Source organism: Poromitra crassiceps (assembly GCF_964638095.1).
Source record: "Poromitra crassiceps genome assembly, chromosome: 11".
Lineage (NCBI taxonomy): Eukaryota > Metazoa > Chordata > Actinopteri > Beryciformes > Melamphaidae > Poromitra > Poromitra crassiceps.
The window spans coordinates 52193263-52318591 of NC_139643.1; the positions used below are offsets into that span (position 1 = coordinate 52193263).

The following is a 125329-nucleotide window of genomic DNA, read 5'->3' on the forward strand; positions in this document are numbered from 1 at the left end:
AAAAGTGTGAGTTTGGAAGAGGAGTGCACCACTAGGTGTGAGACATGCATCCATAGCAGTGTTGATTTCGTAGACGAAAACTATGAGGAAAAATGTTAGTCGACTACCTATTTTCACTGGTGAAAACGACTAAATGTTAGGGAGGGACGAATTGGGAAGAGATCCAATCAGAAGAGAGGAAGACGTTAAACATCTGTGTCTGTATTGCACATTCAAACCTTAAAACAATTCCAGAATAACAGATTAATATATCTTTACAATAAGTTTGGAAATTCTAATGAATAGTTTTTCTTTGACTAACATGAGATGAAAATACTTAGACAGTCAATGAAAACTTGACTAAATAAAATCAGGATGAGGTTGATTAAATATGATTAGAGCTTAAGAGAAAGTGGTTTATAGCTCACTCAGATAGACATGTGAATGTTGTCAGATATGCAAAGTTGTTGGTTCAATCCCAGCCTCAGGCAATTTCTTAAAAAGTACTCACAATATAAGCTGCAGCAGTGATCCTTCTTTATCATCACCAGTAGTTTGAACACTGATAGAAATAAGCTGATGAAGGAGACTAGTCAGTCCCTGACTCTAGCTCAACTCACTGGTACAAATCTCACCTGTCTCACTCTTTATGCTCTGTGTTATTGTCAGTGTGAATACAGTGTGTAGAAATCAGAAGCTAAACTCCCAACAGCTCATAGCTCACTAAGCTGAGTCTCTGTCTCTGTCTGACAGGTATACTGTTGGTTCGATTCCCGATGGAAGAGACATATTACAGCACTGTCCTGTCTTTAACATCACCAGCGTAGCACCTCCTACAGGCAGATACACAGAGCGACACAGCGCCTCCTACAGATCCACAGAAATGGACACTGTGGACAGACTGCAAAGAGATCCAGACATGTCATATACTGAGTCTAGAGCAGTTTTTCAAAAAGCTATTTTTACGCCTAGCGGCAGCCAGGGCGCGCACGGGTACATAAAACGTACTTCCGATGTCAGTAAAATCTCAGCTCTCTGTGGTTTTCTGTCTCATAACCCTCAGCTCATGTCTCTGCAGGGGTCAGGGGGGCAGGACAACCCCCCCCTTAGCTCTTGTCTCTCTCTGTCTCTGCGCTCTTGTCTCTTCTGTGGCTGTGGTCTCAATATTGCCGGGCAGCAAGCCTACTCTCTGTGCCACCAAGTCAGACTGATTGAATAAGGTTTTCTCAGGGCTTTAAATTACTCTTTCCTCTGGCTGTCCACATTCAAAACTGACTGAGGATCGAACCCACAACCTCAAAAGTCACTGAGGCTCAAACCCACAAGCTCCAAACTGACAGCAATCCAACTCTCTGAGCTAGTGGGTCATAGTGATTAAGACTAGAAGATTAAAGTATAGTCTTTATGCATCTTAAAAATAAAAAAAATATTGCGCACCCGAACGACACGGCTGTAGAGCAGAATGGCTCTGCTGTAAAATGCTCATAGACTTTTTTTTTTGTCAAGTTAAAACAGTCTATTACACCGGAAGTGGAAGAAGCACCCATCAGGCATCATGGCAGCTAGAAATAAGGTGGATAGGACAGTAGGCAGAGAGAGAGGGGATGACATGTGACAAAGGACCACAGGTCAGATTCGAAACCAGGTCGGCCGCGCGAAAGCCCGAGCCTTCGAGTTATGCGTGCTACCAGGTGAGCTACCAGGATGCACAAAGATATTAAAGTGTTAACATAAATGTTCTTCAATAAACTATACTGCAAAGGAGGGTTCCTGCAGTGGGTTTTGATCCCTCGTCGTCTATCAGAACAGAGACAACTGCACTCACCACTCAGCCACACAGACAGACCCATAGAGCTCAGGCTTACACATCAATGACACACAGAGGCAGAGGAAACAAATAATTTTTTATAAATATTTCTATAAAATAAATAACATTTGTAAAAACCCAGATATTTGTGCTTTTCCCCATACCGGGTTAGGCTCCACCCCTAGTTCAAACCTCTAACAGGTTGTTGGAGGATACTGATTGGCTGTTCAATAAAGTAATTACTAATTAACACCAGGAGGTGTCCCCTGGTGGCGCACTGAGTTGAGTGTGGAGTGTACCATGTAAGCTTCAGTTCTCCCACAGTAACCCTGGTTCAAATCCAGCCTGTGGGCTTCTGTTGCACCCTGTCTCTCCCACAAGCATAAACTGTCTGAAATAAATAAAAAAACATACAGGAAGAGCTTGTATCTTTGTTTTTTACCATTACATTTTTCTGAGACTTTATGACCCCCCTCCCCACACACACACACACACACACACTAGCTTTATGTTGATTGACAGCTGAAATGTAACATTTTTAAAACCAGACAGGTCAAACTTTTTACAGCGCGATTTTTGCCAAACTCCGTTCTCTCTCTCTCTCTCGCTGTTTCTCTATGTCGCTCACTCAAAGGAAAGCCAGGTGCCTTCAGGTGAAATCAGGAAATTGTTTTACTGTATTGTTGCTTTTAATCAATTTAGAAAGGTGATCTAGAGTCTAAATTGATGTTTGGAAGTGCAGAAATTAATCTCTTGCCATAACTGAGTCTACTTCACTATTTCTAAATTGACTAAAAGCTAAAATATACAGTAGCCTTTTTCAGATTTTGACCTATAGGCACTTCAAAAGTTATACAGAGAGAAATACTGCATTAGCAGTGCCTTTGTGGTTCACTGTCTATGTCAGCTGCCTTCAGACCCCCTCCCCCCCCCCCCCCCCCCCCCACACACACACACACTAGCTTTATGCTCATTGGCAGCTGAAATGTAAACATTTTAAAAACCAGACAGGTCAAACTTTTTACAGCGGGAGTTTTGCCAAACTCCGTTCTCTCTCTCTCTCTCACTGTTTCTCTATGTCGCTCACTCAAAGGAAAGCCAGGTGCCTTCAGGTGAAATCAGGAAATTGTTTTACTGTATTGTTGCTTTTAATCAATTTAGAAAGGTGATCTAGAGTCTAAATTGATGTTTGGAAGCCCAGAAATGAATCTCTTGCCGTAACTGAGTCTACTTCACTATTTCTAAATAGAATAAATGCTAAAATATACAGTAGCCTTTTCCAGATTTGGACCTATAGCCAGGCACTTCAAAAGTCATACAGAGGGAAATACTGTATCAGTGGCAGTGCCTTTGTGGTTCACTGTCTATGTCAGCTGCCTCCAGAGAGCGAGGTTGTGAGTTCTAACCTGGGATCGGCACAGACTGAAGTTTTATCTGTGTTTTTTTAGTTATTTGTATTTGAATAAAAGTGGAAATAGACGTAACAATCTTCTTTTAGTTTTTATTACATTTCTAATTAATTTGAGGATATTAAAGCCAGCCACTAGGCGTAAACAGCTGGTGGCGTTAAAGACAGGGCGGTGCTGTAATATGTCTCCTCCATCAGGAATCAAACCAAAGTCGACCTGTCAGCTGGCGACACAGACGCAGCGACTCAACCTGCTGAGCTATAAGCTGTTTGGACTTCACGTTCTGAATTCTACACACTGTGTTCACACTGACAACAACACAGAGCATAAAGACTGACTGAGCTAGAGTCAGAGACTGACGAGACTCCTACATCAGTTTATTTCTATCAGTGTTCAAACTACTGATGATGATAAAAACAGCATCACAGGTGCTGCCTGAAGCAGGGTTTGAACAAACAACCTTCGAGCATCACACAACATCCACATGTTTATCTGAGTGAGCTATAGCCCACTTCCTCTTGTCATGTTTTCATATTGTAGCTTTAAACCTTGATCTGTGACTGTTGAAGTAGATCTGACAAGGAGATAAGAGAGAAATATGATTGTGATTTGAAAAAGGAAGTTGCGCCTCATAATTAGGAAGTTCTTTATTAATATGAATATGAATACTTTATTTTGAACATGTTAAAAACAAAAAGTCACAAACAAATACAAAACAAATCAAACATATATATATATATGTTTGTTTTCCCATACTTAAAATAACATAAAATAATTCAGCCCCAAGGGCAACACTCAATGTACAATGTGTCCAAAAAGGAGTAGGAAGTAGGGATGTTCATTTTGAAAATTTTCCAAAATCGATAATCGGTGAGAATTAACGATCAATTATCGATTATCGATTTTATTAATACTTAGAAAATTTTCAATATTTTCATTTTTTTTTTTTTTTTTTTTTTTTTTTTTTTTTAACAAAATGAATGCCTATGGCAGAAAATACGAAAGACAACGTGTTCTCCTCAATGAACTCTTTATTTCAATGTGTCTCCTCTCCAACACTGCTGTCCCCGGCGCATGCCGGTGTGAATTTCTCATGTTTAAAACAGTTTTGTTGGCACAAAGGCCCGTGCCCAGCCAGAAAACTAGAGACTATATGAAGCTCCACCTCACGTTAGTCGGCTGTGCAATGGAGTGGGGCGAGGAGGAACGAATTCCACCCAAACCTAGTCCAAATTTTTTTTTTTTTTTTTTTTTTTTTTTTTTTTTTTAATAATTAAAAAATCGATCCAAATGCCACAGGATCGATTCCAATCCTTAACGATCGATTATCGATTTTCGATAATTGATGAACATCCCTAGTAGGAAGAAGTAAACACTTATCTAGTTCTACCCCCCTCTTCATCATTTGTCAAACTTAAGAGCCGGACTTAAGAGCCTGAAAGTCTTTTATTTGTTAGATAATTTTTTTAGGGGGCATTTCTGCCTTTATTTAACTGTAGACAGGCCAGGCAAACAGGAAAGGTGAGGATAGAGAGAGGGAATGACATGCGGCAAAGGACCTCAGGGTCAGATTCGGACCGAGCCTCCGTCGTATGTGCTACCAGGTGAGCCACGGTATCCTGCAGTCTTTGATATGTCACCTGGACCAGATCTTTTGAGGTACTAAATCGGCTGGGATCCAGTAGATCTGGATGCTGATTGATCTGTGTGATGCCACCAAACAGAAAAGCTCTGTTCCATCTGTGAACTTGTCAGGAGTAGAAAGTACAGATATTTGTGTTAAATTGTGGGGAGTAAAAGTAAAAAGTTGTCCGGAAAATAAATACTCAGTAAAGTACAGATACCTGAAAATCCTACTCAAGTACAGTAACAAAGTATTTGTACTTCGTTACTTCCCATCTCTGGGTTTAGGCATGAGGTTAGGTTGGTTAATATCAGGGTAAGAAAAAGCCCACAATGAAAATAAGCCTTTTGATTGACTGACTTTATTCATGGATATAGAAACAATAAAAGATCCAAGGGATAGCATGTAAAAGTGTAAACACTTATTTCCAACATGGACCCTGATGTTTTATTGTGTTCTCTTGTGTTCTCAACCTCGATGATTTTTTAAATGTACTGTATGTAGTCCTGCTGGGCAGTTGTATACATATATTTTTATCAATTATCAAATAAATTAACTTCATTATAAAGTAACTTTGAAGTCATGAAAATTGACTATTTTCCTTCGCACCCCCACATATTGGTCTAGCCCCCCCCCCGAGCCCCCCCCCCCTTAAAGAAAATCCTGGAGCCATGCCTGTTCCTTTCATTCTATTGCCCAAAATTGTAGTTTGTAGTTTAGTAGTTAAACTACACAAAAATTACCAAAAAGTAGTTTAACTACTTGACTCACTACGCAAATATGAATGTAGTTGAACTACCAGCAAGCTACTGAAAAATGTAGTTCAACTACGTAGTTCAACTAGTTCACTACTCCCCAACACTGAGGGCTGATGAAGTTGATGATGCTAGGGAATGGTGAATGTAATTCTCATCAACAAGTCAGATTTCCTCTTAGAATCAAACCAGTGTCGTATTGATCAGTTCTATCAGTGTTGACGTGGAAAAAGGCTGTGCTTAGCGTGCTGCTTCTTCTCTCTTCTAACTAGTTCCTTTTGCCTTCTATGTTTTTCTCGTTGCATTGAGTCGCTACTACTGCTGAGTTTGGACATCCACTTATTAATAAAAGTCATTATGGTGCCTATAATATCAGTTTAACTCCATCTTAGTTTAACTCCACAGCCAGACCTCCTTTACCATCTTGGGATAGTTAGTTCCACCAAAGAAACAGCTGCAATCTGGTGACAAAAAAACAGGCGCATAAAAGTCACGGAAATGGATGATCTTGATTGCAGTGTGACCTCTGACCCGAGTGATACACTATCACCTTGCAGTAAGCCAAAGCTATGTCAGCGACTCAGAAGGTCAACTGGATTTAAGAATTGCCTGTCAATGTTTTCTTGCTTTCTTCCCAGACTGGAACATGGCTGCGATGCCTTGAACCTCCTCTCGTTGCAGTTGGTACAGTCTTAAAAATGACAGATACCTGAAAATGCCCTCTGAAGTGCTGAACTTTTCTATCTGTGCAGATAAAGCAGCTCCTAGAACCAGAGGAGGGGGAAGCTGAGGAATCTATAATCATCTTCCAGAGGCAGAGCCCGTATCTCCAGCTCTGCACATATTTAAAGGTCATCAGTGGTTTTACAAGTGGAGGTAATGACGTTCCTACATTTCCATGAATTGGCTGATCTGTCACTGAAGGCTTGTTTATGAGCGGTTAGTTCCTCTCTCCGCTCCTTCCCAAGCACAGTGCTCATTCCAGTGGACATAAAACACACAATTGCTCTGATTCATCAGTGACTTAGTGGCACGCTGACAGGCCACCAAGCTGATCCAGGTGCAGCAAACGTCATCTTTGGGTCATTGCAGCGATGGGGGTTGGGGGCTATGGGGAGCTATGCACTGTCTTATAGGGGTGGGCTATTTTACTGTATGGATATACAGATGCCAAATATCAATCTTTTAAAATGACCACTGACTTGAACATGTTTAATGTTGAGTTTATGTTGAATAAGCACATCATTTTCTTATAGATTGCTACCGACTATATTTACAAAGAAACACAAAAATAAAACCATGGCAGAGATGGTGTTGCCTTTTGAGGGCATATATGGCACCACTCTAAATGTAATGTGTGTTCTTATTTGAATGAAAAGAAGGGTTGAAATAAACCTGGGAACATCAACCAGTGTGCGGACATTCCATCTTTTCATTCATATATCACACTTTTGTCCAGCACCTGGGCCTACTACGGTTTGGATGTGCGCACAGCCACTCCTTTTTTGTTCTTATTTGAACACATGTATTTCTGGCGTGGCAGTTTGAGGCATTTGTGTTCTTCTCTGCCCAGGACGTGTTGGAGAGTCTGCTCTCTCCACGGGCCCCTCTCCTCTACCCCAGGGGCCCCAGTGCAACCGTACTGCTGCACTGTCTCTATTTAGGCTCCTGGCTTCTACAACACAAACATGCAAACGACGTATGGACGTGGTTTTAAACGAGGAGTCGAGGACAGGCTGGAATACAGGCAGGATTCACAGCACAGATTTTGGGGCAAAACTGCAAAAAGCGACAACACTTGAGCAAATAGAATGTTGAGTTGAGTGTTGAGAGTTGAGAAAACTTTATTTATCCCCGGGGGGCAATTCAGTTTCTACAGTTCATCACCGTTGCAAGTAAACATATTGTATTTCATTTCGGTCACAAAATACAAAAATACATGCATACACAAGAAGGGAAATAGGAAAGGAGCTCAGTGTGATCAAAACCGAGATAGTGCATTTGGTTCCTCGTGTCCCTCAGCGTACATGGATCTGAGCCGCAAGGGTGCAGGACGCAACATTGTTTATACACATGTAAAGTGCATAGGGTGCATGTGTAAACAGTTGGTTTTAGAAATACATAAAAAATAAAAAAAATAAAAAGTAAGATAAAAAGTAAAATAATTTGCATACAAAAAAAAGTGCAAATACTACGATACACAGTGTTATTGGTTCAGTGCCTACTACATGCATACAGTCAGTGCAGTTTTCTACTTCTCTGCATTTAACAGCCGAATGGCTGAATGTGGTGGATCAGCGCTGCAGGCTTCACGCTAGCGGTGGGGAGGCGGGGCTAGTGATGGGTAGACGGGGCTGGATCAGCTGGCTGCAGGCTTGAAGCTAGCGAGGGGAGGCGGGGCTAGCGATGGGGAGGCGGGGCAGGATCAGCTGGCTGCAGGCTTGAAGCTAGTGGAGGAGGCGGGGCTAGCGAGGGGTAGGCGGGGCTGGATCAGAAGCTAGCGGGGGGGGGGGGGCGGGGGGGGGGGGCTGGGTCAGCTGGCTGCAGGCTTGAAGCTAGCAGTGGGGAGGTAGGGCTCACGGTGGGGAGGCGGGGCTGGACGGCTCCAGCCAACTGGAAGGCAAATCACATCACAGCCAGTGTCACGATAAGGCGTCATTACCATACGCTTATTTCCCCCCTGTTGAAATGACTTGCTTGAAACAAAGGGCGGTTGATTATTTTCCCTTGATCAGTGTAGCATTCGAGGCATCCGATTTGAAAAGGGGGACGGGGACAATGAGATGCCTCCTAGGGGAAAGGGGAGGCTGACACGCGTACAAGGCAGGGAGGAGGCCTGGATCCTGGAGGTGGGACCGGCCTGTCCTGCCTCCACAATGGACCGCCGAGACGAGACGGACACACAAAGAGCCCGGGCCTGACAGTCTGTCCACTCCACCGGCCGCCGTCTCCTGAGACCACCAGCTCCTCACCATTCACAAAAGCCTCCTTCAGCATTGTAGTGGATATTTGACACATTTGACACATTAGACACAGTTCACAGAGCACAGAGCACAGTTCACAGAGCACAGAGCACAGAGCACAGAGCACAGAGCACAGGGAATCAACCCGTTTAAATGGGGGATGAAACTCCACAGTATGTTTTCCTTCCCTTGCTGTGTGAGCGATCCATGCGCTGGTGTGTAGCATTCTTTGGTAAACAAACCGCGTCACTGGGTTGCAATGGCAATGGAACCCTATGGAGCCTGAGTTTGAGCGTCTGACTCTAGCCGGCTGACCGTGTTTACAATATAAAAACTGCGACAGTTCACACAACTTTAACACGACATGCATATATTATACGTCAAACTCTTGAGCTACTTCTGCTCTCACTCAGAATGTCAAAATATAAGCAATGTGCTGTATAACTTTTTGAGATATCGTTTGTTTGGCACAACTCATACTAGCTAACTGCCGGGAGCCTGGGTTTGAATACAGTGAGTCCAGTCAACAGACTCTGGGTTTGAACTTTGAATACAGTTAAGTTTGAGATCCACCTGCCTGGATCCGGTTTGCGGTTTATGCTGCAGTGTTATAACTTATCGTTCCCCCACAGAAATGCTGAGCCGAGCCGAGTAGTATAAGTAGTAATAATAGTAATTCTAGTAATAATAAGTAGCTTGTATTCTAAGTGGTTTTTGGAGCACAAACCGTTTCCATATCGGCTCTAAACCAGATCCGCAACTGCAAAGTGAATGGCCCCCAACTAGCTGTGACACGTTTTAGTGCAAAACTCCAATCTGCTTTTAAATCTGCACTTTACAAAGCAGACCACCAGAAGAGCAAAAAACATTCCTATTCAGCTGCAGTGTGAGGACAAGTGTGGAAGTGTGTTTAACCTCAGAGAACCAACGTGATGTGTTGAGGACTGATTGGCTGGAGGAGAGGTGTGCAGACGATTGATTGGCTGGAGGAGAGCTAGGCCCTGATTGGGGCCAACTCTCACTAATGAGCCAGTAAGTTGAGGCTTGATTGGTTGGGGTGTGAAATAGGGCTAAGGGCAAAGCAACCTGTACGACAGCCAACACTGTAAACAAAGAGGGAGTGTTTGTTCACAGGAAATGCACGTGGCGAACTTTGACTACAGTTGATGCGGTCACGTGGGGCGACGGCGACGTGTTGCATTATCTGTGTGCTTTGATAAATTGGGATTAGCGTGATGCACAGAGCTGCTTCTGAATAGAGAAACAGCAGCGTCGCTAAGAAGCGTCGCTAAGAAGGCTGGAAAACAGAGGATTACAAGGGGCTTTTTGCAGCGTCATTTGATTTGAAAAGCGTCTTACCTTTGTTCTCAGTCAGGATGTGGTGGGAGGTTGAGATTAGCACAGAGAATCGAGTTTGTGACAAAGCCGATTACTCGCAGTTGAAACAGGGCCAACTGCCGTTTCCTCTTTGGAAAAACCACATTTAAAAGTAAAAGTCACTTTGTCGAGCGAGGAAATGTTCTACAAACATGTGAATTGTATGGCATTGTGTTGTCGCCTGCTGTGAGATTGGATGCAATGCACTGCACACAAAATGTCTGACAGCAAAGCAGTAAACTACAACAGAGAAAACCTTGGGCAGATCTTAGTGATAGAGCCAGATTATTTCATCCAAACACGTTTCACTACATACTCCTTTCAGCTATTCAGCTTCAGCTACCTGTCGGTGGTCCTATACTGCCATCTGCTGGATAAATAGTCCTTCAAGTGAGATCATGCATTGTTCATTGTTTCTGCTACAAAGAAATAAAGAATGGCAGCCTGTTTCTGATTGAACAAAGCGAATGAAAATTGTGAAACTATAAATGGGCAGAATAAGAAAAATACATAATGCAAATTATTGTAAGCTATTATTACCCGTTGGTGAGGAGGCGCTAGTGCAGCGACCAAGACAGATACCCCTACTCCGGCTTCCCACCCGCAGACACAGCCAATCGTGCCTCTATGGACGCTCAACCAAGCCGCAGGTAACGCGGGGGTGCGAACCTGCGACCCTCGTGTTGGTAGGTGAAACAGTAAGACCTCTAATAACTTGACTTATTACTTATTAATAACCACAACGACTAGAAGACCACTAGATTCCAAACTATAATCTTCCATGATAAATAGCCAATTGAGACATGAATGCATTCATTGTGTTAAGATATCTTTTGAAAAGACGAAATAAAATGTGCATTTTAACAAGTTTAAAGTGGCAGAATTCCATAAAATAAGTAGAGAAGGTGTCCGGATCTTCCATATTGTGACAGCTGAACTGCTAGCTGTCACTTTCTGCAACCAGTTCAGCTCTGCCCCAAAAATACATAATCACTGTTTGCAAACATAAAATAGGTTGACGCGTCCAACGAAATGAATGCCTGCAAAACTTTTAGTTTATGGATGTGTGAGATCATGTGCAAAATAAATCAGCAGTTTTTCTGTGGAGTGTCCCTTTATAGCTGTAGAGAATATAGTCATGTAGAATAAGGTATTAAGATCAATAGTATACTGAAATGGGGACTAGGAGACTTACGACTCAAGTTGGACTTTTTTGGTGCATTAACATCAAGGACATTTCTACTGCTACTAATGTCAACTAATCATCCAGCAGATGATAGAACACTTTACTTTTGACCAAAGACTTGAAAATGCAAAAAATTAGCATCTCTGCTACGGTAATATGCATCCTAATAAGCAACTATTTAATGGTGAATTGAATATGTGTACCTTAATATACAGTGTTACCAAAAATAAATATCCAGAAAGCCAAAATACCAAAATAAAATCTTTATTAGGGTCATTCACAGTACAAAACTGGAAGTACAGTAGTTCAGGGAAAACCCATCTTTAAGATCACAAAAGGTCCATTAATCTATTGTGTTATCAGGATTATACAGTCCAAGTGGAATATCTGAAAAGCCCCAGAAATCCCAAAAAGGTCTGAACAAAAGTTTATGAAACGCAGAACTGTGTGTTCAGCAAGCTCATCTTCACAAATCAGGACCACTTATGATTTTGGAAGTGTGATTGCAATTTCTTTTATTGCGTTTTGCAGAACGCACCAAAAGCCAAGAGGATTTGCAGGAGAAGAAAGGTGCATGAGCTGCGAGGTGACGTTAAGGACTTCCAGGGACTCGAGGCTCAAGAGAGGTCTGCAGAGCTGAGCAGCCCCAGAGAAGAGGTTACGGTCCAAAATTACTGTTTTGGACCGCAAAAAGTAAAAGAAGTTCAAGCCAAGGAGGAAATCGTGGCTAAGGTACAGGAGGAGAGCTCCAAACAGATGTCCTTCAGCATGTGATCAAAGAGCTGAAAAGGCAGATTGAAAGCATTTCTGAAGTTTCCTGAAGGCAGCGGAGGTGGTGGTTACCACCTCCTTGCTACCTCCAGCAGCAGATAAACCTCTGCCAGCAGTACAAGGCCCTAAGCAATGAGAAGACCAAAGCAATGAGAAGAACCTTTTGAGGGAGGTGGCTGAACTGCAGCGCTCCTTAGAGGTTGAGGAAGATCAAGTAAAGCGCGTCACGGCTGAAGAAAAGCTGCTGCAGCTCGATTTAGACAAAGCAATGAGGAGATCCTTTTGAGCCAGGTGGTGAGTTTGAAAGCACAGGTTGGTACCGTTTTGAAACACACACTGCCTTCAAGTTATAAGAAGTGGTCCTCATTTGTGAAGATGATCTTGCTGAACACAAAGCTTGTTAACCAGAGCTTATTTCAGGCATTTTCCTTCCACCACCACGAGGGTTTACGAGGTGGTGGCCGTCGTGGTGGGGGCTGCTGTGCTTGTCGAGGGAGTGCCTGCGCTTGTTGAGGGGGCCACTGTGGTGGGGGTGCCTGCGCTTGTCGAGAGAGTGCCTGCACTTGTTGAGGGGGTGCCTGCACTTGTTGAGGGCGCCACTGAGGTGGGGGTGCCTGCACTTGTTGAGGGCGCCACTGTCGTGGGGGTGCCTGCTCTTGTCGAGGGGGTGCCTGCTCTTGTCGAGGGGGTGCCTGCTCTTGTCGAGGGGGTGCCTGCTCTTGTCGAGGGCGCCACTGTGGTGGGGGTGCCTGCGCTTGTCGAGGGGGTGCCTGCGCTTGTCGAGGGGGCCACTGTGGTGGGGGTGCCTGCACTTGTCGAGGGGGTGCCTGCTCTTGTCGAGGGGGTGCCTGCTCTTGTCGAGGGGGTGCCTGCTCTTGTCGAGGGGGTGCCTGCTCTTGTCGAGGGGGTGCCTGCTCTTGTCGAGGGGGTGCCTGCTCTTGTCGAGGGCGCCACTGTCGTGGGGATGCACGTACTTGAGGGGGTGCCTGCGCTTGTCGAGGGGGTGCCTGCGCTTGTCGAGGGCGCCACTGTCGTGGGGATGCACGTACTTGAGGGGGTGCCTGCTCTTGTCGAGGGGGTTCCTGCTCTTGTCGAGGGGGTGCCTGCTCTTGTCGAGGGGGTGCCTGCTCTTGTCGAGGGGGTGCCTGCTCTTGTCGAGGGGGTGCCTGCGGTTTTTGGTGATGGGGCAGTCTTGATGGTCGTCGTGATGGCGGCCATGGTTTTCGAGGGGGCGGTCGTTGTACTGGAGGCCGATATCGCCGAGGGGGCCGATGTGGTGGTGGTGCCAGCTGTTGGTGTTGTTGAGCGGGCAACAGCTGTTGGTGTTGTTGAGCGGGCAACAGCTGTTGGTGTTGTTGAGCGGGCAACAGCTGTTGGTGTTGTTGAGCGGGCAACAGCTGTTGGTGTTGTTGAGCGGGCAACAGCTGTTGGTGTTGTTGAGCGGGCAACAGCTGTTGGTGTTGTTGAGCGGGCAACAGCTGTGATGGCGGTAGCCATGGTTGTGATTGAGGGGCCCACTGTTGAGGTGGTGTTGAGGGGATGCCCGTCATGGAAGGAGTGGTGCTAGGGGCAGCTGTGATGGGCTTTGGGGGGGCAGCTGTGATGGGCTTTGGGGGGGCAGCTGTGATGGTGGAGCTGGGTGGAGGTATGGTTGCTGTGTATGAGGGGGGCCCAGATGTCTGGCAGCAAGACACAAAGACAGTGGACAGCTCTTCAGTCGAGTCCAAATACAACAGGTGAAGTTTGACGTTCTTGTCCTGCCGAAGGATTGTGATGCTCTCGACCTGTTGAAGTAATTCAAAGACATTTCATTTGTACTCGACTTCAAATGACAGTCACATTTCAATAAGCAAAACATTGACTTACAATTGGTGACTTACCATATCATTGGGTATGAACATTCTAAGGAACAAGGCTTCAGGTGTGCTTGGCTGTGTTAGGGGGTAACCGTCTTTCAGATCCAAAACTGTCTCAGGTTCTAGAAATGCAAAAAAGAGCATTTAATAGAGACATCCACACAAGGCAATAGAGCATCAACTGTATCCCTGGCTAGTCTTACAATCAGTTGAAGTGAGTAAAAGTGGTCTATGAAGTCATTTATCATTAAGAAGCTATGAAACCATTGGGTGACAGCTTAACGCACGTTAACGAGCATGGAACAGGCGGTTGTGAGGTCACAGTGACCTTGAACATTGACCACCAAAATCATCAGTTCATCCTTGAGTCCAAGAGGACGTTGGAGCCAGATTTGAAGAAATTCCCTCAAGGTGATAACGAGGACGGACAAGCCGAAACCAGAATGCCTCCGGCCACAGCGATCACCGGCAGAGGCATAAAAACCAATACAGTCACAAAGTCCTGAATACATTCTGGTCTTGAAGCTGCTGATGAGCTGCACTATGGGTGGCATTATGCCGTTGATCCATACGTACCAAACACTTTGACGTTGCGACTTCCAGGTGGCAGGTGAACAGTGACAGTCTGTCGTCCACAGGTGACACGCGGCTGAGGTGTCTGTCCAGAGGCTGCACACCTGGCTGTCCCCGTCAGGTCCTGCTGCAGCAGACTGTCATAGTACTGCAGCGTCACCGAAACCTCTGATCCAAACTCTCCAACACCCTGTAGCAGAAAGCAGACATTAGCCTACTAGGAATGCAAACAATTAATCAAAGATCGATGAGCAAGTGCTCATTAAGGATTTACTCTAACACGTGAAATTGACTCGATCTATCAAACATGTAGTCTCATATTACATTCTAGCAGTCAGTAAAATGGTGTATTTTCAAAGCATGTCACCGAGTTTGTGACATCACAAAGTAACACATTTACCCACCAACTGAAAGTTGAAGACCAAACCTTTGTCTGTACCAGAGGTGCCCAAATCCTTTCCTATGAAGGTCCCAACATTAATCTGGATGGAGGGCCGTGGGCAAAAAATAAATCTTTATGTGTGAAAAGCTGTCTGTGGCATAGCTACCTGTAGCATGTCTGTAGCATAGCTGTCTGTAGCATGTGTGTAGCATAGCCGTCTGTAGCATAGCTACCTGAAGCATAGCTGTCTGTAACATGCGTGTAGCATAGCTGCCTGTAGCAAGTCTGTAGCATAGCTGCCTGTAGCATGTCTGTAGCATAGCTGCCTGTAGCATAGCTGCCTGTAGCATAGCTGTCTGTAGCATGTCTGTAGCATAGCTGTCTGTAGCATGTGTGTAGCATAGCTGCCTGTAGCATAGCTGTCTGTAGCATGTCTGTAGCATAGCTGCCTGTAGCATGTCTGTAGCATAGCTGCCTGCAGCATAGCTGCCTGTCGCATAGCTGCCTGTCGCATAGCTGCCTGTAGCATAGCCGTTTGTAGCATAGCTGTCTGTAGCATAGCTGCCTGTAGCATGTGTGTAGCATAGCTGTCTGTAGCATAGCTGTCTGTAGCATAGCTGTCTGTAGCATGTCTGTAGCATAGCTACATAGAATGGAAAAATGTACAGGAAACAATAAACTGCATGATGGATCCATCCCAACCCGCCGACTCAAAACAGTCAAATGAGGGGAGACAAAGCAGATACGTCCCACAGACTGGATTAGAGTTGTTTTTTGCCACAGAATTCAAAACCTTGTTTTAAACACCTACAAAACAGCATAAAATGGGGGCTTTAAATAGAAGTGACCTAATTTGAACTTGATTCATGAAGCAGGAAAGGTATTGTTACCCAGTGGGCCAGATCGCAGCCGTTGTTGAAGGTGAACCTCAAAAACAACCAATGCTCTTCTTTCCAGAGATGGAGGCACATCTTATTCAGCGTCCTGAGATGATGCAGCCCATCTACCAAACAAAACAAAAAAAATCAGTCTACTTGGAATAATCCATAAAATATCTGCATGACCCAATACAAATGTATTTGGCCCTGTGCTTAAACCCCAACATCTTACTATCTACACAAGTTATTGTAGGACTGACTACATGATTGAACACTAAGGGTAATTTAATTTCTACAACCTCAGAATATTTTTCTCTAGGTACGTTTGACCTTGGCGAGATGTTTTTACAGTGATTTGAACTCAAGAGGAAAACAACCGTTGCTCCTCCAACGACGGCTTGGAGTGAAGCCAAGGAGAGACACTGTTGCTGGGAGGAGGGGCTGTCAATTAAGCTTAAAAGGTGATTTTTTTTTATTTATTTTTTAATCGCAATTTTCAGAAAACGCAAATCATAAAAGTGGTCCTCATTTGTTAAGATAATCTTGCTGAACACGAACTTCGCATTTCATAAACTTCTGTTAGATTTGACCCAAATCCCCATTAAAAAAAAAAAAAAAAAAAAAACTTATTGACTTCAACTTGCCATGACTTCTGGTTTGGCCTACAAAAATATGTCATCCCTGCGGTATGTTGTGGCCATGGCCGTAACTAGCTATGAGGACGGGGAGGTCCGGACCTCCCCTAATATTTCAGCCTGCAAAAAAAAAAAAAAAATTTTTTTTTTTTTGCAGGCCAGGCCAGGCCACTCACTGAACAGCAGGCCAGGCGCCGCCTACTGGTTTACTAGTGGTTTTATTACTTTATTCAGGTTTAAAGTGGGTGCATCTCATTGTAATCATGCATGATGCCAATTGCCAAGCTCCCGAAGTCAGGTATGCAGGTGGCTATATGCATGGTTTCAGTTTCATGACCCAATAAGTAACAAAAAGAGGTGGTGTAAAGTTAAAAACAACATAATATATTTTATTTTTCAATCGTTCCTATCAGGAATAAATAAATGTCCCTCTGTATGTTTTTTTTATTATCGATGATGACTTTGTGTGTTGTGTACGGCTTGGGTTGTGTACCTGTGTTTGTAGGTGTCATTTTGATATGAATTTGGCTAAAACAGTTTGTGTTTGTTAGTTACAATTATGTTGACAGGAGAGCTGAGCAGGTGGTGACATGAAAGAGAATATACTGAATAATGACATCACAACAGTATAATCCTAATGTTGATTTAAAATGATATATTACTCTAAATATGGCTAAAAATGGGGGGGGGGGAACTCAAAATTTTTTGACGGGCGCCGCCAAATCCGCCTCCCCTTGCTGGACCTCCCCTATTTCGGAACCCTGGTTACGGCCCTGGTTGTGGCTGTAGGCTATGTAGTGATAGTCTTACCTTTCAATAAGTATTCGACAGCTTGTTGTTTCATTGAGAACCTGAAGATCACAGCTTCACTGCTGCACTGATACAACGGCTGGTGGAGGTGAGACTGCGTGCCCATGTCAGACGTCTGAGGACCTGACCAGAGAGAAGATCAATCATTTAGTTACCATACGTCCACATGGAGATCAGGGCTAGGCAATACAATATATTTGGGTTGTGTGAGGCTAGGTTGTGTGAGGCTAGGTTGTGTGAGGCTAGGTTGTGTGAGGCTAGGTTGTGTGAGGCTAGGTTGTGTAGCCTACAAAAGACATTTGAAGACGTCATCTTGGGCTTTTTGAACCACTGAGCGATTATTATTTTTTTGCGCCATTTTATAGACAAAACAACTAACCGAGAAAACAATCAACACATTAATAACATAATGAAAACAATGTTAGTTGCAGGCTGCCCTAAATTAATGAGCATGTCAAAGTCAGTCAGTATATTCAAAGCACTGATCACATATCATGGTAGCCTACCTTGCAGCAGCTTCCAGACAGGCGGCAGGCTGTCCGCATGGTCACAGTCCAGACGCTGCGTGACGGCTCCTCTCATAGACATAAAGGCGGCTCCTCTGGTCAGCTTTAACCCGAAACAGACCCAGGCCAGCACGGCCCAACACATGTCTGCACGCCTCGCCATCCTCTGTGCACACTCCGCGTGGGTGCCAGCTCACAGCTGCTCAATCATATGAAATCCAATCTACACCGGAAGTCAGTTAAATGCATTTTCACGTGAACGTAGCCTACGTGCCTGCGCTTTGACCTTTTTCGCAACAGCAATTTTGTGTAAAATGCAGGGTAAACCATGGGCATAGGGTTGAGGAGAGTAAGGACTGCACGCGTGGACAGAGAGAGAGAGGGAGGGGCATGCTTCTTCCAATTAATTACCATAGCAACCTCAGCTGACAGCTGCAGCAGATTCAGGTGATCCGCTGGCTGTCTCTCTCACTGAAGTTACAGCATAGTGATTTTTTCAGTTTCTTGGATTATGGTTTATTCAGCCTTACATAATAAATGTAGGCCTACACACTCTTGTGCCCAGCACACCCCCCCCCTCTCCAGAGGATGTAGGGGTTTCATTTGTAAAGCTATAGTTTAGATCATATAGACCTAAGCCTTAGGTCCTAAGGCATCCATTAGTACCATCATGTCATAGCTTGTCGGGGAGGGGCTTCAGATTGAGCCAAAAAATCTGACAAGGGAAAAACTGGCAAGGCCATTTTCAAAGGGGTCCCTTGACCTCTGACCTCAAGAATGAGAATGGGTTCTATGGGTAGTCATGAGTCTCCCCATTCCATGCACTTTTTGGCAACAACCATGGAGTAGGTCTATTTAAATGTTATTTTATTTGAATATTTCTGCATATGGGGTCACTAAACAGTCTTTGGCCTAAATAGCCTAAATTGGGTATGACTGAAAAGCTGACTCTTGTGTATTCATGTGTGATGTGGTTAGTCCCGTTAGTCCCCATAGCATCCATTTCATTGTAGTGAGACAATTTTTTTGTAACTTGACCTCACTGTATAAAATGACCTTTAAGATAATTACAATTTCACAAAACTTTACAACCACAAACTAGACGTGGGGCATTCTCCTTTTCAGGCTCCATCTGGGTCCCTCTTGATCTAACTTCTTTCTCTATCTTTCTAAAAAAAAAAAAAAAACTAACCTAAACTAAACTTGTACCACTGTTCCTTCAGAGGTTGTAGTTGTCATAGACTGTGCTCCAGTTGATTGCTCTATTGCTGACAAAAATGTGTTATTGTAAGTCGCTTTGGATAAAAGCGTCTGCCAAATGACGTAATGTAATGTAATGCATTCAGGGGTTGTGTGGCTTTCCTAAGTATATTGACAGCAAGGGGGTGCTCGCCACCCAATCCCCCAAAAATGCCTATCATATCATAATTTGCACATCATCGCAGACTGGACTACTGGCCTTTGGCGGAGTGCACTTCTAGTTTTAGGATAGGCTACATGTATATTTGTGATGATTGTTCCGCTTCCCCTGGGAGTCAAAAATTCGCAATTTCGAAAAGCAAAAGCACGCAAATTCGTAAGTCAAGCACTCACAAATCATGAACTCTCACACCCTTTTCATCTATACATACTCAAGAGTACTAAAAAGTGGACAAAACAACCAATAGTTTTATTGCATTGTGCATGAGGGTTGACACTGCAGGTTACAGGAGGCATCATGTAGTAAGTTGATGTGCTCTGGTCACTCTAGTGCTGGTTTTCTATCCATTGATGGCTTTAGCAATAAACCACATGCTCCAGCCCCTTGTTTCGGGCATTTTAGAAAGTTTTCTAACCATCTGTGGAAACATTTCTTACCAATAGCTTTCTTCACCAATGTGTTCACATAGGTGTCTACTAACACCTCTCAATTTATTCCAACCCAAATCCACTGGGGAAATTCTGGGGAGCCAATCAAAGTTGGGGTACCCCGAGGGCCTGGGCGGAAAAATGTAAAAGTATTTTTTTCTTCTTCAGATGGTTAGAAAAATTGCTAAAATGCCCCACAACTACCCATACTCAAAACCAAAGGAATACAAGAGATGAGATAAGAACAACGGACAACACCTTTTCTCCCTATTATTGCACACATCTAGTTTACCAATGCCGTATGTACGGAGGACACTGGATAAGCTATATCTCTTCATTAAGGTGCTGAAATGTCATAAGAAACCACAACATTGCATTGAGCCTCGTTTTACAGCCACATATATACAAAATATGAATGCAGGGATTCCACGAGCACACAAGATATCAAAATACATGTTTGTGATTATGTTTCTCTCTTGACTTGGAAAAGAAAATTGTGGATAATTTACACTCGGCATGGTCATGTTTAACAGTGTTGGGTAGCCTATATATAGAGTAGCCTATAGAGGGCGATGTTTTTACACATGCCAGGCGCGTGTGATCTCCTGGTAGCTAGTCTTTTAAAGCAACCAGTCAAAAGGCTGTGATATTTTTGGAATTAACCAATGAGTCTATGTCAGAGATGCTGAAATCTCATGGAATGCATTCAATGGAATGACTTCTTGTTTATCTGCATTATGGGAGCAGTCAGTCTTAGTTTGGACATCAAAAGGCAGATTACAGTTTTAGTAAAAAAATAAAATGCATAAATAATCTCACTGGTTCAATTACATCTCAATGGGGGAGCTTCTGGAACACAAGTTAGCTAACTGGCAAACTTGGAAGAGGCAACTCTGGTCAAAATATGAATTGAAGTCTAAATAAGATGACTTATGTTCTTTCCACATTCATTCATGGTCATCATGTATTTATGATGGAAGGAAGCTCAGCAGGCTAGTTAATAGCTTGTCTTGATAGCTGTAGGCTGTAGTATGGCTAGTTTGAACTTGGAAGGTCAGCTAGGCTAACATAGATAGCTTAGTATGGCTATATTGATATTTTCTGTTTAGTAGTTTTGTGCTAGGCGTTATAATAATAGCATCTTCCCTTGCCTTTTTCTCTGGGCTTAAGTCTAATGTTATTTCCCCGCGAAAATAACAGTTCCTCTTTGTCATTCGTTTGCAGTTACCAAAGTAGCACAACAAAAAAACGGACTCTTTGGCTCCCATTGAGGTCTGACTCAACCAATGACATTATTTCTTCTGCCTCCAGTGCAACTCGGCCTCGAAGAAAACGTTTGCATCAGTAAAACTCCAATCTGCACCTTAAGGTCCTTAACAGAACCAAACGCTTCTCAGTGTGGCTGTATCGTGATGTGATGGTACCGGGACTCGTCTACTCCACCCAACCACACATTGTCATTAGGCTTAAATTAAATAGACAGACAGACAACCGTGTCAGACAAGTCTCTCTCCAGCATGCTTCTTCTATCAGTACACACACAGCCACAAATGCTATCGGTCAGTCACAGTGTGTCTGGTCCATAGCGTACCTCACCGCCAGTCAAAAAGGCAACCAGGGGATGCCCACACAGTCAAGTACCCCTCTGCATCTAGCAAGCACAAGTCAGACTGAATTCGGCGACAACAAGGAATGTTTCGGGAGGTCACAGATGAGAAAACGATGGGAGGAAATGAATGATTGCTAAGTGAAACTTATTGTTCTGCTTTGTGGAGCTGCAGATGTTTGTATGGACATACATTCCAAATGACCTGAGTAAAGACTCCGAGTGAGATACCTGAAGCGTGGCCAGATGCAGACCATGTGCAACCAATTGTGGCCATTTTGTCTTTTCCTTTGCCCAAATAATGTTTCAGAGGGTTGGACATGTGACCTGGATAGTGTAAACAGAATCCTGAATAGTACAGCTGTTTTTCCTGCAATACACAGTTTGGGATTTTTTTTTCTTCCAACAAGCATTGTTCTTTCTTTCCATAGAGATATATGTGTATATATGTATAGAGAGCTTATTCATACTGTGAATGTTGAAACAGAACACAACACATCATTTCATCATAAACATACTACCAGTTTAAAATGCATGCCCCTCCCCCCCATCCATAGTATTCCATTCTTCCCTCAGATACCAGCACAGAGTGACAAAGTCACGCCCTCTTCCGGGTTCTGCATACAGACCAAGGGATTTGATCCATACATACATACATACATACAGTAACTAACCATACAGACCAAGGGATTTGATCCGCCGTTCATTTTCTCAGAGACATTTTGTCAAACTATGCACGCCCTGCAGCTCGCATACGCACCTGGCCCGCGGCTCGGCCTCGCCCGCAGCTCGGCCTCACCCGCAGCTCGGCTGTATGGCAGATTAAATGACAGAACCATGAAGAGGACGTTACATTGGCACTCTATCATAAGCTCTGGACCATGGGGTCCATCCCTGCCTAGAACATTGAGACAATATGCAGGACAGAACATGAAGGTGTCTTTGTGGTGGTGCTTCTTCAGGACATTTTTGCTACGTCATGCAGAGAGACAAGGGGGGGGGGGGGGGGGTTCAGCACACAGAGAGGGAGTTCTCCCCCGGCACAGAGGGAGGTGCGGGTGGGTCAGACGGTGGGGATGGTGGGTGGGTTGCTAGCGTGAATCCCGGGGCAGAGGCCAGCTCTGCTCTGGTCTAGCTGATGGCCAAGCTGTCTGTCTCTGAGGTGTGGCCCTCCGGTGGCTCGTCTGTGCTGGTGCTGGTGGAGACCTGAGTGGGGACATAGTAGGGCGAGGCGGCTCCCTGGTGGTCCTCCGGAGCCGGGGTGAGGTGCAGGGCGCCGGGGAGTTTGACGGGGCAGAACGCAGAGCCCGTCGGGATGAAGTTGACCTTGTTTTTGTCGGGGCAGGAGAACAGGTGGACAGACGCCGATGCAGACTGCCTGGAGCTGCAAAACAAAGATAGACTATGTAAATGTGCAGACTGCCTGGAGCTGCAAAACAAAGAGAGACTATGTAAATGTGCAGACTGCCTGGAGCTGCAAAACAAAGATAGACTATGTAAATGTGCAGACTGCCTGGAGCTGCAAAACAAAGAGAGACTATGTAAATGTGCAGACTGCCTGGAGCTGCAAAACAAAGAGAGACTATGTAAATGTGCAGACTGCCTGGATGTAAATGTGGATAAATGCTCCTTTTTTGGATCAAGTTTTTCTCCCATTTTCTCCCCAATTGTACTTGGCTAATTCCCCGTTGTCCCGTTCATTGCTCCGCCCCCTCTGCCGATCTGGGGAGAGATGTAGACTAGCACGTGCTTCCTCCAATACATGTGCAGTCACCAGCTGCTTCTTTTCACCTGACAGCGAGGAGTTTCACCGGCAGGACGTAGCATGTGGGAGGATCACGCTATCCCGCCCACCCCGAACAGGTGCCGGTCTACATAGAAGGATAAGACAACACTCCACAGCGTTCGAATGCAAAATGTGAACGCTGTGGAGTCTCATCCTTCTATGTGGAGTCCTTGGCAACGACCAGGACACACAGCCTTCATCAGGCTCGCTACCCGCAGACATCCCCAAATGTGACTTTATGGACGCCCGACCAAGCCAGAGCCAACATGGGGGCTCAAACCTGTGACCCTTCGTGTTGGTACAGTATGCAGGGAATGTGTTGCTGTACTACCCGGACACCCCAAGGATGAAGGCTCTTCACACCTCCCTCCCTGTGCAGTGGCATTTACGTACCTCATCTCCTCGAAGGCTTTAATCTTCTCGCAGCCCTCTGGGGGCTCCCTCTTGAACATGTAGCTGTTGTTGGGTTTGGGCGAGGAGGCGAACTTGGGCAGCGGTGAGCTGCTTCCACTGTCTGTGAACACAAGAGGGTTTGGAGTCAGCCTAACAACGTGACAGGTCTGGGAGGCAAGCCTGCAACTAACCATTATTTTAAGTAACGATTAATCTGTCAATTATTTTCTCAATTCATCGATTCGTCCTTTTTTCTATTTAAATGAAAAAAAAATAGAGGTGACCAAGTAGTCGACAATTCCTTCGTAGGAGCCTGATTAGACAATTAAGCAATCTCACAGTCGAATAACCGCAAAATGGGGTTATGAAACAAGGATCATTCCATTTCAGCTACATGGGGGTGCTGAATGTCTGATTTTGCAAAGAATTGCTTAGTTTCTCCCAATAGATTGTGATATATAGCTTATTTTGGTATAAGTATCAGTATATTAATAACGTAAAACCAAGTCCCACAAACAATTCAATGCCAATTCAATGGATTTTGGCAATAGTCGAATATTCCTTTTATTGAACAGCCAAATCGGATTGGACAGACAGACTTCTGAGTCAGGTACAGCCTTAGAAGCCTTTCTGCAGCGCATGGAGTCTGCTGGCCATTGTAAAGAATGCAGGTTGAAGGCCCTGGGTTGCACCTTTATCACGGTCATACAGCAGCTCGTCTGTGGAGTAGGGGCTGCCGTCGTGGGAGTCCGGGGGGCAGGCGGGCGACAGGCTGGAGCAGCTGCTGGAGCGGCCGGGGGCAGAGGGGGTCTGCGTGTCCACGCTGCGGGTGCTACTGCTGCGCTGCTGTGGGGGGAAGGGAGCCCGCCGCCCATCAGGAACCTCCAGCGCCTGTGGAGTCAGGAAGTCATGAAAACCACAGCTGACACAAACCACAGCTGACACAAGGGCTCGTGAATAGTTACATTTAAATACAGTGAATATCGGCACAAAACACCAGTTATCAGCAGGTTCAATCCAAAAATAAGAGTGAATGAGTGAGTGAGTGATATATTTAAGCAATATAGCATGAGAGCTAGTGTGTTGTGGCAAATATATCCCGCTGATCAGCTGTGCGGCCGAGTGGGATAACAACTGATCAGCGGGATATATGCCACAACACCACGCAGCTCGAGTGCTATATTGCTTTTATAAAACGGTTTCCAAGTATGATAATATAATAATAATAATAATACTATAAGTCCGACTGGCATGGCATTCTGATAGAGTCAGTTGAAACACTACTGTAAGGCGGGACCGCAAGAACGTGCGGGTGATTTGATTGGATCGTTCTGGAGACTGAAGTTGACATTGGCCAATCCTGGCGCTTGCTGAGAAGCTGAGAGCTTTCTGGAAAGCCCGACACGCAGCTCGAGCGCAGCGCTGCATTCTCAGCGCTTGCCGAGAAGCTGAGAGCTTTCTGCAAAGCCCGACACCAACTAACGTTACGGGGTTAAATGCGGGGTTAACAGCCTTTTTTTTGCAAAGAAGACATTAGCCCGCGTCTATTCTTGTACAAAACATAATTTTCTGCGAAGTATTAGTAAAGTTATAAGCGAAGATCGATTCACAAGGATCTGACAGCTGTCTCCGCCATTTGTTTTTTCTACATTGTCATTTGAGGTAACCAAAGCCTTTTAGTAAGAGAGTTGCCATGGCAACTCAATAACCCATGGCCATGGGTTATTGGAGTGGGTTACTGGATTTATACAATGGCTGTGAACCAATCAGATTGCTTGATTTGAGAGAGCCGTTTTATAAACTAGTGATATAAGAGTGAGTGAGTGATATATACTAGTGATATAAGAGTGAGTGAGTGAGTGAGTGAGTGAGTGTGAGGCTACATCCACATTACACGGTTTCATTCTTAACCAGCGTTTTAAGGAAAGCGATCTCTGCCCACACAAGCATTTCAGCTGCATTCCAGCAAAAAAAATCTATGTTCATACTAACGCGCCTGGAAAACGCATATCACATGACCATTCATGTACACTGGTCATGAAGCAGTTTGTCCGACCACTCTGTTGGTTGCTAAGCTAAATGGCTGAAACTTAGTCTGAGCGTCTTAAGTCAGTCTTTTCTTATCTTTCTTGTCTTTATGAAGGATATTGAGTAGAAACAGAGCTTACCGTGCCTCCTCCTCCTTCCCCTCCTCCTCCTCATTACTCATTTCTACCGTTGTTGGTTTTCCCTCGAGGTCGCAGACGCATCGACAATATGACAACTTTCATCTTCTATTTCTACAGTTGTGTGTTTTGACACCATCATTTGATACCTGATGCAGCATTTGCACAAATGAGGGATACACACACAAACGCTGCATCAGGTATCAATGGCTTAAAGGAAGTGTGGCGTGGACAGTGCAGCGCAGCGCAGGGAGCTTCAGTTTCATTCAGACTGCTAATATGTATCGATTTTTTGACGTTTTGTAACCACTACAGAAACACGAGCTAACTGCTAGGTATGATACGGTTGTGTTGATGTTGACTGCTGTTAAGTTATTGGGTAGATTAATGGTTTATTATTGTGTTTGTAATTGTACTCCGTTTCTATTCGAACAATAGATGGTTGCCCTTTTTTGTGTGCGTGTATTTTAAACTTCTTTCCGACCACGTAAACTTGATCCTTTTCCAAAGCCCTCTGTTTCCGCCCGTCCACGCAACTGACCCGGGGTCAGCAGTGTTATCAGTTCTTATCCGGTTTCGGGGGGGTCAGAAACGCCAGGGTAGTGTGGACGCAAGGCGTAACGCTAGCAGAAGCTAATGCAGTTTAAAGGACACCGTGTTCGTGTGGATAGAGCCTGAATTCAAACAGTAGATAAAGCCACCTTAAGCTCGTCCTTGTCGCCGTTGTCTTTGATGAAGACCTTCTCCAGCTCGTGGTTGATGCCCTCCATGCTGCTCGGCACCCTGGAGATGGAGGGCTTTGGCACTGTGATCATCTGGGCCGACTTCGACATGGAAAACTGCTGCAATCCAGATGCAGAGGGCATTCAGGTTAGGAAATGTGTGGAGCCCCCATTCCTGTGTCTCGATGTAACATGGCTCATTTAGATTAGATTTACACCTGCTATTAAAATTATATACACAGTGAAGCCAGGACTTTTTTTCAATATCAATATACAGTATATCACAATATGGCTTGCGTCTGCAACATGACGCCATACATGCGAGTCAGCGTCGCATTAATTCAAGTAAAAAAAAACCCAGCTCTTATGGCTAATCACCACTCAGCAGCTGCCATTTGTTTAATGAGCAGCAGAGAGCAGGGCCACGCTGACACGTTAAGACGTTTATTTTGACGTGAAGTGTTCTCTGAACGCTGTGAAAACTGTCCTCTGAACGCCCCGCCACAATTACATGAACAAGACTTTTGAGATTTCACATCTCCGTTAAAGGAACTCTACTCGCTAGAGCGCTGATTCTCAATAGGGATGCACCGATCGATCGGCACGTGACCGGAAATGGCCGATTTCCACGTGATCGGCCTCGACCGGTGATCTGCGCCGGTCACTCTAAAATGCCGATTCTGTGAGCCGATTTTCAAGTGACGTGCGCGCACCCAAAAGCAGTGAGACCGAGACGGATGAGTTGCTGCCAAAACGAAAGCTGCCACTACACACATGCCACAGCATGTCTTCGTCAGTGTGGAGTCGTGGACTGGAGGGGCCGGGTAGGTTGTTTGGAGTCCACTGCAGTCTGAGCGGCTCGCTTCACCTCACCCCTCTTCCGCGACCAGCTGCACTCCACATCACCGCTGCCTGCTGCTGCTGCTGCTATCTGCCAGTCACGTTGTAACGTGGATACAGGAGAGGACTTTTGTTTCGTATTGTGAATAGAATGACGAACATAATAATAAAACGCATCGGACCAGTGTGCAAGGTTTACTGTGCGAGATGGTTTTTTTTCGAATGGCGGATTAAAAAAAACGGACTGTGTGTAAACTACGATATTCAAACTGAGTCAACTCAAACTCATTTCCTCATCTAGGCTACTCAATAACAGCCAAATCCACAACTGTAGAGTGGGCATGGCTTCGAAGGTCTCTGGGCTCCACATAGGCTATAAACTCCTTGTCCATGGATAACATTTTGACGTTTATTTATTTTATTTTATTAGTTTATTTGGCAGGGACATATACAAAAAAAACATTAAATCCCATAGGGGAAGATATGCTTTGTAACAGATTTAGCCATAGGCTACTTTTCATCTGAAGCCCCTGTTCTGTTGCACGTTTTTTCTTTTGGAAAAGTAAATGCATGTTAGCTGTGGGATATACTGGAATTAATTGTTTTATATTCATTGTATTTACACAAAAAAGAACAGCTCTGTCCATTAACCTGGAACACTTTTATTTTGAGATGTTTTTGAGTGAGATCGTCCTACCTCATGCAAATGATAAGAAATGTGACATGAATGTTAATTTTCTATTAAAGCAAAGTAAAAAAAAAAAAAAAACGTCAAAAAATAACCCGTCAATTATTGTTCTTAGAAAGAAAATCGGAATCGGCAAAAATCGGTATCGGCAAGTCAGACTATTCAAAAATCGGAAATCGGAATCGGCCAACAAAATCGCAATCGGTGCATCCCTAATTCTCAACCTTTTTCATTCAAAGGAGGCCTCATTTAGTCCACATTAGAGCTATGGATGGCTGGACGCCCATCTGGACAATCCACTACTGAGATTGTGTCTCTTGGACCCAAAGCTGAGAATATATTTATTGTCAGATATGGTTTTGTCCAGAATTCCACGACTCTCTTTATTGTAGTTAGCAGTGGTTCTCAATGTGGGGTCCTTGAGGGGGTTCCAGGGGGTCTTCAGCAAAAAGGGGGATCATTTATTTTCACTATATTTCCATCCATAAGTAACACAATGACAAAATGTATGATTATGTTGGTTGTGGGTTTCATACACTTTCTGTAATAAAACATCTAAAAGTTTGATCAGATGGGGGACCCTGGGGCATAATCTTATCTAATGTGTCAGTTGAGGGGTCCTTTTTTTTTTATATATTTTTTTCAATTGTAGTTGAGGGGTCCTTGCTGCGGCCCACCTGAGCGTGGCTGAGGCCCACCTGAGCGTGGCTGAGGCCCACCTGAGCGTGGCTGGCTGCGGCTGCGGGGGTGTTGGTGATGCTCACCTGAGCGTGGCTGGCTGCGGCTGCGGCTGCGGGGGTGTTGGTGATGGCGGGCGGCTGAAGGGGGGAGAGGCGCTCCTTGTCTTTGCTGTGGCGGCCGCCTTGTTTGCTGCGCTGGAGCTGCTGTCGGAGCTTAGCGATCTGCTGGAGAACAAGAGGAGGAGAGTGGTGAGGCGGGGGAAATTATGAGTCAATTAAATTACTATCAATTGACTTATTATTATTATTTTTTACAAAAAGGTACAATTATTATAAAAAGATACAAAATTTGTATGTTCTTATAAGTGGGAGGCAGACTAAGGGAGGAGAAGGAATTGATTATTAGTGGTGTGTGTGTGTGTGTGTGTGTGTGTGTGTGTGTGGGTGTGTGTGTGTGTGTGTGTGTGTGTGTGTGTGTGTGTGTGTGTGTGTGTAAACATTGGGCTACAACATAACTAGATTTACTTGTACTGTGCCCCAAAAGCCTCCATCCAACCATAACATTAACAGGTCATTAAAGGAACACTCCGCCCATTTTCAACCAGCTTTGTATCATTAGAACATCAGTAGTATATCAGAAAACTGTAAACGGTTTTGAAGTCTGTCATTTAATTTGACAGTTATTGAGTGTTAAAGTGTGGACCAGTGACATCACTGGTCCACACTAACTCAAATTAATAACTCATTAATTCAAATCAACTCTCAATAACTGTCAAACTAGATGAATGATGAATAGTTTGACAGTTATTGAGAGAGTTATTGGACTGTGGTTAAAAGGATGAGCCTCATTAGTTTGTGCATCCTGTTACTCCAGTATAAAGCCACCAGATGGCACTGTTTCCACTGATGGTGGCAGAAATGATGAAAGCACCACATGCAGCATTGTAGACTCAGAGTTCCTGTAGTATAGTGTGTCTTAATAAATAGCAGGTCACTGATGGTGCACTGGCTCTATGCTTCATTCAATGGAAAGGAATTGCATAAAAATGTCTCCATTCTTATCACATAATCAGCACACAGGATCTATTCAAATGTGAAAACGAGGTTTGCACACTCATACAAGATCCAGATTATATCTTGATGTTTATTTGCACAAGTCCCTGTGAAAACCATTGAAAGGAGGCACAATATGAAGTTAGACAATATGAAGTGATTAACCTCCACTACTTAATCTAGTTTCGGTTATATCTGTTCATTTCTATAATGATATTGCTGTCAAATGCCTGTGTGTTTAGTCTGGATGTGTCTTGGTAGGACAGATAGAGATCATTGTACAGCATAGGGCCGCCCTCGACCAAAGATTATCCTGGCCGACCAGAAATCGACCACAGCTCCGAGCAATCGATTGGTCGAAACGGGGTCTAAAAAATATAAATATAATTTTTTTTGCAGTGTACTTTTTTGTTTTCATTTTTTTAAGTGTAATTTTTTTTCTTATTTTGTGCAGTGTACTGACTACTGAGCGCACTATACCCGATAGCTGATCATTATAAATAAAAGCTATTTGCCGCGTTGTAACATTACCAGAATGGACAGACTGATCAGCGTGACATGCAACACCTGGCCACCTGCTCAGTTCAGAGAAAGCCTGTGCGATGGTTATGTAATGTTAGCACACGTGGTTAATTAGTTGGTAGAAAGTATAAAGAACAGCTAGACAGCTTTTGAGATTTATTCCAGTAACATCTTATAACAGCCTGTCTAACATTACCAGAGTTGGAGTGTGAGTGAGTGTGAGTGAGAGCGGGCAGCCCTAGTACAGCACTAGCCCAGAACATGTCTGTACATGTTCCTTCACTGTGCATCACCCAAGCTAAGCTGGCCCTGTTCTCCCCAGGCCTTTACAACACAAACACATGGTCCAACCTGGACCTTCTCAAAGAGCTCTGTGTCAAACAGCTCATGTGATCCCTTTTCTTTACACCATTGGTTCCCAAACTGTGGTGGTCCGCGGGGCTCTGCCTGGTGGTCCGCCAGAGAATTGGGGAAAAAACAAAAAAATATATATATTTTTTACTTTTATTTTTTATTCTTTTACAGACAACAGTTTCTACATGCAGATTAACCCTGAGCAGTTGCCAGATTTGCCAGATTTTCTGAAATATCGCGATATTTGGGAAACATCACAATTTTGAACATTTACTTTCAGAGGCTGCAGCAGGCTCAGTTTTAAAGCCAGAGTGAAGTTTCTGGTATCATAATGAAACTAGAAGACCTAAGGAATCGATTTGTACCAAACATGTCATGCTAGTTTGTCAGGAAGGTAGATAAATAACACTCCAAAGTTAGGCAAGGAAAAAATAACATTTTCAAAGGTGTCACAGCCTAATGTTGGCGGGTGTTTGTGTGTGTGTCCATTTTGAACCCGCTAGTAGCTTTATATTATTTAGCCTTTCTGCTGCTATTGCATGGTTAAATCAGCAAATTGGGTGGGGGGGTTGGTATACGCAGTGGAAGTGCTCCCTGGGAAATTTGGTTTGGTATGTATTCATAGCTTTCAAGGGGCGTTACGTGCTGCCGGGAACGCCCACCTGGCGGTCAAAAAACTTGTTCATTCCACTGCCGCCGAGTCACTAGTTTCTCACGCTGTTTGTTCAGCCAAAATGCCGGATACCTGTTGTGCTATCGGTTGCACTAACCGACGAGGAGACACGCCTGGCTTGTGCTTTTACAGAATGCCGTCGGAGAAAGAAAACTCAGACAGGAGGAGGTTGTGGATTTGTGCGATTAGACGTGGTTCAGTCGCTGGGGAGGGCAAATGGCTACCATCAAAGTACACACGTCTTTGCAGCCAACATTTCATCAAAGGTAAGCTCAAGTAACGTTAACGGGGTATTTTAATCATTATTGTAACGTTACTTGAGCTTACCTTTGATGAAATGTTGGCTGCAAAGACGTGTGTACAAACGGCTGAACAAACAGCATGAGAAACTAGTCGACGCAGCTGGCAGTGAATGAACAAGTTTGTTTTTTGACCGCCAGGTGGGCGTTCCCGGCAGCACGTAACGCCCCTTGAAAGCTATGAATTGGTACTTGGACGGAAAAGTTTGGGAACCCCTGCTTTACACACTGCAAACCTGTAGGGCTGCCCCCCTGCAGTGCCCCCTCCAGGTCGATTGGTCGATTGTTTGGTCGACGGGATTCACGTTGGTCGAACAATCGCTGGTGTTAACAATTTCATAGGAGAAATTCAATTTCATAAAAATAAAAGCGATCCGGAATGAAGTAGCGTGGAAGCAAGTTGCAACACGGACCTTTTCTAGAAGCACACAGGAAGTGATCCAGGCTCGAGACAGACAGCCACAGTTAGCAGAAAGGAGAGCAACCAGCAGAGCGATGGAATTAACAATTAAATGGCTCAGCTATCAGCCATCAGGACTGTGCACACATTACCCATTACACATTATTTTTTTTCAGGCCATGCCAGGCCACCGGGCTACTATAAACTTTAGTTCCAAGGCCAGCAGTAAACAAACGGTAGCATATTTTCATTTTGTTTTAACAGTAACAGTTTTGTCATAACAGTAATTTACAAATTCCCCAGTTACTGAATGGGCTGCACAAAATGTTTTGTGTAAGTGAAGTTGCATTGTTCAAAAACTACCTAAGTACAGTAGTCCACACACACATCCAGTTAAGGTGGACTGTAAGTAGACTGTAACAAACAGTTCAGTTTGTCAGGTGCATGCAACTATGACGTGACTTTATGAAAGTTGTTGGTCTGTCTACTTGACAATGTTGCTGCAATAAAATGGTTGAAGTCAGATGTACAGACTGAAAAATTGTTCTTATATAAACCAGATGTTGACAAAGTTTTCCTTTGGTGACATCATTTGCAGTTGAAAAAGTAAGAAATCGCATTATATCGAAATATTGCAATATTCAATATATCGCAATATCGGCGATATCGCAATATCGCAATACTATCGTATCGTGACTCAAGTATCGTTTTAGTATCGTATCGTGGGCATCTGGTGATTCCCACCCCTATTACCCAGTTCCCTCTGCTGCAGAACTGACTGTGCACACACACATTACCCAGGGCCCAGTTCCCTCTGCTGCAGAAGGCGTAGAGGAGTCAGTGGGTTATGGCCACAGCACAGAGGGGAAGTGGGTCGTTAAGAGGCAGATAGCGTTATCTGCCGCCTCCCTGCCGGTGCTGCGTATCAGCAGGGTGGGGCTGAGAGGGGCTGATAGGACCATACCAGCGGCAGGCACCAACTCCACCCTCATCAATAGACTCCCACTGGTCCAAAACGCAGCCACCCGTCTCCTCACCCACACCAACACTCGTCATCACTTACAAAGCTCTCCACCAACTGGCCTCCTATATCTCACCAACATCCTCTCCCTCTACCAACCCTCCCGTTCCCTCCGATCCACCTCTGCTGGCCTTCTCTCCACCCCCAAATCCAACCTCCGCAGTTTCGGCGACAGAGCTTTCTCCAGGGCAGCTCCCAAGCCCTGGAACTCTCTCCCCCCGGACATTAGAGAATCAGACTCCCTCACTGTCTTCCAATCCCGCCTCAAAACCCATCTCTTCTCCTCTGCCTTCTCCTAGCTCTCTCTTCTCTCTAGTGACCCTACATGTACAATAGGGATGGTAATCCCCCCCCATGACCACTAGGCATGATCAAATGTAAAATGTAAGAATAGTGACCTTTAGTCATATTTCGTTTTACACAGCCATCCCCTTCAGTTTCTACAGACAAAAAACATACAAATATTATTTTTCCATAATATTTCCTGTAAATGTGACCAGTCTCCTAGATGACACAGTCAGACTTGCCTACATATATAAGATTATTTAGCATTTAGCCTCTTTTTTAAGCCTATTGTTTGTTATCACTCAACAAGTGCATGCAGTCTACTATGACAACTGCATGTGTGTGTTTGTATTCCTGTTGGCCTCCTGTACCTCTTTGAGCTGATCGGCGCTGCCCCAGGACGCAGAGCGCTGGTGGGTGCTCCTCTGCTCTCCTGTCTCGTCAAGCCAACATCCAGGAGTCTGAAAAGAACGTCACAGACAAAACATGACTATAAAGGATGAAATATACTTCTGCGTCAGCCTCAACGTGAAGCCTTGCCGGCGGCAGCTACACCTCTATACTCGAACATCAGCTTGACGAGGGGTCGCAGGGGAGTCCCCAGCAAAATGAGTCAACCGTGTGATTACACTATGATTTCAATGACTAGAAGTTAGTCCAAGGAGAGAATGTAGTGCAGATACCTGGTAATAACTTTCACTCTCTCCTGTTATCTCCTTATCTACATTATATTATACTCGCGCTGTTCGCGTCAGCTGCGCCGAGTCACATTTCGGCGCACCCCTCGGTGCATTTGGCGAGGGGTTTGACGTGGTAATTATGTCAAGGCCTTAAAACAACATCCAGGAGTCTGAAAAGAACTGATTTATCTGGTAATAAAAGGGCAATCTGAGTCAGTGAGCAGTGAGGCTCTCAGATGCACAGCGGGAGCAGGGCGGGGCCACAGCGGGAGCAGGGCGGGGCCACAGCGAGAGCAGGGCGGAGCCACAGCGGCAGCAGGGCGGGGCCACAGCGAGAGCAGGGCGGGGCCACAGCGAGAGCAGGGCGGGGCCACAGCGGGAGCAGGGCGGGGCCACAGCGGGAGCAGGGCGGGGCCACAGCGGCAGCAGGGCGGGGCCACAGCGGCAGCAGGGCGGGGCCACAGCGGGAGCAGGGCGGGGCCACAGTGGGAGCAGGGCGGGGCCACAGCGGGAGCAGGGCGGGGCCACAGCGGGAGCAGGGCGGGGCCACAGCGGGAGCAGGGCGGGGCCACAGCGAGAGCAGGGCGGGGCCACAGCGGGAGCAGGGCGGGGCCACAGCGGGAGCAGGGCGGGGCCACAGTGGGAGCAGGGCGGAGCCACAGCGGGAGCAGGGCGGGGCCACAGCGGGAGCAGGGCGGGGCCACAGCGGGAGCAGGGCGGGGCCACAGTGGGAGCATCACTACTATAATAATCCATTTCAAAATCTTATTATCATATAAAGCCCTCCATAACTTATCCCCCAAAACTGCAGTCAAAACCCATCTCTTTAAATCTGCCTATTCCCTGTAATTCCATAACCTGACATCTGAGTTGTCATCATCTGTCAAACAGGAGCAGCACCATGCACATCCTCACAATCCCACGTTTGTGTCACGTGGAGAGCCTGGTTAATAATAATACACTGTCAACTTAGAGCCAAGAGCTCATCTGTTTTCTGAAGATCCACAGATGCTTAGGTGGTAAATGTCACACAAGCTGGAGGAAACAGGATGTATGGACCGGTCTGTGCGGGGATCAGAGGAGCATAAAGAGAGGAGAGGAACCACACAAAGCATCACTAACTGACAAAGCATGCTAAGACTTTAAGAAAGGAGAGTTCATGCAGAGATACAGCCAAACACACCCTACATTTAACACTGTTTACAGCCACACGTCTTCCCAAGCCCCGGTGGCTGCTGATTTCTCCGCCTACCGGTTAGGGGTTGGGGAAAAAATCGATACACCATAGTATCGCAATATTTTGCCTGACGATATTGTATCGATATTTGGACGCCAAGTATCGATATTAAAAAAAAAATATATATATATATATATATATTATTTATTTTTTGCAGGCCATGCCATGCCAGGCCACCGAGCATCTGCCCGAAGCGCCCGATGTTGCAGTCCGCGCCTGCAGTGGCGTATTGAGTCCAGAGAAGCTTAATAATGTAGCCTACATGTGGGGCCAAAACAAAACAAAACAAAAAAACACTGCATGTTTTACTTCCGGTGAGGTCAAGGAAAAGGTAGGAAAAGGAGTTAGACAATATATCGAAATATCGCAATATTCAATATATCGCAATACTAGCATATTGCAATATCGCAATACTATCGTATCGTGACTCAAGTATCGTATCGTGGGCATCTGGTGATTCCCACCCCTACTACCGGTTACTTTATAGATTCAAAAAAATAATAATAATAATTACAGTCCACCTGAACGCAATATACAAGATACCCGCTGAATAAGTGTCCAAATGTTCATGTCATTCTGGCCAATACTCCACTTCTGTTAACTTGGTTGGTTTTGGATTTATTTAACTTTGAGTGCATTTTTGTTCGTGTGACCCTCAACACAGGCTTTGAGAATCCCGGGCCACTCCCGGGTCCAACATGACACATGCTTACCTGTGTGGCTTTATCTTTCATACACGATGGCTCGTGCACATGGGGGTCGCGAGGCCACTGCCCGGTGAGGTAGGGCCCGGTGATCGTGCCCAGGGAGGAAGCCCGGCGGATCGGTCCTGAACTGCGGACCTGCTGCGGCTTTGTCCTCTCAGCTGCAGAGATGAGAAGACAAGAGAGAGAGAGAGACAGATGAAGCTCATCCAGACCATTCACAAATATGTTCATCTAGCACACAAGGATGGGAATTGCAGAGCACGATTTCACGATTTCAGACGGACAGCCCGTCTTTATTGTCACACGATTACACATCAACACATGCACGGACGGCCACAAACACACACATGCTGACGGTGGCTGGTGAAATTTGTCCTCTGCATTTAACCCATCCAGGCTTTGTCCTTTCCTCCGGGGGGCAGGCCAGGAGCAGTGGTCGCTTTCTCGTACAGCGCCCGGGGACCAACTTCGGATGTTGTCGTCACTGGTCGGATGACGATGACGATCTGATCTTCTGCATGTTTTTAGTGGGGGGGTTATATACGGAGGAACCCCCTGGGGGAGCACGGGGAGAACATGCAAACTCCACACAGACAGAAAGGCCCTTACGACGAGATACCCCACCTGGGCAGTAGGCACTGAAGATATGGGGGGGAACACAACCACAGCGCCCACAGTGTCCCAGGCGAGAATCGAACTCAGGACCTTCTGACTGCGAGGCGACAGCTCTACCACTGAGCCACCATGCCCCCGAGCAACTCATGATACGATACTATCACGATTAGGGGTGATCCGATCACGTCTTTTGCCACCGATCGCCTATGAGAAATATCTGCCCGACTGTTTTACCGACCGATCACCGTTTTTTTTTTTTTTTTTTAAAGCAGCCCAAGTGTGAAGAGATCACCTGGGTCTGTTTAACACCATGGAGAGTGAAGAGATCACCTGGGTCTGTTTAACACCATGGAGAGTGAAGAGATCACCTGGGCATGTTTAACACCATGGAGAGTGAAGAGCTCACCTGGGTCTGTTTAACACCATGGAGAGTGAAGAGATCACCTGGGTCTGTTTAACACCATGGAGTGTGAAGAGATCACCTGGGCATGTTTAACACCATGGAGAGTGAAGAGCTCACCTGGGTCTGTTTAACACCATGGAGAGTGAAGAGATCACCTGGGTCTGTTTAACACCATGGAGTGTGAAGAGATCACCTGGGTCTGTTTAACACCATGGAGAGTGAAGAGATCACCTGGGTCTGTTTAACACCATGGAGAGTGAAGAGATCACCTGGGTCTGTTTAACACCATGGAGAGTGAAGAGATCACCTGGGTCTGTTTAACACCATGGAGAGTGAAGAGCTCACCTGGGTCTGTTTAACACCATGGAGAGTGAAGAGATCACCTGGGTCTGTTTAACACCATGGAGAGTGAAGAGATCACCTGGGTCTGTTTAACACCATGGAGTGTGAAGAGATCACCTGGGTCTGTTTAACACCATGGAGAGTGAAGAGATCACCTGGGTCTGTTTAACACCATGGAGAGTGAAGAGATCACCTGGGTCTGTTTAACACCATGGAGAGTGAAGAGATCACCTGGGTCTGTTTAACACCATGGAGAGTGAAGAGATCACCTGGGTCTGTTTAACACCATGGAGAGTGAAGAGATCACCTGGGTCTGTTTAACACCATGGAGAGTGAAGAGATCACCTGGGTCTGTTTAACACCATGGAGAGTGAAGAGATCACCTGGGTCTGTTTAACACCATGGAGAGTGAAGAGATCACCTGGGTCTGTTTAACACCATGGAGTGTGAAGAGATCACCTGGGTCTGTTTAACACCATGGAGAGTGAAGAGATCACCTGGGTCTGTTTAACACCATGGAGAGTGAAGAGATCACCTGGGCATGTTTAACACCATGGAGAGTGAAGAGATCACCTGGGTCTGTTTAACACCATGGAGAGTGAAGAGATCACCTGGGTCTGTTTAACACCATGGAGTGTGAAGAGATCACCTGGGTCTGTTTAACACCATGGAGAGTGAAGAGATCACCTGGGCCTGTTTAACACCATGGAGAGTGAAGAGATCACCTGGGTCTGTTTAACACCATGGAGAGTGAAGAGATCACCTGGGTCTGTTTAACACCATGGAGAGTGAAGAGATCACCTGGGTCTGTTTAACACCATGGAGTGTGAAGAGATCACCTGGGTCTGTTTAACACCATGGAGAGTGAAGAGATCACCTGGGTCTGTTTAACACCATGGAGTGTGAAGAGATCACCTGGGTCTGTTTAACACCATGGAGAGTGAAGAGATCACCTGGGTCTGTTTAACACCATGGAGAGTGAAGAGATCACCTGGGCATGTTTAACACCATGGAGAGTGAAGAGATCACCTGGGTCTGTTTAACACCATGGAGAGTGAAGAGATCACCTGGGTCTGTTTAACACCATGGAGAGTGAAGAGATCACCTGGGTCTGTTTAACACCATGGAGAGTGAAGAGATCACCTGGGTCTGTTTAACACCATGGAGAGTGAAGAGATCACCTGGGTCTGTTTAACACCATGGAGAGTGAAGAGATCACCTGGGCATGTTTAACACCATGGAGAGTGAAGAGCTCACCTGGGTCTGTTTAACACCATGGAGAGTGAAGAGATCACCTGGGTCTGTTTAACACCATGGAGAGTGAAGAGATCACCTGGGTCTGTTTAACACCATGGAGAGTGAAGAGATCACCTGGGTCTGTTTAACACCATGGAGAGTGAAGAGATCACCTGGGCATGTTTAACACCATGGAGAGTGAAGAGATCACCTGGGTCTGTTTAACACCATGGAGAGTGAAGAGATCACCTGGGTCTGTTTAACACCATGGAGTGTGAAGAGATCACCTGGGTCTGTTTAACACCATGGAGTGTGTGAAGAGATCACCTGGGTCTGTTTAACACCATGGAGAGTGAAGAGATCACCTGGGTCTGTTTAACACCATGGAGAGTGAAGAGATCACCTGGGTCTGTTTAACACCATGGAGAGTGAAGAGATCACCTGGGCATGTTTAACACCATGGAGAGTGAAGAGATCACCTGGGTCTGTTTAACACCATGGAGAGTGAAGAGATCACCTGGGTCTGTTTAACACCATGGAGAGTGAAGAGATCACCTGGGCATGTTTAACACCATGGAGAGTGAAGAGATCACCTGGGCATGTTTAACACCATGGAGAGTGAAGAGATCACCTGGGTCTGTTTAACACCATGGAGAGTGAAGAGATCACCTGGGTCTGTTTAACACCATGGAGAGTGAAGAGATCACCTGGGCATGTTTAACACCATGGAGAGTACCGTTTTTGGCCGCAGTGCCTTCCGCTTTGCATCAGCTTACGACTGGAACACTCTACAAAACACCCTCAAACTCACGGTCCTCTCATCGCTCACTGTTTTTAAGCAAAACCTGCAACAGATTGTAATCGACTGTTGTACCTGTTGACCTCCTCCCAACCACACACATACCCCCAGTCCCTCCTCTTCTCCCTTCCCTGCCCCTTCACCCCTTCCCCCTCCTCTCTCTCTCTCTCTCTCTCTCTCTCTCTCTCTCTCTCTCTCTCTCTCTCTCTCATATTGTTATTGTAGCCTGTGTTTGTATATAGTTTGCTCCTATTACTACTGTAAGTTTTTACTTGTATTTATATAACCTTGTTTTTATTTCAGCCTCCCACCCCCTTCCCCCAAAAGGCCCTTGCTTTTTGTCAGGCTGCTTTTGTATATAAGAAATTGTTCTTACTTGCTTGCCTGGGTAAATAAAGGTTAAATAAAAAAAGAGAGTGAAGAGCTCACCTGGGTCTGTTTAACACCATGGAGAGTGAAGAGATCACCTGGGTCTGTTTAACACCATGGAGAGTGAAGAGATCACCTGGGTCTGTTTAACACCATGGAGTGTGAAGAGATCACCTGGGTCTGTTTAACACCATGGAGAGTGAAGAGATCACCTGGGTCTGTTTAACACCATGGAGAGTGAAGAGATCACCTGGGTCTGTTTAACACCATGGAGAGTGAAGAGATCACCTGGGCCTGAGAGGCAAACTGACCAAACAGGACAGGTTTGTAGGAGCAGCATTCCTCAATCAGCACATGAGATATAGCCTAACACACCTTTCAGTTAAGGGTGCGTTCACAACAGGCGTGTTGGGAGTGATTAACTCCTCTAGCTCAGTGTGTCTAGTCTGGTGAGAGCAATGGCATTTGAACTTGAGCAGCATCAAATAACCGCACCAACACCACATGCAAACGAAGATCTTACAGGAAACGAGCACAAAATGCAAGGGTTTACGGGTGTAAGGGAACTGATGCTGACATCTGATAGCTTCTTCAGGGTGCCTCGATAAAGTCTGCACATAACCTCGCTTCACCAGGCTCTCTCTCTCTCTCAAGAATAGAAAAGTCACGTGAGTGTGGCGTTTAAGGCCATCTGTAATCTGTCGCTACAAAATAAATAAACTGGGCGTCTATTACTCATTGCATTACTGGACATGTAACTAACTTTACAGTCTGAGCCATCTATGTGCTGCAGTTTCTTTTTTCTATGTTTGAAACAGGCAAATGTCTCAAACAGACTGATATCACAGGATGTTGTGAAGAGTACATGGCTATATCATTTGTAAAGATTTTAGTATAAAAAATATGTGCTGAGTTCTGTTCTTAAAATGTGTTACTATTTTTTGAAAGATAATTTAAATTCAATGTTTTATTTATTTATTTTTAATATATTTCATGTTTTTTTATTGTGTTTCTGATTGATTAGGTATTGAGTATTGAATCAGTATTGAGTATCGTATCGGTGTCGAGTATCGTGATACTAAACTTGGTATCGGCATCAAAGTAAAACTTTTGGTATCGTGACTGACAACACTAGTCTGTGAAACCGTGGTATTTTTATCCAAGGTTATCATACCGTCAAAAACTCATACCGACTAGGGATGCACCGATCGATCGGCACGTGACCGGAAATGGCCGATTTTCACGTGATCGGCCTCGATCGGTGATCTGTTCCGGTCACTCTAAATAGCCGATTCTGTGAGCCGATTTTCACATGACGTGCGCGCACCCCAAAGCACCGAGACAGGCACCCAGCCACCACACCACACACGCCAGCATACCTTCCTCGTTGTGGATTTTTTTCACCGTCAGTGAAGTAGACAAAGCTCGCAGTTTGTCACACATGCAAGTCGAAAATAAGCCGTGGAGACAGAGGTGCGGCCGAGTCCCGGAGTCCAGTCAGAGCGGCTCGCTTCACCTCACTGGCCCCCCTCTCTCTGCTCTCTCTCCCCGGGAAGCAGTGCTCCAGCAACCCGCCACCGCGCACAGCCGGCTTGGCGAGGTGAACGCGAGCATTGTGTCGAGTATAACCATTCGCCGACCTGCTTTTCCATTCCACATCAGCGCTGCTGCCTCAGCCTGTCAGTCATGTTGTAACGTGACGTGGATACAGGAGAGACTATTTGTTTCGTATTGCAAATAGAACGACATGAGAACGACGGACATAATAATAAAAATGCATCGGACTCACAAGTGTGCAACGTTTTCTGTGCGTGACGATATTTTTTCGGATGGCAGATAAAAATACGCATACCAAACTTCGGACTGTGTGTAAACTCCGCCTGATATTCAGACTGAAGATCGTTACTGTAACTCATAAACTCATTTCCCCTCTACTCAAGAGGACTGGTCTGGAGCCAGTCTATAAACTCCTTGTCCATGGATCATTTTGATGTTCTGTTGCACCTGTTTTCTTTTGGAAAAGTAAATGCATGATAGCTGTGGGATATAGGCTATTGGATTTAATTTAATTTTTGTATTCATTGTATTTGCACAAAAAAGCTCTGTCCAGTAGCCTAACCTGGAACACTTTTATTTTGAGATGTGTTTGAGTGAGAAGGTCCTACTTCATGCAAATGATAAGAATTGTTTATTTGTTTATTTGGATCCCCATTAGATGTAAGAATTGTTCTATGAATCTTAATTTTTAAACAAAGTTACAAAAACGTTTGTGTAAGCTGTCAATTGTTGTTTTTAGAAAAAAAAATCGGAATCGGCAAAAATCGGTATCGGCAAGTCAGACTATTCAAAAATCGGAAATCGGAATCGGCCAAGAAAATGGCAATCGGTGCATCCCTAATACCGACACATCCCTAGATACCATTTGTTTATTATATCGCAATCACAACATTGTCCACAATAATCACAATCGCACCTTTTCCCCAAATCATGCGGCACTACTGACGTCCATGTGGGCCGTCCCACAACGGAGAATCCCCTTAAACAAATGAGACGTTTGAGTCACTGACTATAAATCCACAGGATTACAGGTGACAGGTATTATTAGATTAGATTACAGGTGCACTCAAGGAAGTCATTTAGATGTTCTGTGATCTTCAAACTATGTTAAGTAGCTCTACTGGGTGGCAAAGCTGTGTAGCACAGGAGGAAAGGACAACACTTTCTCTCTCTCTCGACTCTCTCACACACACTAGTGCTGCACGATTTGGGGGAAAGGTGCGATTAGCGATTAGGGGTGGGAATCGTGGAGTAACTCACGATACGATATGGTCACGATACTTGGCCCTCGATAACAATATTATCACGATACAGCGATTCTGCGATAATCGATCTATTGGAAGAAATTTAACCTACGATACATCACGATATTTGTGTAACTGAAGAGAAAGAAATACCCCTAAAAGGCAAGAAGCAGGTATTATGTATTTATTAGCAGAATTGACATGAACTCACTCACTCATACCATTTTCGATACCACAGAGGAAAAGTTACACATTAAGAGTATTTTTTTATTATTATTATTAAAACAAGAGAACAATGGCATATATTCACAATATATTTTTAAATTGTCTTAAGTAGTTAGTGGTGGGTGGGGATGTTCCAGCTTTCATATTTCATGTAGGCTACAATTCCCTCCAAAGCCTCCCTCAAGCTGAGCTGCTGCCCCCAGTATGCAGAGTGTAGCCCAAGACAGCCCAAACAGCAGCTCTGCATGTCCAGGATTCAGTTATAAATCGCAACTTCGACAATTCTGCACCAAAGAACTTAAATCGATAAGAACTGACGACTGGATTGTTCCCCTCAGTGGTTCCACTGCAACATCAAGGCGGGAGCGCTGTTGTAAAAAAACAACAATACAGGCTTCGTCTCTTGCCTTCAATACTCTTTGTCTGCTAAGACTCCGGGTACCTCCAGTGGAGGAAGACGGCTGTTTGGCGGAAAAGTAAAGCGCTGAAAATTGTCAAAATAGAGCGTGCATGTACACAGATATCGATTTGTTTAGGTGGCCGTTGTTTTAGGTGGCTAAATTACGTTTTAGTTCTTGACCCCGTGTAGTAGAGAGACAGAGCTGTGGAGGCTGTTGCTTCAGAGTGCCGGGTCTCGATAGACGGTGCGCTCAGCGTCAGAGAACACTGTACCTATTTCAGTTAGTGTATGCAACTAGCTGATAGGACCCCACTTCAAACAAACCGAAATTCTCCTTTAACTATGGGCTTGGAGGGGAATAATGATGTGACTTGTGATACGGCTTCTAAAAAGCTTTCTAGCTATTACAGGCTTGAGCTTTTCTCTCCAGTATAACCATGAAACCACCTGTTTTTAGGATAATTTTGTAACCGTGTTTTACTGTGAAACTCCACAAATGTTTTGTGGACTAAAAAGGAACTTCACCCACCCTTCCATCAGCATGAGGGTGAGTAGATCATTCATTTACGGTGAACATTAGAAGGTCGATCTCATGGCTACACTGAACATACATACAAACTGCAATGATCCATGAATGCAACTGTACGGGAAGGACAAGAAGAAAGGAGGTGTGCTGACTGACACATGTGACAGAGATAACAAGCTACGCTGTCATTCAACAAGATAACAAGCTACGCTGTCATTCAACAAGATAACAAGCTACGCTGTCACATTCAACAAGATAGGCAAAGTCTTTAGAAAGATGAAACGGACGGCCTGACATGTTCCTACCTGCTCTCAGTCTATTCTGGTCCAGGTCCTGTGAAGTGAACCAGAAGAGACACACACCATGGCAACAGAGTACACACACACACACACACACACACACACACACACACACACACACACACACACACACACACACACACACACACACACACACACACACACACACACACACACACACGGCACACTCTCCAACCTGCCTGAGCACAACCTCACACCAACATCTGGAGGTCAAGAAGCAAAGACCATGAGGGTGGACCTCTCAGTGGCAGATCTACACCAGCGAGACGTCTCTGTCTCCAGCGCCAGATGTTATTACAATAAAGAGGTCCCTTCATAGCCGTAACAGGCCTGACGAAGAAGAGATTTCCATGGATTCAGATTCAAGATAGGATGTTGCAGACGTTAAAAACAGACGTGCTTGTGAATGAAAAATATCAAACACGAGCACCTGTGCGACTGTGACAGAGGCTGCAGTTCAAACCTTCTCGCTCGACACTAGATCAGGCTCCGTTCACAGTAGCTCCTGCCAGACACACTGCTGGTCTATGTGAGGAACTGAACCTGAATGGATTCTAATGTCACATTTTCAGTGGGTTACAGTAACACACAAGTATGCAGTGATATTATAGATATAAATTTATGTTTTAACATTGTCCTCCTAGGTTTCGTTCGAGTTCTAGTGTCCCAAGGTCTAAATGCTGACTTTTCCACAAGAATACAGTTCTCTCGGAAACACTCATTTCTTGTCATTTTTTTGCAATCGTTTGGCATGCGAATGGTCAAATTGAGAGATATTGAATATTGGCACACAAAATTGATGAATCGTAATCTAATCGAATGATAAAACTGATGGTAAATGCACTGCATTTATATAGCGCTTTTATCTAAAGTGCTTTACAATGTGCCTACATTCACCCATGGCGGCCAGCTGCCACGCAGGGTGCTGGCACAGCCATCGGGAGCAATTTGGGGTTCAGTGTCTTCCCCATGGACACTTCGACATGCGGACTGGAGGAGCCTGGGATCAAACCACCGACCTTCTGATTAGTGGACGACCCACTCTACCTCCAGAGTCTTCACTGGTCAGGCCAGTGAAGATCCACAGCCCTACAGGGTAGCAATCCAAAACTAGCCTTGATAGAAATGTAAAATAAGCGAAGCACAGAAAGCTGTTCCATTGTTTTACTGAGGCCTTAGTTGGGCAATAACAAGCCTACGGTGGCTTTAGCTGTCATGTATATGAAGCATGGCTATCCTTCAAAACCACCTTTAGCTGTCATGTATATGAAGCATGGCTATCCTTCAAAACCACAGCCTGGTTATTGTTTGACATCTTCTCCTCACACTCTTTTACAGATGTCAGCAGGCACAATCTAAATAGCTCAAGAAGATGAACTCATAAGACAATAAAATCACTAAACGTTCAGTGCAATTTCAGACAGTGTTCTCTCTGGGTTGAGGGCCTGCCCTATAGTATACATAGAGAAGCCAACCGATGCCAGAGAATGTAGTAGACTGCTTATAGAGGTTTCCTTTGTATACCTTTGCTGATCGAGGATTGGATTTATTATTATTATTATTAATTTATGTGTGTGTGTGTGTGTGTGTGTGTGTGTGTTTGGGGGGGGGGGCCTGACAGCAGTCAGAGTTCTTGATCACCTTAAGATGAAAGGAAGTGGTTTTATTTCCAGCCTTTAAGCTGTTGATGCCAAAGTAAAGTAATGCTTTTTAAATCACTCCCAGCCTTCAATCCTCCTTAGGCCTCTTTACAAGCAACACGCTTCAAGTGTCAACTACAAACTAACCTAACCTATAGAGTTACTGCTTCTACCAATCCTCTCTTCAACTACAAACTAACCTAACCTATAGAGTTACTGCTTCTACCAAGCCCCTCTTCAACTACAAACTAACCTAACCTATAGAGTTACTGCTCCTACCAATCCTCTCTTCAACTACAAACTAACCTAACCTATAGAGTTACTGCTCCTACCAATCCTCTCTTCAACTACAAACTAACCTAACCTATAGAGTTACTGCTTCTACCAATCCTCTCTTCAACTACAAACTAACCTAACCTATAGAGTTACTGCTCCTACCAAGCCCCTCTTCAACTACAAACTAACCTAACCTATAGAGTTACTGCTTCTACCAAGCCCCTCTTCAACTACAAACTAACCTAACCTATAGAGTTACTGCTTCTACCAATCCTCTCTTCAACTACAAACTAACCTAACCTATAGAGTTACTGCTCCTACCAAGCCCCTCTTCAACTACAAACTAACCTAACCTATAGAGTTACTGCTTCTACCAAGCCTCTCTTCAACTACAAACTAACCTAACCTATAGAGTTACTGCTTCTACCAATCCCCTCTTCAACTACAAACTAACCTAACCTATAGAGTTACTGCTCCTACCAATCCTCTCTTCAACTACAAACTAACCTAACCTATAGAGTTACTGCTCCTACCAATCCCCTCTTCAACTACAAACTAACCTAACCTATAGAGTTACTGCTCCTACCAATCCTCTCTTCAACTACAAACTAACCTAACCTATAGAGTTACTGCTTCTACCAATCCTCTCTTCAACTACAAACTAACCTAACCTATAGAGTTACTGCTCCTACCAAGCCCCTCTTCAACTACAAACTAACCTAACCTATAGAGTTACTGCTCCTACCAATCCTCTCTTCAACTACAAACTAACCTAACCTATAGAGTTACTGCTTCTACCAATCCCCTCTTCAACTACAAACTAACCTAACCTATAGAGTTACTGCTCCTACCAATCCTCTCTTCAACTACAAACTAACCTAACCTATAGAGTTACTGCTTCTACCAAGCCTCTCTTCAACTACAAACTAACCTAACCTATAGAGTTACTGCTCCTACCAATCCCCTCTTCAACTACAAACTAACCTAACCTATAGAGTTACTGCTCCTACCAATCCTCTCTTCAACTACAAACTAACCTAACCTATAGAGTTACTGCTTCTACCAATCCTCTCTTCAACTACAAACTAACCTAACCTATAGAGTTACTGCTTCTACCAAGCCCCTCTTCAACTACAAACTAACCTAACCTATAGAGTTACTGCTCCTACCAATCCTCTCTTCAACTACAAACTAACCTAACCTATAGAGTTACTGCTCCTACCAATCCTCTCTTCAACTACAAACTAACCTAACCTATAGAGTTACTGCTTCTACCAATCCTCTCTTCAACTACAAACTAACCTAACCTATAGAGTTACTGCTCCTACCAATCCTCTCTTCAACTACAAACTAACCTAACCTATAGAGTTACTGCTCCTACCAAGCCCCTCTTCAACTACAAACTAACCTAACCTATAGAGTTACTGCTCCTACCAAGCCCCTCTTCAACTACAAACTAACCTAACCTATAGAGTTACTGCTCCTACCAATCCTCTCTTCAACTACAAACTAACCTAACCTATAGAGTTACTGCTCCTACCAATCCTCTCTTCAACTACAAACTAACCTAACCTATAGAGTTACTGCTCCTACCAATCCTCTCTTCAACTACAAACTAACCTAACCTATAGAGTTACTGCTTCTACCAATCCTCTCTTCAACTACAAACTAACCTAACCTATAGAGTTACTGCTTCTACCAAGCCCCTCTTCAACTACAAACTAACCTAACCTATAGAGTTACTGCTCCTACCAATCCTCTCTTCAACTACAAACTAACCTAACCTATAGAGTTACTGCTCCTACCAATCCTCTCTTCAACTACAAACTAACCTAACCTATAGAGTTACTGCTTCTACCAATCCTCTCTTCAACTACAAACTAACCTAACCTATAGAGTTACTGCTCCTACCAAGCCCCTCTTCAACTACAAACTAACCTAACCTATAGAGTTACTGCTTCTACCAAGCCCCTCTTCAACTACAAACTAACCTAACCTATAGAGTTACTGCTTCTACCAATCCTCTCTTCAACTACAAACTAACCTAACCTATAGAGTTACTGCTCCTACCAAGCCCCTCTTCAACTACAAACTAACCTAACCTATAGAGTTACTGCTTCTACCAAGCCTCTCTTCAACTACAAACTAACCTAACCTATAGAGTTACTGCTTCTACCAATCCCCTCTTCAACTACAAACTAACCTAACCTATAGAGTTACTGCTCCTACCAATCCTCTCTTCAACTACAAACTAACCTAACCTATAGAGTTACTGCTCCTACCAATCCCCTCTTCAACTACAAACTAACCTAACCTATAGAGTTACTGCTCCTACCAATCCTCTCTTCAACTACAAACTAACCTAACCTATAGAGTTACTGCTTCTACCAATCCTCTCTTCAACTACAAACTAACCTAACCTATAGAGTTACTGCTCCTACCAAGCCCCTCTTCAACTACAAACTAACCTAACCTATAGAGTTACTGCTCCTACCAATCCTCTCTTCAACTACAAACTAACCTAACCTATAGAGTTACTGCTTCTACCAATCCCCTCTTCAACTACAAACTAACCTAACCTATAGAGTTACTGCTCCTACCAATCCTCTCTTCAACTACAAACTAACCTAACCTATAGAGTTACTGCTTCTACCAAGCCTCTCTTCAACTACAAACTAACCTAACCTATAGAGTTACTGCTCCTACCAATCCCCTCTTCAACTACAAACTAACCTAACCTATAGAGTTACTGCTCCTACCAATCCTCTCTTCAACTACAAACTAACCTAACCTATAGAGTTACTGCTTCTACCAATCCTCTCTTCAACTACAAACTAACCTAACCTATAGAGTTACTGCTTCTACCAAGCCCCTCTTCAACTACAAACTAACCTAACCTATAGAGTTACTGCTCCTACCAATCCTCTCTTCAACTACAAACTAACCTAACCTATAGAGTTACTGCTCCTACCAATCCCCTCTTCAACTACAAACTAACCTAACCTATAGAGTTACTGCTCCTACCAATCCCCTCTTCAACTACAAACTAACCTAACCTATAGAGTTACTGCTTCTACCAAGCCCCTCTTCAACTACAAACTAACCTAACCTATAGAGTTACTGCTTCTACCAATCCTCTCTTCAACTACAAACTAACCTAACCTATAGAGTTACTGCTTCTACCAAGCCCCTCTTCAACTACAAACTAACCTAACCTATAGAGTTACTGCTCCTACCAATCCTCTCTTCAACTACAAACTAACCTAACCTATAGAGTTACTGCTCCTACCAAGCCTCTCTTCAACTACAAACTAACCTAACCTATAGAGTTACTGCTCCTACCAAGCCTCTCTTCAACTACAAACTAACCTAACCTATAGAGTTACTGCTCCTACCAATCCTCTCTTCAACTACAAACTAACCTAACCTATAGAGTTACTGCTCCTACCAAGCCTCTCTTCAACTACAAACTAACCTAACCTATAGAGTTACTGCTCCTACCAATCCCCTCTTCAACTACAAACTAACCTAACCTATAGAGTTACTGCTCCTACCAATCCTCTCTTCAACTACAAACTAACCTAACCTATAGAGTTACTGCTCCTACCAATCCTCTCTTCAACTACAAACTAACCTAACCTATAGAGTTACTGCTCCTACCAATCCTCTCTTCAACTACAAACTAACCTAACCTATAGAGTTACTGCTCCTACCAATCCTCTCTTCAACTACAAACTAACCTAACCTATAGAGTTACTGCTCCTACCAATCCTCTCTTCAACTACAAACTAACCTAACCTATAGAGTTACTGCTCCTACCAATCCTCTCTTCAACTACAAACTAACCTAACCTATAGAGTTACTGCTCCTACCAAGCCCCTCTTCAACTACAAACTAACCTAACCTATAGAGTTACTGCTCCTACCAATCCTCTCTTCAACTACAAACTAACCTAACCTATAGAGTTACTGCTCCTACCAATCCTCTCTTCAACTACAAACTAACCTAACCTATAGAGTTACTGCTCCTACCAAGCCCCTCTTCAACTACAAACTAACCTAACCTATAGAGTTACTGCTCCTACCAATCCTCTCTTCAACTACAAACTAACCTAACCTATAGAGTTACTGCTTCTACCAATCCTCTCTTCAACTACAAACTAACCTAACCTATAGAGTTACTGCTCCTACCAATCCTCTCTTCAACTACAAACTAACCTAACCTACTGTATAGAGTTACTGCTCCTACCAAGCCTCTCTTCAACTACAAACTAACCTAACCTATAGAGTTACTGCTCCTACCAAGCCCCTCTTCAACTACAAACTAACCTAACCTATAGAGTTACTGCTCCTACCAAGCCCCTCTTCAACTACAAACTAACCTAACCTATAGAGTTACTGCTTCTACCAAGCCCCTCTTCAACTACAAACTAACCTAACCTATAGAGTTACTGCTTCTACCAAGCCCCTCTTGAACTACAAACTAACCTAACCTATAGAGTTACTGCTTCTACCAATCCTCTCTTCAACTACAAACTAACCTAACCTATAGAGTTACTGCTTCTACCAAGCCCCTCTTCAACTACAAACTAACCTAACCTATAGAGTTACTGCTCCTACCAATCCTCTCTTCAACTACAAACTAACCTAACCTATAGAGTTACTGCTTCTACCAAGCCTCTCTTCAACTACAAACTAACCTAACCTATAGAGTTACTGCTTCTACCAAGCCCCTCTTCAACTACAAACTAACCTAACCTATAGAGTTACTGCTCCTACCAAGCCCCTCTTCAACTACAAACTAACCTAACCTATAGAGTTACTGCTTCTACCAAGCCCCTCTTCAACTACAAACTAACCTAACCTATAGAGTTACTGCTCCTACCAATCCTCTCTTCAACTACAAACTAACCTAACCTATAGAGTTACTGCTTCTACCAAGCCTCTCTTCAACTACAAACTAACCTAACCTATAGAGTTACTGCTTCTACCAAGCCCCTCTTCAACTACAAACTAACCTAACCTATAGAGTTACTGCTCCTACCAAGCCCCTCTTCAACTACAAACTAACCTAACCTATAGAGTTACTGCTTCTACCAAGCCCCTCTTCAACTACAAACTAACCTAACCTATAGAGTTACTGCTCCTACCAAGCCCCTCTTCAACTACAAACTAACCTAACCTATAGAGTTACTGCTTCTACCAAGCCCCTCTTCAACTACAAACTAACCTAACCTATAGAGTTACTGCTTCTACCAAGCCCCTCTTCAACTACAAACTAACCTAACCTATAGAGTTACTGCTCCTACCAAGCCCCTCTTCAACTACAAACTAACCTAACCTATAGAGTTACTGCTTCTACCAATCCTCTCTTCAACTACAAACTAACCTAACCTATAGAGTTACTGCTTCTACCAAGCCCCTCTTCAACTACAAACTAACCTAACCTATAGAGTTACTGCTTCTACCAATCCTCTCTTCAACTACAAACTAACCTAACCTATAGAGTTACTGCTCCTACCAAGCCCCTCTTCAACTACAAACTAACCTAACCTATAGAGTTACTGCTTCTACCAATCCTCTCTTCAACTACAAACTAACCTAACCTATAGAGTTACTGCTCCTACCAAGCCCCTCTTGAACTACAAACTAACCTAACCTATAGAGTTACTGCTTCTACCAATCCTCTCTTCAACTACAAACTAACCTAACCTATAGAGTTACTGCTCCTACCAATCCTCTCTTCATCTACAAACTAACCTAACCTATAGAGTTACTGCTTCTACCAATCCTCTCTTCAACTACAAACTAACCTAACCTATAGAGTTACTGCTTCTACCAATCCGCTCTTCAACTACAAACTAACCTAACCTATAGAGTTACTGCTCCTACCAATCCTCTCTTCAACTACAAACTAACCTAACCTATAGAGTTACTGCTCCTACCAATCCTCTCTTCAACTACAAACTAACCTAACCTATAGAGTTACTTCTTCTACCAATCCTCTCTTCAACTACAAACTAACCTAACCTATAGAGTTACTTCTTCTACCAATCCTCTCTTCAACTACAAACTAACCTAACCTATAGAGTTACTGCTCCTACCAATCCTCTCTTCAACTACAAACTAACCTAACCTATAGAGTTACTGCTCCTACCAATCCTCTCTTCAACTACAAACTAACCTAACCTATAGAGTTACTGCTCCTACCAAGCCCCTCTTCAACTACAAACTAACCTAACCTATAGAGTTACTGCTTCTACCAATCCTCTCTTCAACTACAAACTAACCTAACCTATAGAGTTACTGCTCCTACCAAGCCCCTCTTCAACTACAAACTAACCTAACCTATAGAGTTACTGCTCCTACCAAGCCCCTCTTGAACTACAAACTAACCTAACCTATAGAGTTACTGCTTCTACCAATCCTCTCTTCAACTACAAACTAACCTAACCTATAGAGTTACTGCTCCTACCAATCATCTCTTCAACTACAAACTAACCTAACCTATAGAGTTACTGCTTCTACCAATCCCCTCTTCAACTACAAACTAACCTAACCTATAGAGTTACTGCTCCTACCAATCCTCTCTTCAACTACAAACTAACCTAACCTATAGAGTTACTGCTCCTACCAATCCTCTCTTCAACTACAAACTAACCTAACCTATAGAGTTACTGCTCCTACCAATCCTCTCTTCAACTACAAACTAACCTAACCTATAGAGTTACTGCTTCTACCAATCCTCTCTTCAACTACAAACTAACCTAACCTATAGAGTTACTGCTTCTACCAAGCCCCTCTTCAACTACAAACTAACCTAACCTATAGAGTTACTGCTTCTACCAATCCTCTCTTCAACTACAAACTAACCTAACCTATAGAGTTACTGCTCCTACCAATCCTCTCTTCATCTACAAACTAACCTAACCTATAGAGTTACTGCTTCTACCAATCCTCTCTTCAACTACAAACTAACCTAACCTATAGAGTTACTGCTTCTACCAATCCGCTCTTCAACTACAAACTAACCTAACCTATAGAGTTACTGCTCCTACCAATCCTCTCTTCAACTACAAACTAACCTAACCTATAGAGTTACTGCTCCTACCAATCCTCTCTTCAACTACAAACTAACCTAACCTATAGAGTTACTTCTTCTACCAATCCTCTCTTCAACTACAAACTAACCTAACCTATAGAGTTACTGCTCCTACCAATCCTCTCTTCAACTACAAACTAACCTAACCTATAGAGTTACTGCTCCTACCAAGCCCCTCTTCAACTACAAACTAACCTAACCTATAGAGTTACTGCTTCTACCAAGCCCCTCTTCAACTACAAACTAACCTAACCTATAGAGTTACTGCTCCTACCAAGCCCCTCTTCAACTACAAACTAACCTAACCTATAGAGTTACTGCTCCTACCAATCCCCTCTTCAACTACAAACTAACCTAACCTATAGAGTTACTGCTTCTACCAATCCTCTCTTCAACTACAAACTAACCTAACCTATAGAGTTACTGCTCCTACCAAGCCCCTCTTCAACTACAAACTAACCTAACCTATAGAGTTACTGCTTCTACCAATCCTCTCTTCAACTACAAACTAACCTAACCTATAGAGTTACTGCTTCTACCAATCCTCTCTTCAACTAGGCCAACCCAGAAGTCATGCACTTCCTGGTTCCCTTGTCTCAAAGTCAATGGGTTTTTTTTAAATGGGGATTTTGGTTAAATGTCTGAAATAAACAAAAGCTCATGGACCTGCAGCTTTGTGTTCAGCTAGATCATCTTCACAAATGAGGACCACTTTATGATCTTTGAAGCGTAAATGCATCAGAAAACGCTTCAGAAACCATGTAAGTGCTCCTCATTTGTCAAGATGATCTTGCTGAACACAAAGACAAAGCCGCAGTTTCATGAACTTTTTCTTTATTTCAGGCATTTAACCAACATCCCCATACAAACATTCCATTGACAACTTATAGAATTTGCATTTTCAGTCAAGTTGAAGCATTTTAAACTGTGCCTTCTGGATCTATATGAAGCCCTGGCCTGGCCTGGTGGGAGTGTATGAGATGGTCATGTGACTGGTGGGAGTGTATGAGATGGTCATGTGACTGGTGGGAGTGTATGAGATGGTCATGTGACTGGTGGGAGTGTATGAGATGGTCATGTGACTGGTGGGAGTGTATGAGATGGTCATGTGACTGGTGGGAGTGTATGAGATGGTCACGTGACTGGTGGGAGTGTATGAGATGGTCATGTGACTGGTGGGAGTGTATGAGATGGTCATGTGACTGGTGGGAGTGTATGAGATGGTCATGTGGCCTGGTGGGAGTGTATGAGATGATCATGTGACTGGTGGGAGTGTATGAGATGATCATGTGACTGGTGGGAGTGTATGAGATGATCATGTGACTGGTGGGAGTGTATGAGATGGTCATGTGACTGGTCGGAGTGTATGAGATGGTCATGTGGCCTGGTGGGAGTGTATGAGATGGTCATGTGACTGGTGGGAGTGTATGAGATGGTCATGTGACTGGTGGGAGTGTATGAGATGGTCATGTGACTGGTGGGAGTGTATGAGATGGTCATGTGACTGAGTCAATGTCACACGGGATGACCTTGTTAGCATAGGAAGGTTTTCAGCATCAGCATGAGCACACAAAGTCCTGACAGGCTCAACACGACTTTAACTAACAAACAACACATGCATAACTCACACAAGGCCTGTGGCACCATAGATATATATAAAGGCTAGATGGCTTAAGGCGGAGTCAGCAGCGTCGTTGAACGGCCGTCATCTTGCTACAGTGCCTTTCTGGTACGTTCTATGGTAGCTGGTGACCTGCACAGACAAAAATACTCATAACTCGCTGAAATCTTGACGGATTTACAAACGGTTTGGTTTATTACAAGCATATTCCGTTCCCGAGATAGACCAAAAAAAAAAAAAAACACTAAAAACACTATTTTTTTGATGAGCTCCAAATTACACCAAAATTAAACCGAAGCATCTATGCCATGAGAGGGATTCAGGCACAAAGTTTCATGCAGTTTCATCCATTTCCCTAGGAGTTATGATCATATGATGTTGCCATACTAACCCAACAACAGATGCTCATAACTCCTAGTAGCTCCCTGTAGCAAGATGGCCGCCATGCGACGACGTCGCTCTCCATTGGCCGGCAGCGCGGGTAAGCTATCTAGCCTTTATATATATCTATGTGTGGCACTCCCACAACTCACTGGAAAGAGTTACGTTCACAAAAGAAACTGGCCAACAGCGATACTATCTGCATGGAATGAGAATGAAGGATCTGTTCTAACCTCTTTAACAAGATTGTATCTCTAACAGATAGATACTAATATGTGGCTGCAAACTAAGTGTTACGATCATTCTTTGAAACCTAAGGAGTGTTGATATCTCCTTTCAGGATGTTGTTCTTAGTAGTAATCATCAGGGGCCAGTTGCACCAAGTGGTCTTACGACTGTCTTAAGCTAAGCCAGTCATAACTTTACGACCTAACAGCTACGCCGGTAAGCCTTTTTCTCACTAAGATCGGTCGTAAATATTACGCCTGGTCAGGAGGAGGCGTAAGGTGCCTGTGCCTGTAAGAGATCTCCGTGGTAGTCTATCAGTGGAGACCTGCTGTGATTGAGTCCTCACCGTCCGTGACGTTCGATTATAACAAACTAGTTGTGTGGCTTAGCCTTCCCAAATTTTGAAGGTCGTTTTTTAGAATTTAATACATAGAATTGGGAACGTCACATTCAATTTCATTCAGACTGTCTGGCACTCAATCGCCGCCATTTTCCCCCGGAGCGAGGGAGGGTGGGAGGAGGGAGGGTGTAGTGATGCACATACAGTAGTGGCTGATAGAGCGTAGTGGCACAGTGACGCTCCAAGCAGGTCGCGAGGCACATTTTTGCAACATCATCCAATCAGGGCACATTCCCCGGCAATTCACATGGACGCGCATTGCTACAACCGGCGTAGTTAAGACCAGACGTAAGCCCTGTTGGTGCAACAGGCGTAAATCCACTCTAAAGACTGGTCTTAACTAAGACCGACGTAGGAGTTACGACCAGGCATAGTTAAGACCACTTGGTGCAACTGGCCCCAGAAGTGGCGGGGACCGAGGTGGTCGTTCAGCGTCAAATAGTCAGATGAGTTCTCCATATGAGCTCTATGGCAGAGGTTCATATGAGTTCTCCATATGAGCTCTATGGCAGAGGTTCATATTAGGGATGGGCATTTCTAGCAAAAACACTATTCGAAATTCGCTGGCCAAATTCGAATTTAATTCGAAATTCGAAAATAAAAATAAAAATGTAAAAAAAAAAAAAATGTAATTTTTTTTTTTTTTTGTGAGTGAAATGTTGCATTGTCTCCCCTGATTCTAAGTCTACGGCTTTATTAATTAATATAAAAAGCTTCTGCTGTGGATTTTTAGCTCAAACAAGCATTGCACCACTGAAGTAAAGAACATGTTACATGACATTGACATTTTCGAAAATAAAAAACAGTTTTGACAATCATGAGTGGTTCATTAAATATTTAGTAGGCTCAGGTCTGAGTGCCAAAGGGGTGCCAAAGTCACCCCCTCTCCCTCTTCATGGGATTTCATCCGCCATTCATTTTTCCATAAACCTTGCTTAAAATGCTTATAAAAATTGTTTTACTTGCTCAAACCAAGCGATTTGACTATACTTAGAATCAGGGGAGACAATGCAACATTTCACTCAAATTTTTTTTTTTTTTTTTTTTTCGAATTTCGAATTTCAATAATAAAAGTCGACCTTGATAATAACAACGATTATTCGAAAATTCGAAATTCGATGCCCATCCCTAGTTCATATGAGCTCTATGGCAGAGGTTCAGATGAGTTCTCCATATGAGCTCTATGGCAGAGGTTCATATGAGCTCTATGGCAGAGGTTCAGATGAGCTCTATGGCAGAAGTTCAGATTAGTTCTCCATATGAGCTCTATGGCAGAGGTTCAGATGAGTTCTCCATATGAGCTCTATGGCAGAGATTCAGATGAGTTCTCCATATGAGCTCTATGGCAGAGGTTCATATGAGCTCTATGGCAGAGGTTCATATGAGCTCTATGGCAGAGGTTCAGATGAGTTCTCCATATGAGCTCTATGGCAGAGGTTCATATGAGCTCTATGGCAGAGGTTCAGATGAGTTCTCCATATGAGCTCTATGGCAGAGGTTCATATGAGCTCTATGGCAGAGGTTCAGATGAGCTCTATGGCAGAGGTTCAGATGAGTTCTCCATATGAGCTCTATGGCAGAGGTTCAGATGAGTTCTCCATATGAGCTCTATGGCAGAGGTTCAGATGAGTTCTCCATATGAGCTCTATGGCAGAGCCTCAAGCTGTGTTCACACCAAGATATTTATTTTTCGCTCTGTCGCTTGATTCAACCCTTTGGAATCGCTCTGTCGCTGTGTTTAAATCGCTCATCAACAGGCACAGGAATTGACGGACATGTGGGGGTTATAACGTTACGCAATGTCATGATATTTGTCCACTACGAGCCACCGTCATTGTTTACAAGCTAAAGCCTATCAGCGTGCTCCTAATGCGAGCTCCATACCGGTAGGACAGACTTCACTTCATGTCAGCTGTCAATCAGCTGTCAATGCGGTTTGTTGCCACACAATAAACCAGCGGTTTGTTCCAAGCCAGTGTGATCCTTGACTCGCTCTCACACGGCAGCCAATCAGCGTTGAACAGCGAGCGACTGATGCCAGCGTATTTTCGCTCGAGTTGGGATATTTCATCTCGAGCGACGAGCGTATTTTCTCTCTATCGCTCTGTCTCTGCCGCTCGGACGCCCAGCGATTTTTCTCCCAGGCGAATATACGCTCAATCGCTCGTTTGCATTGACTTTGTATGTAAACTCGACGCCAGCGAAAAACTTTAATAGGTCGGTGTGAACGCACCTTCAGAGGTTCCCAAACTTAAGAATGTCACGGGCCACTTTGAAATGTGAGAATGTTCCGGGGCCGCCCCAACCCTTTAATTACAACTGTGATCAACACACGACACTAAGATGATGTATTTCTCTATACGTTTTTTATCAGAAGTATTTGCATGTACTGTATAACACATTTGTTGAGACAAAATGTGATGAGCAACAAAAGAAGAAATCAATCCACAAGCTATTCATGCTATTTAGGCTGTGAAAAACCTACCTTATCTGTAATGGGGGGACTTGTGGGTAATTATCCATTGGACCAATTTTCATTCAGATAAATTGAGCTGAGAGGTCAAGGAACCACAATGAAATACTTTTCCCTCGCCCAAATTTAACCTACGTTTGGAGCGTTATTTAGCCCCCTCCTGACAAGCTAGCATATTATGGATGTAGCATATTATGGATGCCTTAGGGCCTGTGTCCACCTAGCGTCTTTTCCTCAGGTCCAGCATGATCTGTGTGCACATGACATGATGATCTGTGTGCACATGACATGATGATCTGTGTGCACATGACATGATGATCTGTGTGCACATGACATGATGATCTGTGTGCACATGACATGATGATCTGTGTGCACATGACATGATGATCTGTGTGCACATGACATGATCTGTGTGCACATGACATGATGATCTGTGTGCACATGACATGATGATCTGTGTGCACATGACATGATCTGGGATAGGTGACGACATGAACCAGGCCTGCAATGCAACGAAAAGTGTTGAAAATGCATGAAGGTTGCAGCGTGAGAATCAGTCACAAAAATGTGGTTCTAATCTTCCCTTATTAAGATGTTGACAAAGGAAATAATGCAGGGAGGAGTGTGCCAAAGACTGTTTGTCTTCCTGCTTTACCTGAAGTAGCCTAGAATGTTTTAGCTGCTAGGTTTATCACTGCTACGCTAAGCTATTCCATCACATTCAAATAGTTGCAGCCATTAAATCATAATTTCAGGATTAAGTCTCCATAATTATGGATTATATTAAATGAAATGATTAAATGACCAAATATAACAGGTCTAGATCAACAAAGAATGCAAAATATAGAATGTACTCTTCTGATAGAACACAGCCAGTGAAATAGCCACAAGCAACCACTTTTGATTGAGATGCAAAGCAAAGAGGTTGTGCTTGATCTAAAAGAAAAAAGAAAAAAAACCTATCTCCAAAATATGTAGGAGCAATAAAGCTGAATAATAAAACCACTGTGGCAACATGACAACGGCTGGATGCTGGCTGGATTGCAAACACTCCAGATAAGATATAGTGAACCTGCAAGGACAACACATGATCTACCATAAAAGAATAGCAGTCACGGTTTCCTTCTGTTTGGTTCACAACATTTTTTTTTTTTTTTTTCATATGTAAACGTGTAATTGCATAGGCTGGCCTGCTAGCCCAGAGGGCTCTGTTTATGTCTGGGAGGCTGCTAGGCCCCAATGTTGCCATAGAGCTTCCAGCTGACGACGTAATTCTTTCCATTTCAATGGTGGTGCACGAGCAGAATGTCATAAACAAATAAGCTTCCTGTACATCTCTATAAACCTCCATAAACTGGCCAATCATCCGCGCATCTCATCTAGCTCAAGGGCTGTTTATCTTCAACACAGAAGCTACATCATCACTACACATCCCATGCATCCATGTATACTATATTCATAACAATCGTTTCAATGCTATGTAAAAACAACTGTCGTAATGTCAAATTAATCCCTTGTAATCGCAATTGCACACTGCACAGACGAATGACACAAACAGCCTAGAAGCATTATCTTGGTGTGCTTAAAAAATTAGAAACGATATAATCTGAAACGTCGTTGCAGCATCTATTGTGGAAATGTGGCGATTAGCGTTATATAGCGCTTACGGATGTTTTTCAGTTCAGATCCCCAATGAATATGACCCAATTATGGAGCTACCAGCTAGCCTAGCATCTCGCCCCATCGTTGTGAGAGAACGTCACACAAAACCGTATTCACCAACCTGGCAATTTGAACGTGACCTGGCTTATTAGAGAAAGTGCATAGCCCATAAAATATGACTCTAGGCCTATATAAATTATTAGGATCGACTCTATAATTCGGTATACATGAAATCCACAGAATAAGACTTATCTCGGTAAGATGCGCACCTTTAGAACTGGTCCGCGAGCTATTCCCCACAATCTTCTTCCACCAAAATACACCACGGAGGGCGGTAGCGAGCAGTGGGAACCGAATATAAAAGTTGTAATTTTATTAAAAGGCAGTTCTTGTTGATGTATATTATGTATGCCGAAAGTACAAATGTCTATTGACGATTCGGAAAAAGGTATTGGGTCCCATCTTCGGTGCACGTATCTTTGCTAACAATCAGTGAGATATTCAATCGCCAGATTTGTGAAGGGTGTCTGGTGTGCGACGGTCTCTCACATAACGACACGTCTCGGGGGCTAGCATAGCATCAAGCTATCTGAACGAGGATGGATGCAGAAGAGATGGATGCCAGATGACATTATTACGCTACCTTTGGAAACAGGCGAAAAAGTGGGGGAGCGTTCAGGTGAGCTCTTGCTGTCCGGCGGTGAGAGCCTCTGCCTGCTGAGCGCTCTGCCCTCCGAGCCGCTGCTGCTTCCACCCGGGGACGTCGCAGGTCCTGTGTTGCTCCCAGCAGCAGCAGAGGAGGAGGAGGCGGACTGAGGAGGAGGCTGAGCCGAGCGGGTTGGGCTGTGCAATGGCAGAGGCAGGAGCTGGTAGGGCACCGTGGCGCGGATCGGCTGCTGGAAGCGGACCGCGGTGCTGCCGCTGCTGCTGCTGCAGGCGGTGGGAGGAGTGACTGCTGCGGGCTGCTGGGATGAGCTGGCTGCTGCTGATGTCGATGCTGACATGATTTACTTGATGATGAAGTTGGATAATGTTGGTTGAAAAAGTCCAAAGTCCTGGTGAATAGAGCTAGAGCACGACTTTTGGAGTTTTTGTTTTGTCAGTAAGTTAACCAGCCATTTTGAACAAAGTTGGTCAGTTATGAAACGCTTCTTTCTTTCTTAAAGTTCATTTACAGTCCCAGATAGTGGCTTAGCTACATTTTTGCGACGTTAGCAAGTCCTATAAAGTTATTAAAACACTTCTTCTTTTTACTTAGCCGATAAGTAAAACTGCTAACGCGCGTGTACCGTTCTGAACTAATTTCCAGCTGGAAAAAGACGTTATTACCGCATTACTGACTCGCTTTGGTCCTTTGTTGTCTTTCTTGCAACTCCTCGCTCACTCACTACTACCACGCCACGATTTCCAAGACAGCGCACAGCCTGACACACAGGGGGGCGGGGCCAAATGACTACAGCTGCTCTCTGATTGGTGCTGGACTACTTCCTGGATATGTTCATTCGACGTATCGAAGCGTCCACCAATAGTAATTAGCGGCAGGTTAACCATGAAATGTAAGGACACGCTATTGGTTAGTGACCTCTGTAGAGGCGCTAGTAAGGTCATGTAAAAAAAAAATAACGAGCGAAACTAACATAGATATACGTGTATATAATTTATATTGTAAACAAATAACAGTAACTGGCACGTTCTCAACCTCACTTCCGTATTTGTCGTCACAGCCCCGGCTGCAGCCCACTACAGCAGAGGGGCCGTTGAAATTCCAATAGGGGGCGACAACGTAACACATTATTATATTCTCAGCAGACACGTTACTAGACGAGGGGCCCATACCATGAATGGATCTGGTTTGACTTTACCAGACAATCGCAATCGAGCTAAACGATACCACGAACGTGGAACATCATCTGTGCCACGCCCCTGCTTGTAAGCAAACTGAAAGGGGTCTAAACATAGGCTACTTCTACCTCATTCCTGAGCAGTGACACCATGATCCTCTCAAAACATCTCATAGCAATGGATGTCAATGTGACAGGTCTAAAATCATTATTTTCTTTAGGGCAAGACTTTTTAGCAACAGGTGTAATTATTGACTTCTTCCAGAGGGTGGGGATGGTGTGTCAGTCCACAGATTTCTGGAAGATGGGGCACCATGCTGGTGGACACCCCTCTGGAGCACATCTCGTTTTGAGCAGAGATGCCATCTGGCCCTGTGGCCTTCTTAGTGCAAATCTGCTTACAAAGTGATTGGACTTTGTTGTGAGGGTCAATCACCAACCTTGCATCCTGGTCAGTAATCGAGATATTATCTGAAACCTTTTTACATTCAGAAGAAAAGTCCTGGGTTTCAAATCTCATGTAAAAATAATTTAATTGATTTTTTGACCTGCTTTTTGCAGGTCATCAGAGGTACTGAGGCACTTTTTAGCTGGGGTCATTATTAGTGATTGCCTTCATAGGTGTCCCAGTTTGTTGGAGCTCATTGCAGAGAAGTTCTGTTCGATCATCTCCTTGTGCCTCCTCCTAGCTTCTGATTACACTCCTTTTGTAGTTTTCATTTGCATTCTATCCCACTTCTTAAATGCCAATTTCTTACGATTAATGCAGTTTTTAACCTCTTTAGTTATGTTGTTAGGGTAAACAGTTATTTATTTCTGAGGTATCGCATTGTCCACACAAAATTGAATATAATCAGTAACAGTTTCAGTAGCGTTGTCCACATCCATCTCGTGAAAGATGCTCCATTCAGTAGAGAGAAAACATCCTTTAAGACTCTATGCAAACTAAAGCCAGCTCGGTAACCTGCCCCCCCCCCCCCCCGCAATCCTACGCCCCTGCCCCCCCCCCCCCCTGACATGATCCTACACCCCCCTAGCCTGGGTAAACCCATCCCCCACGTGACCTGCTCTCAGACCTGCTCAGTCACTCACTATGCAGTGACTGGGAACTGAGAGAGCAGGTCACGTGGGGGCTGGGTTTACCTAGGCTAACACCCCCCCCCCCCCCCTCCGACATGACCCTACGCCCCTGCCCCCCCATGTCACCTTGAAGGACTGCACTTTAAACCTTTCTACATTGTTTTTGTCCTCCTCTATGCTGCCTACTTTATAATGTGATGACTTACTGGGGCTTTTAAAGCGAATCTTAAGTTCTGAAATACTTTTAAATTCATGTCATCAGACACATTTAAGGGCTTTTCGCTTCAGGTAGATTTATCATCGGAGTCCATTTCCTCTCATCAAGGCCCTGCATGTAAATGTGTTGGCTGAGCAGGACTTGTACTCTGGACTAACCTCGCGTCACCAGGCTCTTCTCGTCTGGACTGACGGCGTTCAGATCAGCTGACTTCAACATGTTTGTGAAACAGGAAGCAGGGCAGGAACCCCACAGGATGACCTGCACTGAAGGGAAGCAGGGGAGATAACTGCTGACCACACTTTGCTTCATATAAGCACAAGCATGTTGGTTTTTCCCCCATTCACATTATCCATTGTAAGGATTCTACAGCTGAATACTGGACCATTGAAAAGAGGGACTCCCTAGACATGTGAACAAATATCAAAATAGTCCATTTTAATTGCAAAGTATTAAAGTTATAAACACGTCAGGCAGTGGTTTTACACATCACCATACAGACATGGGAATCAGTCAGTCAACATTGTACATACAGTACAATGATGACTTACCATTGCTCCAACTCTTGGCCACTCATAAGAAATGCAGAAACAAATCAAAGCCACAAAACAATCCTTGGTTTTTCAACAAACCGAACCATAACAACCTGTAATTACAACTCGCCCTGTGTTGGGGCTCCTGGTGATATTTCAACAATGTCAGACCCAGTGACGTTTGACTCAAGTCATTTGCAACATGGCAAACTTGTTAGAACTCGAGCAAGGACATAAAAAAAAAAAGCTTTACTGATAACCTCTTTAATCCTTCATATACACAGTATTCCTTTTGAGTAAAAACAACTTCCTCTTATCTACTGTGACACCAAGTTCATTCACTTGCAGCGAGTGGTGTACTGGAAATGCAGATTCTTCCATCCACCCACCCAGAACGGAGAGTAGCTGTAAAAAGACGACTTTGTCACTCCTTCAGCATCTGCTACCATTAGGGAATGAAAGGACAAATGCCATTCTCTTCAGCCATCAGACTGATGGAATTCAAGTTGGGCACCTCAGAAAAGTTTTAAGACATTACATAAAATAAAATCAAATCAAATCAAAGACCTTCAAGACCAGCTGGCTCATTGCTCTGTGGTTTCATTTTGTGTTGTGCCCTGTCGACTCGTCACATGACTTTCCAGGCCCATATTCATAAATGATCTCAGGATAGCAGTGCTGATAATTACATAGAAATCCCACCGTCAGACAGTGCCACTGGTAGATATAGATGTGTGATATTCAGTATATTCAAGGAGGGATTTTGTAAAGTGGTGCACACTGAAATTAATTAACAGCAACATGTCACCACATTTAGCTCCAATCGTTTAAAAACAAAGTGGTGTGTTGTCACTTTTGACCAGATTTACAGCAATATTCATGAACTTTGTCATATTTACTTTTCTTGAATTTTTTTAAATAAATGTTAAATCGGTTAACTGTGTTGTTTCACCAAGCACACATTTAGATTCAAGATATAACATCTAAGATTTAACATTCAAATTTAAGATTTATATTTATATTTATATGTAAAATGTAATGTATTTTTTTACAATAAAAGTATGCGAAAATACACAAATATTGCTGTAAATCTTATTAAAAAAAAAAAGTGAACTTAAACAAGACTAGGCAAGCCTACTTATACCATACCCGGACTGCCATCACTCAGTGTTGTGCAAACTGCAAATTTACACAAGAGCCCAGAGTTCAGTTCACACCGCCGCTTAACCCATTGATACCTGATGCAGCATTTGTGTGTGTATCCCTTTAAGACCGCGAACCGCGTTAACGCGGTTCGCAGTCTTAAAGGGATACGCACACAAATGAGGGATATACACGCAAATGCTGCATCAGGTATCAATGGGTTAAAGGGATAGGCCAACTTTTGGGGAGTTTGGCCCATACAGAACCAAGAGTATATAGTATACAGTGAGGTACAGTACCGTAAGTATATAGTATACAGTGAGGTACAGTACCGTACTTCACAGTTCTAGGCCCTACCGGGTTCAGCAAAGATTGACACCACTTTTTAAACGTTGTTTGGAGCCAAATGTGATGGAATATTGCTGTTAATTTCAGTGGTGCCACTCAACAACCCGCATCCCATCATTTTGTGGCAAAGTGTAATTTACTTTTTTGGTGTATCCACTTTCCCTCCACCTGCATACCATCTACTATTACCTCATTTCCTACATTTCCCAAAAGGACTTTCACCACTTCTTCTAAACCCTTCTTGTGACTTTAGTCCCATTTCTTCTGGGGTGAAGTCGGGCAACGGGGGAAAGAAACGGCATGGTATTCTGTTCTATTGAGACTACAGTCAGTACAGAAATGCTTCATCTTCTACAATGGATTTTTCCCTGTATTGTTGAACCTACAAAGAAGCCCACTCATTGATTCTGAGAGACTGGCATCAAACATTTTCTGCTATCAAACTCGACTGAAGCTGTGCTGGAAATATAATATAATATAATATAATATAATATAATATAATATAATATAATATATAATATTGCAACGTGACGTCAAGTTGATTACATTTGGCTAGTTATTTGCAGGAATAAGACAAATACACAAAATGGGGCCAAAAATGCAAGGTACATTATTATTAATAGCTGTTTTTAAGTGTTTCCCGGGGGATTTTTCCTTTGGGGGATTTTTGTGTGTGAGGTCTATGCCCCTGACTCGGCATGTCATTTTAGAAAGGTTATGAAAACAGGCCTGTTTACGCTAATAAACATACGCTTCTGCCATCTTGTCCTGCTCTCCCAACCCCCCCCTGACGTCAGCCCCTTCCTTCTGTTGTGCTCAAGCTCCTTCATGAACCATCAAGTCTAAGTCTATTCTTTGGTTTGAGAGGCTGTTCCTCTGACTAAACACCTCTTCAACACCATTCACATTTTAGTCTGGATTCCATGCGACCTCTCAGCTCCAGCTGACGTCGTAGTGCGTCCAGCCCTCTGGCGGGGTCAGGAACACCCTTCGGCCCCGGGACAGGAAGCTGACGATGCCTCTGTAACCTGTACGAGGAACCCCCGACTTCAAGTCGTCCATCACCCCTAAATTTCGAGCGAAGACCTTAAAACTGTCCCGACTGGAATATGTCACCCGGTATGGACCCGTGCCCCTCATACTGCCCCCTTGCTGTAGGTCCTCCATCTTCACCAGCGGAGCACTGTACACCTCTTTAACAAAGTCTTCATCATACTTCTCCTTCAGCAAATAAGACAAATCCTGTTTGGTAAAAGGCACAAAATCAGTGTTTAGCTTAATGTAGCGCAGGTACTGGTCAAAGAATTGACCTAAACTGACGCCTTTTCGGCCAAAGGTGATGGTCCGGGAGATCTCGGGCCGGATGCACGAGCGATCCTTGCGCTGCTCCGGCTGACGCATCCAGTCGTCCCAGAACGCTGAGGGCCACTTGGGTTCCAACTCCGCCCACATGTCCTTCAGAAGCATCCAGCCCAGGCCGGGGAAGAAGTCTGTCCTGTACAGGAACTCCGCCCTGCCCGGATCCACCAGGGCGTCTCTGCCATTGTCGTTCCAGGCAGAAATGCACCACAAGGAGGCGTCGTCGCGTAGGATGGGGTAGAGAGCTCGGAAATACTCGAAGAAATCTGGTGCCACCTGTAGGAGGAAAAAGAGAGACAAATTAGCAGCACTGGTAGAATTTCCTGAAATAAAAAAGTGATGTGTGCAGTTAGTATCAAAAGTGAAAACATGACAACACATATCTGTATAGAAGAAATGAAAGACATAGAAAAACAACATGTACAAATGACAGCATGTGCAAATGTACTGGCATTTAGGGATGTTCATCAATTATCGAAAATCGATTAATCAATCGTTAAGGAATTGATTCGATCATGTGGAATTTTGATCGATTATTATTATTTTTTTTTTTTTTTTTTTGCGGACTAGGTTTGGGTGGAATTCGTTCCTCCTCGCCCCACTCCATTGCACAGCCGACTAACGTGAGGTGGAGCTTCATATAGTCTCTAGTTTTCTGGCTGGGCACGGGCCTTTGTGCCAACAAAACTGTTTTAAACATGGGGAATTCACACCGGCATGCGCCGGGGACACAAACAAACGCACCCAGCGATCTGCGGACCTCAGTGAGGCTCAGGCCTGTTGATTTGACTCTTGTGCTGTCAGCTAAGCTGGAAGACGGCGATTGCCTTACATCATGTAACCTGACATGTAACATGTTTGTTTACCTGACCACAGCGCTAGTGTCTGATATTCTTACTACACAGCGGCATCGCCATTATAGCTGGCCGAGAACGCGCAACGTTATTACCAGACCAGAGTAAAAAATAATAATACAAAAAGAAAAGATGATTATTATTATTATTATTATTATTATTATTATTATTATTATTACTACGCTATCGATAATCGATAATTGATCGTTAATTTTCACGATTTTCGATTATGGAAATTGTTCCAAATGAACATCCCTACTGGCATTCATATCATATATGTGCTGGAAATAAGACCATGGATTCAAACTGCGCGCAACACAATCAACAAGTCACCAGAAGCAATCAGATTTCTACACTTCCTTGTTTCCCTACCAATGCTACTGACTTTCATGAACAATAGCTCTCCACGGCACGACCATGTGATCAGAGCTTCTCTGCACACTTCACACCGCCTACAACGGCTCAGAAGATGCCGACCCTTCAGCCAAGTTACTCGCAATGTGAATACATGATTCTATTTGCTAATGCTACTATGGAGGATGAGCGTCTGGAAGTCAAAAGAGTTCTTACCTCGAGGTCATCCTCCACTATGACCACAGTGGAGTGGGAGAAGGTGTTGAACACTTGGTTGAGAGCCCAGCGATAATGTCTGGAGATTTTGTAGTAGCCCTGGAACTTCCTGTGCTCTGGCCGCACTCTGACGTCCGACAGGTCCGGCTGTCGGATGTGGGTCACCTGATCGCCGTACGAGCCAATCACGCGTGCCGTCTCGGCGTGGCCACAGTCTTGGCTGACTATGATGGGATGGAGTTGGGCAGAGGGGCGATACTGTATCAGTCTGTCCAGGCTCCTTTTCACCGTCACTCTGTCACAAGCAATGACCAGAACAGGAATGACAACCTGAGGACTGGAAACTGCAACCTCCAATTTGTCGTTCTGAACCGTGGGTTCCTGTACGTCACTGCCCTGTTTCTCTTCCAATTTGGAGTTTGAAACTGCTGTCGGAATCGGGCTCTGAGAATGTTTTACGTCAGTTTGGTCCTCAGTATTCAAATTGTCTTTTGGCGGAAGTGGAGGCACCGGCGGCCGGGTGGCACCCCGGGTGGCACCCTCTTCCTTCTGCTGTTCTTTTCTACCCTCGGTCTCTCTTTTCCCGAGGTCTTTGCGGCGAGCCCACAGAGACCGGTGGCTTTCGATCTGCTTGAGGAGTTTCTTCTGGGTCTCCAGCTGAAGCTCCACCTCCTCTGCCAGGCGGATCACCTCCCCGGCCAGGTTGACCCGCCCGCCTCTGCCCCACTCCTCCCGCCCCCCCGGCTCAGCCCCCCCGCCTTCCCCCAGGCGGCCAATCGGAGGACGCCCCCAAAGGTAAAGCAGAAGCAAAGCATTCCAGGCCACGAATAGGAAAGCTCCACACAGTATGAGAGAAGCTTTCTTGCGAACCATGGCCCAATGACGTCGGAGGAGGGAGGGGCTCAAGGAAAAAGGCTACAGGTTGGAGATAAGAGGAGGAGTCCTGCCGGCCCGGGGGAGGGACAGATCAAAACACGGGCCAGGAAGTGGATAACGGATCATATTCTATTGAGCAGGAAATAAGACGTATCTTGTCATTAGGCCAGGAGGCGTGTCCAGGAGACAAACTGACCCATGGCTAATTGAGTGATGGGCTATTCTGACTGGAACGCACGTACGCGCTGCATGAAATGATGGACAGGCGTGAGGATCAGCTGGGACAGGAGGAGAAGATTCAAAAACAAAAAGAAGAGGAAAATGGGGGCCAGTTTGGGGTGAGGGAATGTGACTCCTCCGATGTTATCCTTCTGCCATCATCCTGAAAACACAAGAAGAAGAAGGAGAAGAAGAAGAAATTAATAGCAAAATAAATGCAGCACATTTGAACATTTTGTAATGAAGCAGACACAAACGTGGAGTGCAATGGTATTTCAATGTAGAGGAAACATTCAATGTAGAGGAAACATTCAATCCTCATCATCATCCTAATCCTAATCCTAAAAATATTCATTTAGGGTATTTTATAGAAAGAGATGCGTGGAAAATTAATACATTCAAATAGTGCTGTGAGAGGGAATTGTTTTCACCGGACTTGCTGACCAGAGAGATTTTAATTTGTTGGACTTTAATTGATTTGACCGGTAAAAGACCGGCAATTGCCGGATAACGGGAACACTGATGCACACACACACAATCACAATCACACACACACACACACACACACAGTGTAAAATGTGAAAGTTCTGAGGCTGAACAACATGTCGTCTGAGACAGAGGTGAATCATTTCAGATGGACTGACCTAGAGACCTAGAGACACACGAGCCACTTTATCTGAAGTGTCCAGAGGGCCAGACAGGATGTCCTGCTCTTCTCCATGTGACTGACTGACGCACACATGTCAAAAGATCAACACACTTCCTGGTCAGCACTTCATCAACACTTCATTCTCACTCATGTTGAAGGTTTCCTTGCAGAGGGGAATTACAACTCGACAGAGTTCCACTTCTGCTTAGGGGACATTCACACCAAAAGTGCTTTTTTCAGTCAGAACGCTATGAAAATCATGTTGAGAGCGCTTCCATTGTGCACAAAACACAGCGCACGGAGCAGTTTTTTAGCGCTCCGTTTGTTTTCCCCTGTACTAGTCGCGTGGAGTACGGATCAGAACACAACGACCACATGGACGGTAGCCAGCTGGTTTTGTCTGTTTGATGTTGTTCACTGTCAGCATGAAAGCCAGATTATTGCCAATTCTGGCAGCAGCCGAGGTTGAAAATCCATCGGGAGGAGAAAAGGTAGGAGGAGTGAAAAGGACGATCAGGGCGCTTTTCCTCTAATGTTCAACTTTTTTCAGCTTAAAAACGCCCACAGCGCTCCTCCGAAAACAACAGACGCCACCAGCGTTTAAACGCCAGGTGCGTTCATTAAAAGAGGAGCACGTCCAGCGTGTCCTTACATAGAGAATGAATTGCAGAAAGACGCTGGCAGCTCCAAAATGCTTTTGTTCTGAATGTCCCCTTTAGTGGGCACAGTTTTCACCCTAGGAGGCATGGAGCTCAAGTGTGTAAAGGTGTGCGTTTGTGTTCATGCCTACTGGCTAAAGGGGGGCAGTGGGGGGATGTTGTGTTCATGACTTCATGCCAATTGACTAAAGGTGTGTGTGTGTGTGGGGGGGGGGGGGGGGGGGGGTTTCTAAATGCAGGGTGGCAGAGGCAGAGTAGGGTGGGCTGCCCCTGCCATCCTGTGGTCACAGCTGTTGTGAATTCATGCTTGTTTCTTAATGTGGAACTGTTCAGATTTCTTCATCAACATGATGATTCACAGCGATCACTTATTCCCTTTTAGACGCAAAGAGACAAAAAAAAGGAGAAATGACAGTTTGGTTTCCTGCCTACTTGAATGGAAATGTTGACTCAGGCAGCACCAACGTTCAGGTGGCTGCAAGTTCAATTCCTGAGAAGGCCTATTTCACCACTGTGAATAAGATGATTTATTAAACCTACACCTATGTAGTAGAAATATGCAACTATCTTTGAAATTGGAGCCCTTTGACCGAATCATACTACAACACCCAGAATGCATTGCGCACGTCACTGACTGGAAACTCGACACCAAGACAAAGTTGCCTGCGAGAAATCTCTTTACTGGGGCATATTTTCATTTACAAAAAGTGTTCTTGATCGAGTCTAGATAAATCACACCCGCTTTCAAAGGATTATGAATTCTCAACTTCGGTGGCATGTCCCTTTAATAAATAGGCATGTTTCCAAGCTGGAGTTGAGTACGGGATCAAGATTTGTAGAATTAACAGTCTACTTTGTAAAAGGAAATCTAGGACTCCGACTGCACTAAGTACATCAACATAAAGACATCCTCTGTGTACCTCTGTGTCAGTCAGTCAATACCCGATAATGAGTCAGAGTCCAACTCCCTATAAACAAATAGGTCTGCCAGATGCAAATGTTCCAATGGTTTAACCCATTGATACCTGATGCAGCATTTGTGTGTGTGTCTTAAAGGGATACACACACAAAGGTCTTAAAGGGATACACACACAAATGTGGGATATACACACAAATGCTGCATCAGGTATCAATGGTTTCAAGGCCACACGCGATCCAGCAGGAAGCTAGCAGTGACCCCAAATAGTCGACGATTTGTTCGAAGGAGGCTGATTCCACTGCCAATGTCACAGTTGAATAGCCACAAAATGTGGTTATGAAACAAGGATCATTCCATTAATTTCCAACTATGGGGGTGCTGAATGTCTACATAGAATTGCTTGGTTTCTCACAAAAGATTGTCAAATACAATGGATTCCGGTTATAGTGATCAACTGCTTATAGTGATCAAGAAGCTTGGTCCTGAATCATTCCTATACACATGCTGTTTAAAATCATTTGCTGATAGTGATCAATACTCCGCCAACAGTGATCATTTTGGGCCTTGTCCCACCTGAGAACAATGGACAAAATGTTTAAAACTACAGTCTTTTTATAATTTTTTACTTATAAACTGCCAAAAATGAACCAATGTCTGCATGTCTGTCTGTATATGGAGATGAGATCACAACATCTCTGCCTGTGGAGAGATGACAGCGTCTCTGTCTACGTGAGACCACTGTGTTTGAAACAGCTGGAGGCCCAACTTACTGTATGGATTTATAAAGTCAATAACATTGCTTTACTTTATATGTACTGTATTCATGTAATAAATATACAAATGTCAATTAGATGTTAATCTGCATGAGAAATAAAGAAAAATAAAAAAATCTGTTATAATAATCATCTGCTTATAGTGATCAATTTGACCGGTCCCAAGGTGATCACTATAAGAGAAGTACACTATATCCTATTTTGGTGTAACGAAGTATCAGCCTATTAATACCACAAAACCAAGTCCCAATTAACAAACAAATCAAACACGCTCATGCCAATGGATTTTATGATTCCCAGATAGTCTTATTAAAAAAAAAATGAAAAAAAAAAATATATATATATTTATATACGCACGCACGCACGCACGCACGCACGCACGCACACACACACACACACACACACACACACACACACACACACACACACACACACACACACACACACACACACACACACACACACACACACACGTGTTGCTGCAGGCTGGAGGAGGATTGAAAGGACTAGCTGTGGCTGTGGAAGGTCACGCTGCCTAGGGCCTACTTACTCCACAGGAGACCCTGGGCAGCACAGACGCCTAAACCAATTACTGCTGATAAATATAGGCTAACTGTAATCGCATAAGGAGGATGGCTGTTTGACTACTAAGCGCACAATCTGATTAGTAGCAACAACAGATCTCTGGGTGGGCTCAACTGCTCCAAGCTAGAGCAAACACAATTCTGTAGGTGATAACAAACCCGTCAAACCCGTTACTGTCACCTCACAAAGAAATAGCAGGTGAAATTACAGTGTTGATAAAGTAGGCTAAATGAACAATACCTAAACCCAGAGTGAGCCTTCCTGACAAAGACTGGGCGAGCACGAGCAGCACACTGTTAACTAGCTAACGTAACTAGTTTCTAGCTTGAAGAAGAAAATCAACAGAAACCATGTAAGGAAAAGAGACAGATACAGATAGTGGACAGCTTTGAAGGAACTCCTGGACATCGTGTGGTGTGAGCAGAGAAGATCCAGACCAGAATAATCAAATTAATCGGCTCTATAAAGGTTAAGTCACTGACAAGAAGTGAACGCCACTGAGCTAGAAAAAGGTGTAGGAAATCAGAACTGTACCTGAACTCAGAGCAGCCTAGAGACCTGCATGTTTCCTGTGTTTCAGCGCTATAGTCAACTAAGCTCACAGACGAGAGGCTGTGAAGTAGGAGGGAGGGAGGGGAGGGGAGGGGAGGAGGGGAGGGAGCACGCAGAGGGGGGAGGGAACTGTTGCTCTTCTGAGAAACTGTATCAGCTCTTACTCTATTCTTCTTTACCCCCTCCTCCAGACAACGTGGAACTAGCTGGTAGGATCACTGGTGGTGGGTACAGTACTGTTAGTAACGAGTTACAACTAGTAACGTGAGTAGAAAAAAGTATTTTTCTACTACTGCTTTTCATGTTATTTTTTTTTAACTGTACTTCTATCTACTCTTTAGTATATTTTTGAGACAGTAATCTACTTTTTACTTTACTACATCTGTCCACTTTAAACGGAGAAAGAGAAACCATAGGTATGAAGAGAGTGGGAGATTGTTCATATCTCAATATCAGTTATTTGTTGAGCCTCCCTGCTCTACTCATTCAAAAATATATCAACTTTAGTTTCCCCCTATTATTTTACATTAGCCCGCACATCCTAAAACATTACAATGGAAATGACTCAGAGTAACATACTATGTTATATTGCCAGCACCACTACACTGGCAGTATTGTAACGTTAGCCTCCTGACATGGCTAACGTTAGGCCAACCATCCGTGGCTCAGTCAATGATCATATCGCCAGCCCAGTTTAATGAGACTTGGCAGTCAATGAATACGATTTAACATCAGCTTATGTCAAATGACAGAGTGAAGTGCGCTGAGATAACCTTACCGTTTCTCTTCACGCTACCTACTTACAGTAAACAACCGTTAGCTTACAGGCTACTTATAAGGCTAGCCAAAGCTAAACAACAAACTATACCAAGACACATAATAACAGGCACCAAGTTGATGCATCGGGTCGCAGTGTTCTGCTATCAAATTAGCTTCCACCACTTCTGGACGTCAGGAACGTCAAATATGTGGATAGCAAGCTAACCTGCTAAGCTAGCTGAGCAGCTGCAGCGCTTTTCTCATTCATAACCGAACCCACACTCACTGCCTGCCCTGGAGCAGCTGGAAGACATCTCACTCACCTTACCGTGGCATGGCTTTCTGCAGGACTCGGTGCTGTGCTGCGTGCATCAAGCTACAGCACTGGCCGGCTAAGCTAGCTAGCTAGCTAGCAAAGCCACCCATGTTTCCCTCAGTGTCACAATCACAACACATCTCTCTGCTGGCTGTCAGCGGCCCCGCCACCTCTGGCTCTCTCTCATTCCCCCTGATCTCTCACTCCGTCAGCTGCCTACAGTGTCGGCTCCTTCCTTCGCCCTGCTCGTTAAAGGCAGTCAGACGGGCGGGCAGCAGCTTGGGTCTCCACAGTAGAGAAGTCCTCTCCTCTGGATCACTCTCCCTCCTCAGCCACACCGCCAGGGTATCCCAGTACCAGGCACTGGCTCTCTCACAGGCTCATGATGACGGTGTCCGGATTGGCTCCTGAGCCGTGCCCGTGTGTGTGTGCCATGGAGGTGTGTGTGTGCGCCATGGAGGTGTGTGTGTGCAGTGCACTGTGTGTGTGCCCTCCGGGAATTTTCGAAATCCAGGGTGGTAGCGGAATGAGCCGCTCTGCTCTGATTGGCTTATACCCTGATATTTTAGAGAGGGGTCTAGCTGCGGCCCCGCCCCCTAAGTACGGAGCACGCCCATAAGCGAGAAATTGAGAATTCAAATAAACATAACCGTTTAAATTGAAATGTGACAATGTGACAACACCCTATGTATTACCTCTTTCTTTACACACTCCAGTTAGAGAGCAGCTACAGTAGACTCCTCTCACCATATTATCTCTTTACACACTTCAGTTAGAGAGCAGCTACAGTAGACTTTACGGTGTGGACCAGTGATGTCATTTGTGCATGAATGACATCACTGGTCCACAACTTTACACAAATCAACTCTCAATAACTGTCAAACTAAATGAATGCCTATAAAACTGTTTACACTTGTCGGATATGTGTGAGATTATGTGCAAAATAAATCCGCACTGAAAATCTGTGGAGTGTCCCTTTAAGCCTTGGACACTCCACCGATTTTAATTCATACTAATAATAATTTTATTTGAAATAAATGTGTCATTCCTTAAAGTTTAAGGATGTATGAATTATTTTCATCATCATCTAAAATGCCATGACAGAACACCTACTGGTTGATCAAGAGCGACCAAAGTCTGCAGAAAAACACCTCAGAAGTCGTTGCTTATAAGCTTCATTCTGCAGCGTAGAGATCTTTATTCAGGTATGGACATAGTTCATCATGAGGTCAAGCTCACTTTTCATCATGTTCAGTTCAGTTTTCCTCGGATTTTGGCACAAGGGATAGTAACATCTTGTCCTGTGTATTAATTAATGATGTGGTGCAGTCCACCCAGCGAGCTGCCATTTAAAACTTAGTGCCATCATGCTGTTGTCCCAGTCTCTTCCAGCGCCATCAGCTGCTCCTCCATGTTCTTCAACTGCTGCTGCAAGGCCCAGATCTGAACAGAAGGAATGAAGTAGTGTTATGACAATATCTTGTAAAATATATCTGAATAGCAGACAATGAGAAACAACTTCAAAACTCCAATATTCAAGGGATCTTGCTGGTTTCAGAAAGCCAAAAGCAAGACTTTTAAATCTTTTTAATGCTACCTGGACAATTTAACCACCAAAAAAAGAGACACAAGCTGATGCTGGAAAAGGATTTGTTTTGATTGCGTGCTGCCAAAATCTGTAACCTGCCAGGATGACTTCTAAATTGGCCCATGAGCTGCTTTTCTGCCAAGTTTCATGCAAATCTGTTCCTGTTTGAGCTCTCCTGCTGACAAACAGACAAAGAGGGGCGAAAACATACAAGGTCATTTTCCACTCTGGCTCAGACCAAAGAAAACCAACTGGAGGTGTGATGGCAGCCTTACAGCCCCAACACACCATTATGCCGATTGCCGAAGCTACCCTGAAGCAACGCTGAAGCTACGCAGCGCTGAGGCAGTTTCATTTCAGCGTCCTTGTTAACAGGCGAGACCGATCACACCAGCTGCACGCCACGCCGAAGCGACACTGCACGCGTGCTGCAGCGATAGTTTCAGCTTCTGTTCTATTTTTCAAGCGTGCAGCGCGCTGCACCCGTGCAGCCAGGCATGAAGTCAATGCAAGTTGTGAGCGGGGGGAGGGCAGCGCCAAGCGAGGCGCTGAGAAAAAGAGAGTGCTTCTGGTGTGAATGGCAAAGCTCCTGCTCGAAGCTTCCTGGAAGCGCTGCTTCTGGGATGCCTATGGTGTGAACCAGGGCTTAGTGGAGAGCTGATGAAGCACCTCTCCCAATACCTCTCTTGCATCATATCTTCTCACCTTCTTCTCAGTCTCCCGTCTCACATGAGCTGGAACCTTCTCCAGGTAGTCCTCTGATCTGGTCCTCCTGAGGAGCTCCTCCAGCCTGGGAAGCAGTTTGTCTTTGCGTTGGGAGAGCTGGACGATCTGTTTGTCCATTTTCACGCCACTCTGTTCAGTAGAAAGGTGTGAATGAAAAGTAGGACCAAATAGCAATTGCAGCATTTGAATGTGTAGAAAATACCAGCGGTAGAACGTACTGAGACAAAGAAAAAGTACATGCAGAATATGACATGTATGATATGAAAATATACCAAACATATGAAATATACAGTATGAAGTAAATGGAAAATGTGAAATATAGCAATATACTGTATGTATGCAGTTAAAAGGACATGGGAATATGAAGAAAATAGATATGTGGATCTACCAAAAATACACAGGATTGCATTCACATCAAGTTATCAAGAAGTCTACAATGTTCATTGACTACTAGTCAGTACAGCAGAAAGATGTGGGGGGGGGGGGTATATAATACAATAAATATGAGAATTAGGGCTGTCAAAGAATATTCTATATTCAAATATATATTCGAAAATTAAAAGAATATTCAAATGTGAAAATTAATATTATTATTATTATTTTTTTTTAGATTTCACCATGTAAAAGAAACCTGGCCAAGAGCGCAACATGAAAACATACATCATTTGCCTGGTTATTAAAAACATTACAAAAGTGTAGGCTACTACTGTACTAATGCTGACTGAATAAATATGAAGAAAAAATAATGTTTATGTTGATTTTTTTTCTTCTTCAAATAAATATACGAAGTAGTTATATAAGCACTCGGGTTGTATTGGTTTGCTTTGCCAAAAAAAAACCCGAATACTGTATATTCGATGCAAAGGAAGAATCTGGAGCACACGGGTCACTGGTGAGAAGGTTTCTTTTTAATAGGCTAAGTGCACCAACGTTTCGACGCAACGCGTCTTCATCAGGTTGACCCTGATGAAGACGCGTTGCGTCGAAACGTTGGTGCACTTAGCCTATTAAAAAGAAACCTTCTCACCAGTGACCCGTGTGCTCCAGATTCTTCCTTTGCTGTGATATCCTCCTGTTCTGAGAAGCACCGTCCTCCCTCTGCGGGGGAGCTGAAGCGCAAGAGATTCCCTTCTTCACTGTATATTCGATGTTTAGAGGGAATATTCGAATATACTTTTGGGCCAATTTTGATAAGAATAATACAAAATGATGGAAGAGCTGCGGGAACAGTTTGGCACCATCTGGATAGTCTTTTGAATTCCAGCCGACAGCAGTGTACATAAAAGTCATGCTGCCTTTAAGTGCTTACAGAAATATCAGAATTGTCACCTTCGATATACCCAGTGGATATACCAATGTAAAGCTATGGCTAATAACTTGATTACAATCAAACATAAATTATACACCTGATACACACTGAAGAACAAAGCAGATCTGTGTGACTTGATTTCTAAAGTCAAACCACTGGGGGGGTAGCTCCATTTGTGAAAAAATAATACAATTGGCTTTTTTCACAGGAGCCATTTTTGGTCTAAAAGGCAGGGTAAACACAGGTGCAACCAAAACATTAATGAGGGTTTCCAACTTCATTTAGGTGTTCCAGTGCTGGAGGCCTCATTAATGCTTTGGTTGCACCTGTGTTTACCCTGCCTTTTAGAAAGAAAGAAAATGGCTGCTGTCAAAAAGGCCCATTCAGAAGCGCCTTCAGTGATCGCGCAGCTCACCGATCACCGATCAACAGCAGGTGGCGCTGTGGGAAAGCCCTGGTCGCACGCGAGCTGCTTCTGGCTTCAAATAACCAAGATGGCGACGGTCTAAATGCGAAACTTGAGGCTTCCAAACGGGAGTTCACAAACCAATGGGTGATGCCATGGTACATGATGTCATGGCACATGATGTCATGGTACAATGGGTCATGGTACATGGTACATGATGTCATGGTAGCTCTGTCCATATTTTTGTAGTCTATGAGTAAAACGACAGCAACCAAAAAGCAGAATGAGCTTACGAGGAGCACCTTCTGGCAGCAGAAGACACAAACTGATGATGGTTACTAGGGGTGGATGATACATCCATCTAGATCGATGTATCGACACTTGTGTGTAACTTGAGGCATCATATAATCCCATATATGGGATGGGGCACAAAGTGGCATGACAGGAAAATCAAAATATTCATTCATTCATTCATTGAGTTACCTGAACAGGGAGGTGGAGCTGACATGAGTGATCCACCACACCCACAAGGCTCCCTTTAGGGGGAGGAGGAGTGGAGGGCAGGGGGAGCTGAGGACAGGAGATATGGAGGCTGGAGATGCGGCCTAAAGTGTGCACAGCTGAGCCAAAGTGAAGCAGGGTCTGGGCCTGGCTGGGCGAACACACGGCCCACACTGAAACACAAGGCAGACATCACAGTCTGTGAGAAGCCAGCTCTGAAACTGCTCTAAGTGCTGGGGAGGAGTTTCACTACATGTAGTCTCCCTCCCCACCCCTCCCAAATCCTGACTCTCTACGACATTCCTATCCCTAGCTATGGTCCCTATTCCTTTCGGATCCACTCACAAATCTAATGGGTTGTTCCAAATTAGTTTTTTTTCTTTTCTTTTTTTTTGGGCAAGAAAAATTTACATTTGGATGATTTTTAGCCATATTTAGAGGAATATCTCATTTTAAATTAACATTAGGATTATACTGTAATGATGTCATTATTCAGTATTGATTTTTTTTTTTTTTTAGGGGGACCAAATTTTAAGGGGGACAAAATGTCCCCATGTCCCCCTGCTTCTGGCGCCCGTGGTTCTTCCATTGCCCATGCTACAGTTACACCCTTCCACAAAGTTTCATGAAAATCGCCCCAGTAGTTTTTCTGTAATCTTGCTAACAGACATAGGGCACCGAAAACATAACCTCCTTTTCAGAGGTAATTAGGCCAGTTTGACTCCATGTAATTAGTCTCACTCATGTATTCACACTATTTTTTCATACGTTTGCATAAACTTTGCCTCACATTTGGATGGAAACGGAGCTTGTGTAACATCTAAAGATGCACTCTTTGAGCTATTGATCTATATTGTGCATTATGTGAGTTGATTATTTAATATTATTAAAATCAATCAATCAATCAATTATGTGAGTCGTGCTGTCAGCAGTTTTGAAGCGTAACATAACTTACTGTCAGGTCTTTCTTTGGTCAGGCCACATTGGGCACGGAGGGAGCGGGCCACTCTGACCACTTCCTGGACCAGTGGGAAATCTCTTTCCTCTTCAGGGAAATGCCAGTGTGCCTGGCAGGATGGAAAGGTTCAAACACTGGTCAAAGAAAACACAGGGAAACACAATAAAAAGAAACACTAACACAGTTCAAAGAAAATGTCAGAATTATAGATTAGGATTAGACAAATGTGTATATGGGGGATATTGTCTTTTTATCAAATAAAATAAAAATCACAGATCCAGTCAGTCGTCTCCCTCTGATATGATCCAGTATGCTCTCTCCATTTTATGACAGAAAGTGTATGAAACCCACCAAAACAGTTATACATTCTGTCATTGTGTTACTTATGGATTTAATTATAGTGAAAATAAATTATTCCCATTTTTGCTGGGGACCCCCTGAAACCCCCGGACCCCACTTTGAGAAGCACTGCTCTATCGTACCAGTTGAGAGGAGCGTGGGTACGGCTGGAGGCACAGGCTGCCCCCGGTGGCAGTGGGGCTGAATGGCTGCAGTCTCTGCCACAGCTCCTCTGTGAGGAAGGGCATGATGGGGGCGAGCAGGGCGAGAGACACTGACACACAGTGATACAGCACGCTGCTGGACACCTGCCCCCTGCTGGACACCTGCCCCGCTACAGCGCCACTCTGCTCTGTGTGACGCTGAACCGCTTCCCCCCCAGCCTGCTGCTGCCCCAGCACTGGCTTCACACTCTCCTGAAACACACAGAGAGAGAAAGCGATGAAAAACAGTGATTTCCAGGCCAGAGGGATTTTCAACCTGCTTTGAATCATTTCAAAATCGGTCGTATATAGACAGTTTGACAACATAAACATTCTAAATTGCCCCTAGCTAACTTCTTGTCGCAGCGTTTACAGTCTATGATGCTAATACAATAGCTAACAGGAAATAAGCAATAATGCAAATTAACCATGTTTAACTTCCCTCCATCTTGTCTGGACCGAGAGTCTCCCGTTCATTCACAGAACTTCCTGGTCCAAATGATGTTATAATGTCATTTGGAGCAGTTTTGCCATGGTGTCACTATTATGTCACCATCACTATACTATCACTATTATTTTTGCTGTCTCTACATGCATCAGCGTATATATTATACAGGTTTAAAGGAGTCATTTAAAAGCATTAGCGTATATATTATACAGGTTTAAAGGAGTCATTTAAAAGCATTAGCGTATATATTATACAGGTTTAAAGGAGTCATTTAAAAGCATTAGCGTATATATTATACAGGTTTAAAGGAGTCATTTAAAAGCATTAGCGTATATATTATACAGGTTTAAAGGAGTCATTTAAAAGCATTAGCGTATATATTATACAGGTTTAAAGGAGTCATTTAAAAGCATTAGCGTATATATTATACAGGTTTAAAGGAGTCATTTAAAAGCATTAGCGTATATATTATACAGGTTTAAAGGAGTCATTTAAAAGCATTAGCGTATATATTATACAGGTTTAAAGGAGTCATTTAAAAGCATTAGCGTATATATTATACAGGTTTAAAGGAGTCATTTAAAAGCATTAGCGTATATATTATACAGGTTTAAAGGAGTCATTTAAAAGCATTAGCGTATATATTATACAGGTTTAAAGGAGTCATTTAAAAGCATTAGCGTATATATTATACAGGTTTAAAGGAGTCATTTAAAAGCATTAGCGTATATATTATACAGGTTTAAAGGAGTCATTTAAAAGCATTAGCGTATATATTATACAGGTTTAAAGGAGTCATTTAAAAGCATTAGCGTATATATTATACAGGTTTAAAGGAGTCATTTAAAAGCATTAGCGTATATATTATACCGGTTTAAAGGAGTCATTTAAAAGCATTAGCGTATATATTATACAGGTTTAAAGGAGTCATTTAAAAGCATTAGCGTATATTATACAGGTTTAAAGGAGTCATTTAAAAGCATTAGCGTATATATTATACAGGTTTAAAGGAGTCATTTAAAAGCATTAGCGTATATATTATACAGGTTTAAAGGAGTCATTTAAAAGCATTAGCATATATATTATACAGGTTTAAAGGAGTCATTTAAAAGCATTAGCGTATATATTATACAGGTTTAAAGGAGTCATTTAAAAGCATTAGCGTATATATTATACAGGTTTAAAGGAGTCATTTAAAAGCATTAGCGTATATATTATACAGGTTTAAAGGAGTCATTTAAAAGCATTAGCGTATATATTATACAGGTTTAAAGGAGTCATTTAAAAGCATTAGCGTATATATTATACAGGTTTAAAGGAGTCATTTAAAAGCATTAGCGTATATATTATACAGGTTTAAAGGAGTCATTTAAAAGCATTAGCGTATATATTATACAGGTTTAAAGGAGTCATTTAAAAGCATTAGCGTATATATTATACAGGTTTAAAGGAGTCATTTAAAAGCATTAGCGTATATATTATACAGGTTTAAAGGAGTCATTTAAAAGCATTAGCGTATATATTATACAGGTTTAAAGGAGTCATTTAAAAGCATTAGCGTATATATTATACAGGTTTAAAGGAGTCATTTAAAAGCATTAGCGTATATATTATACAGGTTTAAAGGAGTCATTTAAAAGCATTAGCGTATATATTATACAGGTTTAAAGGAGTCATTTAAAAGCATTAGCGTATATATTATACAGGTTTAAAGGAGTCATTTAAAAGCATTAGCGTATATATTATACAGGTTTAAAGGAGTCATTTAAAAGCATTAGCGTATATATTATACAGGTTTAAAGGAGTCATTTAAAAGCATTAGCGTATATATTATACAGGTTTAAAGGAGTCATTTAAAAGCATTAGCGTATATATTATACAGGTTTAAAGGAGTCATTTAAAAGCATTAGCGTATATATTATACAGGTTTAAAGGAGTCATTTAAAAGCATTAGCGTATATATTATACAGGTTTAAAGGAGTCATTTAAAAGCATTAGCGTATATATTATACAGGTTTAAAGGAGTCATTTAAAAGCATTAGCGTATATATTATACAGGTTTAAAGGAGTCATTTAAAAGCATTAGCGTATATATTATACAGGTTTAAAGGAGTCATTTAAAAGCATTAGCGTATATATTATACAGGTTTAAAGGAGTCATTTAAAAGCATTAGCGTATATATTATACAGGTTTAAAGGAGTCATTTAAAAGCATTAGCGTATATATTATACAGGTTTAAAGGAGTCATTTAAAAGCATTAGCGTATATAGCATATAGGAAGGATTTGATGAATTGATGAACCTGGATTGAAGTGTATAAATACAGGGAAGTATTAAGAGGTTTCTCACTATATAGACGTCACAGAGACTGTGCACCCAGAAGGCATACAGGGCAGAGGTGACGGTGTGCAGCTCATAGGCTTCCAAGCCCTGTTCACACTGCAGCACCGTGCTGTAGAGTCTGGAGCACACCCAGCGGTCCATGCTGCTCACAGGAGTGCTCTGAAAGAAAAGGAAATGACAACATACTGTACAGGATATTCAATTAATTATATAGAACGAGAAGTTAATTTCCATCCAGTATCCTATTCTTCCTCTCATTGAGATGCTGTGGCATTGGTAGCCTCTATCTCACACCATCAAAATATTTTGAGTTTTGAAACATCGAGTTTGGCATTTTGACCATAGCCATCTTCTTGTTTTTTGGAGCCAGATAGAGCCACATCAGATAGAGCCACATCAGATAGAGCCACATCAGATAGAGCCAGATCACATAGAGCCACATCAGATAGAGCCACATCACATAGAGCCACATTGCCACCTGTTACTGGTCTGTGATGGGCAAGCTGCGTGATAACTGGACAGGTGACCCGTCAATCACGCCCCAAAACATAGTCCAGTAACTGCTGCCAGTCTGAGTTGCTCAAAGAGCTTATTCATCACAAAGTCTTCAGTAGTGAGAAGAAGATGCAGACAGACATTACCTCCTCCAGTGTTCCCAGTCGTGTGTCTCCTCCGTCAGCCAACACTCCCAGTGTGAATCTCACTGTCTGCCACATCTTGTTACAGAAGTGTCTGCTGCTCAGGACCTGAGAGACAGACAGGCTGATGTCCTCTCCTGACAGAAAGACACACACACACATCAGGACCTGAGAGACAGACAGGCTGATGTCCTCTCCTGACAGAAAGACACACACACACATCAGGACCTGAGAGACAGACAGGCTGATGTCCTCTCCTGATGGAAAGACACACACACATCAGGACCTGAGAGACAGACAGGCTGATGTCCTCTCCTGATGGAAAGACACACACACATCAGGACCTGAGAGACAGACAGGCTGATGTCCTCTCCTGACGGAAAGACACGCACACATCAGGACCTGAGAGACAGACAGGCTGATGTCCTCTCCTGACAGAAAGACACACACATCAGGACCTGAGAGACAGACAGGCTGATGTCCTCTCCTGACGGAAAGACACACACACATCAGGACCTGAGAGACAGACAGTCTGATGTCCTCTCCTGACGGAAAGACACACACACACACATCAGGACCTGAGAGACAGACAGGCTGATGTCCTCTCCTGACAGAAAGACACACACACACATCAGGACCTGAGAGACAGACAGTCTGATGTCCTCTCCTGACGGAAAGACACGCACACATCAGGACCTGAGAGACAGACAGGCTGATGTCCTCTCCTGACGGAAAGACACGCACACATCAGGACCTGAGAGACAGACAGGCTGATGTCCTCTCCTGATGGAAAGACACACACACTTCAGGACCTGAGAGACAGACAGTCTGATGTCCTCTCCTGACGGAAAGACACACACACATCAGGACCTGAGAGACAGACAGGCTGATGTCCTCTCCTGATGGAAAGACACACACACATCAGGACCTGAGAGACAGACAGTCTGATGTCCTCTCCTGACGGAAAGACACGCACACATCAGGACCTGAGAGACAGACAGGCTGATGTCCTCTCCTGATGGAAAGACACACACACATCAGGACCTGAGAGACAGACAGTCTGATGTCCTCTCCTGACGGAAAGACACACACACATCAGGACCTGAGAGACAGACAGGCTGATGTCCTCTCCTGACAGAAAGACACACACACATCAGGACCTGAGAGACAGACAGGCTGATGTCCTCTCCTGACAGAAAGACACACACACACATCAGGACCTGAGAGACAGACAGGCTGATGTCCTCTCCTGACAGAAAGACACACACACATCAGGACCTGAGAGACAGACAGGCTGATGTCCTCTCCTGATGGAAAGACACACACACACATCAGGACCTGAGAGACAGACAGGCTGATGTCCTCTCCTGACAGAAAGACACACACACATCAGGACCTGAGAGACAGACAGGCTGATGTCCTCTCCTGACGGAAAGACACACACACATCAGGACCTGAGAGACAGACAGGCTGATGTCCTCTCCTGACAGAAAGACACACACACATGCTACACCTTCTCACCACGTTTCATGACAATTGGCCTGAGCATTTTTCTGTAATCCTGCTAACAGACAGAGAGACAGACATACAGAGAGACAGACAATCAGACAGACAGACATGTCTATGTTGTAGTGTTGAAATCATCAGTTGTGTAAGTTTATGTAACGCCCACAATATTCTTATTTATATTATTCTATGTGTGTTTCTACCAAGAGTCAAGCTACAGAGAACACACAGAGAGGAGTGTGTTTCTACCAAGAGACAAGCTACAGAGAACACACAGAGAGGAGTGTGTTTCTACCAAGAGTCAAGCTACAGAGAACACACAGAGAGGAGTGTGTTTCTACCAAGAGTCAAGCTACAGAGAACACACAGAGAGGAGTGTGTTTCTACCAAGAGACAAGCTACAGAGAACACACAGAGAGAAGTGTGTTTCTACCAAGAGACAAGCTACAGAGAACACACAGAGAGGAGTGTGTTTCTACCAAGAGTCAAGCTACAGAGAACACACAGAGAGGAGTGTGTTTCTACCAAGAGACAAGCTACAGAGAACACACAGAGAGGAGTGTGTTTCTACCAAGAGTCAAGCTACAGAGAACACACAGAGAGGAGTGTGTTTCTACCAAGAGTCAAGCTACAGAGAACACACAGAGAGGAGTGTGTTTCTACCAAGAGACAAGCTACAGAGAACACACAGAGAGGAGTGTGTTTCTACCAAGAGTCAAGCTACAGAGAACACACAGAGAGGAGTGTGTTTCTACCAAGAGTCAAGCTACAGAGAACACACAGAGAGGAGTGTGTTTCTACCAAGAGTCAAGCTACAGAGAACACACAGAGAGGAGTGTGTTTCTACCAAGAGTCAAGCTACAGAGAACACACAGAGAGAAGTGTGTTTCTACCAAGAGTCAAGCTACAGAGAACACACAGAGAGGAGTGTGTTTCTACCAAGAGACAAGCTACAGAGAACACACAGAGAGGAGTGTGTTTCTACCAAGAGACAAGCTACAGAGAACACACAGAGAGGAGCGTGTTTCTACCAAGAGACAAGCTACAGAGAACACACAGAGAGGAGTGTGTTTCTACCAAGAGACAAGCTACAGAGAACACACAGAGAGGAGTGTGTTTCTACCAAGAGTCAAGCTACAGAGAACACACAGAGAGGAGTGTGTTTCTACCAAGAGACAAGCTACAGAGAACACACAGAGAGGAGTGTGTTTCTACCAAGAGTCAAGCTACAGAGAACACACAGAGAGAAGTGTGTTTCTACCAAGAGTCAAGCTACAGAGAACACACAGAGAGGAGTGTGTTTCTACCAAGAGACAAGCTACAGAGAACACACAGAGAGGAGTGTGTTTCTACCAAGAGTCAAGCTACAGAGAACACACAGAGAGGAGTGTGTTTCTACCAAGAGACAAGCTACAGAGAACACACAGAGAGGAGTGTGTTTCTACCAAGAGTCAAGCTACAGAGAACACACAGAGAGGAGTGTGTTTCTACCAAGAGTCAAGCTACAGAGAACACACAGAGAGGAGTGTGTTTCTACCAAGAGACAAGCTACAGAGAACACACAGAGAGGAGTGTGTTTCTACCAAGAGTCAAGCTACAGAGAACACACAGAGAGGAGTGTGTTTCTACCAAGAGACAAGCTACAGAGAACACACAGAGAGGAGTGTGTTTCTACCAAGAGTCAAGCTACAGAGAACACACAGAGAGGAGTGTGTTTCTACCAAGAATCAAGCTACAGAGAACACACAGAGAGGAGTGTGTTTCTACCAAGAATCAAGCTACAGAGAACACACAGAGAGGAGTGTGTTTCTACCAAGAGTCAAGCTACAGAGAACACACAGAGAGGAGTGTGTTTCTACCAAGAGACAAGCTACAGAGAACACACAGAGAGGAGTGGGTTTCTACCAAGAGTCAAGCTACAGAGAACACACAGAGAGGAGTGTGTTTCTACCAAGAGTCAAGCTACAGAGAACACACAGAGAGGAGTGTGTTTCTACCAAGAATCAAGCTACAGAGAACACACAGAGAGGAGTGTGTTTCTACCAAGAGACAAGCTACAGAGAACACACAGAGAGGAGTGTGTTTCTACCAAGAGTCAAGCTACAGAGAACACACAGAGAGGAGTGTGTTTCTACCAAGAGACAAGCTACAGAGAACACACAGAGAGGAGTGTGTTTCTACCAAGAGTCAAGCTACAGAGAACACACAGAGAGGAGTGAGTTTCTACCAAGAGACAAACTACAGAGAACACACAGAGAGGAGTGTGTTTCTACCAAGAGACAAGCTACAGAGAACACACAGAGAGGAGTGTGTTTCTACCAAGAGACAAGCTACAGAGAACACACAGAGAGGAGTGTGTTTCTACCAAGAGACAAGCTACAGAGAACACACAGAGAGGAGTGTGTTTCTACCAAGAGTCAAGCTACAGAGAACACACAGAGAGGAGTGTGTTTCTACCAAGAATCAAGCTACAGAGAACACACAGAGAGGAGTGAGTTTCTACCAAGAGTCAAGCTACAGAGAACAGACAGGAGTGTGTTTCTACCAAGAGTCAAGCTACAGAGAACACACAGAGAGGAGTGTGTTTCTACCAAGAGTCAAGCTACAGAGAACACACAGAGAGGAGTGTGTTTCTACCAAGAGTCAAGCTACAGAGAACACACAGAGAGGAGTGTGTTTCTACCAAGAGTCAAGCTACAGAGAACACACAGAGAGGAGTGTGTTTCTACCAAGAGACAAGCTACAGAGAACACACATAGAGGAGTGTGTTTCTACCAAGAGACAAGCTACAGAGAACACACAGAGAGGAGTGTGTTTCTACCAAGAGTCAAGCTACAGAGAACACACAGAGAGGAGTGTGTTTCTACCAAGAGACAAGCTACAGAGAACACACAGAGAGGAGTGAGTTTCTACCAAGAGACAAGCTACAGAGAACACACAGAGAGGAGTGTGTTTCTACCAAGAGACAAGCTACAGAGAACACACAGAGAGGAGTGTGTTTCTACCAAGAGACAAGCTACAGAGAACACACAGAGAGGAGTGTGTTTCTACCAAGAGACAAGCTACAGAGAACACACAGAGAGGAGTGAGTTTCTACCAAGAGACAAGCTACAGAGAACACACAGAGAGGAGTGTGTTTCTACCAAGAGACAAGCTACAGAGAACACACAGAGAGGAGTGTGTTTCTACCAAGAGACAAGCTACAGAGAACACACAGAGAGGAGTGTGTTTCTACCAAGAGTCAAGCTACAGAGAACAGACAGAGAGGAGTGTGTTTCTACCAAGAGACAAGCTACAGAGAACACACAGAGAGGAGTGTGTTTCTACCAAGAGTCAAGCTACAGAGAACACACAGAGAGGAGTGTGTTTCTACCAAGAGTCAAGCTACAGAGAACACACAGAGAGGAGTGTGTTTCTACCAAGAGTCAAGCTACAGAGAACACACAGAGAGGAGTGTGTTTCTACCAAGAGACAAGCTACAGAGAACAAACAGAGAGGAGTGTGTTTCTACCAAGAGACAAGCTACAGAGAACACACAGAGAGGAGTGTGTTTCTACCAAGAGTCAAGCTACAGAGAACACACAGAGAGGAGTGTGTTTCTACCAAGAGACAAGCTACAGAGAACAAACAGAGAGGAGTGTGTTTCTACCAAGAGACAAGCTACAGAGAACACACAGAGAGGAGTGTGTTTCTACCAAGAGACAAGCTACAGAGAACACACAGAGAGGAGTGTGTTTCTACCAAGAGACAAGCTACAGAGAACACACAGAGAGGAGTGTGTTTCTACCAAGAGACAAGCTACAGAGAACACACAGAGAGGAGTGTGTTTCTACCAAGAGTCAAGCTACAGAGAACACACAGAGAGGAGTGTGTTTCTACCAAGAGACAAGCTACAGAGAACAGACAGAGAGGAGTGTGTTTCTACCAAGAGACAAGCTACAGAGAACACACAGAGAGGAGTGTGTTTCTACCAAGAGTCAAGCTACAGAGAACACACAGAGAGGAGTGTGTTTCTACCAAGAGACAAGCTACAGAGAACACACAGAGAGGAGTGTGTTTCTACCAAGAGACAAGCTACAGAGAACACACAGAGAGGAGTGTGTTTCTACCAAGAGTCAAGCTACAGAGAACACACAGAGAGGAGTGTGTTTCTACCAAGAGTCAAGCTACAGAGAACAGACAGAGAGGAGTGGGATTGACAAATGGTCTTGTTTGTCAGATAAAGTGAAGCATGATGAGAGTCACTCACCCTGGATCTTGTGAGAGCAAAGGGCAAATCGTAGAGCATCTGTACCACACTCAGGGATCCCTTTGGGGAAGTCTTTTCTCTGTTGGGAAGCAGACAGAGTGGAGAGCAATGAACAGGGATCTGGCTGAGTTATGCATCTCCAAAAAATGGTTGGGCACAGAAACCTTGCACACTGAGTCCGATGAGTTTTATTCATAAGTTAATCGTTCTATTCGCAATGTGAGACAAATCTTCGTCCTCTCCTGTGGACGTGACAAGCTGATGTGACAAGCTGATCTGCAGCAGCGGTGATGTGGACTGGAGGAGGCAGATAGCAGCAGGCCGGTGAATGGTAGCTGCATCTCACTGGTCAGGGGCTCCGTACTCACCTGACCCCCATACAGACACACACACACACACACACACACACACACACACACACACACACACACACACACACACACACACACACACACACACACACAGACACACACAGACAGACAGACACACAGACAGACACACACACACACACACACACACACACACACACACGCACACACACAGACACACACACACACAGACACACACAGACACACACACACACAGACACACACACAGACACAGACACAGACACACACACACACACACAGACACACACACACACACACACACACACACGCACGCTCGCTCAAACAGCTGGTAAAAGTGTACGGGCCAATCAGGGAGCTGCCTCGTAGTTGACAACGTAAGCAGACAATCAGAACAATATGGCTACTGGGTTTGGGTTGGATTTGGCGAGGCTGATTGGATGAAGGGGTTGTCTGTCAAGGCAAGTACTCACGCCCACTGAAACCACTGTGGATGGCTGGAGTCCAGACTGATGTAGCGAAACAGGATATGAGGTCACATTATCAGGATGGTTTGACCAGGCTAATGATGTGAGTGTGTATGTGGTGGACTCACCTGTGCTAATGATGTGAGTGTGTATGTGGTGGACTCACCTGTGCTAATGATGTGAGTGTGTATGTGGTGGACTCACCTGTGCTAATGATGTGAGTGTGTATGTGGTGGACTCACCTGTGCTAATGATGTGAGTGTGTATGTGGTGGACTCACCTGTGCTTCCATGGCAACCATCCTCTCTCTGGAGTCCAGGTTTCCATCCTTCACTTTCTCTTGAAGCCTCTGGAGAAAGAAACATCACACCCAGGTGCTGAAGTAAGTGCTGAGCTCTCTGGAGGGGACTGGCTGTACAGTGTCTGTAGGAGGGGACTGGCTGTACAGTGTCTGTAGGAGGGGACTGGCTGTACAGTGTCTGTAGGAGGGGACTGGCTGTACAGTGTCTGTAGGGGGGGAAGGTTGTGGTGGGTGTGGGGGCAAGGGCAGGCTTGGAGGTCATCCATAGCGTGGGGGATCTTGCTCTGTAGTCTGTAACTTCCCTGAGAACCTTCCAGACTGTTGAGGGGTTGCTGGCTGAGGAGGCCTGTTGGTCCACTCTCCTCCAGTATATATATATATATATATAACAGCAAGTGGTAAACAGTATATATATATATATAACAGCAAGTGGTAAACAGTATATATATATATAAGAGCAAGTGGTAAACAGTATATATATATATAACAGCAAGTGGTAAACAGTATATATACTGTATATATAACAGCAAGTCAGTAATACAGTAATACAGTATGTGTGCAGGGCTGAGCCCACATGCCGCCTACCTCCAGAGAGATGCCAGAGATCACGTCTAACGGGTCAATGACGTTTCCCAGAGATTTGCTCATCTTCCTGCCATGTTTGTCCCTCACCAGAGAGTGAAGCAGGACCTGAGATCAGCACAACAGAAGAGACAGAGAGGAAAACGCATGAGCCATTCATCTAGAGAACTGACCTGAGATCAGCACAACAGAAGAGACAGAGAGGAAAACGCATGAGCCATTCATCTAGAGAACTGCAACAATGAGTCGATGAACCCTGTTTTGAGCTGAAGATTTCAGCTAAAAACCAGGTGTAAATGATGTCTTTTCAAGTCAACTTGGCATCTCAGGGCTTGTGGAGACTTGGATTACGCCAGGTGAGCAATATGGAAGCAGTTTTTTTGCTGGTGTTAATGGGGGTAGGCTAGCCAGGACAATTGACAGAAATATAAAAGTGATTGATTGGTTGATAATGGACTACCTGTTTAAAGGGCAACTGGCCCGTCAGCTCCGTGCCCAGCATCACCATCCTCGCCACCCAGAAGAAGATGAGGTCACTCCCTGTCTCCAACATGGAGTTGGGGTAGTACCGCTGAAGGTCCAGGGTCTATGGGAAATGAGAGTATAGTTATACTGCAAGGTGATGCATGGGCGGGCGTCTCAGGAGTTATTGTTGGTGAAAGAAGTCCAGTACCTGCTGAGGCCAGCCCAGCATGGAGAATGGAAAGAGCCCAGAGGAGAACCAAGTGTCCAGAACATCAGTGTCTGAAACAGGCAGCATGCACATGTCAACAACAAAAAACAAAATACGTATATAAATATCAGTGTTAAAGGAATAATTCACGCAAAAATGACAATTCTATCATCAAACCAGTCTCCATTGACTTCAGTTCAGTACAACTGAAGTCAATGGTGACTAGTTTTCCCTTCAGTTGTGCTGGCAACCTCCCTGTGTGTTATATGGACAGACGTCACCTGTGTTTCAATGAGGGGGAGGAGCTAACTTCACCTGTGTTTCAATGAGGGGGAGGAGCTAACTTCACCTGTGTTTCAACTGGCATGCAGGTGAGAGATGATGACAGACTTGTCATTTTTGGGTGAACTGCTCCTTTAATACAAGTGGCGCTACTTTGATGAAAATATGAACATGCTTTGTAATTGTTTTTTTTAACCTGTCCTACTGTTGGATTTGCCTCGTTTGTTTTGATCTTATTGTCTTTGTTGGTAGAAACCTTAAATAAAATGATTAGTAGCAGTAGTGTGAGTATAAATATTGTTAGTAGTAGCAGTAGTCTATTATTGTATAAGTAGTGGCAGTAGTAGTAGTATGGTTAATCAGTGGCTAAATGAGCTGCAGTTAGTGAATGCAAAGGTTATTGTTAATATGTTGTGATCAGATGATATGTGATGGGTCTGTGTTGTGATCAGATGATTTGTGGTGTTCTGGATGGAGGTGAGTCACCCTGAGTTAAGGTGATGGAGTCCGGCTTCACTCCATACTTGACAGCAGCTCTCTGTCTGGCCTCGTCCTCGCTCCTTCCCCACACCCACTGGTCCTACCAGAGAGCACAGAAACAACAGCAGCTGACACCACTGGAAAGGCTGCCTGCAACAGGGTTACATCCATATGCAGGGTCCTTACATGCATTTGAGTCCATATTGGATATAGGCCAGTCAATGTCCTCCCCGGTAACACTTTCCAATAAGGGTACATTACTGAAGGGTTAGTTAATAAGCATCAACTTAACAGTTAACTAATGTGTCTAGCAATCATTTACTAATGGTGTTCATGTTTGTTTTTTGTTTTTGTTTTTCATATTTTAAATTTTTATAGAACACAAACAAGACAAAACAGACGAACAGGCTCAGACACAGGGGAAAGAAAGAAAAAACAAAACAAAACAATATAATCAACATTACAAGGTGGTGCTGCCAGCCACCTAAGGTGCTTATGTTCTTGTAAACGATATACTTGGGATCTCACTCAAGGGGTCTATGGGAAGCCAGCCGGGCGAGTCACCCGTCACCCCTAGCCTCATTGAGGTAGACCAAAAACGGGTCCCAGATAGTCACAAACTTTCTAAGTGTATTAGTTCTCAGGAACCTAAGTCTCTCCATGCGTATAACAGAGGTCATGTCCGTCAACCACAATTGGAAAGAGGGTGGAGAGGGAGATTTCCATTCCTTCAGAATTTGTTTTTTGGCGACAGTTGTCCCCAGTGTCAGAGACTGTTGCACAGCTGTAGGAAAGTTCAGAGAGGACTCTGAGCAGCCGAAGATGGCGAGTTCTGCCTCCGGGTGAAGGGAATGGTGTTCATGTTAACACATTCACTGCCAGCCGTTTTTTCAATACTGTAGGTAGCTTCTGCCAACGTTTTTTTTTGAGGATTCTGGCTCATCTTTCAAGAGCCGAGGATTCTTTTCTGCTAAGATTTTGTGAACACAAATTATCTCAAAAGAACTAATATAATGTGTGCTTTCTCTGTCTAAAAGAGTTAGTTTGTAGAGTTAGTAGTTATGTAGGCATTAGCAGTAGAATACAGCATGGTTTCAGCGTCTGAAAATTTAAGCTGAGATAAATAGCTTTTTGTGAAATTCGATAGAACAGTCACTTTAACCATTTATTTTTGGCGTAAGACGTCAGACATCTAAACAATAGTTTTGAACAGTAATTTCCTCCATAGCAGCAGGAAACCCCCCTCTCCTTCAAACTCCTCCCTCCGTGTGTGTTCTCCTCCCTCTGTGGCTGCAGCGGTACAAGCGAGGCTCTGCCTGTCTGTGCTGCCTGGCTGCTGGCGGCTGCTCTTTGGGCGAGTCTGCATGGGGCTCGTTCGTTTCGGTTGTGAGCTCAGCTGGAATGAAGCTGCGTGCGATTGTGGGCTTTCTGCCGGTGTTTCAAAGTGTGTTGCACCCATAATCTATTATGCAAATTTGCAATCCCCCACCGCCAGCTCCCAGCGCGATAATGCGCGAAAGCGAAAGCGTTTTCGCCAATCCATTTTACAGTATGAGAATGGTTTCCTCGCGCTTTCCCCTGCAGTTTTGGCTCGGCTTTTTCTAGTCTGGAAAGCACTGTCGCCACTTAGTGGGTCGGTGGAATGGGTTGTACACGTTCGGTGGCTCCCATATTTATATAGGAGATGTAAAAGGGTTAGATCAATGTCCCACCGTCAAAACATTTTTTTTTTTTTTTGACGAGTTGACTCGTCATTGGCAGTCAACCGTTGGTTTCTGCTTGACGAGTTGACTCGCCAATGGCAGTGAATGTGTTAATTAGTATTCATTTACTAATGGTGTTCATGTTAACTAGTATTCATTTACTAATGGTGTTCATGTTAACTAGTATTCATTTACTAATGGTGTTCATGTTAACTAGTATTCATTTACTAATGGTGTTCATGTTAACTAGTATTCATTTACTAATGGTGTTCATGTTAACTAGTATTCATTTACTAATGGTGTTCATGTTAACTAGTATTCATTTACTAATGGTGTTCATGTTAACTAGTATTCATTTACTAATGGTGTTCATGTTAACTAGTATTCATTTACTAATGGTGTTCATGTTAACTAGTATTCATTTACTAATGGTGTTCATGTTAACTAGTATTCATTTACTAATGGTGTTCATGTTAACTACGGTAGTATTAATTGATACATTTAATAGTTTAGGGTTAGTTAATGGTTAGGGTTGATCAATGGTTAGGGTTGATCAATGGTTAGGGTTAACTAACCCTAAGAAATCAACATTAACTTAGTTCATGCTTAACCATTACAACCATCAATGTAGTCTTAGCGCCTCCCCTATGAGGTTTGTCTTGAGCAGCTAGTGATGTTTTCATTCTTATTTTCATATCAGAATTTAATGAGTGTGACTTTCAATGGGGTGGTTGTGTTGGTGTAAATGCAAGAATAATACTTTTCTTAATACTTTTAATAATAATGATAATTCTTGGGATGTTTTTGGGATGTTTCGCAAATAAAAATGACAAAATTTAAAGATATTGAACAAACACAAATCTGTGCCTTCAATCCCAAGATACCAGTATCGGCATTCAAAAGAATTGGCACAAACTAGTCACATTCTCTCCTGACAGAGTACATGTACTGTATGTTGTTGTGAGTCATGACAACACCATGATGGCCTATGAGTGAAACTGTTTGAACGTAACAACCCATGAGGGTATCATTGTGGAAGTATAGCCACCTCCTGTTTGTTAGGACAATTGGGAAGCTCCACCCGATAAGCAGGGATCTGATGACCCCACCAAAGCTGCCTGGAAATGCACCAATCACTGTGAAGGAAAAGCAAACGGAAAGTGCATTGTTGACAAGCCATGTTGAAACAACAACTCTTTTCTCTCATCTCATGGCTGTGTTCCCAAATCACACTGATGTCAGACCACACAAATCACCTCGCTCAAATCACACTGATGTCAGACCACACAAATCACCTCGCTCAAATCACACTGATGTCAGACCACACAAATCACACTGATGTCAGACCACACAAACCACCTCGCTCAAATCACACTGATGTCAGACCACACAAACCACCTCGCTCAAATCACACTGATGTCAGACCACACAAATCACACTGATGTCAGACCACACAAATCACACTGATGTCAGACCACACAAATCACACTGATGTCAGACCACACAAATCACACTGATGTCAGACCACACAAATCACCTCGCTCAAATCACACTGATGTCAGACCACACAAATCACACTGATGTCAGATCACACAAACCACCTCGCTCGCACCATTGTCCATTGATTGGCAATGATCAAATTAGGGTTGGCCAATACCGTATCTCAATATGATATGATATGAGAGTAGTTATGGTCTTAGATGTTGGATATGGTAATACAGTATGGTGATTTTGGATATCATAATATTTTGAAAGACAGGCTACCTGATGTTGGACAGCCAGTTTTTCCACGTTTTAGTGTAGAAGTGAGGGATGATTTCCAACTGTCCATCCTCCACAGCCTGAAGGAGAAAGAGTCACAGGTGAGTATCGTGTAAATGCTGGTGGTAAATGACGTTGAAGGATATGGAGGACTTTCAGGTGAAGCAGCCATTATTGGAGGTCTTTAGCTCTTGGCTAACGGCTGTGTTGTTAAATAGACATGGTACATTTCTGTGCTGTATCTGGTCATTCCCTCATGGTTAGCTTGTTAGTTAGCTAACCATAATATCTAGTAAGCAAACTGTTTTGTGTTAGCACCTCTGAATTGTACACAAGCAAACACATCTGGTAGAAGCTAATCTTGGCAGGGCCTAGCCTGCTGGCTAGTTAACAAAGACAAACTCAGAGGCTGCAATTGAATTGTTTTTTGGCTGCTAACTGAGTGAAATGAATGATGGATTGAGACGTGGTTGATCGGGGATTTGTGGTGTAACTGCAAACCCCCTATGGGCAAATGGTTGACCTAGAAAACAAAGGGCCACAACCCTCAACTCCAGTTACCTGTATGGCTCTGTTGCAGTTACCTGCATGGCTCTGTTACCTGTATGGTTCTGTTGCAGTTACCTGTATGGCTCTGTTGCAGTTACCTGTATGGCTCTGTTGGGCTATGTTGCAGTTACCTGTATGGCTCTGTTGGGCTATGTTGCAGTTACCTGTATGGCTCTGTTGGGCTATGTTGCAGTTACCTGTATGGCTCTGTATGGCTCTGTTACAGTTACCTGTATGGCTATGTTGCAGTTACCTGTATGGCTCTGTTGCAGTTACCTGTATGGCTCTGTTACAGTTACCTGTATGGCTCTGTTACCTGTATGGCTCTGTTGCAGTTACCTGTATGGCTCTGTTGCAGTTACCTGTATGGCTCTGTTGGGCTCTGTTGCAGTTACCTGTATGGCTCTGTTACAGTTACCTGTATGGCTCTGTTACAGTTACCTGTATGGCTCTGTTACAGTTACCTGTATGGCTCTGTTGCAGTTACCTGTATGGCTCTGTTGGGCTCTGTTACAGTTACCTGTATGGCTCTGTTGCAGTTACCTGTATGGCTCTGTTACAGTTACCTGTATGGCTCTGTATGGCTCTGTTACAGTTACCTGTATGGCTCTGTTGGCCATCTCATCACAGCGCACAAACCACTGCTTCTTTAACAGAGGCTCGATGACATCCCCCGAGCGGCTGACATGGAGGGAAGAAAGAGAACAGAAGTCGACTTAAAGGACATAAGACACACAGAAAGCACATGCATGGTGTCGTGTAGCTGCTATTGTCTGCTATCAGGAAGGAGAAGGTGAATCACATTTCATGTCACATCACTGCAAACGCCTTAAGGGCTTTCTAAATTAAATTAAATTAATGCAAACATTAGAATACACTTTTAAAAGGACCCACAGATAGCCTGGGAAGGGAACTAGCATCTTAATTTCATTCATTCGTCCCCCTTGGTATTCTCTGGTGCAACGCGATCACATGCAGGTGTTGTGCTAATATTTAAATCACCAATATCTAAATCACGTGTATCCATTCTTGTCTCCATCTTGATTTCATGTAAATGATTTGAGTTTGTAAGGACTGATTTCATGGGATTCCAGACTACTAAAAGCAACCTAGCTAGATGACTCGTAATGACCAGAAATCACATTTACCTCAAACCACGGCAACTGATTCTGTCAGGCCGCTATAGCTATACATATACATATATATATACATACATTAGTATACTTGTAATTAATAATTTATTATTTCCACAACGATAACGTCAATGTGCCGCAGCAAAACAACACACCAAGGACACATTTTTTAGACGATACTAATTTTGGCACAACACTGGTGGGGTTGGTAAACATGAGCATGCTGTGTGCTGTTCACTGAGGGCACCTTAGAGGAATTCTGGCTATGGGAAGATCTCGTTTGTCAAAATAGTTTGGCCACTTCACGGTGGTTGCCTAGTGTCGCTTCAAACATGACCGTTAAACAAGCAACTCGTAAACATGTTGTCTCCTGCCGGAATAAACCCGACCCATGACCCGTTCAAACTTTGGAAGTTAATTATATGAACTATGGACTATCAAAAAGACTGCTATCGGACTTTTGTGCAGGACAGTCCACACATGCTGTGTGTCGTGGTTTGGTGGAGAAGATTGGACAACATTTGTAGGAGTAGCAGCAAGAAAAAAGAAAAAAGTGTTGGCCAAAAGCTCAGAGGAGCGAGGAGACACAAGAACAGCCTTCCCAGAAGATAATTTCCCATATGCAGGGTGGAGGGGGAATTTGGAAATGCAGGGTGACAGTGGGACTCTTGTCTATTTTGTCTGCTTATGATACTTATGTGGATTGTATCTGCTTTTCTCCTGTTTGACCTGTACTGTATGTGCTTTCCCTTCTTTTTTCTTAACAATGATGTTTTTAACTGTATTACAGATTTTATTATTCTAGGATGCCGATCAACACCGGGCAAAGGGACTCCCAATGAAAAGGCTAAAGGAGACCTTTTCTTGGTGTTCGACCGGTGGGAGACAGAGATGAGTGTACACAGAGAGATGAGTGTACACAGAGAGATGAGTGTACACAGAGAGATGAGTGTACACAGAGAGATGAGTGTACACAGAGAGATGAGTGTACACAGAGAGATGAGTGTACAGAGAGAGATGAGTGTACAGAGAGAGATGAGTGTACAGAGAGAGATGAGTGTACAGAGAGAGATGAGTGTACAGAGAGAGATGAGTGTACAGAGAGAGATGAGTGTACAGAGAGCCAGAGTGCGTCTGCTTTGACTGTGTCTTCCTTTACCTGCAGATGGGTAGAGACATGGCATGATCCTTCTTTCCTCTGAACAGCTTCTTGTCAGCCAAGGCCTCCACGACTCGCTGTCTGGCCTCAAAACGCTTCACCCCCTTCAAACACACAGAGGGAGGATGCACCTTCAAATCGGAGGTGTGGCAGCATTTTGGCTTCCATACGTTTGTTTATTTGAAGAGATTTTCTTTATTTGTATTATTCATTTATTTATTTGATTTGGGAACAAATCCCAAATCAAACAAATAAATGAATTCAATTTAAAATCAAAACATTTTTTTTTGTTAAGACCAAAGATATTTTCAGTTTCACTTTTACAAAGAAAAGGAAATTGTTTTGCATTGTTTTGCAGAGTTTATACCCTACCTCAGAAATAAAAAGGATTCTTTGATTTGATAAAGAAAAGATAAGAGAAAATATACAATATTTTGTTTGTTTCGTTTTTGTCTGAGAAATAATTCAATCATTACGTTTTTATCACATCACTTCAATCTGTTTTTTAACAGTCTATAACCCTATTGGACTGTGATGTTCATGCACCTGCAGCCACTGTCCACAGAGAGGCGTCATTGTCCCGTCTCCCGCGATCACAGTGAGCCGTGGAAGCGAGTGTCTCTGTGACAGTAGGAAGTCCACGTGGTCGTGGGCTGGAGTCACCTTCACCGCACCTGTCAAATATACAGAGAGGAACATTCATCAAGTTCACCAGCTCCGAGGAGATGGAAGCTTCAACAGTTCAAAGAACCAGCATAATAACCTACTACAATGTTAACACATTCACTGCCAGCCGTTTTTTCAATACTGTAGGTAGGTTCTGCCAAGGTTTTTTTTTGAGGATTCTGGCTCATCTTTCAAGAGCCGAGGATTCTTTTCTGCTAATATTTTGTGAACACAAATTATCTCAAAAGAACTAATAGAATGTGTGCTTTCTCTGTCTAAAAGAGTTAGTTTGTAGAGTTAGTAGTTATGTAGGCATTAGCAGTAGAATACAGCATGGTTTCAGCGTCTGAAAATTTATTCTGAGATAAATGGCTTTTTGTGAAATTCGATAGAACAGTCACTTTAACCATTTATTTTTGGCGTAAGACGTCAGACATCTAAACAATAGTTTTGAACAGTAATTTCCTCCATAGCAGCAGGAAACCCCCCTCTCCTTCAAACTCCTCCCTCCGTGGGTGTGTCTCTGGTGGCTTTGCAGCGTTTGTCACAAGCGAGGCTCTGCCTGTCTGTGCTGCCTGGCTGCTGGCGGCTGCTCTTTGGGCGAGTCTGCATGAGTCGTTTCGGTTGTGAGCTCAGCTGCAATGAAGCTGCGTGTGATTGTGGGCTTTCTGCGGGTGTTTCAAAGTGTGTTGCACGCATAATCTATTATGCAAATTTGCAATCCCCCACCGCCAGCTCCCAGCGCGATAATGCGCGAAAGCGAAAGCGTTTTCGCCAATCCATTTTACAGTATGAGAGAATGGTTTCCTCGCGCGTTCCCCTGCAGTTTTGGCTCGGCTTTTTCTAGTCTGGAGAGCACTGTCGCCACTTAGTGGGTCGGTGGAATGGGTTGTACACGTTCGGTGGCTTCAATATTTTTATAGGAGACGTGGGGGGCGTTGATCCACGTCCCACCGTCAAAAAAAAAAAAAAAAAAATTTTAAGACGAGATATCTCGTCATTGGCAGTCAACCGTTGGATTTTTTAAGACGAGATATCTCGTCAATGGCAGTGAACGTGTTAATATAATATAATACTGCTTTTCCCTAACAAAAATGTTACATGATCACATGATTGTTTTTCATGAGGGTTGTTACCCGTTCCTAGCTCCATATCCACCATTGTGTCAGTGATGATGGGCAGGAGTCTGTTGGTGAAGGGGTGTCTGCAATGCTTTCCATGAACATCCTGGAACAACAATGGAGGTGATAATAAACATGGTAAATGTACAGAATATTATATGAGCTTGGCTAAACAAACGGTCTATAGGACCTAGAAATACAAACATGAAATAGAGAAAATAATTATCATATATAATCTAATAATTCACTATATAAAAGATATCATATAAATTTGATTTTCAAAACCAACTGAAATCACTAAATAAATGTAAACGCAGACATAGATTGCCAAAGACATGTGAATTTCAGTCATTCAAAAAACCCTCCTTGTATAATATGGGTCTAGATTAGAATTTCTAGATGATCAGCCTTAGAGTGTTACATGTCATAGGATCTCATCATGCAATGCCTTAGGTGAGTCTGTACAGTAAAATATCAGCCACCTCCATCACAGAAGTTTAACGAGGAGATGGCATCATGGACTTTCTCCAAAATGATCTTCTATGTTCACTCAATCTCTGGCTACCACTATTTGCAGTGGATTCCTTGTCCTTTCCAATATTGTATTATGTGCATACTGTGATGAAGATCAATCTGGACTGAAACATTAGTAAATAAAAAAATTATGTACTGTGGGAATTTCTTCATTCTGAGATGCATTTTCTTATTTATTTATTTTTAATCTCATCTGCTTAATCTTTACGTTATTATACATAAATGTACTGTCGTTAAGTTTTCATCACTTCACTTGAATATTTTAGCACTGTGCAGCTAAACCAAACTAAAGTGTCCAATAAACCATCAACAGTGAACCTGATATACAATTCCATTACTTTTTCATGACTTTCCATAACAAAGCCAGAGTGCTTCCATGAGCGCAAAATGTGCTTTCCTTCCTGGTTGGATCATGTTGTTTTCATGAAGCTCTAAACAGCCTGTCTTCCACTCCAAAGGGCTGAAAACCACTATCTAATGCAGCTATGTCCTGTACTGCCCTACAAATCATAACCGCAGTAACTACGCCAACACTGAAACTGAGAAAAATGGCTTTAAAGTTTTTGGACTGTCCAGCCAAATGAGATATAGGTTGAAAAGTGGCAATGCGCTTATTAAATATGTATACGTTAAAGTATTTTTTGGGGGCAAAACAATTATCAATTACTTGACCTATGACCCCAGAAATGCAGATACGGCACTCTGTCTGTGTATTACCTTAAACAGATGTGTAGGTAGTACAAGGGAAAAGCGCAGTAACTACAATCTAATGTGCTTCTCCTGTCTTGTTTTTCATGAGACAATTGTAATCGGTTTTGATTTTGATACCACATCATATCTGCATTTAATTGTTTTATTGTTTACATGTTTAAAACATTTAAATGGATGAGTAACAGATAAATTCAGGGAATCCTGAAGTCAGTTGATGTAATCTTCACCACTGGTGTTGCTTTTTGGTCATCATTCTGACACAATTAATTAATGAGCACAGTTGTTTTATTATCTTAATTTAGATTTTTTATGATTTTTATTACATAGCATATTACAATTATTTTGATTAAAATTAATTACAGACTGAGTCTGAATGCTGATAATTTATGCAGCAATTAAAAGGATTGTCCTGATGAGCTAGGTAGTGATACCAAACAATTATCACTATCTACAGCCAGATTAACACTTCCCAGTGGAGAACACAATTCACTTCTTTATTGGATGATCTCTTATGGATTATTAGCTAGGAATACAGCATTTACGATTTTAAAGACACTGAAGACTCATTCATTAACAATTTGGACAGCTGTCAGTGCGCTCTCATATTGGGAATTGACTGGATTAACTAAACAGATTGTGCCATTATGAGTGATTGATATGTTGGGCTTTGTTATGGAAAGAGCGGGAAAATTGCAGTAACTACAAAATCCAACCAAAAACCAGTCTGAACCGCAGTAACTACACCTCAAAGTGTAGTTACTGCGTTTATCTCTGTTTAAGTCCAGCTGAAGCTCTGTGAAAGCAAATCAAACTGCAGTAAGTGTAGTTACTGCAGTTTTGTCTGGTTTTTGGTTGGATTTCGTAGTTACTGCAACTTTTATACTCTGTTTTCTCAAATATAGAGCAAGACTGAACTTAGAAAATTTGTCACATGATAAAACAGATATCTAAAAGTTCAATTTCAATAATAACTCAATTTTGACCAAAATTGTAGTTACTGCGGTTTTGATTTGGAGGGCAGTGTAGTATGAAACCACTATCTAATGCAGCAATGTCATGTAGTCTGAAACTACTATCTAATGCAGCAATGTCATGTAGTCTTTTGACTGGTGCTAGCCTGGTATCAGACAGTGTTTTGACTGGTACTAGCCTGGTATCAGACAGTGTTTTGACTGGTGCTAGCCTGGTATCAGACAGTGTTTTGACTGGTACTAGCCTGGTATCAGACAGTGTTTTGACTGGTACTAGCCTGGTATCAGACAGTGTTTTGACTGGTACTAGCCTGGTATCAGACAGTGTTTTGACTGGTACTAGCCTGGTATCAGACAGTGTTTTGACTGGTACTAGCCTGGTATCAGACAGTGTTTTGACTGGTGCTAGCCTGGTATCAGACAGTGTTTTGACTGGTACTAGCCTGGTATCAGACAGTGTTTTGACTGGTACTAGCCTGGTATCAGTGTTTTGACTGGTACTAGCCTGGTATCAGACAGTGTTTTGACTGGTACTAGCCTGGTATCAGACAGTGTTTTGACTGGTACTAGCCTGGTATCAGACAGTGTTTTGACTGGTACTAGCATGATATCGGACAGTGTTTTGACTGGTACTAGCCTGGTATCAGACAGTGTTTTGACTGGTACTAGCCTGGTATCAGACAGTGTTTTGACTGGTACTAGCCTGGTATCAGACAGTGTTTTGACTGGTGCTAGCCTGGTATCAGACAGTGTTTTGACTGGTACTAGCCTGGTATCAGACAGTGTTTTGACTGGTACTAGCCTGGTATCAGTGTTTTGACTGGTACTAGCCTGGTATCAGACAGTGTTTTGACTGGTACTAGCCTGGTATCAGACAGTGTTTTGACTGGTACTAGCCTGGTATCAGACAGTGTTTTGACTGGTACTAGCATGATATCGGACAGTGTTTTGACTGGTACTAGCCTGGTATCAGACAGTGTTTTGACTGGTACTAGCCTGGTATCGGACAGTGTTTTGACTGGTGCTAGCCTGGTATCAGACAGTGTTTTGACTGGTACTAGCCTGGTATCAGACAGTGTTTTGACTGGTACTAGCCTGGTATCAGACAGTGTTTTGACTGGTACTAGCCTGGTATCAGACAGTGTTTTGACTGGTACTAGCCTGGTATCAGACAGTGTTTTGACTGGTGCTAGCCTGGTATCAGACAGTGTTTTGACTGGTACTAGCCTGGTATCAGACAGTGTTTTGACTGGTACTAGCCTGGTATCAGACAGTGTTTTGACTGGTACTAGCCTGGTATCAGACAGTGTTTTGACTGGTACTAGCCTGGTATCAGTGTTTTGACTGGTACTAGCCTAGTATCAGACAGTGTTTTGACTGGTACTAGCCTGGTATCAGACAGTGTTTTGACTGGTACTAGCCTGGTATCAGACAGTGTTTTGACTGGTACTAGCCTGGTATCAGACAGTGTTTTGACTGGTACTAGCCTGGTATCAGACAGTGTTTTGACTGGTACTAGCCTGGTATCAGACAGTGTTTTGACTGGTACTAGCCTGGTATCAGACAGTGTTTTGACTGGTACTAGCCTGGTATCAGACAGTGTTTTGACTGGTACTAGCCTGGTATCAGACAGTGTTTTGACTGGTACTAGCCTGGTATCAGACAGTGTTTTGACTGGTACTAGCCTGGTATCAGACAGTGTTTTGACTGGTACTAGCCTGGTATCAGACAGTGTTTTGACTGGTGCTAGCCTGGTATCAGACAGTGTTTTGACTGGTACTAGCCTGGTATCAGACAGTGTTTTGACTGGTACTAGCCTGGTATCAGACAGTGTTTTGACTGGTGCTAGCCTGGTATCAGACAGTGTTTTGACTGGTACTAGCCTGGTATCAGACAGTGTTTTGACTGGTGCTAGCCTGGTATCAGACAGTGTTTTGACTGGTACTAGCCTGGTATCAGACAGTGTTTTGACTGGTACTAGCCTGGTATCAGACAGTGTTTTGACTGGTACTAGCCTGGTATCAGACAGTGTTTTGACTGGTACTAGCCTGGTATCAGACAGTGTTTTGACTGGTACTAGCCTGGTATCAGACAGTGTTTTGACTGGTACTAGCCTGGTATCAGACAGTGTTTTGACTGGTACTAGCCTGGTATCAGACAGTGTTTTGACTGGTACTAGCCTGGTATCAGACAGTGTTTTGACTGGTGCTAGCCTGGTATCAGACAGTGTTTTGACTGGTACTAGCCTGGTATCAGACAGTGTTTTGACTGGTACTAGCCTGGTATCAGACAGTGTTTTGACTGGTACTAGCCTGGTATCAGACAGTGTTTTGACTGGTGCTAGCCTGGTATCAGACAGTGTTTTGACTGGTACTAGCCTGGTATCAGACAGTGTTTTGACTGGTGCTAGCCTGGTATCAGACAGTGTTTTGACTGGTACTAGCCTGGTATCAGACAGTGTTTTGACTGGTACTAGCCTGGTATCAGACAGTGTTTTGACTGGTACTAGCCTGGTATCAGACAGTGTTTTGACTGGTGCTAGCCTGGTATCAGACAGTGTTTTGACTGGTACTAGCCTGGTATCAGACAGTGTTTTGACTGGTACTAGCCTGGTATCAGACAGTGTTTTGACTGGTACTAGCCTGGTATCAGACAGTGTTTTGACTGGTACTAGCCTGGTATCAGACAGTGTTTTGACTGGTACTAGCCTGGTATCAGACAGTGTTTTGACTGGTACTAGCCTGGTATCAGACAGTGTTTTGACTGGTACTAGCCTGGTATCAGACAGTGTTTTGACTGGTGCTAGCCTGGTATCAGACAGTGTTTTGACTGGTACTAGCCTGGTATCAGACAGTGTTTTGACTGGTACTAGCCTGGTATCAGACAGTGTTTTGACTGGTACTAGCCTGGTATCAGACAGTGTTTTGACTGGTACTAGCCTGGTATCAGACAGTGTTTTGACTGGTACTAGCCTGGTATCAGACAGTGTTTTGACTGGTACTAGCCTGGTATCAGACAGTGTTTTGACTGGTACTAGCCTGGTATCAGACAGTGTTTTGACTGGTACTAGCCTGGTATCAGACAGTGTTTTGACTGGTACTAGCCTGGTATCAGACAGTGTTTTGACTGGTACTAGCCTGGTATCAGACAGTGTTTTGACTGGTACTAGCCTGGTATCAGACAGTGTTTTGACTGGTACTAGCCTGGTATCAGACAGTGTTTTGACTGGTGCTAGCCTGGTATCAGACAGTGTTTTGACTGGTGCTAGCCTGGTATCAGACAGTGTTTTGACTGGTACTAGCCTGGTATCAGACAGTGTTTTGACTGGTACTAGCCTGGTATCGGGGGTCATCAGGGTGAACGGCTATGGCCACGTCTCCCAGCATAGTCTCAGGACGGGTGGTGGACACTGCCACCTCTCTGTCTGAAAAGGAAACGGTTAAAATCCCACAGAGAAACAGACCAAAACAGATGATCTTTCACAGAGAAACAAACCAATAACAGAACATGGTTGAAAGTACTCACCATGGCCTTCTATAGGGTACACAAAGTACTCACCATGGCCTTCTATAGGGTACACAAAGGTAACCATGGTTCCAAACTCCACCTTTTCTTCATAACCAGGAACAGTTAACATGGTCTGACCAGACAGCTCCTTTGAGTCAACCTGAAGACAAAACTTTATCATTCAAATCCATCATCTATGATTTCCATTTTAAAAGCAGTGAAATGATTAACTCCTGAAACATATTGACGCCCAGCAGATGGTGCTACATTACCATTACAGACCAGCAGATGGTGCTACATTACCATTACAGATCCTCCATCATGAGAGTAGAGAGTGGGGGGGGGGGGGGGCATGACATAGTGTACTGTGTGGGGTTTATGCGAGACAATGTAGACTACATCAGAGATCATATAGAAAGACAATGTAGACTACATCAGATATATATATAGAAAGCCTCTATGTGGGAGATGGTAGACTGGTACCTCTATGTGGGAGATGGCAAACTGGTACCTCTATGTGGGAGATGGTAGACTGGTACCTCTATGTGGGAGATGGTAGACTGATACCTCTATGTGGGAGATGGTAGACTGGTACCTCTATGTGGGAGATGGTAGACTGGTACGTCTATGTGGGAGATAGCAGACTGGTACCTCTATGTGGGATATGGCAGACTGGTACCTCTATGTGGGAGATGGTAGACTGGTACCTCTATGTGGGAGATGGTAGACTGGTACCTCTATGTGGGAGATGGTAGACTGGTACCTCTATGTGGGATATGGCAGACTGGTACCTCTATGTGGGAGATGGTAGACTGGTACCTCTATGTGGGAGATGGTAGACTGGTACCTCTATGTGGGATATGGCAGACTGGTACCTCTATGTGGGAGATGGTAGACTGGTACCTCTATGTGGAAGATAGCAGACTGGTACCTCTATGTGGGAGATGGTAGACTGGTACCTCTATGTGGGAGATAGCAGACTGGTACCTCTATGTGGGAGATGGTAGACTGGTACCTCTATGTGGGAGATAGCAGACTGGTACCTCTATGTGGGAGATGGCAGACTGGTACCTCTATGTGGGAGATAGCAGACTGGTACCTCTATGTGGGAGATAGCAGACTGGTACCTCTATGTGGGAGATGGTAGACTGGTACCTCTATGTGGGAGATGGTAGACTGGTACCTCTATGTGGGAGATGGTAGACTGGTACCTCTATGTGGGAGATGGTAGACTGGTACCTCTATGTGGGAGATGGCAGACTGGTACCTCTATGTGGGATATGGCAGACTGGTACCTCTATGTGGGAGATGGCAGACTGGTACCTCTATGTGGGAGATGGCAGACTGGTACCTCTATGTGGGAGATGGTAGACTGGTACCTCTATGTGGGAGATGGCAGACTGGTACCTCTATGTGGGAGATGGCAGACTGGTACCTCTATGTGGGAGATGGCAGACTGGTACCTCTATGTGGGAGATGGCAGACTGGTACCTCTATGTGGGAGATGGCAGACTGGTACCTCTATGTGGGAGATGGCAGACTGGTACCTCTATGTGGGAGATGGCAGACTGGTACCTCTATGTGGGAGATGGTAGACTGGTACCTCTATGTGGGAGATGGTAGACTGGTACCTCTATGTGGGAGATGGTAGACTGGGTACCTCTATGTGGGAGATGGCAGACTGGTACCTCTATGTGGGAGATGGCAGACTGGTACCTCTATGTGGGAGATGGTAGACTGGTACCTCTATGTGGGAGATGGTAGACTGGTACCTCTATGTGGGAGATGGTAGACTGGTACCTCTATGTGGGAGATGGCAGACTGGTACCTCTATGTGGGAGATGGTAGACTGGTACCTCTATGTGGGAGATGGTAGACTGGTACCTCTATGTGGGAGATGGTAGACTGGTACCTCTATGTGGGAGATGGCAGACTGGTACCTCTATGTGGGAGATGGCAGACTGGTACCTCTATGTGGGAGATGGTAGACTGGTACCTCTATGTGGGAGATGGCAGACTGGTACCTCTATGTGGGAGATGGTAGACTGGTACCTCTATGTGGGAGATGGTAGACTGGTACCTCTATGTGGGAGATGGCAGACTCCAGAGCACAGCTCCAGTTGACCAGAGCTTCAGAGCGGTAAATCAGCCCAGAGTCACACAGCCTGATGAAGGCCTCGGTCACAGCCCTGCTGAACCCCTGAGGAGCAACAACACCACCACACTCACTCGCACACAAAAAGCTGCTATGTGAAGTATTCTTCAACACAATATCATCACCAAATTCAACGTGATACTTTGGTATTATTACTATAGCAATGAGACCGCCATAGATACTGTAGGTAGCATCTATCTCACAAGTATGTTCAGTGTATGTGGTACTTTGTCAACGATACCAATAGCTACTAATAGCTTATGAAATGAATAATGTATAATTGTATTGATTTATGACTGGAGTCTTACTGGATCCATAGTGAAGCAGGCTCTGCTCCAGTCCAGAGAAGCTCCAAGCTTCCTCAGCTGGTGGTAGATCTCATCTCCCTTCCTGGGACATACAGACACAAAACGTATGCAAACCTCCATCCATCCATCCACTACTACACCAAAGAGTATATCAGTGATAAGGAAGGTGGACGTGAAGATGGAGGACTCACTCGTTCTTCCATTTCCAGACCTCCTGTAGGAACTCCTCCCTGCTCAAGTCCTGCCTGTGCTTCCCTGTCTCCCTCAGCAATCTCCTCTCCACCACTGTCTGAAACACACAAGACAACATCACCTCTCCACCATCCATCCATTACATTCTTTATGTGCCGTGTCGAGTCGTGCTCGAGACTACTCCATGCTCCGGCGTACTTTGGCCCTACTCTGGAGTGAGGCAAAAGTGCAACAGACCCGCCTCCAAGCAGGCTGCCCAACCGCGGCCAACCGATCCCCTTCTCCCCCTCAGCTGTGCTGCAGGCAGACCGCGGTTTGCGGTCTTAAAGGGATACACACACAAATGCTGCATCAGGTATCAATGGGTTAAAAGGCTGTCTCACAATGACAGCTTCTTCCCAACTGCCTCTTCAACAAGACCCGAAAGCCCCCACAAATAAGGACTTCATCAGGACCCACCCAGGGACCAGCATTCTGACTGAAATAAAGTCTGACCTTTTGCAACTTCCAGCCCCCAAACATTCCTAAAAGAAAAAAAGATTTGTAAGAGAGAAATAACTCCTTAAAGACAGATAGAGAAGGAGTTGCCATACCTGTGTAGCGATACCTGCATGGTCACATCCAGGGACCCACAGTACTTTGTAGCCCTGCATCCTCCTCCTAATGGATTAGAACATTGTGAATTAGCGTTCCTTCATCCTGATTCAGTTCTCAAACAAACACCTTTTATATTTGACACAATATGTTGCTGGTCGTTACCATCGAACCAGGGCATCTTCTATAGCCACAGTCAGAGCGTGGCCGAGGTGCAGAGTACCAGTCACATTTGGTGGGGGGATACACAGAGAGAAGGACTGATCCACAGCATGAGCTAATCTGTCCTGAAGAACACAACACACCAAGAGTACATGATGTCAAGTACATGAAATGCTGAAATAAGATGTAGTTGTAATAGAAGATGCAGGAGTTTGTAACATGACTTGCAAAAGTGTAAGACAAAGGTGCAAAACAAAACAATGGCTACAAATGTTTTGAATGATTTACAAAAGGAAACATTGATTATGGCTGACAAATTTAAATGCATTTTGTTGTCAAATTTTTGCCCAAGTTTACAAAATGTGCTTTATACATTTGCAGATAGTTGTATCGCACACACACATTTTGCCTTTTAAGTTTACTGATTGGCGTACATGTTCTTTTTTGGTGTATATATTTTTACATTTGTGTTACATCTTTATAAGTCATGTGACGACCTCAAGCATACAGTTCCAGTACAAGGACAGTTGGTACTAGTTTCTAATTCCCACAGCTCATACAAAGATACAGATTTGTGAGCTGCAAACAAGAAGAGCCCTCAGGAACATCTTGGAAGCCGCTGAGAAGGCTTCCCGTTGGCTCTGGTGGAAGAGGGGTGACGTGTGGCGTAATGTGCTACCTGGACACAAGTCGTCACAGCTTGATCACCCCCGGCTGGGTCACCCAGGTGAGGGTGACCCCGGGCGAGGGTGACCCCGGGCGAGGGTGACCCCGGGTGAGGGTGACCCCGGGTGAGGGTGACCCCGGGCGAGGGTGACCCTGGGCGAGGGTGACCCCGGGCGAGGGTGACCCCGGGTGAGGGTGACCCCGGGCGAGGGTGACCCCGGGCGAGGGTGTCTGATGATAAGACCCGAAAGAGCTGATGATCCCTGATCAACACTGGCAATGTGTCCAGGTTACAACACAAGGTGATTCAATAACTGTTACATCTTCACAAGTCATGTTAGACCCTGGAGCATCTACAGTACAAGGACAGTTGGTACTAGTTTCCCACAGCTCATACAAAACATCAGCGTCATTCAACACCACACTACGTTCCAATAAGTAATGATGGGACCGATTGTAGATGAAAAGTTATTCCTCAATCCTTAAACCATATTCTTGTAAAGCCATTGCAGCCATTGTTCAAGAAAGTACTGTCATTGCATGTTAGTGTTGTCAAGCTTTTGAATTCTCACGTGATGCTCTGGAGTGAAGAATCCCTCTTTCTCCCACCACTCATACCAGCTGGACTCCACATACTGTGGGCTGTAGGAGGGCGGGAAAGGCAGGGTGGTGTCTGCCGAAGAAAGACAAAGAAGACAGACAGATCACTACGTCTGCAGAGACAGGGTTCCCCCACATTTCATGGATACAATTTCAAAGACTTTCCAGGACTTGTCAAGTATCCATAAATAGAAATTCCATGTAATGTGAGGCGGTGACTCTGAATCAATACCAGAAATTATTACTACACTCAGGACAAATAGGACACAGCTCTTTATATTGGACTTTTAGTGATACTGATACGGACACATTAGCATGAAAGCTCTTGAAATAAAACATGAATTTCCCATAAAAATATAAATATAGACAGTTATAACTTGACAACAATAACAACCGTCACAACCCACCTGAATATCCGGTTTACTTCCTGTATACATAGCTGAGCGCAGGCTGATATTCGGCTCATATTAAATGTTAACGTTAGGCCGTGTCTCTGACAGACACATTAACAAGGTAGCCTATTTCGGTCTTTATGTCTTGTAGTAGTTAGTAGTAGTAGTTGTTGTTGATAGTTGCCATAACCACCCCTGTCGGAAAGACATGCACACGCTGGGTAGGAAGCGTTGTTGTCCCGGAGGCTATATTTTTTTGGGATGATGGCGAAGGCATAACCCGCCCCTCTCTGCCTCTGATTGGTCTAGCGTCAAACTTCCATCCAAACACATTCGCTTGGCTATCCTGCATTACATCTCTGTTACAGTCTGTGGTCAGACCGTCAGACTCAGTGGGTCAGACAGACAGACAGCAGTTACGCTTGCTAGCCTGCATGAAAGACGCCAGTGTGTTTATGTTTTTAATATAGTCATATCTATGGTTTATAACGCTGCCACTAATCAGAGGCAGAGAGGGCCAGGGGCGGGTTATGCCTTCGCCATCATCCGAAAAAAATATCGCTTCCGGTAAGCTAGCTAGCTAGCTAATGTTAGCTGCTGGTTGGTTGGCTAACTAGCGAATGTTAGCCGTTAGCTAACGTTTGTTAACTAGACAAACACAGACATGCAGAGCTCCAAAAACAGAGCAATTCGTGATTTTGTTACTGTAGTTTCTGCAGAGTAACGTCCATGTACCTTTATGGATTGCACGGGGTTGTTATTGCAAAGGGATCTGACGGATAGTGCAGTAACAGTCAGCAGCTATGATAGCACAGCCAGCTGAGGGGAGGAAGTCCATATATGGTCCATCCGGTCATGGGGCACAGGACATTACGTCATCACAGGATAACGCGATTGGCTGGCTCAGATTTGAACAGATCTGAGCCAATCACGTTGTCCTGCACTGTTTGGGACAGTGTATAAAAGGCCACCGCCGACTGGGGTGGAGACCAGAGGAGAGGGAGAGGGGGAGAGAAGAGGAGAGGGGAGAGGAGAGAGAGAGGGGGGAGAAGAGAGGAGGGGAGAAGAGGAGAGGGGGAGAGGAGAGGGGAGAGGAGAAGAGGAGAGGAGAGGGGAGAGGAGGAGGGGAGAAGAGGGGGAGAGGAGGGGGGAGGGAGAGAGAAGAGGAGAGGGGGGAGGAGGAGGGGAGAGGGAGAGAGGAGAAGAGGAGAGGAGGGGGGAGGAGGAGAGGAGAGGGGGAGAGGAGAGGAGGGGGGAGAGGAGAGAGGGGGAGAGAGGAGAGGAGAGCGCCGCCAGTGGCACCACCCCGCTGGGCACAGACACCCAGGCCAGCCACTCCCACCACCCGCCCTGCCCCTCACCCTGCCCGGGTCCCACACCCCTGGTTGAGACCCTCCTCCAGAACCCCGCGCACCAGCCGGACCCGATGCATGGCGCGACGCAGTAAACAAACTCATGTTTCCCTCGTCACCAGTCATGCTGGACATCAGTACAAGTGTGAGATCCCTCTCATTCCCGCAAATATGTAACGTAGCCTACGTAAATACAGTGTTGTGTAGTGGACAGGTCCGCCCATAAGGGGGGGTAAAGGGGTAAGCTTCGAGGGGCGTCGCCACTAGGGGGGGCGCTGGAGCCAGGCAAAAAAAGAAGAAGTTCTTTTTAACACTAAAATATATCTCCCATCCTGAAAATGCAGCAACTAATTTATTTTTTGCAAGGAGTCGAACAAATACACAAAACACAGCAGCAGTAACAAGGCATGCTTGGGCAGGAGTGCTCCTGTGGAAAATAGTGCCATTCTGATGTAGTCCCCCATCCGACCAGTGCAGTGAGAGGCAGCAATGTGCCGCAAGGCATCTAGTCTGCCGGAAAGCCAAAAGAAGAAGAAGAACAAGGCAGGCTTGGGGCGGACCATTTTGCTTGGGGCAGCAGCGCAGGGACCATTTATGGTGTAACACACAACACAGACAGGTGATAGCAAACAAAACAAGACCGGTGATGGCAAAATGCCAGGAGCAAAACAAAAGTCAGGATGCCAAAATTGCAAGGCATAAAAAAAGCGGGAGCACGCAAGGGCTTTAGACCCAAATAATAATCTGTTAAGAAACTTTTTTCAGTCAGCTCCGAAAGCTGCAGCGTTGATATGAGTAAAGCGTGTACGGGGGAGGGGGGGGGGTCATCTCGCCATTCCGAAGTGTCGGCATTCCGATCATTGACTTCTATGCTTTCGGAGAGGCGGCCCTTTTTATTTTCAAAAAATGTTTCGCCGAGAGGTTAGGTTTAGGTTCTGGGGGAGGTTAGGCTTAGGAGTGGGGGGTGGGAGAGGTTAGGTTTAGGGTTAGGGTCTGGGGGAGGTTAGGTTTAGACGTGGGGGCTGGGAGAGGTTAGCTCCAGCCGGTCCCCCGGGTTAGGGTTAGGGTTCTTTCGCAATGGCGAGCCAGATCTCAATTTTGTCGGAATGCCGGTATTTCGGAGTGCCGACATTTCGGAATGCCGATGTGTCCCCGGGGGGGGGGGCATAGTGGCTGGACCCTTCCAGGGGCACTGCCATCTCTCTGGGCGGCCCTGGTAGTGGAAGCGATCATCTTGCTCTATAATGACCAGAATGGGTGTTGTTCAAACTGAACATTTATTTCTTCAACATGCTGCAGCAGAAAGGGAGATAAACAGCCGACACTATTTTCATAGTTAAGCTATGAAGTAGCCTACTTCCCCCCGCAGTATCGTGACATTGAATTAAATTATAAGCTATAATGGCTTGTTTGAGATGACTTCTGGCTCGCCTGGGAAGCAGGCGAGAGCAGCTGAGTGCAGTCAGCCAATTAGAGGCAGAGAGGGGCGGGTCATGCCTTCGCCTAGCCTTCGCCATCATGGGAAAAAAAAGATTGCGTCCCGGAGCTAGCCTGAGAGGGTAATAAAAGCTACATGTTACAGAGTAAGCTGACTATCAGTACGTTATTGAACGCATAGGCCTATCTTTACATTTAAACGTTTACATAGCAAAAATAAAAAATTAAAATAGAAGTAGGCTATGTCAGTGTTTTCCCCTGAATAGCTGAGAAAGTGGACACTGTCAATAGTTAGCACTGTGAAGCTGATACAATTCAGGTGGCGGTAATGCAACATTTAAGGATGCCAACCGCCATAAAACACAGAAGAAGAAGCTGAGAAAAAGGAAGTGGGGTTGCAGCTGGTGAAAACCGTCTATACAAGGAGGACTCAAATCAACAAATATTAGAGCGACTGTTCGTCACACGAACAGCTACAGAAAATACATTTGCAGTTATGCTACATGCTACAAAGATTACTGTAACAATTAATTTCATTAAACACAACAATATTCAATGACTTTTCCAAAACTTTCAAGGATTACATAACTTTTTCCAGGCCTGGAAAATAAGACTTTGAAATTCCGTGACTTTTCCAGGTTTTCCATGAGTGTGGGAACCCTGAGAGAGGAATGAGGGGGAAAACAACATCTGGAGGAAACATGTGACCTTTCTTCTCTCCCAGTGCTGTTGCAGCAGTGTACTCCATCCCCTCTTTCTCCATCCATTTCATGCCATGATCGTCAGCATTCTGAAAGGCAACATTTTGTTTGAGAAAACCTTCAAAGACTAAAGTCTTAACTGTAACATAATCACATGATCATAAATGAAGAATTGTAACAGACTCTTATGGGAAGATTTTAGCTGCTGTTGATTTAGTATTGAATTGTTCAGCTGTCTGTGGTGGACATACTGTGCCTGACGCCGCGCTGGAATGATGCAGATTTCAGCTTTTCAGAGTCTTTGTTTGTGCTTTTAAGTAAATAAAGACTGCTGCACAAATGTCTCAATAATACAAAAGCACTGCTCTCCCATTCTAGAGTGTATTGCCATTGACTGTAAACCTTTCTGTTTCTACTCTCCCAGAGAGTTTGCATCTGTCATTTTGGCTGGAGTGTGTGAGTGTGTGTGTGTGTGTGTGTGTGTGTGTGTGTGTGTGTGTGTGTATGTGTGTATATATATATATATATATATATATATATATATATATATATATATATATATATATATATATATATATATATATATATATGTGTGTGTAAGGGTTAATGCACGACGAGGTGTCCATTATCACTTTTTAAGGGACGACGCGAGAAGCGCGAACCGGTCCGAGGCGCCAGCCGAGGACCGGTTGCTTCCGCGAAAACATGACAAAAATGACAAAAGGGTCATATTAACCCTTAACGGGGGTGTAGAGCTCAAACTGCTCTCTTGATAACACTGTTGAAACTATGGCGCAGTGATATGAATGGTGAACAGCCCATTTGGCTGAATGACTTTACCAACTGTACATTATCACTTTTTAATGGACACTCTGCAGCCAATCAGAATCGAGTATTCACCCAGACCATGGTATAAATATATATATATATATATATATATATATATATATATATATATATATATATATATATATATATATATATATGTATATTCCACCAGAAGTAAACACAGGCGAAGTGTGTGTTTACACTGATTACGTGATGTTGACTGATGTTTTTTATGTAAATGTACATGTTTGGTCTCCAAACAGATCATGGCTCTGACCCGCAGCTGCATACAGCTCAACTCAAGCCCCTGTTTGGTCCAAAGTAGAACCCTAAGCCTAACCCTAACCCAAAGTAGAACCCTAAGCCTAACCCTAACCCTAACCCAAAGTAGAACCCTAACCCTAATCAACTACCTCATGATACATGACCGAACGGGCCATCAGTCTACATCACGTTATGTGTTTTATTGGGTGGAAGCATTTTTGACTTTCCATGCTCGCCCCATTCACTTCAATAGAACTGGCCCCAATGCAAAATATTATCCTTCTCTTAGGGTCCTTGGATCCCCCTCGAGGATCCCTTGGAGGTCCCCGGACCCCACTTTCACTTTCAGAACCACTGAGTTAGAAAACAGCCTGATAAAAGAACTGACATTGTGTTGACTTGACAGTATGGCCCTGTCCCTCTCTCGTCTCCTCCTCTGTTTCTCGCTCTGGCTGCGGACGGATGAGTTGGTTCGTGATGAAGAGGCAGGATCTGGGGGGTTGCTGGAGCAGAGTCTGGCTGCTCCTCTCTCTCTCTGCACCCAGCACAGGGCACGACGTGCCCTCCACATCCTACACACACACACACAACACAACACAACACACACACACACACACACACACACACACACACACACACACACACACACACACACACAACACACACACACACACAACACAACACAACACAACACAACACAACACAACACACACAACACAACACAACACACACACACACACACACACACACACACACACACACACACACAACCAAAACAAACTGAATTCAAACTCATCGTTTAAGGCATTTTGTGAGGTTTCTATGAGGAGGAGAAACATTTTAACTTACTGTGCTTTCAAAACCCAGACATGCTGCTACGACCTCTCAGCAACACAACATCCTCCTAAACGTTACAGCGGATAACATGCATTTCTGTCATCTACTTCACTTGTCCACGCTCCAACATATTCTAATGTCATCCAATTATAATGTGTCCCATTGAAACTGTGCGGTTATAATCCAAAACACATATGTCGCTACAAAGATGCCGTTTATTGGCGGACCATTTTAATTGACGGACCAGGAAGTGACCGTTGTCCGTCTGGAAATATCTTCCCCACAACAGCGAAACAAACGTGTCAAGCTAGCCGGAATACAAAATACAAACGTTCAGTCGAATTACCAAAACAAATCCTATAGAGATAAGTGTGCTATGGAAGTCTTAGCTACAATTCAACTTCACGTATAATATACCGATTGTATTTAATATTTTGGCCTGATTTGTTAGTGTTGTGCGGACCCAAATCCCACCCTTTTATTTTGGAAGCAAAATAATTTAACTTCCGGTCATATTCTACTCACTGTGGATTGCTTGTTGCAGTGGGAACAGCCCCACAATCTGCTCATCACATCTCATTCTTCAGGCTAACGCGCTGCATTTTCGATTGATTTAGTGACTTTATGCACCGAGGGCAGTTATTGTAGCTATAATAACGCTGTAATCCAGATATTTGACTCACAGTTGACTCCTGCTCCCTAACGCGTAAGAGCTAACGTTAGCTAGCTAACATTAGCGTTAGCGGAGCAGCGGCAGGGATGGCGGAGGTCGCTCCCGGGAGTGGGACTTCGAGTGAGACGATCACGGAGACGATCCAGGCTGACAGCCCGCCGCCCCAGCAGGTAGGCCACACACACACACACACACACACACACACACACCACACACACCACACACACACACACACACACACACACACACACACACACACACACACACACACACACACACACACACACACACACACACACACACACACACACACACACACACACACACACACACACACACACACACACACACAGCAGGTAGGCTGACTGACAGCTGGGTTGTCTGTCTTGCTGATTCATGACACAGCTGTTATTAGTGTTTTAAGATCAGCTGTTGCCTGACAGCGTAACGTTAGCCTGAGCTCCACCATAAGGTTATCAAACTTCCACAGGCCTATTATAACAGCCAAGCCACTTCAACTACATGACGGTGCTTGTTTATGGCAGTCTGAGACTGTGGGCCTCCCCCCAGACACAGCTTGGAAAAAGGAGCTCCCCTCGCCCAATTCCTGGATGTCTCTGGGATCATGATTATGTTATTTGATCACATAGACACTCAACAATTGAGCCAAGATAGTCTGATATTGCTGTTTGTCATACTTCAGACAAAAGGGATGTGTTCTTAAAATGTACCTGTATTTCTTTAATAATACCGTATATAATATTTATGGCATAGGTTATTATGCATTGATTTTCTTGTCTGGCCCACTTGAGACCAAAGTGGGTCACATGTGGCACGTGAACTAAAATGAGTTTGACACCCCGGTTTAAAGTTGACTACATGTTAGACAAAGTGCTACAGCTACATACTGCTGTGCATAAGACTAGTGTCCTCTATACACGGCTCTGCATAAGACGTGCCAGTTCACACAACCTTCTGCACGTGTGTGTGTGTGATAGGAGGGTCGGAGCCTGACCATCAAGCTGAGGAAGAGAAAGACGGAGAAGAAAGTGGAGTGGTCCAGCGACACAGTGGACAACGAGCATCTGGGAAGGAGGTCTTCAAAATGTAAGTTCCTCTGCAGCAATTTTGAGCTGAGAATGACCCATTCATTGGAAAGGGAGCTTGAAATTACGGCTGCAGGATAAATCGTGTTTTCATCGTCATTGCGATATGAACATGCACAATAAACACATCGCAAAGACTGCCTGAAACGAAATGCATAACAAAAATAATGTTATTTATTTACATGTCTGAAAGCGCTCCTTTTCTACTTTTTTTTGTACTAGCTTTTGACCTACTCTTGCTATTTAAAAAGAACGGTCACCGGTCAGATAAACTATTTTTGTGACAGGCTCCCTTTTGATTCTATTTGTGATCATTTAGATTTGAAAGCAGTCACAAGTCACATTTTTGGAGCTTACGAGGAGACCCTGAAGGCATCATGTGATTGTTGGGTCAAAATAGTAAATATTGTCTGGCATGTGTTTCAGGTTGCTGTGTGTACGAGAAGCCCAGACAGTTTGGAGAGTCGTCTTCTGAAAGCGAGGGAGAAGATGAGGATGAAGGCTGTGGAAGTGCACACTGCATCCTGGGCCACGGCAGAGGAGGCCATGCACAGAGGGGGGGCGGGGGGGCACCGGTGCCCCCAAACGCTGGAGGATCAAATGCCCACTAATCAGCACTGCTCCTGTAGGGATTTCTTACCATGACAATGACACGTTACAAAACTACCGTACACTTTGTTTTGTTTAGTTCTGTCAATGAGTTACTGGGAGCCAGGCCTAATGCTGCGTTCCAGTCAAAATTGGAAGTAGGAAATTCCTCGTAGGTCGTAATTACAACCTGTTTGTGCTCCAACTTGGAAAACCCACGGAAACATGGACTTTCACGAAATTTAATTTGCCCATATTTAGCAATGTTGGCTAGCTAGTTATCACACAACCAACCATAAGTGCCACTTTGCATTCTTAATATGCTGGAAATAGTATGCGCTTCGCACTCGTTTCTAGCGCCACACGCTTCATGATGTATCGTGATATTTCACCATTTACCATACAGGTGTTGTGACCCATTTAAGGTCATGCAATGTTGTAAATCAAACTGGATTCCAAACATGTTAAAGTAATACTGAGTCGAGTTTACAGCGTCTGCTACGACTATAACCATATCAGAAACCTCAGGGTTGACCCATTTTGACCGAGTATCCTACTTAGAATTCCAACTTGAAGGTCCGTTCCGTTGCACTTTTCCCAGTGATAGTTGTAATTTCCAACTTTCCCACATCTCTTGAACGCAGCATAATGGAAGAGCTGTGAAAAGATAGCGAGAGAGGAAAAAGATGCTATGTGGCTACCGTACGTATTTCTTCCTTCTGACAAAGTGGCAGAGTTGATTGTATATAATACAGCAATATACTTTTTTTTTAATGATCTTATTTATTTGCTTGTCTTAATGCTTTATTTGCTAATACTTGACATGCAGTTGACCATAGTCTGTGTAGTAACATTGGGATTACAAGATTAGCATGCAAGCATTTTAGTTGAGTGGATTTTTATCATAAAAGTCAAACTTGAGTGTTCATTTGCTTATGAACAAAGATCTCTCTTTCTCATTCATAATGTGTCGAGTGGACACTTGTTTTCCATTGGATTTCATGCTAGTTTGAAAGCTAATGCTAGTTTGAAAGCTAATGCTGACCATTTGTGATTAACAATCTCTATTATTACTCCACCAATACTGTCGCCTTCTGCCAGCCCAGACTAAACTGTAGCAGAGTCCTGGTATTGACCTGCGGGCTCTTGAAATTAATCAGTACTGTTCACGCTTCCGTGCACAAAGCTTCTATTCCTCTATCCATTTGCAGAGCTCTTATGGCGCATTCTGTTTGTATTGGGAAGTAGGAATATCCCAGTTGAGTGAGGTCACACCCGAGTTGACCGTGTTCCAGTAAAACAGTTGGAAACCAGCCAGGCTAGCTCTAGCCAGGCTAGCCATTAGGAAGAATGGTTGATAACGCATTTCATGGCGACATGTCCACAGATGGAAGTTAAGACAGTGCTGTGTGTATGACTCATTTAATGAGACAAATAAAACAGAAATGCTGGTAAACAGTATTTACTACAACTTGCACTGCTGTTGAAGCGTGGACCTGCCATCTTGGATTTTGAGGTCGGGGCTGGTGAAGCGTCCCCAACATCGGGGGAGGGAATCCGAGGTCAGGTGACGTCACAAAGGGTGTTCCCAAACTTGGACCTTTTACATACCTAGCTATACAAATGGAATGCGACATTAATACCAGTTCCCCCAAAATAATGAATTTCAGACCACTGCACTTGTAGTCTTACTTACTTTTATGGCAGCATTGGGTTTCGTATGGGATCAGTAACACGTGTTTCTTTTTTTTAACCTGTGAACCCTCATTGACTTAATTGATGCAGTAAACATGTTTGATCAATCATAATATCCAGTAAGGACAATCCTAGAATTTATGGCCGTCATACATTGTTCCGTCGCTGTTAAATGATAAATCACAGTAGCCTCCAGCATGCAGAGTCAACACTTTTGCATCAGGACTCTTTTGACTTGATGCTGAGACGTGAGAAGCACCACAGGTCAATCTGGACGAGTAACAAATGTTCCTTTTGGTCCGTGCTCATTTGCTTCCCTCCTTTAGGACGACGTACCAAAACATGTTGGTTAAAGGAACACGCCTGCCTGGGAGATTCGCCTATTTGCCATTTTCCCAAAAGTAAGACAAGGTAGTCAAGGGAATGGCTAGCCTACCCCCATTGAGTCACCAAATACACATTTCAACAGCGCAAAAAACGCTCCGATGTACTCTTACATGTGACTCGTGCATTCACGTTATGAAATAATAATGCAAAATTAAGAGAATTTTCAAAGGAAGCTAGCCATTCCCTTGATTAGCAGTCATTGTGCTAAGCTTATGAACAGGAGGGGCAGGTCAGAGAAGCCCATCAATCTTCTCGTCTTAATATCGGGAATATGGCAGATAAACAAATCTCCCAAAAATATCTGTGTGTTCCTTTAAATTCAGCTGCATGTTGGTTGTGAGAATCTGCAATTTGAGACTCAAGGCTTTACTGTGCTGGAAGCCTGTGGGTATTTGTGCTTTCAATGCTGTGTTCTACAGAGAGAAATGTGTTTATCGGGGTGAGGTGGGTCAATAAAAAGAGGCAGCGTTCTTTGATTTGAGGTACTTTTACGCTGTACATAATGTAACTGGATAAAACTCAGTAGAGACAAGTTGAAGGTGCATGATTGCTGGCCCAGGCTTTATATTCATGTCTCAACTGTGACCAAATGTCACTTTCAGAGGTTTAACATCATCCTGTCACGTTTCATACAGCACTACTAGTGTTTGATCATGTGACAATACTGTGGATTACACACGTCATCCATGCCACCATTTTCTATATGATCAATACTCAGATTTACAGTCATTGATACATATGTACATTGTTATTGTACTGGTAATGCGCCTTTCTGTATATACTATAAAGCATAATGAGAGCAGATTTAATGTGATTAAAAGTTTTGAACTGTGATTGAACTGGCTGATAAATGTGTTGCATATTACACCTGCTGTATCAGCTGACAGAAAATATGTTGTATGTAGCTATCTGTTTGATTAACTAAACTAAATATTAGCTTTAGCTAAATAATTTGCAGTGTGCAGCCTATCATATATTATCTTTGAGTTAAACTGAATATAGTAATTTAAAAAGTCTCCTATAGACAGCCATCAGTCCTGTAACAGGGTCCCCGCGGAGGTCTTAAAGTATTACATTTGAAATCCTCCAAATAAGGCCTTAAAAAGTACTGAATTTAGTTTACAAAGGTCTTAATTGTTTTCTTTTAATAAATTAATGCCATAAATAACATGTTTTTATGGTGCAACTAGGCTCCTCAGCTGTCCTCAGTCCAGTCAGTCAGCCCCTCCCAACTGCTGTTTAACGTTTAACTGGCTGCCTCACAATAATACGCAATCAAGCTGCATCTGACTGGAAACAATGTTTCTGAAGAGAAGTGACAGTAACTTCTGAATACATGCACTGATCTGTAACAGCGCCACCTGGAGGCAGGAGACAGATTAGAGACAAGACCAGCAGAGGTCAGCTGAGTCAATGTGGACAAATTAATGAAGCTAAAATCAGTGTATTCCTGCTTTAGCTAAAGATGTTGATACTATATCATCAAAGTGATGCTCTCCTAACTGACAGGCTTGTGATAAGGAGCCATGTCAGGGTCATGTGATCTGAAAGAACCAACACCCCTCCAGGTCACAAATGATCCTTACTCCCTGAAGTCAAGCAGTAGAAGTGTCAATGTACAAACTACTGGAATGGTTCATTTTTGGGTGAACTAAAATGCAAGTGGCCTTGTGTCACTGTTTAGAACAGGGTGTTTACTGGACCGGCTGCTTAAAAAGAATTGTGGCATAAATTAAGAGTATACCACCCACTTCTCCAGGTAGGCGACCACGACACCACTGACATTACACAACTATTTTTAACATAGGCTACAGGATTGATAGTAGTACAATTGACTTGTTAAAGGCACAATCCATAATTAAAATTGGCTGCCCCCTTGTGGCAAATTTATATTTGAAAATGAATTATTTGCTTTATGTAAAGTCCTTGAAAAGTCTATGAACCCTGTATAAGCAAGTCACACGTTTCACACTGTGGCCCTGATGTCAAACTCTTCCAAGCCTTTCCATAAATAGCATTTGCATGACCTAAAATGGTCCTGGTTTTCAGTCTGGTTGCTCCAGTTGGACCAAAAAGCATCTAATGCAAAGAATGTATGAAGCAAGTAGGAAAATACATTGTGTCATATTAAATTCTCCAGAGAAACATCACATTCCCTGTGTGATACCTTCACAACTTCATGTTCCAGGAAGTCCATGAGCAGTGTGAAGCCTGCATGACATCAATCACTCCAACGTCACGTGAAGACACGGCTCATTTCTCTCACTTGGCTGGCCTTAGCACAGGAGCAAACATGGAGGCAGGGTTAACACAGGAGCAAACATGGAGGCAGGGTTAACACAGGAGCAAACATGGAGACAGGGTTAGCACAGGAGCAAACATGGAGACAGGGTTAGCACAGGAGCAAACATGGAGGCAGGGTTAGCACATGAGCAAACATGGAGACAGGGTTAGCACAGGAGCAAACATGGAGACAGGGTTAGCACATGAGCAAACATGGAGACAGGGTTAGCACATGAGCAAACATGGAGACAGGGTTAGCACATGAGCAAACATGGAGACAGGGTTAGCACATGAGCAAACATGGAGACAGGGTTAGCACAGGAGCAAACATGCACAGGAGCAAACATGGAAGGAGGGAACACAGGAGGAAACATGGAGGCAGGGTTAGCACATGAGCAAACATGGAGGCAGGGTTAGCACATGAGCAAACATGGAGGCAGGGTTAGCACATGAGCAAACATGGAGACAGGGTTAGCACAGGAGCAAACATGCACAGGAGCAAACATGGAGGGAGGGAACACAGGAGGAAACATGGAGGCAGGGTTAGCACATGAGCAAACATGGAGGCAGGGTTAGCACATGAGCAAACATGGAGGCAGGGTTAGCACAGGAGCAAACATGGAGACAGGGTTAGCACAGGAGCAAACATGGAGGCAGGGTTAGCACAGGAGCAAACATGGAGGCAGGGTTAGCACATGAGCAAACATGGAGGCAGGGTTAGCACAGGAGCAAACATGGAGGCAGGGTTAGCACATGAGCAAACATGGAGGCAGGGTTAGCACATGAGCAAACATGGAGGCAGGGTTAGCACAGGAGCAAACATGGAGACAGGGTTAGCACAGGAGCAAACATGGAGGCAGGGTTAGCACAGGAGCAAACATGGAGGGAGGGAACACAGGAGCAAACATGGAGGCAGGGTTAGCACAGGAGCAAACATGGAGGGAGGGAACACAGGAGCAAACATGGAGGCAGGGTTAGCACAGGAGCAAACATGGAGGCAGGGTTAGCACATGAGCAAACATGGAGGCAGGGTTAGCACATGAGCAAACATGGAGGCAGGGTTAGCACAGGAGCAAACATGGAGACAGGGTTAGCACATGAGCAAACATGGAGACAGGGTTAGCACAGGAGCTCATGTCTCATGTAACAGACTAATTCCACAAAACGCATCCGAAACAAAAACTTGTGGAGGAAATCAAGCCCAAAGCAGAAAATCCAGAAAAAACACCAGTTTTATTGAGTCAGTGGGACCATCTCCAGATGGGTGTACAACAGTGATGGGGTTTAAAATGGCCATAAAACAGATGTACACTTAAAGAAGAGACGTTTCTCAGTAGAAACTTTCTTGACACCATTGATATGGTTGAGATCCTCCCTCCTTATTGCTACAGTGATCCAGCACTTGTTAGAGGCGTTGGCTGCTCTCGTTACAAAAAGATCTTTACAACAACTTCTTGTGGTCAAACCATTGGGATAAAAGAATGACATGAGCAAAAACACACTCAATTCAAGGCAAAGTAGTGTCACTATTTGGGGTCCCATTAATGCAACTAGAAATATCTCGTGCTCGCCTGGCTCGGACGCTCCGCGGGCTCGCCTGGCTCGGACGCTCCGCGGGCTCGCCTGCCTCGGATGCTCCGTGGGCTAGCATGAGGAACTGTTCATGCCCCTCTGCCTTATTATACTAGTGAGCTTTGTGAAAATGACAGCTTTAGCTTCACTTTGCTACAACACAAAAAATACCCAAGACAATTGTGACATTGTTAAAAGCCACGATGCAGGTAGGGAACTTAAAAGCCTTCTATTTATGAAGACATTAATTAGCGGCATGTGCTATATAGAAAAGTATAAATATTGCAAGTCAAATGCAGTTGCATAGTGTAGTGTGCAGAAGGTGCTACTTTGCGCTAAAGACCAAATTTGGTATGTAGCACAGCAACATAGTACAGCAACTTGCAAACCTGCACGAGTTTAGAATGTGTGCCTTTGGAACCAAAACACGACAAGGCAGAGGAAAGACATTAAAAGAATACTTGTGAAAAAGGACAGTGGCCTGTATTCCCATTGAACTTTTAAACATAATCGTGCCCAAGAAAACTACACTGTAAGGCAAAACTAGTTTGTACAGAGAGAACACATCAGAAAATGCTGGTATTCTGCATCGCTACTCACAAAAATATCGGAACAGATACGTCAACAGACAACTACGATATTTTCACATTCTCAGAGCTTTCAGATTTAAGGAATCTCTGCAATTTCTCAAGAAATGCCTTTAACACAGGTTAAGCAATGCTGATCATAATTCCATGCCGTTACCACGGACATTTTTTTTTTTTTTTTTTTTTTAACAAATGTTATGTAATACTTTCACCAAATTGTGAGCTTGGAATTATAAGGTTCTGTCTGAG

At 44.0% G+C, this 125329-nt stretch overlaps 4 protein-coding genes across 8 annotated transcripts; 1 reads left to right on the top strand and 3 right to left on the bottom strand.

Annotated features, from left to right (window-relative positions):
* Window positions 1-19161: 19161 nt before the first annotated feature.
* Window positions 19162-60660, bottom strand: glcci1a (glucocorticoid induced 1a). 2 transcript variants are annotated; one of them, XM_083645571.1, is made up of 8 exons: window positions 59932-60660; window positions 35477-35628; window positions 33218-33307; window positions 28324-28461; window positions 26011-26151; window positions 23837-24035; window positions 23145-23265; window positions 19162-22349 (listed from the first exon to the last, which is right to left on the bottom strand). In XM_083645571.1, exons 1-8 carry the CDS (start codon window positions 60290-60292, stop codon window positions 22097-22099), a joined length of 1455 nt encoding a protein of 484 aa, XP_083501697.1. In that variant the 5' UTR covers window positions 60293-60660; the 3' UTR covers window positions 19162-22096. The 2 variants fall into 2 exon arrangements, with proteins under 2 accessions (XP_083501697.1, XP_083501696.1); XM_083645570.1 differs by having other exon boundaries at window positions 28324-28464.
* A 3670-nt stretch (window positions 60661-64330) lies between these two features.
* Window positions 64331-73886, bottom strand: mgat1b (alpha-1,3-mannosyl-glycoprotein 2-beta-N-acetylglucosaminyltransferase b). Of its 3 annotated transcripts, none has more exons than XM_083646234.1 (3): window positions 73553-73886; window positions 67234-68491; window positions 64331-66085 (listed from the first exon to the last, which is right to left on the bottom strand). In XM_083646234.1, the coding sequence occupies exons 2-3, from the start codon at window positions 68104-68106 to the stop codon at window positions 65384-65386; spliced, it is 1575 nt and encodes a 524-aa protein (XP_083502360.1). In that variant the 5' UTR covers window positions 68107-68491; window positions 73553-73886; the 3' UTR covers window positions 64331-65383. The 3 variants fall into 3 exon arrangements, with proteins under 3 accessions (XP_083502360.1, XP_083502359.1, XP_083502361.1); XM_083646233.1 differs by having other exon boundaries at window positions 73548-73886; XM_083646235.1 differs by lacking the exon at window positions 73553-73886 and adding an exon at window positions 72448-72477.
* Window positions 73887-74752: 866 nt separating this feature from the next.
* vars2 (valyl-tRNA synthetase 2, mitochondrial) lies at window positions 74753-116764 on the bottom strand. Of its 2 annotated transcripts, none has more exons than XM_083646365.1 (30): window positions 116715-116764; window positions 115741-115924; window positions 114268-114349; window positions 110351-110451; window positions 109116-109237; window positions 108950-109016; window positions 108356-108453; window positions 108165-108246; window positions 107782-107901; window positions 105753-105861; window positions 105530-105618; window positions 99994-100084; window positions 98738-98865; window positions 98192-98295; window positions 96499-96580; window positions 95354-95430; window positions 94638-94725; window positions 91893-91986; window positions 91125-91195; window positions 90912-91037; window positions 90455-90559; window positions 89849-89917; window positions 88755-88833; window positions 83003-83136; window positions 82368-82520; window positions 79511-79783; window positions 79026-79137; window positions 78053-78243; window positions 75834-75983; window positions 74753-74983 (listed from the first exon to the last, which is right to left on the bottom strand). In XM_083646365.1, the coding sequence occupies exons 2-30, from the start codon at window positions 115921-115923 to the stop codon at window positions 74906-74908; spliced, it is 3258 nt and encodes a 1085-aa protein (XP_083502491.1). In that variant the 5' UTR covers window position 115924; window positions 116715-116764; the 3' UTR covers window positions 74753-74905. The 2 variants fall into 2 exon arrangements, with proteins under 2 accessions (XP_083502491.1, XP_083502490.1); XM_083646364.1 differs by lacking the exon at window positions 116715-116764 and adding an exon at window positions 116202-116245.
* A 128-nt stretch (window positions 116765-116892) lies between these two features.
* On the top strand, window positions 116893-121434 carry ppp1r11 (protein phosphatase 1, regulatory (inhibitor) subunit 11). Its single transcript, XM_083646366.1, has 3 exons — window positions 116893-117032; window positions 117861-117969; window positions 118395-121434. The coding sequence occupies exons 1-3, from the start codon at window positions 116949-116951 to the stop codon at window positions 118577-118579; spliced, it is 378 nt and encodes a 125-aa protein (XP_083502492.1). The 5' UTR covers window positions 116893-116948; the 3' UTR covers window positions 118580-121434.
* The last annotated feature ends 3895 nt before the right edge of the window (window positions 121435-125329 follow it).

Coding starts and splice junctions, on each gene's coding strand:
- glcci1a (XM_083645570.1), bottom strand. CDS start 60,292: ATGTCAGCATCGACATCAGCAGCAGCCAGCTCATCCCAGCAGCCCGCA. Junction 28,465..33,217: donor GCGCCGATCAGCTCAAAGAG/GTACAGGAGGCC, acceptor CTTGTTCTCCAG/CAGATCGCTAAGCTCCGACA. Junction 22,350..23,144: donor AAAGCCTTCGAGGAGATGAG/GTACGTAAATGC, acceptor TTTGTTTTGCAG/CTCCAGGCAGTCTGCATCGG.
- mgat1b (XM_083646234.1), bottom strand. CDS start 68,106: ATGGTTCGCAAGAAAGCTTCTCTCATACTGTGTGGAGCTTTCCTATTC. Junction 66,086..67,233: donor TAGTGGAGGATGACCTCGAG/GTAAGAACTCTT, acceptor TTCCTCCTACAG/GTGGCACCAGATTTCTTCGA.
- vars2 (XM_083646365.1), bottom strand. CDS start 115,923: ATGTGGAGGGCACGTCGTGCCCTGTGCTGGGTGCAGAGAGAGAGAGGA. Junction 107,902..108,164: donor CCTGCTTCACTATGGATCCA/GTAAGACTCCAG, acceptor GTTGCTCCTCAG/GGGTTCAGCAGGGCTGTGAC. Junction 90,560..90,911: donor GCCAGTTGCCCTTTAAACAG/GTAGTCCATTAT, acceptor TGCTGATCTCAG/GTCCTGCTTCACTCTCTGGT.
- ppp1r11 (XM_083646366.1), top strand. CDS start 116,949: ATGGCGGAGGTCGCTCCCGGGAGTGGGACTTCGAGTGAGACGATCACG. Junction 117,033..117,860: donor ACAGCCCGCCGCCCCAGCAG/GTAGGCCACACA, acceptor TGTGTGTGATAG/GAGGGTCGGAGCCTGACCAT. Junction 117,970..118,394: donor GGGAAGGAGGTCTTCAAAAT/GTAAGTTCCTCT, acceptor CATGTGTTTCAG/GTTGCTGTGTGTACGAGAAG.